Source organism: Microtus oregoni, unplaced genomic scaffold (assembly GCF_018167655.1).
Source record: "Microtus oregoni isolate MIOR12 unplaced genomic scaffold, Mior012 000046F_ref0000063, whole genome shotgun sequence".
Taxonomy (NCBI): Eukaryota; Metazoa; Chordata; class Mammalia; order Rodentia; family Cricetidae; genus Microtus; species Microtus oregoni.
The window spans coordinates 14,450,429-14,591,125 of record NW_024543220.1 but is presented as its reverse complement, the minus strand read 5'-3'; the positions used below and the strand labels follow the sequence as shown (position 1 = coordinate 14,591,125).

The 140,697-nt window shown below is 50.8% G+C and overlaps 3 protein-coding genes across 11 annotated transcripts; 1 reads left to right on the top strand and 2 right to left on the bottom strand.

Annotated features, from left to right (window-relative positions):
• Positions 1 to 65,589: 65,589 nt before the first annotated feature.
• Positions 65,590 to 99,408, bottom strand: Fgd2 (FYVE, RhoGEF and PH domain containing 2). 5 transcript variants are annotated; one of them, XM_041634827.1, is made up of 17 exons: positions 99,333 to 99,408; positions 82,059 to 82,286; positions 79,006 to 79,240; positions 78,309 to 78,389; positions 77,677 to 77,825; positions 77,217 to 77,373; positions 76,949 to 77,087; positions 76,391 to 76,449; positions 76,043 to 76,216; positions 75,376 to 75,468; positions 71,915 to 71,994; positions 71,797 to 71,827; positions 71,405 to 71,497; positions 70,539 to 70,670; positions 68,155 to 68,301; positions 66,846 to 66,992; positions 65,590 to 66,610 (listed from the first exon to the last, which is right to left on the bottom strand). In XM_041634827.1, the coding sequence occupies exons 2-17, from the start codon at positions 82,130 to 82,132 to the stop codon at positions 66,395 to 66,397; spliced, it is 2,007 nt and encodes a 668-aa protein (XP_041490761.1). In that variant the 5' UTR covers positions 82,133 to 82,286; positions 99,333 to 99,408; the 3' UTR covers positions 65,590 to 66,394. The 5 variants fall into 5 exon arrangements, with proteins under 5 accessions (XP_041490761.1, XP_041490764.1, XP_041490763.1 ...); XM_041634830.1 differs by having other exon boundaries at positions 76,070 to 76,216; XM_041634829.1 differs by having other exon boundaries at positions 79,006 to 79,237.
• Positions 99,409 to 101,023: 1,615 nt separating this feature from the next.
• Positions 101,024 to 116,465, top strand: Mtch1 (mitochondrial carrier 1). 2 transcript variants are annotated; one of them, XM_041634767.1, is made up of 12 exons: positions 101,024 to 101,381; positions 105,716 to 105,800; positions 107,935 to 108,041; positions 108,316 to 108,393; positions 108,619 to 108,676; positions 108,911 to 108,962; positions 110,198 to 110,257; positions 112,257 to 112,350; positions 113,372 to 113,419; positions 113,531 to 113,598; positions 113,787 to 113,862; positions 115,763 to 116,465. In XM_041634767.1, exons 1-12 carry the CDS (start codon positions 101,061 to 101,063, stop codon positions 115,832 to 115,834), a joined length of 1,119 nt encoding a protein of 372 aa, XP_041490701.1. In that variant the 5' UTR covers positions 101,024 to 101,060; the 3' UTR covers positions 115,835 to 116,465. The 2 variants fall into 2 exon arrangements, with proteins under 2 accessions (XP_041490701.1, XP_041490700.1); XM_041634766.1 differs by having other exon boundaries at positions 101,025 to 101,381; positions 112,257 to 112,401.
• Positions 116,466 to 119,654: 3,189 nt separating this feature from the next.
• Positions 119,655 to 127,919, bottom strand: Pi16 (peptidase inhibitor 16). 4 transcript variants are annotated; one of them, XR_005972582.1, is made up of 7 exons: positions 127,704 to 127,918; positions 124,868 to 125,089; positions 122,317 to 122,426; positions 121,952 to 122,040; positions 120,598 to 121,464; positions 120,243 to 120,425; positions 119,655 to 119,943 (listed from the first exon to the last, which is right to left on the bottom strand). XR_005972582.1 is itself a non-coding variant. In XM_041634888.1 (7 exons), the coding sequence occupies exons 1-6, from the start codon at positions 127,872 to 127,874 to the stop codon at positions 120,334 to 120,336; spliced, it is 1,551 nt and encodes a 516-aa protein (XP_041490822.1). In that variant the 5' UTR covers positions 127,875 to 127,919; the 3' UTR covers positions 119,655 to 119,943; positions 120,309 to 120,333. The 4 variants fall into 4 exon arrangements, 3 of the variants coding, with proteins under 3 accessions (XP_041490822.1, XP_041490821.1, XP_041490820.1); XM_041634888.1 differs by having other exon boundaries at positions 120,309 to 120,425; positions 127,704 to 127,919; XM_041634887.1 differs by having other exon boundaries at positions 119,655 to 119,991; positions 120,309 to 120,425; positions 127,704 to 127,917.
• Positions 127,920 to 140,697: the final 12,778 nt, after the last annotated feature.

Below are 140,697 nucleotides of genomic sequence, written 5' to 3'. Positions count from 1 at the left end.
AGGTGGAGGCAGGAGGATCAGGACTACATGCAGTGGGGGGTGTGGAGAAATGGTTGAGACTGAGGGTACTTGCTGCTCTTGCTGTTGGCAGAGAAGCTGGCTTGATTCCCAGCACCCACGTGGCAACACGGCAGCTCACAACTTCCTGTCACTGGAGTTCCACGGGAGCTAAGGCCCTCTTCTGACTTCTGCAGGCACCAGGCGCTCGTGTGGTGCACAGTATATATGCAGGCAAAACAGTCCTATACAGAAAAATAATTTTTTTAGAAAAGAAACCCAAAGAGGAGTACTAAGTGGTATGAGACAGCAGAGGACCAGGCTCTGACTTCTGACACCAGAGGACTTGGAAACAGGCCGAGGACCTGAGGGGCCACAGCAGACAGGACGCCACTACTTGCTTCTGCAAAGAAATTGCCCCTGTCCGTTTCTGTTCCCCTTTGCAACAGATTCCAAGCACTGCAACGTCCCTGACTTCTCGGAACCCTCACAGCACCCCTGAAGTAGGTGGAGAAGTTCATTATCAAGGCTCTTGCAGCTGAAGGCTAAGGCACCCATTCACGTGACTGGCTGGGTCACGTGGCTAATAAGAAGTTGCGATCTCTCCTCACCAAAAGTGCCAGCGAGGCATTCATTCCTCAGCTGCTCTAGAACCCTCAGGGCGCCCAGAGAAGTGAGGTGGGGGGACCTGCTCTAGTCCCTGCCCACCATGCTCAGCAGAAAGTGCGATGTAGGCACGTTCCCCGGGGCTCTGGGGCTGGAGGGCATGCTGAACCTCACAGGCATGGTGTCTGAGGTGGCACGGGACATCAATGGAGGCTGTCTTCCCTTTTTTTTTAAATTTATTTATTTTGTTTTTCTTTTTCTTTTTTTCTTTTTGGTTTTTCAAGACAGGGTTTCTTTGTAGCTTTGGAGCCTGTCCTGGAACTCACTCTGTAGACCAGGCTGTTCTCAAACTCAGAGAGATCCACCCGTCTCTGCCTCCTGAGTGCTGGAATTAAAGACATGCGCCACCACCGCCTGCCTGTTGTTCTTTTTTTTTTTTATTTTTTTATTTTCTGTGTGTGAGTGTTTTGCCTGCAGTGTATGCATATGTACTTTATGTGAGTCTGTCCAAGGAGGCCGGGACCAGCTCTCCAGACCTAACCTTGAATTGATACTCCTGTCTCTGGAGTTTGGACTATGGGTGTGCACCAGCACTCTTTGCAGGGGTGGGACTTAGGACTTGGAGCATCCTAGGCTAGCACTCTACCAACTACACATCCTTGTGTCCATCCTTGTGTCCTGTCTGTCTGTCTCTCCCCCGCCCCGCCCTCCCCACGCCCAGTACCAGAGCCTTGAGCAGGCAATTCACCATAGACCTCTAACCTAAATTAAACCCCAGTCTTTAGCTTTTTCAAAATGCTTCCTTAACTGGTCACCCCAGGAGAACATGACATTTCCTGTAAGGTACATGGAACCTAGCCAAGGATGGTGGAACGCACCTGGTATCCCAACACTCAAGAGCAGAGGCAGAAGCAGGAGGCTGCTTTACTGGAGGCTAACCTGGGCTACATGCTGAGGCCTGAGCTTGGCTCTCCCATGACTGCCCTGAGGCAGGAGACTGTTTTAGAGACCAGACTTTTGCAGACTTGTGTAGCCCAGAGATAACCTGGAACTCTTGGGGCTCCCGTTCTCTGCTCCAAAGGGCGAGAGATTACAGGCACTCCCAACCACACCCCAGCTTCTAGAGTACGTACTTTCAGTTCTGTGTTACTGGAAATCCTGGCTAGACTTTCCTTTTCTACCTCTTCGTGGGGGTGCTGGAAATGCCGGAAGAGCCAGGGAGACTCTAAGCTCAGGATTGCCTTGGAGAACAAGCAGTGGGGTGTGGGAGGTGAGGGATGGTTAGGGTTAGGTCAGGGCTTAGAGCCCTTGCCTACTATAGCCAGGACTGGGGTGGACAAGGGGGAGTCAAAGCTATACTGAGTAGCCCAGGGACCCCAGCTCTCAGCCCACTCAGCCTTCTAAGCAAGATGAAGGCCGTGGCTGGAGGTTCAGCATGCAGCTAGCTCACTCCATCCCAGGCTCCATCCCTAGTCACAACGTGAAAGAGGCTTGGGGGTTGGGATGGCAAAGCAGGATAAGGGGCAAATGCTATCAGTCAGCTAAATGCTGACTCCTACGTGCAGGGGAGGGTTCAAAGGTCAAAGGGTGCTGTTCTCCAGAGATTCCCGCACTACTCAGTCCCGGAATATCTCTGAACACCTTGACCGAGGCAGGGCACGCCTCAGTTTCCTCATTTATAACAGGAAACAGATTAGATAACGTCCCGCTGCTGCCCTCCTGATAACTCCAAAGGGATTTGCTTGAGGACAACAGTGCCAGGATATTTTCCTCCCCTGCCTCCCACAAGCGGGGTCTCTCTTTGTATCTCCCGCCTCAGCCTCACGACACTGGGATTGTAGAGCCCTGCTGCCATACCTGGCACTTACAGGAAAGTTTATTTTGTTCATTTATTTTTGGTTTCTCATGACAGGGCTTCTCTGTGTAGCCTATGTTGTTCTCGAACTCACTCTGTAGCCCAGGCTGGCCTCGAATTCAGAGATCCGTCTGCCTCAGCCTCCTGAGTGCAGGAATTAAAGGCGTGAGCCACCCCTGTCCATTTGGAAATTTTGTTAAAACTTTGTTATAGATAAGGCATAGTGGTGCGGACCTTCAGTCCTAGCGTTTCAGAGGCAGAGCCTGTGAGTTCGAGGTCAGTCTGGTCTGCAGAGCAAGTTCCAGGCCAGCTAGGGCTACACAGTACAAAGTACACTGTCCTAAAAGAAAACAGCAGTGGAAAGAAATAGTACAGAAATCCGGTCAATGGAGCTGGGGACGCCGCTCACTTGACAGCGTGCTTTCCTGCCATGCGCAAGCTCAGTTCACCTGTAATCACAGCTCAGGGCGTAGTCAGCATTTAGGGAAGCACTTGAATAAATGGATGGGTGGGTGGGTGGACGGATGGATGGATGGACAGATGGACGGACGGACGGATGGATAGATGGGCAGAGGAGGGCTCCTTCTGGAACCACGTACAGCACAGTACAGGTGACCTCGGCTCCCAAGGAGCTTGCTTGTCTGCCCTGCTATCTGGGGACTACATCTTTCCCTCTGCATCCAGCAGGCCGTTATTTATCTGTCCCCTTGGAAGGTTGAAAGGAAGGAGACTTGGTTTCCTGGCAAAATGTGACCCAGAGGACCATCTTCCTCCTACCTCCCACCCCCTACCAAAAGAGGGGGGAGGGAGAGAGGAGGGAGGGAGAGAGCCATGCTGGCTATCAGGGATGCTTCCTGTTTTCCTTTCCTAAGTATCCTGTATGGATAAAACTGAGGGATCAGAGAGATTGCTTGCCCATGGGGCTTGGGGACAGGCAGATGGCTTTTAACCCTCTGCTAAGCTCCCGTGTGAGTCGCATGGCAGCCGCCTTGGATGTCCCTGGTGGGTTTTATGTGCGGCTGGGGATTGAACCCAGAGCTTTATGAACGTTGGCAAGCACTCTGTGGACCAAACTACATGTCCTACGCCAGCTTTTGAGCTTCTCGAGGGCCATTCATTCATTCATGGGTCAGCAATGCCCTCTGCCTTGAACCAACTCTGTGTGAAGATCTGGGGATACAGAGATGGCCATGACGGGGTCCCCAATCTCATTAAGCATACTGACTCCCAAATGCCGACATGTTAAACCACCACACACGGGATGCTAACAGCAATCCCACGGGTGTGATTTCTCCACCTCAGACCAGGAACGCCAGGATCGTGGTGGTTCAGCGTCCCACAAGCATGGAAGTGGTGGGTGTAAGGACTAGGGTTAGAGCCCATAGGCTGGCAACTGGCACACGAGTGCCCCTTGGAGACCTGCCTTCCTGTCTGTGCCATGTGACTCTCTAGTAGTTCCTAGAGAGGCAGTTTATCTCTGGGTGTGGCTAGGTGGCCTCTGACGGGAAGCTTTTGTTTATGGTACCTGGCCATTCTAGATCAGAGGTGACAGCCCAGCTCAAAAGTCCCGAAGACCAGAACAGGAGGGTTGCAGCTGCCAAGGGGCCACCTTTGACTGTCCTCGATGGACATTTCCAGAATAGACCCAGTTCCCAGATCTTCTTTTATCTTGTTTTGTTTGATTGGGGAGGTATCCGCTAACTCGGTCTGGTCTGGATCTCATGGGAGAGATGACCGTGAACTGGTGGGGTCCTCTTGCCTCCACCTCCACAGTGCTGGGATCACAGGCACAGGCCACGGTTTTATGGTCTCGGGGAGCCAACCAAGGACTTCCTGAATGCTAACCAAGCATTCTACAAATCAAGTCCCTTCTTCAGCCCAAATTTGTTTTGTGTCGCATTCCAAAGCCTCCAGCAGAGGCTCTGACTGGTTGGAAAACACGTCTCTAATCACAAGCTAGACTCTGCCAGGGTTTCACGCTAGGTTTGACTAACTCCTAAAAGTGTGCATTTTAGGGGCTGGAGATATGGCTCAGTGGTTAAGAGCACTGACTGCTCTTCCAGAGGACCCGGGTTCAATTCCCAGCACCCACATGGCAGCTCACAACTGTCCGAAGATCCAGTTGCAGGGGATCTGACACCTTCACACCAATGCACATAAAATAAAGTTAAATAAAAAAAAAAAAGAATGCCTGAGGCACACTTAAAAAAAAAAAAAAAACAAAGTGTGCATTTTAATTGTACCACTGCCTCTGATGCTAAAATTGGCAGAGGGACGAGGAATTCCCTTGCTGTCCAGGTCCGGGACAAACTGTCAGCTAACGGCATCCATCGAGTAACCTTGAAACCCATTGATCGGAGACAGCTGGTGGGAGGAAGCTTTTTTTAGATTTATTTTTATCTCATGCTTATGAGTGTTTGGCTTGCATATATGTGTACTATGTGTGTGCCCACTTCCCTCAGAGGTCAGAAGAAGGCATTAGAGCCTCCGGAACTCTGTAACAGACAGTTGTGAGCTGCCATGTGGGTGCTGGGAACTGAACCTCAGTCGTCTGCAAAAGCAGCAAGTGCTTTTAATTGTTGAGCCGGGCATGAAAGGATCTTAGGTGATTCTGCGGTTCTGTCTCTTTAGGACCCAGGGTCGGGGAACTGGACTGGATGTGGCCAACAGCAAAAGGCCTCAGTGGCACTGCTCCCCACCCCCTCACTTACCGCAATGCCGGTCCCGGGGCTCGCTGCTGTGTCAATACTGATAAAAGCAATCGTGCTACAAACAGGGGCAGCTGGGAACTGCCCCTTGGACAGCTGCCAGGGAAATGTGATCGCTCAGCTGGGGTGACCTGCTCCTGCCCAGCCCCCTCTTGGGTTTCAGTCAAGGCAAGTGTCCTTGGGCAGTTCCTGTGGTCTAAAGGTCCAGCTTGGCATCTCAGTTGGCATCATGGACTCATTGGGGTGTGTGCAGGTGGAATGGGGGGGGGCGTGCGTGCACAGGAAGGGGCAAGGGCTCCAAGAGTTATCTATTTTCTCTCGCAGTTTCTTCCAACAAATTCAGGGGGATCAGCTCCTCTCCAAGTATTTGACAGCATTTCCCAAGAACACGGCCAGCAGATATTTCTTTTTTTAATGGGGGTATGACCATGATCAGAATATAGACTACACACGTATGAAAGTGTCATAATGAAACTCCCTATTCCGTATAATTAATAAGTGCTACTACAACAAAAACAAGCGCTTCAAGAAAAAAAAATAACGTAAAACAAACAAACCAGTATTGGGCGGAGCCTAGTGGCTCAGACCTTTAATTTCAGCACTTGGGAGGCAGAAGTTGGTGGATTTCTGTGAGTATAAGGCCAGCCTGGTCTACAAAGCAAGTTTCAGGTCAACCAGTACTATATAATGAGACTTCCTCAAAAAAAAAAAAAAAAAGTGTTTTTCCCCCAAGCCACTGGTTTCCAAATTCACACACACTACCAATGACCTGACCCAAAAGGCATTTTCTGAGTGCCCGCCAGGGCCTCACCACAGAACTACCTAAATAAACATTTTGAGCCATCCCTTATCTACAACACATTGGGATGCTACCAGACTCCGCTTTGAAAGATTGTATTTCATCACCCCTCCCCCATTTGTGTTTTGTCCCCCAAGCATCACTTCCCGTGGTCTCCAGGGTACCAGCCTCTCCGGAAATACCCTGGTTGGGCGGGTAGCCACTGCTCCCAGAGGACAGGCCATGACAAGGCTGCGGGAGCTGAGCCGCGGGGCGGGCCTGGCCGAGGACAGGGGCGGGTGCCCGGCTGTCGCACGTCGCTGAGTTGCTCCTGGGAGGGAGGAGGTTGCTATGCAAATGCTGCGGCCTACGGGTGTGTGCGTGTGTGTGTGTGTGTGTGTGTGTGTGTGTGTGTGTGTGTATGTGCGCGCGCGCGCGCCCTTACCCAGGGGCCCTCTGGTTGCCAAAACAGACCATTCCCCCAGAACAGTCTCCTGGAAACGCCGCTGTCATAGCAGCCCCAGTGTAACGAGCCAGCCTGCTGCAGGAGGTGCTGGGTCAAGACATGCAGAATGCAGCATTTCTGTCTCCCTTCCCACCAGTCGCCACCTCAGAAAAGGGCGTGGCGGCTCAGCCTCCATCAGAGAGAAAGGCGCAATAATTGGATTGGATGGCTCCAGAAACCCATCAGTTGCTCTTCTCTGGGGATAGGGGGTTGGGGGAGGCTGCAGACTGTCTTTGTGAAGGGTCTCAGACCTTCTCACCCTGCAGCCCATCCCTGACCTGGTGTGACAAGGTCTTCCCTGGTCTAGGGGGACACAGGCAAGCTCCCTATGGGTCAGAGGAAGCAGGTGTCCATCATTTAATGGGCAGAATGGAATTCGGCTCTTGATGGGAAATCTGGGTGATGGGGGGAAGATCTGATTCCAGTTGGAGGGGCTGGGAAGACGGGGTGGCCCGTGGGTCACTAGTCAATGCTTATGTGCTTCATGCTTCCACAGCCCTGTCTGCCTTTAAAATTATGTACATGTGTGTTTCTCTGTGTGTGTGTGTACATGCGTGCATGCGTGCATGCGTGCATGTGTGCATGTGTATGTCAGTGCAGGCGTGTCAGAGGCCAGAGGTGTCAGCTTTCCCGGAGCTCTGGATTAAGTGACTGTTGTGAGCTGCTGGGACCTGAACTGGGTCCTACCCCAGAGCAGGATGCTTCTTAACCACGGAGCCATCTCTTCAGCCGCTCCGGCTCCGATTTTTGGGTTTCTTTTTGTTGTTGTTGTTACTGTTTGCTTGTTCTTTTTTATTTGTTTTGTTTTTTTGAGACAGGGTTTCTCTGTGTGGTTTTGGAACCTATCCTGGAACTAGCTCTTGTAGACCAGGCTGGCCTTAAACTCACAGAGATCCGCCTGCCTCTGCCTCCCAAATGCTGGGATTAAAGGCGTGTGCCACTACCACCTGACTAAGATGTATTATTATTTTTTTTTTTGTTCCTCTGTGTTGGAGGAACATCAGATCCCCTGAAGCTGGAGTTAAAGGCCATCGTGAGCCTCCTCACGTGGGTGCTAGGAACCCAACTCTGATGCTGTACAACAGCAACAAGTACTCTTAACCGCTGGGCTGCTCTCCAGCCTGGGTCCACCCTCAACTCCCTCCACAGAGTTTGCGCCACAGAACCCAGGGCAGACGTGAAGGTTGGTCCTCTAGTTCCAGCAGAAGGAGGTAAGAGGACCAAGAGTTCAAGGTTAAATTGGGCAGTAGTGGCATGTCTTTAATCCCAGCACTTGGGAAGCAGAGGCAGGCGGATCTCTGTGAGTTCGAGGCCATCCTGGTCTACAGAGTGAGTTCCAGGACAGCCAGAACTGTTAACGCACAGACACCGTCAAAAAAAAAAAAAAAAAAAAAAAAAAAAAGAAAGAAAAAAGAAAAAAAAAGGAAAGAAAAAAGAAAGAAACCCAAAAAACAACAACAACAAAAGAGTTCGAGGTTATCCTAAACTACGAGTTGACATTAGCCTGGCCTAAATGAGATCCTGTTGCAATAATTAAGTCATCCCATATCTGTAGGCGAGTAAGTCAAACCAAAGTTTGGGTGACATTTGTCATGGCTCATGAGCGTCAGCATCCTTTGATCAACTTTCCCTGTGTGTGTGTTTTCTGAAGTCATAAATCCCACTTCCTCAAAGTAGAGAGCAGAAACTGACTTTCCCAGACATCTTTGCAGCTAAGGTGTAGGGATGAGTCCTAGGTTCCAACAGTCAGAGGCACGCATGTGAGGTTTGGATCTGGACAGAGAACTTCAGGAGCCTGGGCCTTCAGAGCAGCAGGAAGGCTGTCAGGGATGCTCAGTGTCCCGCTGCACCATAGCTGGAGCAGGAGAGGTGAAGACAGGTTGCAGATTAGCTGGCCTCGAACTCACAGAGATAGAGATATACCAGCATGCCTCCACCATGCCCAGCTGAGGTTTCTTAAGGGCACGCGTGTTTGTGCACAGGTGTGCAGGTGCTCTCAAAGGTGGAAAGAGGACATCAGGTCCCCCGCAGCTGCAGTTACAGGCAGCTGTGAGCTGCCCCACACGGGTGCCGAAGTTTGGATCCTCTATAAGAGCTCTGACTGTTGAGCCATTTCTCCAGCCCCAAGAGTTTGTCCTTCCTTCTTCCTTCCTTCCCTCTCTCCCCTCCCTTTTCCTTGCTGCTGAGGATCTGAGCTCAGTTCCTCACCCTCCACAGCAGGCTCTTTACCAACTGAACCTTCTCCTAAGCTAAAAACCTCGCTCCTCCCCGCCCTCCCCCGCCCCCTCGTGTCAAGGACTGATAAACGGAGCTAAACGCGTTGGTGCACACTAGTAACCTCAGCACCTGCGTGGCTGAGGTGGAAAGATCAACAGTTCAAGGACAGCTTTGACGACTTACCGATCCCAGTCTGGGCTACACGGAGCCCTGTTTAAAAAAAAAAAAAAAAAAAAAAAAAGACCTCAGCAAACAAGGTGCGGAGTTGCTCGAGGTGCAATAAGGTCAGCTGGGGACGTGGACGCCAGCTCCAAAAGCTGGACTACAACCCGACCACGCGCAGTGCTCTGGCACCAGCAAGTCCTAACCCCCGCCCCCACCCCTATCCCGCTCCATCCTGCCCCCACCCGCTCGTCTGAATCCCGTGCTGGCCACCCGCCTCTCAGGCATGCCCTTGGCTCATCATGCCTTGTGACATTGTTCTGATTATTACCCAACGATCCCATTTTACCTTGAGCTAGGATGACACATGCCCATGACTCATCTATTGTTCCGGCCTCCATGGCACTGACTGTCCCTCGGCTGGCATGGGCTAGCGCCTTGCTCTGCAGCGATTTCTTACAGGGCAATGTCTGTCATCTGCTGCCCGGCAGAGTGGAAGATCACAGTTCATTCAACCTCTGCAAGCTGGATTTCTCACAGCCTTCCAGGGAAGCAGGGTTTTACTTAAGGATGAGAATCAAATCTATTGCTGCTCCTGGTGCTTTTATTTATTTATTTATTTTGATTTTTTTTTGAGACAGGGTTTCTCTGTAGCTTTGGAGCCTGTCCTGGAACTCGCTCTGTAGACCACACTGGCCTCGAACTCACAGTGATTCTCCTCCTTTTGCTTCCCAAGTGCTGGGATTAAAGGCGTGTGCCACCACTGCCCAGCTGTTGCTGGTTTTAAAGATTTATTTTATTTCTCGTTGCATGTATATATGTGTCTCTGTGTGTGGATATGCACGTGTGAATTCAGGTGCTCAGAGTCTAGATGAGGGCACCAGACCTCCAGGAGCTGGCGTGGTGATTGTGAACCCCGATGTGGGTGCTGGGGACTGAATTCAGGTCCTCTGCAGGAAATAACCCTAGAGTTATTTCTCAAGCACGGAAAAGCTGTTCTTCATGTTCACACTGACTTTCTCCACAATGAAATGCTAAGCTTTCTCAGGGAGAGTCCTCTGTTCGGGCAGCTGGTGGTGGTGTGCCTGGCACCAGCAGATTGTCGATCAAAACTGAGAGAAGCCGAATTCCTCTGGCCCTTTATTGAATGTATGTATGTGTGTGTGAATGTATTTGTGTTTTTTGAGACTGGGCTTCTTGGTGTAACTGCCCTAGATGTCCTGGAACTAGCTCTGTAAATAAGGCTGGCCTCGAACTGACAGAGATCTGCCTGTCTCTGTTTTCTGAGTGCTGGGATTAAAGGCGTGCACCACCATCGCCTGGCCCTGTCTCCATTTTTACCCTCTGAACCCTCTTGCAGGCTATTTGGGGGTGGTGTTTTGTTGAGAGACAGAGTTTTTACTCTGTTATCCTAGGCTAACTTGGGATATTCCAGACTGGCATCAAACTCACGTCGGTCTTCCTGCTTCAACTTTCCAAGTGCTGGGTTCACAAGTGTGAGCTATTATATCCAGTGTAAAATATTGAGCAGACGCAGTAAGAGCTTACTGGCGCTGCTGTGGAGGCCTCTCTGTTCCATTGTGGGTCTTTCTAGTGTTGAGACACAGTTGACCAAACCAAGAGACAGAATGGACATGTCTGGGAAGCCAGCAACAGGGAGGTAGAATAGGGGTGTCCTGAGTTCAAGGTCATCCTCTGCTATTTAGGGAATCACCCGGGGTTGCACAACACCCAGGCTCAAAACACAAGCGACCAAAAGAAAAATAATTATACAGATTTTGGATCTGGTAGGGACCCTGCCTCTGCACAGCTAAGTAGCTTGGAACTGGTCCCTCTGTCTCTGAGTCCTGGTTTTTCCACCAAACTGACCAGCTTGTCACAGAAGGGCGGAGCAGCGAGCACCAGCACCGGCGACTACTTAGGGCTCCGACTCCTTATCTATGTCCACATGCCTAGAAGGACTAAGATGAAGTATATTTAGCACAGAGACCTGAACTGAACTGACAAAGGGCCTGCTATTGAATACCTTTATTCCCTGAATAAATTCCGTGAATGTGCGAAGACTTCTCTTCAGGGTTGGGTTACAGTGTGCCCTACCATACCAGTGGGGTGTCATGACATTATATGATCTGGCACTGTCCAAAGGAATAAACAATAACCCAGCTGTGGTGATACAAGCTGCAATCCCACTACTTGGGAGGTGGAGGCAGGAGAATGAGAAGTTCAAGGTTAGCCTTGAATACATGGCAAGTTGGAGGAGGCCCGCCTGAGCTATGCGAGGCCAATTTTTTTCAAATAAAAACAGGTCAGGTTGTGGAGGCACACATCTTTAATCTTAGCACTGGGAGGCAGAGGCAGGTGGATCTCTGTGAGTTCGAGGACAGTCTGGTCTACAAAGTGAGTTCCAGGAAAGGCTCCAAAGCTACAAAGAGAAACCCTGTCTTGAAAAACCAACTAACCAACCAACCAACAAACAAATAGATTATAAAAACAGGACTGGAGTGATGATTCAGTGGTTAAGAGCACGTGCTGCAGTTGCAGAGGACCTGAGTTCAATTCCCGGCACATCCATTGGGTGACCCGCAAAATCTGTAACTCCAGTTCCTGAGGATCGAATGTTCCAAGCACCAGGCACACACTTGGTATACGTACGGAAGACTCATACACATAACAAATGAAAAAATATTTTAAAAAGATAAAACAAATGAAGAAGACACTGAATTATGAAACATATCTTTCCCCAAAAGCATTGCAGAAGAACGTGTTTCTCCCACGCACATTTGCTGGCACAGGCTCACATGATAGCCCTCACAGACCTGGAACTCATCATGTAGCCCAGGCTGGCCTCAAAAATCTCAGTGAACTTCTTGTCTTTGTTTAGAGTTAGGTTACAGACGTGAGCCATGGCTTCCAGCTGCTGGTCCCCAGCCCAACCATTCAAATAGCCCCCTAAGCATCTACAGCACCTACAGCCTCTCTTCCATTTCCTCCCAGAGAAAGTGTCTACCTACTTTCCGGCTAGGCCTTCCCCAGGCCTGTCCCCTGGCCTGGCCTCTTCATTCCTCTCTATCTCTTACCCTGTTGAACTTAAATATTCTTTTTTTTTGCCCGTGCCATGGTCAGGCAGATGGATTTCGGTGATGTCTCCTCTCCCGAACTGCCCTGGCAGGATGAACCCACAGTTAACCTGCCTGTGGGATGAGCTAATGAAAGAAGTGGCTGGACCTCTCTGTGCTCCAAATGCTGTCTATGGACAGCCTGAGCAAACACCTGGCCCACCGCTTCAACCCTGCTGAAGCCCTGAGTTTGTTTTTTGTTTTTTTTTCTCACTAGAATTTTCCCAGCAGACCAAATCCTAAAATAAACGTCTTATTTGTAGGACGGCAACAGTCTCCAGGAGAGGAAAGAGGAGTCCTGGGTGCAGGCTGTGAGCCACTGTCAGGGGTTGTCAAGACTGTGTCATTTCCCTTTGGCCCAGGGCTGTCATAGGACTTGGGGTCAAGTTACAGCTCTTCCCCCGGCAGCCAGATGATCTTGGGGGCAGCCCCCTGTGACTCCAGTTTCCTCATCCTGGAGCAGAGATGGTCAATGCTGTTTGGCAGGGCTGTGGAGGAGATGGTGGGAGGAGTTTGAAAACTGGGAAGTGTTGCAGGCCAGGCGGGGGATGGTGTCCCCTGCGCACCCTAGTGCCTGTCAACTTCCTAAGGGCGAGGCGTGGTATCTCCTAATTTCTTTCCTTTCCCTGAACCCTGCCCCTCCCTGCTTTCCCGGAGGCAGGGAGCAGAGTCTAAAACTTTGCTGAGAAGCCTTCACGGGGCTAGGGTAGTTAGAAGTTGCTAACAGCTAACAGTGTGTGCCAGCCGGCCTGAGCAGGCAGGGCCCTGACCAGAACTAAGTGCTTTGGCCTTGGTGCCAACCCTGTCTCTGCCTTCTGCCAGCTTAAGAAAGTGACCTTGAGTTAGGTTAGGGCTTCCGTCCTCCTTGGTCACATACTGCGATGGTCATCGAACCTAATTTACCAGGAGGTCACTGTGCAGATAAAGGGGTTGATGTAGGTAAGTGGCCAGGTGTCAATCAAGCCTGCCGACAGCATGGGTGGTTATTATTTTACTGTTATGAGCTGAGCTTGAAAAGGATCATGAGGAAATCAGCAGGCCTGGAGTGAGAGGCAGGCTGTCTGGTCCTTATGAAAAGAGGACAAGTCTTCAGAGATGCTCAGACCAGCCCCAGGGCCAGCAGAAGTAAGAGAGCTGTCTGTGTGGACGTCATTTGCCCCGGGTGTTGGCTAGATTTTTAAGCTAGACGCTGTTGGGTAAGAGGTGCACGGCCTTCACTTTGGATAGCCTGCTGATGTCTGTGGAGGATGCCCCAGGCCCCAGAGGGCTCACACTTTTTTTTTTCTGTTCTGCTACTGGGGATTATTAAAGCTGGAGTTGTGTACGTGCTAAGCAAGCCTTCTACCACTGAACTTATTATCTGTAGCTCTCTGTACTGCTGTTTCCAGACAGGCATTGAGCTTTCCTATCCTCCTGCCTCAGCCTCCCAAGTAGGTGGGTTTATAGACAGGCCTATACCACCAGGTCCCACGTTTGATTTTTATAATTTAAACTTACTTATTCATAATTTTTATTATTTTGTGTGCATATGGGTGTTGCCTGCTTGAGTGTATGTGCACCGCATGTGTGCAGTGACCTCTGGGGCCAGAAGAGGGCGCCAGGTTCCCTGGAACCAGAGTGACAGTCCTGTGTCACACGTGGGTGCTGTGTAAGCAATATCAAATACGAGTCTTTCCTTTTTTCTTTCTTTTTGAGAATTTTATACAAAAAAAAAATTAAGCTCTTCATCTAGTAAAGCCTTTGTTTACACAAAGACCTGTGCTCTATTCAAGGAGTTTGATGGCCTGGAATCATGACTCCCTTCCCTTTCCCGCTTTTGTTTCCTATGCACCATTCTCTACCCCCCCAGACTAGCTAATCAGATAAAACTGTGAGGTCAGACCCCAATCCATGGGGGAAAAGTCAAACTCACCACCTGAGTTAGACTGAAAACCAAGTGCACCTCCTTCTCTCTGTGTTCAGTCTTCACGGTGCTTTGACGGCATGTGCCTTAGTCCCAGCACTCGGGAGGCAGAGGCAGGGGGATCTCTGAGTTCAACACCTGCCTGGTCTACAGGACAGCCAGGGCTACGAAGAGAAACCCTGTCTTGGAAAAGCAAACAAAAATTATGTTCCCAATAAAACCTTTATTTACACAAAGGCCTCCTGCTTCATGAATTTGATAGATAACTTGGAGTAGTGACCTTTCACCACCCCTTCCTCCATTTCCTGTGTGCCACTTCTTTTCAGACTAGCCAATGGGATAAGACATATGCGACCACAGTCAATGGGAAAAACACCGGTACCACTAATGTATGAAAGAACAGCCAGGGCTGTGAGCTGAGGATCCATCACTCCAGCCCATTATCTATTCTCTATCCATCCATCCATCCATCCATCCATCTATCCATCCATTTGTGTGTGTCAGAAAAGTACTGGGGAAGTCAGAGGACAACTTGCTCAATCCAGTTCTTTTCTTTTTCTTTTTCTTTTCTTTTCTTTTCTTTCTTTTTTTTTTGTTTTTGTTTTTTGTTTTTCGAGACAGGGTTTCTCTGTGGCTTTGGAGCCTGTCCTGGAACTAGCTCTTGTAGACCAGGCTGGTCTCGAACTCACAGAGATCCGTCTGCCTCTGCCTCCCGAGTGCTGGGATTAAAAGCGTGCGCCACCAGCGCCCTGCTCCAGTTCTTTTCTTCACCATGAGAATTAAACACATCAGGCTTGGCAGCAAGTGTTTCAACCCATTGAGCCATCCTGTTGGCTTCAGCACCCCTTTCCTATCCCTTTTTTAAAGACAGGGTCTTTCTATGTAGCTTGCATTCACCTGGAACTACTTATGTGCCAAGCTGGCCTTGAACTCACAGAGATCCAAGTGCCTCTGTCTCCCTTGGGCTGGGATTAAAGGTGTGTGCACCATCTCACCCACTCTGTCCCATGTTTTAAAGTTTAGCCCTACTGTTTTCTCTGGTTGGTATTTACAGATACCGTAACACTCTGAGTCAGGAAATAGTCTATCCTAGAACATTTGAGTGTCTCTATCCAGCCAGTCAAGTGTCCTCAGAAAGACAAACTTTGAAAGATGGAAAGAAAAAAATGCCAACTTTGATAATATATCTCAAAACATGTGTGGTCCGTGCATGGATTGCATGGATGTGGACATGCTTGTGTGTGCAGGTACACATACATGCAAATGTGTGGGAGCCAAACATGGGTGTTCAGAATCATCTTTTTTTTTTTTGGTTTTTCAAGACAGGGTTTCCCTGTGGTTTTGGAGCCTGTCCTGGAACTAGCTCTTGTAGACCAGGCTGGTCTCGAACTCACAGAGATCCGCCTGCCTCTGCCTCCCAAGTGCTGGGATTAAAGGCGTGCGCCACCACCGCCCGGCATTCAGAATCATCTTTAATCAATTTATTCACAAAGGCCGACTCTCTCAATCAAACACAGAACTCGCAGATGCAGCTACTCTTGCAGGCTGATCTGGGGATCTGGGGATCAGGTCAACAGACCCCCCCACCCCCGACATTAGCATTTACACAGGTCCTGGGGATCCAAAGCTCTGCCTTATTCAACAGTTGCCTTAACCAGAGTCATCTCCCCAGACCACTTGGGTTTTTTTTTTTTTTTTTTTTTTTATTTTCGAGACAGGTTTCTCCGTAGCTTTTGGTTCCTCTCCTGGAACTAGCTCTTGTAGACCAAGCTGGCCTCGAACTCACAGAGATCCACCTGCCTCTGCCTCCCGAGTGCTAGGATTACAGGGGTGCGCCACCACCGCCCGGCTCCACTTGGGTTTTGTTTTTTTTTTTTTTTTTGAGGCAGCCCGTCACGTAACCCGTGCCGGCCTTTTTGCAAAGGCTGGTCTGTGGATTCCTGATTCTTCTGCCTGCCCCTCTGAAGTATTTGAATGAGAGGCACAGACACCTTTGGAGAAGGGAACCACACTAAATTAGTCTGTTATTCTGATGATCTAAAAACAAACCAGCGTGTTTTACGGTATCGAAGTGAAGAGAAAAACAAGAGACTTCAAAGGCATCTTATGCTCTGGGGTGGGGTCCGTGTGGTTGCTGCTGGGTCTGCTTTGTGCCTGCTCTGGGGCTCAGAGTGACAAAGCTGAAGTGCGCAACCCTGTTCGCCATCCCTGTCACCTGTTGACAGTCTCCCACAAGGGCTCTTCCTGCTGTCAGTGAGTAGTTCCCCCCATCTGTCTGACCTTGAACCCATCATTTATCTCCTGTGGTTGGTTTAAAAAAAAATGGGGATGGGGAAGACGGGGAGATGGCTCAGTGATGTGGAGCACGGGGCAGAGGACCCAGGTTCAATTCCCAGCACCCACATGACAGCAGCTCACAGCGGTCTGTAACTCCAGTTCCAGGGGGTCTGACACTCTCACACAGCCATATATGTGTGTGGGGGGGAGGGGCGAAAACAATGCACATTAAAAAAAAAAAAGGTGTTCTAGATTAGGGTGATTCCGGGTGTACTGATCACGCTAATTCACTTGACTGACACCGGCTCAATGGATCGCCACTCCTGTGGGTGGGAGAGCTTTTAAAGAGCTGAGGTTTCTCATGGGGAAAGAATGCACTGCGTGCTTGCACTTCCAAGCTGGGTCACCCGCAGGGTGGAGACCTGGGTGTTAGGGGCCGGTCACTGTGACCCTCGGTCAGCTGTAGCCAGGGTCAATACGCCCTGAAATGATAAACCTGCAGGTTTTCCTCTCCAGCTCCGGCCACCTTCATTTTTTTTCTGGGCAGTGGCCAAGATCCTGGATTTTCCAAAACAGAAAGTGTCTCTCCAGGAAAAGCCACGCGTGTGGCCTTGTCCCCCGAGGCAAGGGGTGTGGTGGGGATGTGTGGAGCTTGGCAGCTTGACTTCCAGGTGCTCAGGTCAGGTCCCACCTGGGCGAGGCACCTGGGCTGCCATGGCAGGTGGTCCAGACCTACCTGCCCCAGGAGTGCTTTTCCACAGATAGAGAGACCGGCCAAACAGTGCTGGTTCGGCTGCTTAAGGTCTGGTGCAGCTCCACTTCCAGGGAGGCCTGAGACAGGGTGGCCCAGAGCCCCTGGTAGGGCATCCCGACAGGAGAGGCGTTCTGGGCTGAGGAGCCTGAGCCGGCTCCTCCAGGTCCGTGAAAACATGGCTTCCCAGCCTGGTCCCAAACAGCACCCTGCACTCTGGCGATCGGTCTGGTTCACTTCTCCCTTCAGTGTGCCAGGGCAGGTGGCCATAGCTAGCGGTCCAGACCCTGTTTATAGGGCTTGGAGGCCCCGAGTCCACCAGTGGTGGGGTGAGTCTTGCTTGGATGGCCTGACATCCAGTTAGGACAGTTTCTCTAGGTCTGCTGATGGTAATCCCTCACCTTGAGGAGCCCCAACTCTAGACACTCTCGCTCAGAGCCCAGGCTACTGTCTGCTCTGGACAGCTTGGGAAGAGGAGGGCATGAGAGAGATGCCTTGGCAGGCAAGACGCCTGCGGGGTGCGTGTGTTTGTGTGTGTGTGTCTGTGGTGTGTGTGTCTGTGTGGCCTTGAACTCACAGAGACGTGGTTGCCTCCTGTGTGCAGTGATTGAGCATCTGCATCATCCCCCACATTGCAACTGTCTTTTGACTTATTTTTTGGAGCAGTTTCATGTCGTAGCCCAGTCTAGCCTAGAACTTACTAAACAAGGCCCACAAATTAGCTCAGCTGGTAAAGGTGCTTGACACCAACCTGCCAACCCGAGCTCCGTTCCTGGGACCCACAGGGTAGAAGGAGAGAGTGGACTCCTGGGAGTTGTCCTCTGACCCTGACACAGGCACGATGGCATGTTCGGTCCACCTCAAATTTAAATTTTTTTTAAATTGGATTTCGGTATGTAGCTCAGGCTGGTCTTGGGCTCTCAGCAATTCTCCTATCTCAGATAGTGAGGGCTGGAATTACAGATAGGAGCTACCTGGTGGTTCCAGGGCAGCCAGAACTACACAGAGAAACCCTGTCTCAGAGAAAAAGGAAAGAAAAGAAGAGGAGCTACCAGTGTGGACAATGTGATACATTTATATATATTGCACTTTTTTTTCCCTTTTTGAGATAGGGTCCCACCTTAGCCTTGGCTGGCCCGAACTAGCAATGTGGACCAGGTTGATTTTGAACTCAAAGACATCTGGCTGCCTCTGCCTCTGGAGCACTAAGATTAAAGGGCTGTGCCAACACATACCACACTCTGCTGTGTTTACTCATTGATTCGTTAGTGTGTGTGTGTGTGTGTGTTCAGGTGTGTTCATGTAGAGGTCAGAGGTCAGCCTCTCCGTCCCCCTGTGGGTACCCGGTCCTGAACCCAGGTTGTCAGGCGCTGAAGCAAGAGCCTTTACCAGTTGAGCCATCTTGCTTGTCCCATATTACACAATTTTACCACGATTTTATTAATTATTTATTGCTTTTAGACAGGGTCTCCAGTAGCCCAGGCTGTCCTTGAATCCCTGATCTTTGTCCCCCCATTTACCAAGAGCTGGATGGAGATGCCTGTTTCTTTACCATGCATATAAAAGGCTGAGAAGCAGCTAGCTCAGCAGTAGGGAGGCGGGGCTCAGGCTGGGGAGGTGGGACCCAGGCTGGGTGGACTGTGAGAGGTGACAGACAGTGGGAGAGCAGGCTCAGCTAGTCAGCAGGTCCTGTGCAGCAGGCTGGGCCTGGCTGCAGAGCCTCCGGGTCCAGGTTGAGAAACTGGGATTTCAGAGCCTCATTGAGTCACTGGGCTGAAGCTTTTGGCCTAGTTAATAAGAACAGCATCCCGGGGTGGGGTCACCCAGGAGCACCCCAGTTAGCCTATTAAATCATGTGCCTGGGGCTTTGGTCAGCTTGCCCTCAGAGAGATGGGACAGGTGACACAGCATGCCATTCGGTATGTCTAGACAAGACAGGTAGGACATACTTGGTTGGTAGAATGTTTGCCTAACACGCAGGAGGCCCTAGTTCCCATCCCACAACCAAAACAATGCCTGCCGTTTGGCACACAGACTGTGATCCCAGCACTGTGGAGGTAGAGGCTGGAGGAGCAGGATTTCAAGGTCACTCTTCTCTATATAGCAAGACAAGAAAGCTGGGGAAGACCCTATGATGTCCGCTTCCCCACTGTGTCCCCTAATTGTCCTGCCCCTTGATTTCAGATGGAGACTGGATATAGTAATGACCTTGTGTAATGGGGATAAAAGAAAAACCAAAGTTCAAAGCTTATTGATATTTGATATTATTGATATTTGATTTTTTTTTCTTTTTTTAGATTTTCTCCTTTTTCCCTACAAAAGGGAAGGATGTCAAATGTTCATTTAGGATGTGTCGCAGGTGAGCAGAAGCAGGCAAACCCAGAGTGGTTAGGTTTTTTTCCCTTTCTCTCTTCCTCTTTTTCTCTTTTTTTTCTTTCTTTTTGACAGGGTCTCACCAAGGAGACCCTCAGCAATCCTCCTACCTCTGCCTCCCAAGTGCTGGGATTACCTGTTAAATTTTCTTAAATAAGAGAATGGGGACAGGAAAGATGGCTTCATGAGTTAAGGCACCTGCTGGCTAACCTGGTGACCTGAATCTCTAGAACCCACACAGTAGCCAGAGAGAACTGATTTCCGTACATTGTCTCCTGACGTCCACACACCCACGGTGACAGGATGACCACAATATACATATACAATAAATAAATAAATGTTAAAAAAAATGAGGTGTGGTGTGGGGGCTTAAGTCTTTAGTTCCAGCAGAGGCAGGTGGATCTCTGTGAGTTCCAGGCCACCAGGCACGGGGCTACATACCTGAAATTCCAGCATGAGGGAGGCTGAGGCGGGAGGGTGGAGGGTACAAGGCTAGCGTGAGGTTTATCAAAACTCACCTTATGTATTTGTTTGTTTTTATATTGTGTGTGTGTGTGTGTGTGTGTGTGGCTACATGAATTTATCTGCACAACAAGCTTGCAGATACTGCAGTTACAGGTGGTTGCAAGCCGCCTGCTGTAGGTGCTGGGAATTGATCCCAGGTCTTCAGGAAGAGCAGCCAGTGCTCTTAGTGATTCAGCCCCCAGAAATCACCTTCAAATAAAAATCCTACCAAAAGAAAGAGGAAGAAAGAAGAACAGAGCCCCTAGAATTAGGTCAGGGTATGGGGTCTGTGGTGTGGCTGTGAGTGAGGTTGAGGTATATGGACTTGGGGCGTGGAATAGGGGTACAGCGGTGTGGGTTTGGGTTATATGGTGTCAGGGGATGGAAGATAAAGTTGCGTGGTGACTAGAATGGAGCAGGGACCACCATTGCTGGGGACTAGGGATCGGGTAGGATGCGATTTGGTCCCAGTACTCAAGTCATGGTCCTCAGGACTTGGGGAGCGGTGCAACCTGCTCCAGGTACTCACGGTATGGTCTTCCTGAGCTTTCTCAACATGTTTTACAAAAGACACATGATGCAACTTTTCAACAATGCTGGGGGTTTGGGGACTTCTCTTGAATGCTATGGTGGCCGTCAGGTGACTCCATACCATACACCAGAGGTTCTATTCACAAGAGTGACACTAGTCACAAGTGCTTAAATATATGTACAAAAAAAAAAAAAAGAGAGAGAGAGAGAGAGAGAGAAAATTTGCCAGGAGAGACGGCTTTAGTTCTGGCACTCAGAAAGATCTCTGTGAGTTCAAAGCCAGCCTGGTCTCCTTAGCAAGTTCCAGGCCAGGGAGGAGAAGGAAGTGGGAACGATGTGGGGGAAGGAGACAAGGAAGAATAAAGTATAATGACATATATTCATATAAATGGAACTCACCACTTTGTAATCTAACTAAAGAAAATTAACAATAAATTTAAAAGCAGACCACCCAGGGCCAGCAAAATGGTCCAGTGAGCAAAGGCAGGTGCTGCCCAGTCTGACAACCTGCATCCGGTCCCTGCTATGACCATGGGAGAGAGAGAGAACTGACTCCCAAGGCTGACCTCTGACCCCACATGCTCACTATGGTGTGCACACGCATGCAAATAAAATGTAATAAAAAAAATTTTAAGTACATGATCCAAGCATAGTGGCCTATGCCTATAATTCCAAGATGGAGGTTGGAGGACCTGGAGTCCAAAGCCAGCCTCAGCTACGTAGGGAGTAGGAAGCAAGCCTGGGCTATATGATACCCTGTCTCAACCATCCCCTCCCAATTTAAAATTAAATAAATAAGCATTTTTTAAAATTACATGGAAATATCCATTTCAAGTAATTACTAAAGCAATAAAATAAACCCAAGGAAAATAGAAGAAAAGGTGTAAACACATTTACATTAAACTTTAGCTCCTGTTTTGTTTCGTTCCTTTGTTTCATATCTGGGTTTCTCTGTGTAGTCCTAGCTGTCCAGGAACTTGCCCTGTAGACCAGGCTGGCCTCGAACTCACAGAGATATGCCTGCCTCTGCCTCTTGAGTGCTGGGACTAAAGGCGTGTGCATCCATGCCCGGCTTACAGTTTATTTCCTGACGGCACCCATGGATGGTCAGGCCACTGTACTCCCTGGTGGCTGGCACTTCAGACTAGGCAGTCACAGGGTATTTCCATCAGCCGGGCAGTCTCTGGCGGGCAGTGTGGTTCTGCAAAGATGAGGAAAAACCCCAAGTGGATTTGTTTGTTTATATTCTGAGTGTTCTTCGTAGGGACTGGGGCAGCAGAGGACAGCAAGGCTATCTGGCAGGCCAATGCCCTTTGCGTGGACACAAGGGGGAGGCTGGGTGTGGGTAGAGTAAGGTCAGGGGAGGTGCTGGCCGCTGAAACGAGGCCCTCATGTGCCAGTTCTGGGGTCCAGATAGGACAGAGGTGGGAAGGTGGAGCCGAGCCGATGTGAGGGTTGGCAGAGCTGCCTGCCTGCAGCGAACTGTTGAGCAAGAAGAGCCCAGGGAAGAAATTCCCTCTGCCCTCTTAGCAATATATTGTTATCAGACCTGTTTAATCAGGGAATCTCCTGTACCCTTCTGTTCTCAAACACAAATTCCAAATCCTAACTGCAATTACAGGATATTATTGTCTGGGGACAAGTGCTGACTGGCAACATCGTGGGTGGCTGCCAGGGCCAGATCAGTGTATCCCATAGCCTGGTAGGTTGTGAGCCAGGCCCTCGAGGTGGGCCAGATCCATAGGCCTCCAGGGTACCATGGGAGTGTGGGGCAGAGTGAGTGGGCTGCTGTGTCGGAGGCTCATTGAAGCAAGCCTGACCCCCCCCCCCCAAGTTCTTTGTCAATCACTTTCAAAGCAAAGATTAGAGCTAGGTGTGGTGACACACATCTGTAACCCCAATATTGTTGAGGCGAGAGGATCCGGAGTCCAAGGCTAGTCTTAGCTACATTACTGGGGAGGCCAGCCTGGAATAGATAAAACCATACGGGTGGAATGGTGACTAGGAATGCCGTCTGTTCCTCCCTGAGGACTCTAGTTCAGTTCCCGTCACCCACATCAGGCCGCTCACAGCCACCTGGAAGTCCACCTCCATGGGGTCCAATGCCCACCTCTGACTTTGAGCCAAACACACACATAAAAATAACTCTTTCAAAAAGTTTTAAGGGGCTGGAGAGAAGGCTCAGTGGTTAAGAGCATTGACTGCTCTTCCAGAGGTCCTGAGTTCAATTCCCAGCAACCATATGGTGGCTCACAGCCACCAGTAATAAGATCTGGTGCCAACCTCTGTCTACAGGGACACATGCAGGCAGACCATTGTATACATAATAAATAAATCTTTAAAAAAAAAGTTTTAAAAGACTATTTTAGGGCCGGGTAGCAGTGGTGTATGCCTTTAATCCCAGCACTCCAGACACAAAGGCAGATGGATCTCTGTGAGTTTGAGGTCAGCCTGGTCTACAGTGTTCCAGGACATCCAAGGCTGCATAGAGGAACCCTGTTGATGGAGGAAGGTCATTGGCTAATAAAGGCACTGCCCTGGCCCATTTTATTGGTTAGAGGATAGGTGGGAGGAGTAAACAGAACAAAATGCTGGGAGGAAGAGGAAGTGAGGTCAGAGACTCCACGGCTCTCCTCTCGGGAGCAGACAGCTGAGAGAGATGCCATGCCCCGCTCCCGGGATGAAGCTCTGACCCAGGATGGACTAGGCTAGAATCTCCCCGGTAAGCGCACCTTGGGGTGCCATACACAGATGATTAGAAATGGGCTAAATTAATATGTGAGAATTAGCCTAGAAGAGAATGGGCCAAGCAGTGTTTAAAAGAATACAGTGTCCGTGTAATTATTTTGGGCATAAGCTAGCCGGGCAGGCGGCCTGGGGTGCTGAGAACGCAGCCCTGCCGCCCATATTACTTCATATGGCGCCCATGTGGACAACTGCTTCCACATAAAGCCTGAGACAGCTTGGGAAGTAATTCTAGAACAAAATGAAAGCATTGTGCCTGGTTTCTTGGTAGCAGCAATTTCTCGGTTCTACTGTGCTTGCTAGAGGCAAGCAAGCGCCTCATCTAAGAGAGGCTTCCTGACTCAGCTTTAGCTGCAAAGCCTGCAGCTCATTAAGAGGTCCTGCCACGAAACACTTAAACGGTGTTGACGAAAAGCTGAACGCATGCGTTTCGGTTTTTGCCGTAGCAGGAAAAAAGCTGCGCCGTTTAAAAATGCCGGCTTTCTGGGCCATCCTGCCAGGGCAAACTCTGACTGTTTGAGGCAGGAGGGCCGGCTACCGAGAGAGAGGACTTGAGTGTTGTCTGTTGTAGCTCACTTGCTGGCAGGGACCTTGAAATGCCATACAGTTGTTGCAGTAAACATAGCTACAGCCTGTATATCCGCCATGAGGCTGGAAAGCTAAGAAATGGACTGGATCTAGCTGGCAAAGCCACGCCTTTAATCCTACTGATATTGCTTGGTAAATTAAAGATTCATGTGGTCAGAAAAAGAGAGATATACAGTAAAGAGAGATTCAAAGACAGAGAAAATTTCTGAATGGTTTAAAGTGTGTTAAAAATATATGCAGACTAAAAGTTGAAGTTCTTAAAGTAAAAAACAAAAAAAAAAAAAGGAAGAGAATTGTTGTGTGTGGTAACACACGCCTTTAATCCCAGTGCCTAGAAGGCAGAGACAAACAGATCTCTGTGAGTTCAAGGTGTAGTAGTGTACACCTTTAATCCCGAATGCCTGGGAGGCAGAGACAGGCAGATCTCTGAGAGTTCAAAGACAGCCTGGTCTACAGAGTTACTTCAGGTCAAAGATACAGAGAACCTGCCTCAAAAAGCAAAGAGTTAAAAGTAAAAATAAACAAAATAGAGGTTAAAACACAGCTGCACAAAGATGGAAAATACACAGAGAATTTTGATACTGTATGCTATTATGCTCTCTTTGAATTGTTTGAATGCTGAGGAAGGACAAACAACTGCTAAAAGATATTTGTTTATAAATGCTGCTGAACTAATCCAACATAGATACTTTGAAAATGCCTTGATTTTGAAATTTGGATCTAAGGACATGATACTTTGGAAAGGAGTTTCTTATTTTGTTTTCACAGAGGATGAGACGCTGTTCATTTCTTCTATTCCGATTTGGTATGATGGACCACGCCCTCCTGAAGGGTTGGTGTGAATGCCTTCAAAAAATTGCTTCACTCAACTGCCAACTGAGATGAAAATAGCACACAGGTTATACCGTGAAAGACCTAATTAACGACGCCCCCATTCAGCAGGAAGCAGTTTGGAGAGAAAAACCTGCGCCCATGTTCCCAAATATGGTTTATAAACGTTCTTTTACATTTTAAGGGGGATATGATATAGATATGAATAATTTACATTAGTATAGATTTTGTTTTATTGATAGAGATTTAAGGTCAATTTTGTTATATGTATAAGTGTTTCTGATTTTGATTAAGGTATTGTGATTGTGTAGTTCATTTAAATATGTACTGTATAATTAAGAAATATAGGTTGTTAATGGATAATCATCGATAATAGTAAAGCTTGTAGTCATGTTAGTTAGATTTTCTAGATATATACAGATATATTTTAGATAGACATTCTTCATGTCTTTCAAAGATTACAGAATAGGACATTTAATGTTTTAATAACTGAGGACTTTTCATGACAATGAGACACTCTGCTCCTGGCAGCACCAATCTACTTCAAGAGGAAGATGGGCATCGAAGAGGATCCTTATGGAGTTTGATAGCCATTTGGGCAAGAAACTGCTCTTGCCTGGACTATTGCATAAACTGGACACAGAGAACCTGCAGAGAGAGGACTACTGAACTTGCCTAAGGTGAGATGATCTTTCGGGGTTCCTGATTCATGAAAGAGTCTGCGAGACATTCTGCAGGACACAACAGATAGTGACTGAACTGACTTAGAATTTTCCTGCTTTATGGAAATGTCTGCTGGATACCATGGGCCTGAAGGCTGAAGATGGATGCCCCAACGGTACAGAGGAACTTTGGGTGACTGTCCAGGCAGCGAGATGTCTCTGTCATTTCTAGAGTTTTAAAAGTTGCTTTTTTTCTTGCTTACTTAGGTAATATTATATCTTTCTGGAGTCTTTGATGGAGTTAAGAATAGTTAGTTATAGTTATAGTTTTCCTTAGTTATGATAAAGATTATTGTAACTTTTACTTGATAACTGTTTTGTTATACGTAATTTTGCTATGTTAAAGCCTTTTTTTTTTTTTGTTTAAACCGAAAAAGGGGAAATGATGGAGGAAGGTCATTGGCTAATAAAGGCACTGCCCTGGCCCATTTTATTGGTTAGAGGATAGGTGGGAGGAGTAAACAGAACAAAATGCTGGGAGGAAGAGGAAGTGAGGTCAGAGACTCCACGGCTCTCCTCTCGGGAGCAGACAGCTGAGAGAGATGCCATGCCCCGCTCCCGGGATGAAGCTCTGACCCAGGATGGACTAGGCTAGAATCTCCCCGGTAAGCGCACCTTGGGGTGCCATACACAGATGATTAGAAATGGGCTAAATTAATATGTGAGAATTAGCCTAGAAGAGAATGGGCCAAGCAGTGTTTAAAAGAATACAGTGTCCGTGTAATTATTTTGGGCATAAGCTAGCCGGGCAGGCGGCCTGGGGTGCTGAGAACGCAGCCCTGCCGCCCATATTACTTCACCCTGTCTCAAACAAACTAAATAAATAAATAATTTAAAAAGGAAAGAAGAAAAGCTAAAATCATCTTTATGGTTTATTTTTATCTTATGTGCATTGATCTTTATGGTTCCTGCTTGACACATGTCTACATGTGTGTATATACATGCACGTAGCCTCTCGCCCTTCAGATCGCTGGAGAATCCCAGGTGCCTGTAAATTTCCCTCCCCCACCTCTTAGACCAGGAGCAGTTACTGCTCAGATTTTCCACCTCCATCAGTTGGTTTTGTCTATTCTTATACTTGCACTGCATATAAGTCGGGGCATATTGTGTGTACACCATATGTCTGACTCCTATTTTGAAAATATTAACCTTTATTTTATGTATATGGGTGTTTCTTCATGCATATACATGTGTGCTTCATGTGTGTACAGTGCCCTGGGACAGGAGTTACTGATGGCTGTGAGCTACCATGTGTGTGCTGGGAATCAAACCTGGGTCCTCTGGAAGAACTGTGATTTCTCTTAGCCACTGAGGGTCTCTCTGGTCCCTTCTTCTCCTCCTCCTCTTCTCCTTTTTCTTTTTCTTCGTTTTTTTTTTTTTTTTTTTTTGTGTGTGTGTGTGTGTGCAGGGAAACCTGTACTTAAACATCCACTGCCTCAGTTTCCTGGAGTGCTATCTGTTTGGCTGGCTGTCCTCTTTTTTCTTTTATTTTCTTCACTTTTGCTGTTTTCTTCTTTTTCCTCCCTCCCTCTCTCACGTCGGCCCAACCATCCCCACACTTGACCGATCGCCATGGCTTAAAGATTTTCCTGTCTCACTCAGCTTTCTAAGTATTGGGATTGCAGATAGCATGACACAAAATGTATCCATCTATAACACTGTCCTTCAAGACAGGGTCTCACTGTATCCCCTGGAACTCAATATATAGCCCCTTCTGGCCTCGAACTAATAGAGATCTGCCTGCTTCTGCCTCCTGAGTACAGGCGCTGAAGGTGAGACCCCACCACTCCTGGCCTCCACTTCTTTGGCTCTCATGTAGCCCAGGCTGGCAGTAAACATGTTATATAGTCCTAATTGGCTTTGAATTTCTGATCCTCCTGTCTCTGCCTCCCAAATGCTGCTATTCACAGGCATGGATGCTCATCGGTTTTTTTTTTTTAATTTTTTTAAATGTTTATTTATTATGTATACAATATTCTGTCTGCATGTATGTCTGCAGGCCAGAAGAAGGCACCAGACCTCATTACAGATGGTTGTGAACCACCATGTGGTTGCCGGGAATTGAACTCAGGACCTTTGGAAGAGCAGGCAATGCTCTTAACCACTGAGCCATCTCTCCAGCCCCCATCATCGGTTTTTGAAAGAGAAATTTCATAAACATATAGATCCATAATCGATTCTGGAATTCCTGGAGCTAGAAAGGGTTTTCAGAACTCAGAATCACTCACCGCTTGGAGAAGGTCAGTGGATTGTGCTGTATATTGTAAATGGCCAGGCAGGTTCTGGGAGAGCACTGGGCAAACACAGGGAGCTTTCTGAGCACACTCTATGAATATTCACGTGCTGGGAGGTGTAACCAATGACTGTGAAATAACTTCACCTCAGTTCGGGTCTGTTTTCTCCCAGCTGAGTTCACTTGAGGTCAAGCTTTGCAGCCAGGCAAGCTGTGATAACGCGTGGCTTATCTAGCCTGTGGCTTTCAAAGCCTCTGGGATTTTGAAATTGAGACTAAAGGATGGCTGATAGCTGGGACCTGCTTGTTCCAATCAGTTCTGTGACTCTACGGGAGGCAAACATAACTGCGTACTTCCCTGGGCTTCTCATAAATGGGATGGTGCTGTATACACACCATGAGTGTGGCTCCTTGTGATGATGGGAGTCGCCAAAGCCCATGGGAGTGTGGCCTGAGCAGGGCCCTGGACGGAGCGTCTCACTGTGCTGTGCTTGCACGCACATGGGTGTTTTTCTAATTCTCTACCTTAGCTTTGGTTTTACGAAAGAGACCTGACTCACGGATGGGGAAGTAGTTCAAGTGGTGGCGTGCTTAACCGAGTCTGTGCACTTGCATGAGGTGTGGAGGGTTCCATTTCCAGCCAGCACCGTGAGAAAGGAGGGAAGGAAAGAAGAAGCCAGATTGATGTGTACCCCCGGTGATCACAACACTCGGGAGGCCGAGTCAGGCGGCTCTGAGTTCAAGGAAAGCCTGGATTCCATGAAACCTTGTCTCTAAACAACACAGCCAGAGATTAAGGAGCAGGAAAAAGGACACTCACCCAGCTGGGAAGCGTCCTTCTGGGGAAAGCTGCCCTTTGCCCGAGCCCTCTGCCGTGGACATGATTTGTTGTTGTTGTTGGGGCTCTGTGACAGTAGTTCATAGTGGTGGGGGACAGGGGACAAGAAGAAACTAGAGCTGAGCATGGAGGCTGAGGGGAGAGGGGACGCAAAGAAAGCCAGGACTCCTGGCAGAGTGGAGCTGGCTCAGGCCCAGGGGTAGCTGCTGCGTGGCAGGCCCTGGCAACAGGGATAAAGATCATCTTTCTCTGGTCCTTCCTCCCTGTCCTTGACAGGCAGCAAGGAACACACCCCAAGAGCAAGGAGGAGCTTCCACATCCTTGTGTCTGTAGCCGCCATACCACCAGGCTCCTTCCTCTACCCTCAGTCAGAATCCCCTGATCTTTGGAGCTGGAGGGATGGCTCAGCAGTTAATGATAGCTTTTGTAGAGGAACCACGTTCAATTCCCAGCACCCACACGGTGGCTCGCAACCGTCCACCACTCCAGTTCCAAGGCATCTTATGTCCTCTTTTGATCTCTATACACACGTGGTACACATATCATGTGTATACATAAAGGCGAAGCATTCATACACATAAAATAAGTACATCTAAAAAACCAAAACATGCCTTTAATCCCAGCATTCGGGAGGAAGAAGCAGGTGGATCTTTGTGAGTTCGAGGCCAGCCTGGTCTACAAGAGCTAGTTCCAGGACAGGCTCCAAAGCCACAGAGAAACCCTGTCTCAAAAAACCAAAACCAAACAAACAAAACCAAAACAAACAGACAAACAAGCAAAAAAAAAAAAAAAAAAACCAAAAAACACCACTGGGTTGGAGAGATGGCTCAACAGTTAAGAGGTCCTGAGTTCAATTCCCAGCAACCCATGGTGATTCACATCCATTTGTAATGAGATCTGGTGCTGTCTTCTGGCCTGCAGGCGCACATGCAGACAGAACGTTGGATACATAGCAAATAAATAAATCTTTAAAAACAAAAACAAAAAAACCACCTTAACAAACAACAAAGAAGCAAATCTCAATGTTTTCTAACATGAACAGTGGTTACATTTCTTTCCTTTTGACATACAACTTTGTGTAGCCCAGGCTAATCTGAAACTTGCTACCTATCCACAGGTAACCTTGAAGTTCTGATTCTTGGGCAGGGTGGTGGTGGTGCGTGCCTTAAACCCAGCACTCAGGGAGGCAGAGGCAGGGGAATCTCTGTGAGTTTGGGGCCAGCCCGGTCTACAGAGCAAGTTCCAGGACAGGCTCCAAAGCTACAGAAACCTGGTCCAAAAAAACAAAAAAGAAAAGAAGAAGAAGAAGAAGAAGAAGAAGAAGAAGAAGAAGAAGAAGAAGAAGAAGAAGAAGAAGAAGTTCTGATTCCCCTGCTGCCACTCTCAAGTGCTGGGATTAATTGGATATGCATTTAATTGTTTTTATTACACTTGTGTCAGGTAAGGTCTCTATTGCTGTGATAAAGTACTATGTTCAAAAGCAACACGGGAGGAAAAGGTTTATTTGGTTTTCTTATCCCAAGTGAGGGTCCCTTGAGGGAAGTCAGGGCAAACCCTCAACCAGAGGCCACTGGAGGGGTGTCACTGGCTTGCTCCCCATGGCTTACTCAGTCTGCCTTCTTACATCACCCAGGACCACTTACCTGGGTGGCACCAGCAACTGCAGGCTGAGTCCTCCCACATCAACCATCAATCAAGAAAATGTCCCTACAGATTGCCCCGCACGCTAACCTGATGGAGGCGTTTTCTCAATAAGATTTCCTCTTCCCAGAGAAGTCCGGGTTGGCATCAGATTGGCAAGAATGACTGCATCGTTTTGCTTTTACTTGTTTATATATGCTCATGTGTGGCCACCTGCATGCCATGCTACACGTGGGGTTAGAGGACACATTTCAGGAGTTGGTTCTCGCCTTCTGTCAGGCGAGTCTTGAGGCTTGGACCCAGGTTATCAGGCTTGGCTTGGTGGCAGGTGCCTCAGCCTCCTGAGCCATCTCCCTAGCCCAAATTGGTTTTCACTGTGTCTGCATGTAGATACTGGAACTCACAGAGATCCTCCCGCCTGGAAGCGTTTATTTTGAGGTGGGTTTCATATAGCCCAGGCACGACCTTGAGCTTCTGATCCTCCTGCTTTGACTTCAAAGTCATACCTGGTTGTGTGCAGTGCTGGGAATGGCTCCCAGGCTCTTACAGATGCTAGCAAACACTGTCACCTAAGCCACATCGCGAACCTCCAACAATTGCGTTTCTTGGACAGTTTCTGTGCAAGCTGGAGGCTGCTCACTGCAGTGCTATTTACCGTAGGAACTCAGGGAAGACAACCCTGGTGCTCAGCCATCGGTGGAAGCAACTGGTGAATAGTGCGCTTCTTACTGTATGTGTGTGGGCGGGCACGAAACGGTGAGCCTGTGCAGATGGAGGACACTCAGGATTCATTCCTCCCTTCCACTTAGTTGCTAGGCGGGTGCTAGTCCTAGTGGGTCCTAGGGATTGAACGCAAGTCAGTAGTCTTGGCCACGAGTACCTGTACCAGCTCAGCCAATTTGCCAGTCCTTTACTGCACAAAATTACCCAGGCTTGTGCTTAGTATCCTCCTGCCTCAGCCACCTTATTCCTGTAACCTGGAATTGCAAGCATGGGTCACTGGGCCTGGTTTCCTAAATTGTCTTTCATCTCTGTTTATAATTTCTATGATTAGGGAAAAGGGAAGCAAGCAATGCCAGCACCCCAGTTGTTAGGAGAAGGCTGGGGTACAGCTCCAGACGCTCCCCTAGCACTCCTGAGCCTGGAGGAGCCCCCCCACCCCCCACCCCCACCCCCGCCAAGCCAGGTCCTTATTTAGACAGAGACCCAGCTCAGCTACCAGCAGGAATCTTTCCCTAAGCATCTCTCCTCCCTCCTTCACCATGTGGCCAGCTGCAGCCGGCTCTCCCCTGGGGCCTCCCTTCTTGGTAGTGGCGGCCCAGGCCAGACTACACATCTGTGCCTCGTTAGAGGCAGCCAGCACCAAAGCCGGCACATCTGGCTGCGGCGAGACAAAGTGCACTGCAGGGTAGTGAAGGGGAAGGTGCATGTCAGGACAGGCCACGGGGCTCTGGTGACATCTGGACGGTGGAGGGTGGCCCGTGGCGGGCTACAGGTCCCTCAGTTGCTGAAGAGCGAGCTGAGCTCTCGCTGACGAGCCTACCCCACCTGCAGGCTTTGGAGGTTCAAGCCTGGAAAGGATGCAGAGGCAGGTGCTCTGTTGTTTGTGGAAGCCTGAGGCAGGGGATTGCTTCAGGACCTGCTGTGAGAACAGGACTGCCAGCTTGTGATGGCCAGACTTTGTGACTGCAGGCGGCCTTGTGGCTGCAGGAGGTTGGAGCCTAAAGTAGGTAGGTGGGTTAAAAGGCACACCTGAGGTCCTCTTGAACTCCAGGACACCAGCATGCCCCAGTAGTAACATCACGTGTCAGCTTCAGGACCTGAGAAGCTTGGGGTCAGAAGCAGCCTGCCAATTCTTTGCCTTCAGGCTACAGCAGCTGTTCCTGAGGTCCTGGCTGAAGTTGGCCTGAGATAAAAGTCATTAACCAACCAATAAAAGTCCAGAGAATCTCAGACCAGCCCCAGCCCTTCCCAGCTGAGCTGAAGCCCTGGTTCTCAGTAAGTCTCTCCTGGAAGACACTGCCACTGTTATTACAGGAACCCCAGCACCCCCTCCCCCCTGCAGCCTGTGCTCTCCTGTCTCACCTCTTCCCAGCCTCAAGCAGTGAGCAGAAGTGGCTGCACGAGTCCTCACCAAAGCCCCCAGAAAGAATACAGGGTAATGAGGCTAGAAGTCCAGAGATGTGTGGGGCCCTCACTTCTCTCTCTTTCTCTCCCCCACCCCCCCACCACAGGGTCTCCTGTAGCTCAGGCTAGCCTTGAATTCCTGGTCATCTTGCCTCCCCTTCCCAAATGCTGGGATTACAGACAGGTGCCACCACCAACCTAGTCTTAGGGCGGAAGTTCTTACAAGGCTATTTTAACTTCTGTGATAAAGCTAATCAGACAAGGGGCTGGAGAACTGTGTCAGGGGTTCAGAGCACTGGCTCTTAACTGCTCAGAGGACCTGGGTTCCGTTCCCAGCACACACATGATGGTGGACTACCTACCATCTATAATTCTAGTCCCAGAGGATTCAACACCCTCTTCCAGCTTCTTTCTATGAACCCTGCATGAACACAGACATACAGGCAAGCAAAACACCCATACATAAAACAAAAGAATTAAAAAAAATTAGGCTCTGTGAGTTCAAGACCAGCCTGGTCTACAAGAGCTAGTTCCAGGACAGGCTCCAAAACCACAGAGAAACCCTGTCTCGGAAAAAAAAAAAAAAAAAAAATTAGGGCCAGGTGGTGGTGGCGCATGCCTTTAATCCCAGCACTCAGGGGGCAGAGGCAGGCAGATCTGAGTTCAAGGCCAGCCTGGTTGGCACAGAACTTCTCCAACATGACCAAATGCCTGACTGATTCACAGCATTTTATAAACCTAACCTGACCTGGTGGTTTAACCTGTGATCTCAGTTCTTAGGAGGTGGGGGCAGAAAGATCAGAAGTTCAAGGTCATCCTGGGCTACGGAGTTCACAGCCAATCTGAGATTTGTTTTGTTTTTTTTTTAATAAAATAAAACAACAGCCGGGCGGTGGTAGCGCACGCCTTTAATCCCAGCACTCGGGAGGCAGAGGCAGAGGCAGGCGGATCTCTGTGAGTTCGAAACCAGCCTGGTCTACAGAGCTAGTTCCAGGACAGGCTCCAAAGCCACAGAGAAACCCTGTCCTGAAAAAAAAAAAAAAAAAAAAAAATAAAATAAAATAAAATAACGACGACAACAAAACAAACAAAAACTCTGTCTCAAAAATAAAAAGATATTAAGTCAGGCAGTAGTGGCACACGCCTTTAATCCCAGCACTCAGGAGGCAGAGGTAGGGGGATCTATGTGAGTTTAGGTCAGCCTGGTCTACAGAGTGAGTTCCAGGACAAGCTTTATAGCTACTGAGAAACCCTGTCTCGAAAAATAAAAACAAAAACAAAAACAAAAGATTTTTAAAAAATAATATATTCTCTAACAGAGTTATAGTACAATCATATATATAATGGGGGTTGCACTTTTCTTTTGGAAGTAATTTTAGTTTTTTTTTTTTTGAGACAGGGTCTTTTTTTTTAAAGATTTACTTATTTATTATGTATACTATGTTCTGCCTGCATATCTGCCTACAGGCCAGAAGGGACCAGATCTCACTACAGATGGATGTGGTTGCTGGGAATTGATCTTTGGAAGAGCAGACAGTGCTCTTAACCACTGAGCCATCTCTCCAACCCCTGAGACAGGGTCTTTCTATGTAGCCCTGGGTGGCCTGGAACCTGCTGTGTAGACAGACTGGCTTTGCACTCACAGAGATCCCCCTGCTTGCCCTCCTGAGTGCTGGGATTAAAGTCACGCACCAGCACATTCAGCTCAATCAGTTTTCTTGAGACAGTGTCTTACACTATAGACTGGGTTGGCTTGAAACTCACCAGGTAGCCCAATTTAGTCTGAAATGGTGGCAACCCCCCTGCCTCAGCCTCCCAAGTGTTGAGATTTTAAGCATGAACCATTAGTGCCTGATTATTTTCCATTTACAGAAAAGCTGCAGAGACTTCCCCTAAACCCTTCGCCCATTTCTCCAAAGGTTAGTGTGTTGCATAACTGTGGAAATGCATCTTAGTTAAGAGATTAACATTGGCACAGACTCACGAACTGAACCAGACCTCCCCTGTCACCATTTTCCCCAGTACATATGTGCCTTAATGCTTGCTAATTATCCACATTAGGAGAAGGAAAAGGAAATGTATATATATATATATATATACATGTAATCCTAGAACTTGGGATGTGGGGGCAGAAGGATCAGGAGTTCAAGGTCATCCTCAGCCACACAGGGAGTCTGAGGTGAGCCTGGTCTACATAGCTGGATTCTGGGAGTATCTGTAGAGCTCATTTGCATATACCCACTCTCACAAATACATCTCCATACATCTCTAGGTTCATTTCATCCCCCACACTGCCAAATGGAAACAATAAATTTCAAGATAAATAGAAATAAAATTTAAAACTAAGGGAAATCCTCGTTTGTATAGTGGTGAAAAGAAAAATAAATAAATAAAACTAAGGGAAAGAGGATAAGAGCATGAGGGAACGGAATGGCTGAGTTGGGGGAGGGACGGAGAGGGAGAGCAATGAAAGAGAGACCGTGACACAGGGAGCCATTATTGGGTTAGGGAGAAACCTGGTGCCAGGGAAACTCCCAGGAATCCACAAGGATGACCCCAGCTGAGACTCCTAGCAATAGTGGAGAGGGTGCCTAAACTGACCTTCTCCTCTAATCAGACTGGTGACTACCCTAATTGTCATCATAGAACCTTCATCCAGTAACTGATGGAAGCAGATGCAGAGATCCACATCTAAGCATTGGGCCAAGCTCTGGGAGTCCAACTGAAGAGAGGGAGGAGGATCACATGAGCAAGGGGGGTCAAGACCATGATGGGGAAACCCACAGAGACGGTTGACCTGAGCTAGTGGGAGCTCACTGACTCGGTACTGATAGCTGGGGAACCTGCATGGGACCAAACTGATACTCTGAATGTGAGTGACAGTTGTGTGGCTTGGTCTTTTCATGGGGCCACTGGCAGTGGGACCAGGATTTATCCCTGGTACATGAACTGGCTTTTTGGAGCCCATTCCCTACGGAAGGATACCATGTTCAGCCTTGATACAAGGAGAAAAAGCTTGGTTCTGCCTCAACTTGATAAGCCAAGCTTTGTTGACTCCTCTTACCCTCTCTGAGGAGTGGGGGTAGGGTGGGGGTAAAGGTGTGGGGGCAGGGGGAGGAGAGAAAGGGAAAACTGTGGTTGATATGTAAATAAAAAAAATTTTAAAAATTAAAATTAAATCTTTGAGGCCATGGGTAGTGACACATGCTTTTAATCCCAGTACTTTAGAGGCAGAGACAGGTGGATCTCTGTGAGTTCGAGGCCAGCCTGATCTACAGAGTGAGTTCCAAGCCAGCCAGGGCTACATTGTAAGACCCAGTCTGGACAACAGAAGATAAAAAACTGTCTTTGAAATGGGCGTGGGCTCTGCACGCCCAGTATCTTCATCTTCACAGCAACGTCCCACTGGAAGAGCTCGTGCCACAGGTTTGCTTCCATAAAACATACAGGGCAAAAACCAGAAGATTGTATCATTCAAATGGCTCCAAACTGCCTTACATACTTTCAAAAAATTTATAATTTTTTTTTTTTTATTTTCGAGACAGGGTTTCTCTGTAGCTTTTTGGTTCCTGTCCTGGAACTAGCTCTTCTAGACCAGGCTGGCCTCGAACTCACAGAGATCCACCTGCCTCTGCCTCCCGAGTGCTGGAATTAAAGGCGTGTGCCACCACCGCCCCGGCAAGATTTATAATTTTAATGTGTGTGTGTGTGTGTGTGTGTGTGTTACCCTCAGAGGCCAGAAGAGGGCTGGAGTTATGGTGACTGTGAGGTGTCACTTGGGTCCTGGGGACAAACTCTGGTCCCCTGCCAGAGCAGTGATCACTCTAAACTTCCGGCCATTTCTCTAGTTCCCTCCTTAGACATTTCTGACAACTGGATTAGTAGCGGTTCTTCCACTGAAGGTGAAATACATGGTCAGCCAGGTCAGTGTGGAATGGCACACGCCACCAAGGCTAAGGACCCAAGGTAGATTCGTGGAATCCACATGATGGAAGGAGAGAGCTGGGTCCTGGCGAGTTGCCCTCTTACCTCCACATTCATGCCGTGGTGACTCTGTCTCACACACACCCCCTATCCGCAACCCACTCCATAAATACATAAGTGCAAAACAAAACAAAACAAAAAAACCTAAGATGAAATAACTTGTAGAAATATTTTAAATTCTTTTGGTTTTTCGAGACAAGGTTTCTCTGTGTAACAGTCCTGGCTGTCCTAAAACTCGCTTTGTGGACCAGGTGGACCTCTAACTCATAGAGATCCACCTGCCTCTGCCTCTACCTCTGCCTCCTAAGCAGGGATTAAAGGCATGCACCATCACCACCTGGCCATAATATGTAAAATTTTAGTTTCTCTCTTGGCGATGGGTGCTGGAAATTGAACCCAGGTCCTCTGGAAGAGCAGCCCACGCTCTTAACCGTTAAGCCATGTCTCTAGCTCCCCAATCTCTTTTTAAAAGATTTCATTTATCTGATGTGCGTGCATGTGGTGTGCATGTGTATTTGCACACCTGCAAGTGTGCCACAGAAGAATGCACGCGGAGATCAGAGCACAACTTGAGGGCTTACCCTCTCTGGCACACGGGTCCCAGGGATTGGATCTAGATCAGCAGGCTTGGCAGCACAAGCCGTTCCTCATTGAGCCTTCTGGACAGCAGGGTAACTCAGTGGACCTGAGGCTCATGGATGAAGCTTCACTGGCTGGCCACCGAGCTCCTGTGACCCTCTGTCTTTGACCTCCCAGTTTGCGATTAGAAGCATGTGCTCCTATACCTGGCCTTTTGCATGGGTGCCAGGAATTGAACTCTGGTCCTCGTGCCTCTGTGGCAAGCACTTTACGGGATGAGCTGTCTCCCCAGGCCCTGTGCCTTTGTTTAGATGTGGTTTCATGTAGCCCAAGCTGCAGCAGAATTCAACACTAAACTATAATGACCTTGAACTCCTGAGCCTCCTGTTTCAGGGTCCTCAGTGTGATTACAGGCCAGGCACGGGCCACCAGGGCCTGTTTTATGCCCCCAAACAAGCTACCAACAGGACCATATGCCTACCAGTTGTCTTGTCTTGCTCTCTGATGGGATTACAGGCATGTGTCAAAAAGTTTAACTTTTTTTTGTTGTTTCTTTTTGTTTCTTTTCCAAATTCCCTCTTCTTTTGCAGTTCTGAGAGCCAAAGCTAAGGTCTCACTAGTGCTGGGTGAATACTCTCCCACAGGGTTACTTGGCTAACCCTTGACATTTATTATTCCAATCAAGGCTATTTGGCCGCCCCTCACCTTTCACAAAGGAACCAATGCCGACTTGTTCTCAGAGAGGAGGAGAGACTGGAGGAGGCTGAGCTTTCTATTCATAGTGCGTGTGGGAGCTCTCATGGAGTTAGTAATATTTGTGCCCACAGGTTGGGACACCCTCTTCTAGTCTCGAGGTGCCTAGGAAACCTAATTAATTATGGAACCACGGAGCCCGGCTGAGTTAATATAGAATCCAGGCTGAGGGAGTTAGCTGTCTCGGGGGATGCTTGTGACAAGCTGTGGGGCGCTCTGGTGAGTCACCACCATGCTCTTTGAGAGGACACAATTGCTTCCCTGGAGGCAGCAAGGCCACTGGTCTCTCATCAGGTCCCCTCTTCCCAGGCAGGGCTGGAGAGGCGCACAGGGCTGGGCAGCCCTCCCTCCCCGCTTTCCCAGCTCCCCTGAGAGACTGTACATTCTGTCCACGCCTGCTCTCGTCACAGCAGATCTTCCCAACAACCTCCCACTTCCCAGAATGCAGCTGGGCGTCCACTGATGATGCTAAAGACCAATTGTACCCTGGGGACATCTCTCTCTGGAGAGAGTCCTTCTGGGAAGCTTTCCTGTGGTCGAGCCCAGCTGTGCAGATCAGCTCCCTCCCAGCCACCGTCCAGGCTAGTTCCTGCATACAGAGGGCGGGACTGGAGAGGGGACAGAGAGGCACAAAGCCCCTTCCATCCCTGTGCCATGCTCTAGGCGAGGACACTTGACACCCTTTAGCTTGCTGAAGTGTCAAAACAAGCTTTGTGGTTGGACACAGAGGCGCATGCCTTTAATACTTGGGCTTGGAAGGCAGAGGCAGGCTGATGTCTAAATTCAAAACTAACCTGGTCTACATATCGAGTCCCAGGCCAGTCAGGGCTACAAAGTGAGACCCTGTCTCAAAGCAACAATTACTAACAATATTCAAGAAGTTTGAAGTCATTCTAGGGTATAAGGGAGTTCAAGGCCAGCCTAAGCTACAAGAGACTGTAAAACAAAAAAACAAAACAAACCCTCCAAAACCCTACAAATGCACCTGCTTGTGCACACATGTGTGCATGCATGCGCGCGCGCGCGCGCGCGCACACACACACACACACACACACACACACACCACAAACCAATCAAGCAGACTCACAGTCTGAGACCCAGGGAATTAATTCAGAGACCAGTTCCCTCTCAAAGAGAGAAAACTATTGACGAAGTCCCCCAGCACGGGGACATCATCCACCAGGGCAGAGGAGACCCCTGGGTGTGATGACGGCAGCCTGGCTGTGGGGTCATCAAACCTGACCCTGAGCTTCTGAGCTCTAGCCCCTCAGGGACCTGCGACCTCTCCACAGTTGATGGGACACCCAGACCCACTCTGGCTACTGCCAAAAAGGAGGGAGGCTTTATAGAAAAGCTGAACTGGGAAGGTAGGAAGCCAGGGGAGGAGCCCCAAGTGACACAGAACAGCTCTTCTACAGGGAGTACCCAAATTCTTTCTCCAGGCCTTAGAAGCTGAGACCGAAGTCAGCTACAGTCCTTGACTCTTGACCTGCTGTTCCTGCTGCTTCCTGGCTTTTATTTAGCTCCTAGTTTCTGCCCACCACCTCACATAGACCTTCCCCTTCCTCCCATTGAGGCCCCCTGGGTTTTAGGTCTCTACAGTACAGCAGTATATTAGGCGTGGGGTCCCGCTGGCTGGGGCAGTCATTGTCCAATACAGAGGATGCCCCAGCGCAGTTGAATGGTCCTTCTCGCCTGCCTGCTCGATTGTAAACAGATACCTGTGTGAGGCAAAACTCAGGCTGGGGCTTGGTGGCTAGGGTGTGGCTCCAAAGACCAGCAGCGGAGGGCGGGCCTTTGGGCGTGGCAGATGCAGCTCACCCTCCGAGAGCAGCGCCCACTGTCTCCCCCTCATCCAGAATAAAAACTATTTTTATAGAGGGGGGTAGCCTAATGCAATTAAATGTGGTCAGTTACTGGCGCCTGCCCGTAGCGTCCACCTCATTCACATGCCGCTGCATGAGGGACAGCTGCGGGTTCAGCGTTTCCCCTGTCGCTCAGGCGGATGGCACGCCCTTCGCACCGGACTGCGCACTCAGCCCTCAGCCGCAAGGATGCTGGTGTTGCTGGGCCAGTTCCCAGTCCCTCGGTGCAGCCTGCTCTCAACACGTCCTTTAGAGGGTGGTCACTCTGGATGGTTCAGCGAACGCACAGACAGCATGTGCGCGTGTGTGCATGAGTGTGTGTGTGTGTGTGTGTGTGTGTGTGTGTGGTCAATCAGCGTAGTAACCAAGATTTTATTTCCCTTCTGGGGCACACCAACTCCTATCTCCTCTCACAGCGAGAGAAGGAATCTTCCAGAAAGCTCTGTCAATACCAGGTCTCTGTGAACCTGGGGTAGGGAAGAGTAGGGTAATGGGGGGGGGTATGGGAGCATCTGTTTTTGTCTTTAACTATTTACTTAAATAAATCTAAAAAAAAATTCTGTGTGGGTATTTTGCCTGAACGTCTGTCTGTGCACTGTGGAGGGCAGAACTGGAGTCAGCAGCCATGCCGGGTGGGTGCTGGGTACTGAAGCAGGTCCTCTGGAAGAGCAGCCAGTGCTCTCGATGGCTGAGCCGTCTCTCCAGCCTGGCGTTTGTCTTCTAATTTTTGTGCTCTACAGAGTTGAAAGGAGACAGCAGCATGGGTGTGTTATTTCGTGTGTATGTGGGGTTTTTTGGTTATCCTTGGTTTTCACATTGTGAATACAAGATCCTGTTGTGATCAGGGGGGACATGTCATAATGAAAGCTCTGAACGGCGGTGGGTGGCCACTGGGTGGCTGTCCTGCTGCCCCTTTCTGCCAACTGCTGGTCACAACCATTGCGCTAGTGGCCCACACCTGACCCAGGTGGCAAACAGAACAGACCTTCAGTGGATTTGGTCCCCACCCTCTCCTCTCTGACCACCAAGGACACAGTGGGCTCATAGCGCGTCATGGCCTGGTGTCCCCAGCATGACCCATGGATGCTGGCTGCCAGGCCTCTGTGCTTAACTGGACTCCAGCCTGACCTTTCTGACCAGAGCAGTCTTTTTCTGGGTCTGGCAACAGCACAGTGTGGCACTTGTAGGTTTGGCTGGGCACTCGGGGCTAAACCTCCTGCATGAGGGTCAGGACCTACCCTACCCAGCTTATTAGGTCTTGGATGTAGCTCTGGGCCAGCTGGACCCAGGTTCTTGAGCCAGCCAGGGTAAGGCCACTGGTGGTGGTGTCCTGAGGCACCTGGAGTCATACCTGTGTTCATTGCTACCCTAGCTGTATGGCCTTACACGTGTCCTTTTGAGAGTTTCTATGGACTGTAGGTGGTGTTTTTCTTTGTGACCATTGGCTACCAAATAACCACACAGAGATCCTTTTTGTTTGTTTGTTTGTTTTTTGAGGCAGGGTTTCTCTGAATTACAGCCCTACCTGTCCTGGAACTCACTCTGCAGACCAGGCTGACTTGGAACTCATGGAGATCAGACTGCCTCCGCCTCCCAAATGCTGGGATTAAAGGCGTGCGCCACCGCCGCTCAGCTAAAATTTTTATCTCAGCTGGGCATGCTGGCACATGGTTTTAATCCCAGAACACAGGAGGGTAAGATCAGACTGGTCTACATAGTGAATTCCAGGACAGCCAGGGCTATGTAGAAAGACCCTGTTTCAAACAACAACAACAACATAATAAAAAATAATAATAATAGCCAGGTAATGGTGGTGTTGCACACCTTTAATCCCAGCACTCTGGAGGGATCTCGGTGAATTTGAGGTCAATCTGGTCTACAAAATGAGTTCCATGATAGCCAGCTAGCCAAGGCTACATAGTGAGGCTTTATCAGCAAAAGTGTACATAAATAAATAAATACAATAAAAACAATACATACGATGCTTGCTTTGGCCGCACACATACTAAAAACAAACATACATCTGTAAGTAAATTAAATGAAACAAAAATCGTTATTAATATTATTATTTTCTTTGCTTAGTTTTTGAGACAGGGTTTCTCTGTAGCCCTGGTTTGTCCTGTAACTCAGTCTGTAGACCAGGCTGGCCTCAGACTCTGCCTCCTGAGATGTGGGAAACTCACACACGCTGAGTTTCCTTATCTTTAAAATGTAAATAAGCCTGCAACCTGGAGCTGTTGTCAAAGATCAGGATGATGATCCGTGTAGCTGCTGTTGAGTTATTCTATAGTCTTCTAGGCTCACAACATGGTACAGTGGTTAAGATTGCAGAGAATATTGGTATAGTGTTTAGCCAGCTTGCAGGAGACCCTAGGTTCCAGCGCCTTATAAATTGGGCAGGGTGACTGATGCACAGTTGTAATTCTGGCACTCAGGAGGGGGAGGCAGAAGGGTCAGGAGTTTAAGATTTGCATAGGGAATTCAAGGCTAGCCTAGGCTACATGAGACCCCCGTGGACAGATGGACAGATAGATTAATGGATACTAGACGGACACATAGACAGAGGATGGGGCTGTAGTTGGTAGGGAGATAAAGATGAGTCTGATCAAAGCACCCGTGGGGCCTGCCAAGGGGCTGCTGCTTCCTGGCTCTCCCCACACCCTTCTCCTCTGTTCCTGGATCCCCGTGGCTCTCAAGCTTGGGAGGAGTGCCATGTGAATCTGTCGCTTTCACTTTCTCAATGAGAATGTTTCAGAGATAGAGGTTGTGTGCCCTTGGGCTTTGCAACCATCCTGTTGCCTATCCTAGTCCAGAGAACCTGTGGGTGGTCAAACAGGGCTCAGAAACGGAGACACTCGTCACCAGAGGACCACAGGGCCAGCTTTGGTTGTCAGTGCCATCTGGATTCCTTTGTGAGGTCCAGAGCCCCTCAGGTGCCGCTTTGTCAGTCCCCAGACACACGTGTGCTGGCAGGTCTGAGGGGGCACGTGCTGAGACAGCAGAGCCTTTCCCTTCCAGTTACATGGGGGCTGCCCACATGCCCACACAACTCCGTGCTTTCTGGGCGACTTTCTCCAGGAACAGAGCTATTCTGTAACCAAAAACCTTCCTGAGAATCTTGTGGCCAAGATGGTCCTGCTCATCACAGGGCAGATGACAATAGGGGTTGGGCCAAGAGTCCCGTGAACCTGGAGAGGAGGCAAGACCACGTTGGGGGGCCTCCCTGACCCCAGACTTTGGTCCTGGACTTGAAGCCCTGAGGCCTGAGGTTCCTACTCCATCCATCCTGGGCCACTGCCGTCACTGTTTCCACGGCCAATAGAGCCTTTTCCCAGACAAGCTTTATTTTATTTTATTTATTTATTTGTTTGTTTGTTTGTTTCTCTGTGGTTTTGGAGTCTGTCCTAGAACTAGCGCTTGTAGACCAGGCTGGTCTCGAACTCACAGAGATCTGCCTGCCTCTGCCTCCTGAGTGCTGGGATTAAAGGTGTGCGCCACCACCACTGCCCGGCCCCTGACAAGCTTTAAAGGAGAAGAGAAGGCAAAGGCAGGTGTTAGGATCTGCTGAGGCAGGAGCCAGGCGGCCAGTGCACAAGGAGGGTGAGGGTGGCATTTGCTCTCCCAGTCCCGCCCCCTCACAGCCCCTGCAGCACCCAATACCCTCAGCACTGGGGTCTGCCTCCTGGTTGGGAGGTGGAGAAGCCCTGACTGTGGGCACTGAGCAACGGTGACTTAGGGCAGTCACAAGGACCCAGGGAACACCCCAACAATGACCTGGGAACCCCGCCAGCAGGCCACAGAGCCGGGACCTCGTGGTTCCATCAGAAAGCAGGGATTCTGGAAATTTGCTCTGGGACTTTGGCAAAATTCTACATCCAGCTTTGGGTATTTTAGGGGAAGACTAAAACAAAACAAAGCAAGACAAAAACAAACTTCGCCTTCGCAGCTGCTTAGGGATTAGCTCTTCCTCACTTCCAAATGGAAACCCCGTCCTTTGGGTTTGCTTGACCTTGGGTCTTCCCCCATTAACCCAGGCTAGCTCCCAACTCAGAACTGTCAGAGGATGACCTTGAACAGCGTGAGCCACCTTACCTAGCCCTTTCTTTCTAACTCTAGTGGGGCGCTGTCACCGGAACAATACCTCAGAGAGCAAGTCACGTTATCCCAACAATGGCGGTTAGTTCCCAGCCCGTACAGCCTGGACCTTGCTGCTCTCTGCCTATAGACTTTGGTCTGATTTCTGAAATGGATCTTGCTATGTAGCCCAGGCTAGCTTCCAATTTTTGATTCTCCTGCCTCAGCCTCCCAAATACACCACCATGCCTCTATTTTGCACGTTTTTTTTAATATTTATTTATTTATTTATTATATATACAATGTTCTGTATATATTGCAGGCCAGAAGAGGGCACCAGACCTCATTACAGATGGTTGTGAGCCACCATGTGGTTGCTGGGAATTGAACTCAGGACCTTTGGAAGAGCAGGCAATGCTCTTAACCGCTGAGCCATCTCTCCAGCCCCTTTTGCACGTCTTTTAAAGTGTGTGTGTGTGTGTGTGTGTGTGTGTGAGAGAGAGAGAGAGAGAGAGAGAGAGAGAGAGAGGGTTTCACTGTGGTCTGGAACTCCCTTATGTAGACCAGGCTGGCCTAGAACTCACAGAGATCTGCCTACTTCTGCCTCCCAAGTGCTGGGATTAAAGTCATGTGATCCCACATACAGCTGTAAAATATTACACCCAGCTGTAAAATTTGTATCACATATAAATTTTTTTTGTTTAATTTTTTTCCCCCTGGAATAGGGTTTCCCCTTAACAGTCCTGACTGTCCTGGAACTCACTTTGTAGACCAGGCTGGCCTTGAACTCAGATCCACCTGCCTCTGCCTCCTGAGTGCCAGAATTAAAGTCCCACCATGCCTAGCTTCTTTCCATTTTTTAAAATGTGGGTTGTGGGGATCAAACTCAGGTCTCTGGGTTTACATAAGTATAAATAAAAAATGACAACCCCATGCCTGGAGCCAGGATTCACCAGTTAATGGGGCTACTGCTCTTAAAGAGAATCCGAGTTCAGATCCCATCTCTCTCTAGGGGAACTGACACCCTCTTCTGGCTTCTGTGGGTACTACACTCCCATGTGCACATATGCGCGCGCAAACACACACACACCCAAAGAATAATTTTTGTTGTTGTTTTTTTTCAAGACAAGGTTTCTCTTTGTATCTTTGGCTGTCCTGGAACTCATTTTGTAGATCAGGCTGGCCTCGAACTCACAGAGATCCACCTGCCTCTGCCTCCCAAGTGCTGGGATTAAAGGCGTGCACCACCACACACAGCCTCCCAAAGATGACAACTCTCATCTCCTAGTCCTCCTGGGTTTATTTTTCACTGTAACACTATCTTCAAGTTGGGCATGGTGGTACAATGCCTTTAATCCTAGCACTCGGGAGGAAGAGACAGGTGGAGGCCAACCTGGTCTATATAGCAAGTTCCAGGACTGCCAAGGCAGGACAGCTAGAGACCCAGTCTCAATAAAACCACATAAGGAAAAAGAAGATTATATGACTCATTGTTATTCCTATATTTATTTTTGTTTATGTTGAGCCAGGCTATGCTCTGGGTGTCCTTGAACCTCTGCTGAGTCTGTCCCCGGTGGCTGGAATTGTGTCTTACTGACTCCTCTTTGAGACTGTGCATTCCAAGGTGGGGTGGCTGGAGACTCCTGGAGTTGCCAGCACTAAGTTCAGCGCCTGCCATACAACAGGTACTTAGGAAATACTTGTCGGTCAAACAAAGGAACTCTGAATCTGGGTGACTGGCAGGCTATGCCCTGGGCACCAGGGAGGAGGGAGGGCACCTGGAAGGACTCTGTGCCCGTCCAGGATGACTGCTTGGCTGGTTTCAGTGGCAGGGGGACAGGTCCCTGACAGCCAGGTGAGTTCTGGGTGAATCACCCCTAATGATCCGGTGAGGGCCACGCCAAGCTGCTTCCCACACAGGCAGCCGACAGGTCACTGCCTGTCCCCAGGAAACTCCTCTGTGAGGAGCTAGCAGGACCCTGGGCTGGGTGGAAGAAGTGTCCGCCTTTGTTAGACCTCACCCATTCCTGAGTTCTGAGTCGCTCCCCTGGCTCCTCCACCCAGCTGAGCCTTGGCCCTGAGACCTCTCTACCAGGAGTTTCGCTTCATCCATCCTGGGCCCATCCCAGGCACCGCCTGTTTGTCAGCTGTTCCAGCTGGTACCAAAGATGGCAGAGGAAAGGCAGTAGACCCTCGGAGCCCCAAGTAGCTTGGCGAAGACTGGGTCAACCCGAGCTCAACACCAGACTGGGTATGAGCAGCTGGGCTACTCAGCCTTCTGAGCAGAGTAGGGGAGGCTCCACAGCCTTGTTAGCCCTGACCCATTGTCAGAGGGCCTGTCCTGGTCCTGTGACTGACTGGGAAAAGGACTCATGGCCCCATCTGTGGCATGGGGTGAAGCCTCGTGCCTTGTTGGGCGAGATCCTGGGTACACACAGTGAAGAATGTTAGTGGGCAGCCGGGCCTCCTTCCTCATACGGAAAAGATGTGAACCATGTGACAAGCCCCCGAGGAGGAGACTGGCCAGGCCACATCCCTGAGTGAACTCGGTCAGGGTACCAGCCCTCCTTCACCTCACCTGGGGTGTTTAAGGATTGCACCCCGAACCCGAGTAGCCCAACCCCCTCAGCATGCAGTACTGTCTCCTCCATACATCTATAACCTTTGGGGTCTTTGGCTGCCTGGGAAGACTGGCACGGTGGAGCTGCAAGGGTGAGGAGACAGGCTTCCTGCTTCAGGGAGACCCAGTTAGGACTAACATGATCATAACAGGGACACACAGACACACGCACACACATGCACACACACATACACAAAAATACACAGACACACGCACACAGACACACACATTCACAAACCTTGTGGGTCCCTTAGGGGCCCAGGAATGGGAACGATTCCCCGGAACCTGCGGCTACAGTCAGGTGGCTCTGTGCCTTGCCACTCAACTGCTCCCAGTCACCGGATATGGCCGGCAGCACAGGTATGGTCATGCCCATTTTATGGATGACACAATTGAGGCTGAGAGAGGTCAGGCGACTCATGCACAGCTTCAGTATTGTAAGTGGCAGGTTCCTCCTCCCTGTGGCCATGTGTCCAAGCCAGCCCTGCCTCCGCGTCTGTGAGCTGGACCCAGAACCTGCAGGGGAAACCACAGGTGATGATCATTCACCAGTGAGCTCACTGTGGACCAAACAAGGGCAGACTCCTGGGTCCAGCATCCATTGGGGTCCTACATCCACAGGGACTTTTGCTTAAGACCCACGGTAGGGTGTAAGGGGGGGAAGGCCACAAGTGCTAGGTGTGGGGGAATCGACAGGGAGGCCCTGGCCCTTTCCAAGACAAGAGTCTGAGATTTTTTTGTTTGGTTTTGGTTTTTGGAGAAAGGGTTTCTCTATAGCTTTGGAGCCTGTCCTGGAACTAGCTCTTGTAGACCAGGCTGACCTCGAACTCAGAGATCCACCTGCCTCTGCATCCCAAGTGCTGGGATTAGAGGCGTGAGCCACTACCACGAGTCTGGGATGTTTTTCAATGACACCTGAGCAGGGAGCCCTGCATATATCAGAGGAAGTGTGCCAGCTGGGGAATCACATATGTGCAGAGGCCCTGGGGTAGGAATGAGCTTAGTGGTATTCTGGGGTGGGGGTAAGGGAGGGGGAAGCAGAAGGAAGCTGGGGAGACCCATCTTGGGGATCATAGTGAGGTATTTTACCTAGTAAGCCGAGAGACACAGAGGCTGAGAACTGAAAACCAGCTTAAGCCAACCTCAGGCGTTTTAGCTGTTTTGTTTTTGAGACAAGGTCCCAGGATGGCTTCAAACTCAGACAGACCTGCCTCTTCCCCTGAGGGCTGAGCCCAAAGGGCAGTACCACCACACGAGGCTTGTGTTTTTCAGTGGGAGGGTATATGTGTGTGCATGCATGCGTGTGTGTCTGCGTGCATACACGAGGAGGACAGAAGACAACCTTGCAGGCCATCCTCAGAAACAACAGCCACTTTCCTTTGAGTCAGGATCTCTCATTGGCTGATTAGTCCAGACTGGCTGACCAATGGGTCCCAAGAATCCTGATGTTCCCACCCCAGCTTGCTGTCACAAGCATGTGCCGCCATGCCTAACATTTTTAAGTGAGTCCCAAGTATGGAACTCAGATCTCCACGCTTAAAAGCATGCAGTACATAGACTGTCTCCCAGCTCTTGTTCAGCCTGACCTCAAACACTATGCAATCAAGAATGGCCTTGAATTCCTGAGCTTTCTGACTCTCTCAGGTATTAGGGTTATGTGTGTGCCTCCACGCTCAGTCGTTTTTTGGACAGGATTTCACTTTAGTCCAGGCTGGCCTCCAACACAGTAACCCTCCCCCGGTCTCCCAGGTTCTGAGATTACAGGCCTGAGCCTCTATGCCCAACTCATTTTTGCCTTGTTTTGAGACTTGATATCCTTATGCTGCTGGCCTGGAACTTGCTAGATAAGCCAGGCTGGCCTCATGCTCACAGTGCTTGAACTAAAGGTTCTCCCTTGCCTCTGTGCCCGGCTTCTGGCGGGGCTTTGGGGACTCTCCTGGCAGAGGAGCTGCTAAGGAGACAAGGGCTGGAGATGGAGAAGGGCTACCAAGGTTGTTGCGTAAGAGGTAGGGTGGTAAGCGGGGAGGTGGAGGCACACACTTTAATCCCAGCACTTGGGAGGCAGAGGCAGGCGGATCTCTGTGAGTTCGGGGTCAGCCTGGTCTACAGAGTGAGTTCCAGGATAGGCTCTAAAAGCTACAGAGAAACCCTGTCTCGAAAAACAAAAAGAAAAGGTGGGCTGGGAGACAGCTCAGGGCTGTATGTTGGTGTCGTATTTGTCGGCAGACTGGACAGGGACAGGAAGGATGACAGTCCTGAGCAACCTTGCTTCCCACACCTAAGGGCAGCGCAGCCTAGCTCACGGTGTTTGCCTTGCAAGGCGCCCTTAGGCCTCCTTGGATCTCACAGGCCATGAGTTGGTCTCCAGGGTTTGAAGCCACTTGGGCCTAAAAGGCTGCTGTCACTGCCCCCACGACACCACCAACCTGCAGCAACCCTCTTCAGATAGCTGTTTGTTTAAACAGACTGAGTATTCAAAGTCTCCTGCCCTTTGACCCAGCAAGTCCCTTTCTAGGAAGTTCCCTGGGGCGAGCCTTCTGAAATGCAAGGCAGCACTAAGGTCCTCCTGCTCTTCCCCAGGGTTACGTAGAGACGCTAAATAAATAAATAAGGAGCCCGCGAGACCGCAGCAGAAGGGGTGTAAATCCCGGGGACACTTTTTCCTACCTTGCTGGGGGTTACTGTGGGCCTTAACCTCAGTTCTCCTGCGTATTTTACTGTCAAAGGTCCGTGGTCACTCTACAAGGACAAGGGGATTTACTGTCCTGTGCCAGGCAGAATAGCTTTGTTATTGCCAGGTGGTACCCTCCTGTGGTCCCAGTACCCAGGACGCAGAGGGCAGCTTGTTCTACAGAGAGAATTCCAGGGCAACCACGGATACTAAGTGAGACCGTGTCTCAAAAGTACCCCAAAAAGGGCTGGCAAGGTAGCCCAGTCAGTGGATAACGGAACTTGCCACCAAGCCAAATGGCCTGAGCTCCTCCATCCCTGCAACTCACAGGGTGGAACGAGAGAACCAACTCCTGCCTGCAAGTTGTGCGCTGACCACCAACACGCTCCCCTCCGTAAATAGTGTGTATTGAAAACAAACAAACTCCCCAATGGGCCTGGGCATGGAGGTCAGCTGGCAGAGTGCTTAGCTCACTAACACGTATGAAACCCTGGGTTGCAACCCCTGTGCCAAGTGAACCAGCACAGTGGTGAAGACCGGGGACCCCAGTGTTTAGGAAGGAGATGGTTGCCAGAGGGTGGGAAGCTGGAGGCTAGTCTCGTGGCTGGAGACTGTGTCTCCAAGAAATCTCCAGTAACTTTTGTTCTCTGAAGAGGTGGAACCTCAAGCTTCTGAACTCTAGGTCGTGGTGCTTCTGCCCCGGGCCAGACTCTGATTATTCCGGTGAATGGTTTGGGGTGCTAATGTCTTTTCCTCCTTCCTTCCTTTTTCTCTTTTTTTCCTTTCCCTCCCCCCTTTCTTCCTTTCCTCTCTCTTTTCTTTCCCTCCCTCCCTCTCTCTTCCTCTCTCTCTCTTTCTCTCTCTCCCTCCTTGCCCCCCCCCCCCGCCCTTTCTTCTTCTCTGAGTTACGCTGATGGCCCTGTGGTGGCCTTGCCCTATTTTTATGATGTTCTGTTTAAAGTCTAATATTGAAAAGGGAAAGGAAAGAGAAAGGAAACATGAATTCCCAGAATCAGAGGCCCAGCAGAGGCCAGGCTTAGAGAGGGAACTGACCCACCCGTCCGTTCCTGGGAAAGACTGCAGCCACGTGGATCGAGGAGGCTGGGCGTCTGGGCCAGCGCCTGGGTCCACCTCTTCCCCGCAGGGCCTGCAGGGGGCGGGGCTAGCCATGCTGACAGATGTGGCGGGAAAGAGTGATGGACCCTCCTTCTCCATTTCCTTCCGCCCAGGCTCCTGGTGGAGGGGGAGGTGTCTCCTCCCCAAGGACCCCTGAAGCCTTGGGGTGTGCCCATCTGTCTCCTCTGTCTCCATCCCCTCCTCGCTCGCTCGCGGCGGCTGCTTTTTTTCCTGGTGCAACCCGCGCTTCCTGGGACTGTTAGTCTCCTGGGATTCTCACCAGGCTGGCCGGAATCGCAACTGGATGGAAACACAAACTCTCACACTCCACCGCAGATCCCGCCAGCCTGCAACTTGGGAGGTGGAACTGCTCAGATGTATTCAAACAAGCCAGACAGCCCCCCATTTTTTGCTTTAAATTTTATTTATGTGTATTTATTTATTTGTATGTGCTTATGTGCACCACAAGCATGCAGGAGCCACTGGAGGTCAGAAGAAGGGATTGGGTCCCCTGGGATCGGAGTTACAGCCATTGTTAGCCAACACGTGGGTACTAGAACCTGAGCCAGGGTCCTCTGGAAGAACTCCTAAGTGCTGTTGGGGGATGGTGGCAGCGTGCACCTTCAATTCCAGCTCTCAGGAGGCAGACGGATCTCTGTGAGTTCGAGGCCAGCCTGGTCTACAGAGCGAGTTCTGTGACTGGCTCCATAGCTACTGGGAAACCCTGTCTCGAAAAACGAAAGAAACAAACAAATAAAAAGAACTGTAAGTGCTTTTAAGCACAGAAGCGACCTCTCCCCACCCATATAGCTCAGGCTAACCCTGAACTCTGAACTCCCAACGACCCCCACCCCAGCCTTCATCTGCCTCCACCTCCTTAGGGATTACAGGCACATTCAAGAGCCCCCGCCCCACGATAGAATGCCACTGTGTGCAATCTCACATTATGAGTCATCATGATTCTTCTTCTTCTATTAATATTATTATTGTTGTTGTTGTTACTAGCAGCAGCAGCTGTATGGGTATGTGAAGGTCAGAAGATTGCTAGGTACTTTCCTTCCACCTTTGTGTGGGTTCTGGGGGTTGAACTCAGGTGGTCAAGCTGTGCTGCAAGTGCTTGCCCACTGCACCATCTCACTGGCCCATGGCCCCTCTTAACAAGAAAACCTGCTCAGAGAAGTTACGAGATTTACTCCAGGCCACACAGCCATGCAGAGGCAGTGGTCTCTGCCGTGATTTTAAACCCCTGTTGTGTCCCCTCAGGTTTGGCTTTAGACCTCGGGTTGCTTGGTAAACAAACCAGGAGCCCCAGGCAGCCCAGGTCCCCTGTGGGTGCTTTGCCTGCCCTGGTCCTTCCTTTCTGACAACCAGTGCGAGACTTAAGGCTGGACCAAGCCTGCAGAGGCGGCACACAGCACCACCTGCTGGCCAGAGAACAGCATTGCTGATGTTGGGGAACAACGAACGGATTCAGACCCCCGTACTCAGGAGCACTGTGGCAGGTGACCACGTGGCTCCTTGGGAGCACGCAGGTGTTCACGTCCACTGGTGGCTGCTGAGCCTGTAGGCACGTGGCACTCTCAGCCCCAAGCCCTCATAGATAGCAGCACACCCTTCCATTTATCTGTGTAGTTCCTCTTCAGTGCAGAGATATGCTGGGCAAACACAGGCTGTCAAAGTGAGGGTCACGTGATCTCAAAGCAATAGAAATGGACTAGATTACTGGATGTACTTAATCTCTTGGGCTGAGACTGGAAATCCAACTAGTAAAGGGACTTGTTTGTTTGTGATACTGGTCTTACTGGTCTCTAACTCCCTACAGCTGAGAGGATGGCCTTAAACTCCTGATCTTTCTGCTTCCTCCCACCAAGGGCTGCTAGGATTTACAGTCACAGAATCTGGTGTTGTGTGTGGTCTGTTGTGTGCTCACGTGCTACGTGTCATGCGTGGTACCTGCACAGCAGTCAAAGGACAGTTTGCTAGGGGAGTGGGTTCTCTTCAGCCGTGCAAACTCCAGAGATCAAACTGAGGTAGCAGGCTCAGCAGCAAAAGCTTTAAAACCCTCTGCCACCTCACTGCCCCCAGCTGTTTGCTCATTATACAGGGACTTACTATATAACCCAAGCTGGCCACAAACTCCTTCCTTGTCCTCCTGCCTCAGCATCCCAAGTGCTGGGGAGACAGGCACACCCGCACGGGGCTCTGGCCATGGGTCTTGTACTGCCTGCAGTCTGGCTTTTCACACCAGGGGTCACATGGCTCCCTTCTCCTGAAGCTAGAAGCTAAAGACTCAGAAGCCCTTGGGGGGCAGCCTTTGTTAGATATGATTGTTTACACGACACCCCACCCCAGCTGTAGCAGCCCCCTCCCTGCATGAGTCTGGGTTGGGGAGTCCCTGATCCACAAATAGAAGTCCACATCCCCTCTAGAATGCAGAGCAAAGGGCAGCCGCTGTTGAGTCCCCATGTACCTGGCACATGCCCTCTCTCCATCAACATCCATGGTCACTTTGGGGTGTACGCTATACCAAAACCCAGCTTCGTGTCCCCACTAGGAACCCCAGGTCTGGCTGGCATGGCTGGACTTTCATGGGGATGGCGGTGCACATGGGTCGGGAGCTAAGGCTGACAGGATCCCAGCTGGTGGAGGCGGGATGGCAGCCATGAGCAGCAGAGGGTGGGGGTACAATGAAGACCCCAAGAGGTGGCATCTTCAAAGGTGAAGATGGTGACTGGTCTGCAGAGGCTCTCTGACCCCCCCCTCCTCCCCCCCCCTCCTGCTTGTGGTTTTCCTCAGCACCAAGCTGGTAATGATTTCCCAGAAGCCCCATGAGGACTTTCCTGTTAGGGGAGTCCAAGTTCCTCCTTCTGGGGAAGGGGAAGTGGTAGGTTTCTCCTAAGGGTTTTCAGTTTCATTCTAAGAAACTCAAGTGTTGAAGGAAGAGAAATTCGACTTCAGGGGTTTTCCCAGCAGGCTCTAACTGAAGCTCATTTGCTGTGCCTGGTAGAGGGCCTGGCACATGAGGAAGTGAGCTGTGTGCCCTGGGGCCCTTCCAGACCCTCCAGGTCCCCTCAACAGACACAGGAGCTACTGCAGGAGTCCTGCCCCCTTCTCAGGGCATCCTGCACCCTCAAAGCCAAACTGCAGAGTGCCTCTGGACTCTGCTGACAAAGAAAACTCTAATCAAAGCCAAGTAGTGGCAGGTGACTTCCTCTAGATTCTGGTCCCGGGCCGAGAATCACAGGTGACCGAGATCAGAGGCGCTCGCTCTCCTCACCATTGCTTTTGCTTTTTCATTTTGTTTTGTTTTTGAGAGAAGGTCTCAGGTATTTGGCCTCAAACTCACTATGCAACCAAGGATGACTGAAGCCCCAAACCTCCTGCCTTCACGCGCGCGCGCGTGCGTGCGTGCGTGTGTGTGTGTGTGTGTGTGTGTGCGCCAGATTACAGGCATGGGTCACCACACCTCATTGTCTCCAGTGCTGAGGTCGGACTCAGGGCTTCCTGTGTGTAGGATTCACTCATCCGGAGACACGCAATCTTTTTTTTAAGATTTATTTTTTTATGTATATGAGTGCTCTGTTTGCATGTGTGTCTGCATGACAGAAGAGGGCATCAGATCCCACTATAGATCTTAGGGAGCCACCATGTGGGTGCCAGGAATTGAACTCAGGACCTCTGCTCTTAACCGCGGAGCCATCTCTCCAGTCCCCGAGGGCACAGTCTTGAGAGTTCACCTGGGCGTGCTCTCAGTGGCCGCCATTGACGGTGTGCCAAGAACTTGGAACTGATTTCCTCCTCTAATCCCCACGACAAGTCCAGGAAGACAGATCCAGTCACTATCTCCACAGCCAGGAGCCGGTCCGCAGGAGGAGGCTCTTCCCTCTAGAGGCTTGGCCTGGAAAGTTCTCTGCTCTCCTGAGCTTGCAGCCAGCTGCGGGGAAGGGGCCAACACTCCAGCTGTGGACACCCCCACCCCGCGGCACTTAAGACTTGTCACCTTTTCTGTTCCTATCTCACGACATTATTTTGGGGTTTCTGCTGTGCCAACACATGTTTTGATGACAGTTGGGGATTCCCCCCAACCACGCTGCCCTTCTCTTTAAAAACATTTGCCTGAAGGTCACCAGCTGTGTGACTCACGTTGTGGCGGTGAGAGCGTGCACAGCTGTGGCGGTGCTGGGGGGTTAAATCTGAATTTCATGTAAACAGCTTTAGGGACACCTTATGCCATATACATTACTCTGTCTTTTTGGAATTCATCGTTAGCTAATGTCCTTGTCTTTTAAGGAGGCAATTTTTGCACTCAGCACCCGGGGCAAAGAGCAGGACACCACCCCTATTCCCACACCCCAGGCCTCCACAAAGCTCTGTGTGGAGATTCCTGCTCCTGAGGCCTTTCCCAGAGCCGCCAAGATCTCTGGTTTTAGGCCAGGTCCCAATCTCAGGTCTGGCTTGGGAGCTCAGCGACCGCACTACAGGCTGTTCTAGGACTTCTAGGATTCTGATATGGGTAGTGAACCACCAGACCTGGGGTTTTTCTGTCCTGGTGGAAAGTCAGCTGGAAGTCACACCTCCCCTCCCCTGCAGTTCCACAAACAGATTGTGGTGTCGCCACTGGTCCCCGTGTGCTCTGGTGGGGTTCCCCTCCAGTATATACTGGAACTTCCTTGGAAGAGGCTTTAAGGATATTCCATAACTGAATTTCTGGTCTCAACACCCCAGGCCATGGAGTGTTTCAAAGGTCCGTAGCCTCAGCAAGGGACGGATTATTCTTAGCTCCAAATTAGAAAAGTATACAATATGGCCAGGTGGTGGTGGAGCACGCCTTTGACCGCAGCACTCAGGAGACGGAGGCAGGCGGATCTCTATGGGGTCCTGGCCAGGTTGCTCTACTAAGTGAGTTCCAGGACGCTCAGGGTACACAAAGAAAACCTGTTGCAACCCCCCCCCCCCAAAAAAAAAGTGTATGGTAACTGTTGGTAGCTCTAGTTGGCGGTGTGAACCTGGGAGAGAGGAGCCGGACTAAAGTCTCACGCAACAGGAAGCTTTAGTCAGCGCAACAGACAATTTATACCCTGAGGGTCAGGAGTCACGTGAGTACAGCGTCCAGTCACAAGGGTAAGCCGCGCACACGTGGCGGGCAAGCGGCACGTGGCGGGCGAGCAGCACATGGCAAAAACATGATTTTTCAGAGAGGCATTGAAGTAAACAAGAGCCAGCTGCAATGAATAATCTGAAGGGAGCTTGCTCCCATCCGCCGCACCTGAGAGGGGCACGGAAGCGCGTTCCGAGGACAAGTCTGTGGTTCTGAAGAAATTGAGGTCCCAAGGCCGTTAACCTGGGGTTAAAGGTGGTGGTTGTGCATGCCTTTAATCCTGGCACTCGAGAGGCAGAGGCAGATGTGAGTTTGAGGCCAGCTTGGTCTACAAGAGCTAGATCCAGGACAACTAGGGCTATACAGAGAAACCCTGTCTTGAAAAAACCTAAAAAAACGAGGGGTTGATCTGCCCACTGAGACAGTGTGCCTTATCTAATGGGAGCTCACCAAAGCCAGCGGGACTGGGACTGAACAAGCATGGGATCAAACTGGACCCTCTGAATGTGGCTGATAATTGGGGCCGACTGAGAAGCCAATGATAATGGCACTGGGATTTGTCTCTACTGCATGTACTGGCTTTTTGGGATCCTAGTCTATTTGGACGCACACCTTCCTAAGCCTGGATGGAGTGGGGGAGGGCCTTGGACTTCCCACAGGGCAGGGTACCCAGGCTGGCCTATAAATGCGCAGCTCATGAACAGTCAGAGAACAGCTTGCAGGGGTTGCTTCTCAAGGGTCTTTACCGAGTCTTAAACTTCTAGTGTTTGCTTTTTTTTTTTTTTTTTTTTTTTACAAAGGAGCACATGCTTATTGTTGAAGAAAGAAAAAACATTAAAATGAAAAGAAAAAAAACCAAAAATGCAGAGAGATGGGAAGAAGGAAGCCTTCTTAGTTTGGCTTCTGGGTCTTATCTGTGGTGTCTCCCTCTCCACCTCCACCTCTGCTGATAGAGTTAAACTGACTTAAAAGATGAGATTATGGGCTGAGTTTCACAGCCTCTGGGTAACCACTAAATTGTGTTCACTTTGAAGGACACGGCATGGTTTCCTCTGGAGCCGCGTGTTGCTGTGGCAGAGGCTGAATGCCAAGGCAGAACCAGGTCGTGTATTTTTTACCCACTCCTCACCCCAAGACTGTGTAACCAAGGATGACCTTGTCTCTTGTCTCTCCAGTGCTGGGATTGCAGGTGTCGGACACTGTGCTTGGTTGTAATCAGCATGTTTTCTTTTTCTTTTTTGAGACAGGATGGCTTCAAACATGTGGCAATCCTCCTGCCTCAGTTTCTTCAGTGCTAGAATTGCAGGCACAAGTCAACATGGCCCAACTCAAGTCCACATGCTTTCTGTTGCTGGAAGATAGGTCCCTTTCCCCTTTACCAGATGTCAGACTAGGCTTCGACAGCTCCCTATTTGTCTAACCCTTCTCCAAGATAATTTACTTAGCCTCCTAGGGGTGGAATTTCTGCATTGGAGACAAAGCACCATTAACATATTTTAGCTTCATTTAACTTATGTTGGAGGGTATTTTTGAAGATTATTTTTTGGTTTTGATTTTTTTTTTTTGGTTTTTCGAGACAGGGTTTCTCTGTGGTTTTGGAGCCTGTCCTGGAACTAGCTCTTGTAGACCAGGCTGGTCTCGAACTCACAGAGATCCGCCTGCCTCTGCCTCCCGTGTGCTGGGATTAAAGGCGTGCGCCACCATCGCCCGGCTTGGTTTTGATTTTTAAGACAGGGTCTCACTATAATCCTGGCTGTCCTGGAACTCACTCTGTAGACCAGGCTGGCCTTGAACTCACAGAGATCCACCCATCTCTTTCTCCCTCGTACTGGAATTAATGTGATGTAAACCACCTTGCCTTCCAAGATCTAGTTGTGCACTCGTATGTGTGTGTGTGTGTGTGTGTGTGTGTACCACATGTGTTGTTAGTGTTCTCCCAGACCCAGAGAGGGTGTTTGAATCCCTGGAGCTGTCGTTACAAATGATTGTAACCTCTTGACTTGAGTGCTAGGAACTGAACTTATGTCCCCTGAGCAATCAGCAAGTACTCTTAAATGATGAGCTGTCTTCCTGGGCTGTTATTTTGATTTTTTGTGAGGCCTCAAAATCTGGATCCTCCTGTCTCAGTCTTCTGAATGCTGCATTAAAAGCAGGTACCACCACAATCAATGATTTTTATTATTCATGTATTTACTTATTTTTATTATTTATTAGCTTAATTTTAAGTGAGAAAGAGCTGGAATATGCTTGTGGAGGTCAAAGGACAACTTGTAGGAGTTAACTCTCTTCTTCCACCATGTGGGTTCTGGGGGTTGAATTCCTATCATTGGACTTGGTGCCCAAACCCTGACCCACGGAGACATCACACCACCACCACCCTATTGGAGATAGGGTCTAGCACAGGCTGGCCTCAGACTTCCTAGCCTTGATTCTCCTCCACCTCACGAGGGCTGGGATGATGGGCGCCATCCATATTCAACTTTCCTTCCTCTGTCCAGGATTTTGTCACACAAGAGATGTCCTTGTGGGCTTGAGCAGTAAGTGTATCGGTTGCCTGCTGCTGTGTAACAAACACCCAGAGACTTAGTGATATAACAATGCGGGGTTAGTTCTTGCAGGGCTGTGGGTTGGTGGCTGGTCTCATGAGTGTGGTTGCAAGGCTGCTGGGTGCCTGGCTGGGCCAGGTAGTCTACAAAAGCTGCGATGCCTGGGCCCCTAGTGGTCGTTCAGGCTGATAGAGTTTCAAAAGGGCAAATGCAAGAGCTTGGCCTCAGAAGCAGGACGCCATCACTTGTGGTCAGAGCAAGTGACAAGGAGCCCCCCAATTCAAAGAAGGACGAAATGGTCCCATTTGACTCCAACATTGCAAAGGGACCTGGGCACAGGCATGGCATTCTATTGGGGACCCCTTTGGTCACAATTCTCCCCAAGGATGTGTATAAAGTCACTGGCATACATCTGCCCCACGCTGACGCAGTTATGCCCCACTGTGATGCCGCATGTCCCATGCCGACTCAGCACGCCCCAAGCCAATGCCCTGTGTCCCACGCGGAGGCAGCGTGCTTGGCACTGACACAGCATGCCCCGCACATGCCTGGCTGAGACCGTCCGAAGCTGACCTCATACTCAGCTTTGACTCCAGCGCTCCGGTGTCTCCCTGCTGCCTCCTTGCCAGCTCCTTGGCCTGCTCAGCCCAGCTTCAGAGCTGATTGGCCAGCTGTGGCTCCAGCTCTGGCTTTGCTGACGACTGGAGGATGTGATTTGGACCCTCCACACTCCTTCCCACTACTCCTGGGCCCCGTTCTGATTCCCAGAACTCATAGCCCGAACCCCAGCCCTTGGCTTCCCTTTGGCAAACCTGCTCTGCCCTCCCCCAGGAGGAAACCCCAGCGGTACCAGAGCGCCAGCACCGATTTCCCAGGAAAACCGCACAATGCGCTTTTGTATGGTTTCAGTCTTTCTTTTTCATTTCTTTTTTTCTTTTTCTCTTCTTTTCCTCAATGCTGGGAAACAAACCCAGGGCTCACACATGCAAGGCAAGCTCTCTATCATTGATCTACATTCCCAGCCGTGTTTTCTTTTTTTAAAATCTATTTTTTATTTGTTTTGAGATGGGGTCTCATTGTGCAGCTCCGGCTAGCCTGAAGCGCTCAGCACTGTAGAGCAGGTTGGCCTTGAACTCACAGAGAGCCACCTCCTTCGGCATTCTGATTGTTTTAACTAAAAGTGTGGGCCACCACTCTATGCACATACCACACACACATATATACACACTCAAGCACACACATGTATATGCATGCACACACAATTTATTTTTAATATATAATTAATTTGGGGGAATTTCATACATGCATATAATGTGTCATTTTTGTCATACTTTCTTTTTTGAGACAGCCTCTCATGTAGCGCACACACACACACACACACACACACACAAAATCATAAAAAGACCTCTGTCCTCAATCTGTCTTCGCAGAATGTTGTATGTTGGGAGAAACCAAGCAACCTCTTTTTTTCTTTCTTTTGCAAGTGTGTGTGTTCATGTGCACATGTGTGTATGTGTGTATGTATGTGCGATATGCTTTGAGAGTCAGAAGACAGCCCCGGGTGTGCCTCAGGACCCATCCACGTTGATTTGGCCTGGAGCTTGCAGATTGGATCAGGCTGGCTGACCAGAGAGGCCCAGAAGCTGCTGGTTCTGCTTCCCCAGAGCAGAGACCGCACTGTGCCACCTGGCTTTTTACTAGCATCCAGAGTGGACTCCAGTAATTCAGGCCCTCGTGTTTGCACAGGAAGCTCTTTGCCTTTGAGACCCCTCCCCAGACGCTGCACCCCTCTCCTCCTCTAAAATCTAGTCTTAAAAGTCATCCTGTGGTGGTGGCGCACACCTTTAATCCCAGTTCTCGGGAGGCAGAGCCAGACAGACTTCTGCGAGTTCGAGCACAGCCTGGTCTACAGAGCGAATTCCGGGCCAGCCAGGGTGTTTACATAGAGAAACCCCAGAGAAACTAAAAACCAAAACAAAACAGAAAATCAATTACTTGTTTTGAAACAATGTCTCACAGTGTATCCCCTGGCTAGACTGGAATCTGCTACATAAATCAGGTTAGTCCCCAACTCACAGAGAGTCTCTAATCTCTGCGTCCTAACAGCCTGTGCCATCTTGTCCAGCCTCCTGATTTTGAGTCTAGCTTGCATATATCCCAGGAGGTCAGAAATGACTTTGAACCTCTATATTCCCACCACACACATCCAGTTTTTGCAGGGCTGGGATGTAGTACTGTACATTTTGCCGGTGCTGGACCATAGAGGACACAGGGGCAGTGTACAGCAGGTGTCCTTGCCTGTGCTGTTAGAGAAAAGAAAGCACCTGTGAGGAAAGTCCCAGGGGTGAAGAATATAAATCCAAACCATGGGGGCGGGGGGCATGGGTAAGAAGAAAGCCATAGACACAGCCTGGCAGGTATGCATGGCTGTCATTGCAGCACATGGGAGGTGGAGGTGGAAGGGATAGGAGTTCAAGGTCACCCTTGGCTACAGCCCAGGCTGCGTGAGACCCCTGACTCAAAACATAGAACACAACAACAAAGTCTAATGATATAGCTCAGTTGGCAGAGTGCTGTTGAAGCGTCTACCCGCGGCACTGCATGGACGGAATATCGTAGCACATGACTATAATCCAGCCCTTTAGAGGCTGAGGCAGAAGAATAAGATGTTCAAGGTCATCCTCTGCTACATAAAAGTTCCAGGCCAGCTGGGGCTGCTGGAGACACTGACCAAAAAACAGGCATGCGGCTGGAGAGACGATTCAGCTGTCAACAGAGCTTGCCGCTTTTCCAGAAGACCGGAATTTGGTTCCTAGCACTCACAATGGGCAGCCTGCAGCCCTCTGGAACAGTTCCAGAGGATCCGAGGCCCTCTTCTAGCCTCATTGGGTACTTATAGGCATACACACACATACAAATAAATAAAACTGAAGTATTTTTTTTTTAAAAAAGATTTATTTATTACATATACAGTGTTCCACCTGCATGTATGCCTGCAGACCAGAAGAGGGTGTCAGATCTCATTACAGATGGTTGTGAGCCACCATGTGGTTGCTGGGACCTGAACTCAGAACCTCTGTTAGAACAGCCAGTGCTCTTAACCACAGAGCCATCTCTCCAGCCCAAAACTGAAGTCTTAAAAACAACAATATACCTGAACACTTGGGAGGCAGAGGCAGGAGGATCTTCTGTGAGTTTCAAGTGAGCCTGGTCTAAAGAGTTAAGTTTCAGAATAGCCAAGGCAACACAGAGAAACCCTATCTTAAAAAACTAAAAAGAAAAAAGAAAAACAAAAAACCACCCTACAGTGATAAACAGAAAACGCAGAGACTCGAGGAGGGAAAGGCTCAGCTCTGGCCAGCTTGTGACAACAGACATGGGGTGATTGGCAGAGGCCAGGGTCGGGTCGGGAGCAGAGGCGGAGTCTGTCCTCAGCCCACCTTGGCCTTCAACCTCCAAGAGTGTCACCGTCTGCCAAGGCCCACATCCAGCTGGCAGCCTGCCCGGGCACATGGAGAGCAGAAGAGGATGGGGGAAGGTGCCTTGGCCACCTAAGGAGTTAGTGGTGTTCAGGTAAATCGGGCCATGGCTGGCGACTTCCAGGATCTCTTAAGGAAGCCCCCTCCCTCCTTGTCCTGTGCTCTGTGTGTGCTGGTAGCAGGTTTGACATGGACTCTTTGATGGGGGTTGGGGTCAGAGGGCTGATTTGCCAACATGCGTGTTTGCTAATTCCCATGGTGTAACTACACCCATGGGGGCCAGTGTCAAAAGCAGTCTCAGGGGAGGCCAAGCGGGCAAGAGGTGAGGGCAAAAGGGTGGGATCACGGGCAGTTAGGGACTTTGTTCTGATTCCCCTTCTCTTGTGACCTCAAACACGTCATTTCAGCCCCCGACTTCTGATCACCCCAACAGAAGACAGAGAACACCTGCCATTGAGTGGGTCAGAAGACCCAGCAGGACATGCAAGGATTTGTGTTTCCTTCCTTTCTTGCTTTTCCTTCCTTCTTCCTTCTGTTGTTTTGAAGATATTTTATTTACATGTGTGTGTGGTTGCATACCATGTATGTGCAGGCCTCGGAGGTCAGAAGAGGGCACCAGGTCTCTTGTGAACCAGAGTTATGGATGGTTGTGAGTTACCCAATGTGTGTACGGAGAAGTCCCAGTTGAAGGTGCAGCAGGTGCAAAGGCCCTGAGGTGCACCTGGTGGCCCACAAAGAGGGTCGTCCATCAGATAGACTTCTAACCCGATGCCACTGCAGATGGAAGCCACCTCCTACACACATGTCTTGGTTACTTTTCTATTGCTGTGATTTAAAAAAATGGCCAAACATCTTATAGAAGGAAGGGTTTATTTGGGTTTACAGTTCCAGAGAGATAAAGTCTGTGGGCATCCCAGCCAGGAAGCAGGGCAGCAGGCAGGAAGGAGCAGCAGAGAGCTCACACCTCTAGTAACAGAGAGTGAACCGGGCATGGCAAGAGGCTTTTGAGAACTCAAAGTCCAATGACACACTTCCTCCAGCAAGGTTACAACTTCTAAGCCTCCCCAGTGTCACCAAGTGGGGACCGAGTATTCAAGTGCCTGGCCTATGGGAGACATCTCAGTTAAACCGCAACACCACCATTGTAGAGAGGATTTGTGTGACCAGGCATGGCATTAGCCCCAACACTTAGGAGACAAAGGCTGGTGGATCTCTGAGTTCAAAGCCAGCCTGAGCTACATTGAAAGTTCCAGACTACCCAGTGTGTTCCTGTCAGGAAAGAAAGAAAAAGAGTATTTATGCAGAGCATGGGCATCAAGACCCATGTGAGAGCCAAGGGAGTTTAAACCAGAGATGGCATGGTTTAGGGTACCATGGTGAACCGTGGACCAGGGTGAGCAGGCTGTCCCTTTGGAAGACATGCTGAAGGCGGAGGCAGTCGGGCTTAGGGCTAGATGGAATTATTCCGAGAATGTGCTGATCTGGCTCCATTGGTGGAGTTACCTGATGCACAGGATCCCTGGGTTCCAGCACTGCATACATGATGCATGGCACAGGTAGAGACAGGAGAATCAGAAGTTGCAGATCATTGACCTCAGCCTGGGTATAAGAGACCCCTAAAAAAGGGAGGGAGGCTGGAGAGGTGGACCAACACTTAAGTGCAGGTATGACTCTCCCAGTGGACTTGGGCTTGGTTCCCAGCACCCATGTCAGACAGCTCACAGCCATCTGTAAGTGTAATTCCAGGGGATCCAACGCCCTCGTCTGGCCTCTGCCACACTTGCATGGACATGGTACAAATACAGATATACATGTAAATAAAAATAAATAAAACCTATATTAAAAATAATAAATAAAAAGCTCAGGGGATGCTCATATGCCTACCAGCCAAGGCTATGTACATATTCAATCAGTGGCCACCCTCCTCCAGAGATGTGTCTTGCCCTAGAGGACATAAGCAGGACTGTGCGGTGGGCTGGACACCACCTCCTGGAAGATGCTGCCCCCTAGTGTTAGCTGGGTGTGACTCGGAAACAGTCCCTGAATGACCTTGGACCAGTCATGCTACCTTTCCTGGCCTCTCCCACTTCGTCTGGATCTGTGGGTATTCACTGGTGCCAACAGGCTGGTTTGGAGCTGAGGGTGAGGCTCCAGCTGGAAAGATGCCGTGTTGGCACCACGGTGCGTTCAGATCACGTCCAGAAGGAAAGGGTGAAGGGAGCCAGAAGCCTTGAGTGCCGGTGGCAGGGTCCGGTCCTTGTTCTGAAGAATAATGTCCCAGAGGGGGTTCAGGAGAGGCAAGCTTTCTCCAGGCTCTGGCATATGACCACGATCCCTTCATTAAGGTCTCCTCCCAGGGGATCCTCGCATCCAGGTCCCTCCCCAGATTTTACTATGTGGGTGCTGGGAACTGAACCCAGGTCCTCTGCAACAACAATAAGTGTTCCCAACTGCTGAGCCATCTCTCCAGTTCCATGATCATGTGTGTGTGTGTGTGTGTGTGCATGCGTGCGTGCATGCATGGTGTGTGCCTGTGTGTGTGTGTGTGTGTGTGTGTGTGTGTGTGTGTGTGTGAATGCAGGTGCCCTTGGAGGCCAGAAGGTTCTGGATCCCCTGAAGCTGTAGCTGCAGTTAGTTATCTGCTCTAGGCCCTGGGATCCCAACCCAGGTCCGCTAAGATCAGCAAACGCCCTTCACTGCTGAGCCATCTCTCCGGCCCCTAAGTTAATTTTAAAATCAGTATAAGAAACGGGTTTTGCCGTAGATTCCTGCATGCATTTCACTTTCCCCTTCCTCTGTGCTCTTCCTGTTCCCCCCATGCTGATTCCCCTCCCACATCTTCCCATTTTCATGTCTCATGTGTGCGCCCCCCTTTCTTCCCCTCAAGACCTTCTTCCCATCTCTTGGTTCCCTTTCTAGTTTTAAGACCTAAATTCCCCTACATATATATACATATTCATACATTTTAAAATTCAGGTCCCATGAGTGAGAGGAAACATGCTGTGTTTGTCTTTCTGAGCCTGGCTTATTTGGCTTAAGGCAGCAACTTTCATTCATTTTTATGCAAATATCCATTGTCCTTCATCATTGCATGAAATTCCACTGTGCATATATGTGCAACACATTTACCGTATCATTCATCGGTTGATGGACACGGTGACTGGTTCTGTCCTCTGATGACTGTAGACAGTGCAGCAGGACACACATATGTGCAGGTACCTCTGTGGCATACTGACCTTGTTAGAGTGTGTGGCCAGAGGGTGGCACATCTGGGCTGGATGGTAGTTCTATTTCAGTGTCTGAGGAACTTCCATCCTGATTTGCACAGTGGCTGCTCCAGTTTCTCCCCTTCTCCCCAGCGATGGGTTGATTCTTTATTATTATTATTATTATTTATACAGTGTTCTGACTGTATATATGCCTACATGCCAGAAGAGGGCACCAGGCCTCATTACAGATGGTTGTGAGTCACCATGTGGTTGCTGGGAATTGAACTCACGTCCTCTGGAAGAGCAGTCAGTGCTCTTAACCTCTGAGCCATCTCCCCAGTGCCAAACAGATTCTTCTTTCCTCACATCTTAGATGCATTTTTTTTTTTTTTTGAGACAGCATCTCATCATGTAGCTCTGGCTGACCTCAAACTCACAGAGATCCACCTGCCTCTGCTTCCTTAGTGCTGGGATTAAAGGTGTGGGTCCCCACACCCAGGATAGACCTTCTTCTCAAGACGAATTTATTTAGACTTCCAGTTTTGACATCAGGAAAGTGGCGTATAGCTAGCACTCACGACATTTGGCAAACTCTGTTTTGCACTTGTGTGTTCCACCCTGCCAGTTCCTCCCTTAAAGACGAGCTGCCTGGGGGCTCGACTGTTGCTATTTCTCTAATGAATTTGACTCTTGGAAGATTTTCCGCGTTTGTTGAATGAATGAGCACAGGGACGGTCTTCTGGCCAGGCTGGCCCTCACAGGGATGATGCCAGCGGGGGCTCGGGACTTTTAAAAGCCCTCCTCTACTACCCAGCACCAGAAGGATTGCTAGGCTAAAAACATACTTTTCCACATTTATTTGCTCTCTGAGGGTGGGTCATATGAGCATGCCTGGCACACATGTAGAGGGCAGAGAGTCAGTTTTTATCTTCCATTTTGTGGGTTCTTGCTGTCAGGCTTGGTGGCGAATGCTTTTACCTGCTGAGCCATCTTTCTGTCTCCAAGCTTCCCCACTCTTTTTTTTATTTTGGTGCTAGAAGGGGTGGGGCCAGACAGAGGTACCCATTTCACCCCTGTCTCCCCCACTCTCCTCTTCCCTCCTTTCTCTGCCTTCTTTTTGCTGAGCTAATGACTTGCTCTCATACCTGTGTGACCGGAGGCAATTAGTCATTCTCCCTGCATGGATGTCCTCATCTGGAAAACGGGAGTCTCAGCTCATAATGATTCAGAGAGTCCAGATGAAACATCCAGGGCATTGGTGGCATGTGCCTGTAATCCCAGCACTCTGGAGGCAGAGGCTTCTCTGTGAAGCCAGCCTAGTCTACAGTTTCAGGCCAGTCGGGGCTACAGAGCTACACAGTAAGACCCTGACTCAAAACACGCACACACGCATGCTCACTCGCAGAGGCCCCACGGTAAGCTTACTGCTGTGAGCTTGGTCCCACTGGCTTTGGCAGGTACCCCGAGTATCTTTGCTTCCTCCACAGCCATGCAGCCCAGCGCACACTGCTCTCCAGTGGAAGCAACCCAAGTTCCCTTACCCCCCTCTTCCCAGACCAAGCAAATAAAAAGCCTTGCTAACAGACATGGACAATGTTTAATTTCAGAGTCATTTGGTGTCTATTTTCCACAACCATTCCAAACCTTCCTAGGTGATTACTTCACAGCCTGGGCTGAGACCCTCACAAGGGTGCCAACAGTCAAGGGTACTGGGTACCTGGGACTTCTCATACTTTGATTTTTTTTTTCCAAGACAGGGTTTCTCTGTGTAGCTCTGCCTGTCCTAGAACTCACTCTGTAGACCAGGTTGGCCTCAAACTCAGAGAACTGCCTGTCTCTGCCTCCCCAGTACTGAGGTTAAAGTTGTGTGCTACAACCGCCCAGCTTACTACCACCTGGCTTATTTTGATTTATGTGTATGTGTGTGTGTTGTGCTTGCAAGGTTTCATGTAGTCCAGGCTGGATTGTAACACTATGCAGCCAAGGGTGACCTTGAGCTTTTGGTATTCCTTCTTCTACCTATGCAATTGCTGGGCTCACAGACATGTGTTACTATGGTCAGTGTGTGTCATGCTGAGGACCCAATTCAAGGCTTCGTATGTGCTAGGCAGGCACTCTACCCGCTAAGCTACAACGCTGGTCATGCTTCCCTGTTTCAGCAATGAAGATCTCACGGCTCAGGGACACTCCTGCCCCCAGCCAGCTGAGACACGTGGTTGTGTCTTCCTGAAGTAAAGGACCTGAATCTACTGGATACAGAGTCGGGGTGAACATCTGGACAAGGATGGCAGAATGGGTCAGAGTAACCTAACTTGGCGTGGAGTGACAGGGCAGTGGGGTCAGCCCAGAAAGGCTGCCATGGGCAAGGTTCTTGAGAAACATCAGCCGTGGTTCAGTCAGACATGTCTTCCTCGTCAGGTCCCTCAGGGGTCCAGCCACTGGCAGCGCGCTTGATAGCCCTCACCCAGCGGCCCTGCAGCTCTTCAGACTCGGCTTTGAAGGTGTACAGCTGACCTGACTGTTGCAGCTGGAAAACCCGAGGGTCCCCCTGGGGTCCCGCCGTCACCTGATAGCCCAGCAGGGGAATGGAGGTGTGAGCCTTCATGTCCTGGTGGAGAAGAAAGCCAAGTGCCCCGCTTCAGCCCTAATGCTCCAGACAGCCACACACCCCTGCTCCGCAGAAGCCCCCTGGGAGCTGGGGGGGGGGGGGGGGCTGTCAGAAGACAGAGAAGGTAAACTCTAACTTGAGAATACCATGTCCCCGTAGGGCAAATAGTACCCTAAGCCCCCCTCTCCCTACCCCGTGAGAACGAGGTGACCTAGGTGGGACAAGCATGGCATACCTGAGGGGCTGCATAGACATACAGCACTAGGGGGTCATCTCGGGGGATCACACACCAGCCCCGGGGGCCGCTCCTGCCCCACTTGTCCCCCATGAGATGCAGGAAGCTACACACCAGGCTCTGGTCAGGCCCTGCCAGGGAGTCTTTCTGAAAGCAGAGAGGACAGTCAGGGACCAGACACGCCAGGGAACTTCACGATCATTGCCACTTTTTCTGTCTGAGACAGAGGCTCATATAGCCCAGGCTAACCCAAAAGTTGGTATGTTTCAGGAGATAGCCTTGAACCTCTTCCCTGCACCCCCAGATTCTGGAGTAGTAGGCATATGTCCGCACTCCCGACATTCCCTAGCTCTAATTAATCTCTGTACGTTACTACAAGGAATGAAGACGTCATTTGTCTCTGGAGCATGAAGACACTCCACCATGTGGCTGGTTCATGCTGACCCCACAACAGACAGAACTGAAAGAGAGACGAGGTATGTGTGTGTGTGTGCGCTTACAGGGGTAGGTGCCAGAGCCAGGGGTGACATTCTGAGCTGCTCAGGGGACAGAGCTGGGGTTTGCCAGGCATGAGACTCCAGAAGCAGACCTTTTGCCTAGTCAGGGTCTGATCTGAGGGGATACATGGGACAGGAAGGGGCTGCAGTCTGTGAGAAGGTGCTAACTTGCCTGTTGGAATCAGTCTCGGCTCAAATAGGCCAGCTTTTCCTTCTTTCCCAAGGGACTGCGGAATATACCTCTCTGGCCATCATGGGGGATATAGGGGAGCCAGCTAGCATCTGGGTTTTGACACTGCACTTGGGAGTCAAAGATGAACCTGACTGGAATCCACAGAGGGCTCACGGGATGGGGAGTGGTCCCGGGACACTTTGAAGGTGCACACAGATCATAGAGGTCAGAAAGAGCTGTAGGATGTCAAGCAGGTCACCTCTCTGGATTGGTTTTCTGAGGCCCCTTCTAGTGAGGACACTGCCTGCAGTCGGCCTGACTGGAGCCTGGGTACCCCATCCATCACACATATTCCTCGCTCTACTGTGCAGAGCTGCGGGGTGGCCTAGGACCGTGAACTGGAACAGATGGGCCACACTGTTATTGGATGGGGACACAGGGGGCAGAAGAGATTGGTTAGTAGCCGACAGTCTATAGCCACTTCTGGCTGCTGTCAGGCCCAGGCTGGCTGGACTGGAGGAGATGGGGCTGCCTGTGTGTAGAAAGTTGAGGAAAGGCGGGACATGGTGGCTTGTTTCTTAGAACCAAGGACAGAATCTTCTGGGAAGGGATGAGTGGGGCGGATGCTGCCAGCTCTCACCTCCAAGATGCCTCTCCTCTTGTCCTCCTTGCTGTCAGGAAGCACGTTTCCGGTGAGAAAAGTGTAACAGGCCAGGCAGACGCGGTTGGGCCTGTTGCCGTCATATTTCAACTCTGCGCGGTAGTCGGAGCACTTGGCACAGACCACCTGAGGATGGGGGCGGGGGTGTGTGTGTGTGTGAGAAAGCATGGCCACTGGAGCTCAGGCAGAAGGCCCAGGGTTCTGCGCAACTAACCATGCCCCTTCCATGAACCTCTTTCCTGGAGCTGGGTCCTGGAGGGCTCGGCAGGGCAAGCCGGTAGCTGCCAGCACCTCGCTGGCCCCAGCAAGGCGGGACTCTGTCCTCCCCTGACACAAGGGCAGGGTGACTCAGAGGAGAAAGTGCCTTGGTTACGCCACACAGCTAACTGGCAGCGCAGGCGCCCTCGGCGTCTTCACAGGCCCACACAGTTTAGAGCCAGGGATGTAGTTCAGTTGGGAGAATGCACGTATAAAGACCAGGGTAAATCCTCAGGATCACAGAAAGCGGGTGATGGTGACTTAGCGCACACCTGCAATCCCAGCGTTTGTGCGGAGGCAGGAGGTTAAAGATGTTCAAGGCCACTTTACATTTGCAAGAAAAATCTTTCTTGCAGGTTCTGTCTATTTTATGGCGGCAGGAACAGGAGGCAAAGAAACACTCAAGGCTAGTCTGGACTCCGTGAGACCTTGTCTCAAAAACACAAACAAAAAACAGGAAGTCTGTCATCTTGCTGGAGTCTGTCATGCTATAGAACGGAGGGGCAGGAAGACCTGGCAGGAGTATTCTGGGGAGTCCAGCCACCCCAGCTCACCCCTAAGGGTGGTGGTGCGTAAGATATTTAGCGATACTAGGTAAGGCTGAGTAGGGAGGTGTGAAGAGAAACTCTGGGTGCTGTGTGATTCCGAGGAACACTGGGATGCCCCAGGCAAGCTGGGTGTGGCCACTCTCAGGGAGTCACTGTGTACCCCGCCCTCACAGGGTGCCCGAGGCACAAAGGGGAGACAGAAACTGGCAGCCGAGCACGAATCGAAAGAGTGACTCACTGGCTCCCTAAAGAGGACATCATGAGCCCCAGACACCCAGGAGTCAGGATAGGGACTCCCAGGGCCTGCATGCCTTGGGTGGATATTAGGCTTTTATTGAGAAATTTAAACATTTGTTTCTATTTATGTGCATATAGGTGTCTGTGTGAGTGTATGCCACAGGCGTGTGGGTGCTTGTGGAGGCCAGAAGAGGGTGTTGGATCCCCTGGAGCCAGAGTCCTCTGCCAGTGCTCTTAAGTAGTGAGCCAGCTCTTTCGTGCCTTTATTGAGAAATTTGTTTCCTATAACCTTTCAATATTTATTTATTTTTGAGACAGGGTTTCTTTGTAGCCCTGTCTGTCCTAAACTCACTCTGTAGACCAGGCTGGCCTCGAACTCAGAGATCTACCTGCCTCTGCCTCCCGAGTGCTGGGATTAAAGGCGTGCGCCACCACCGCCCGGCTCAATAATTAACTTTTTTCTTCATCAACCTTGTTTGCTTTTCTGAGACAGGCTCTCATGTAGCCGTGTTCCAGGCTGACCTGGAGCTTCTGATCCTCCTACTTCTAACCTTCTGTGTGCCGAGGCTGCACACATGTCCCAGGACATTTGGTTTTGTGTTAAATTGTCATTATTTTTAAATTTAGTGTTCATGAGCATGAATGAGTGTGTGTGTGTGTGCATGTACACGCACACCCTGCATCATGGCGTGGGTGTGCAGTTGGGATAACTTTATAGGAGTCAGCCCTTTCCTTCTCCTAATAAGTTCTGGGGATCGAACTCAGGGTTGGTGGTAAATGCCGTCACCCTCCGAGTCATCTCAGTGGTATAGTGTTGTTTTTTAAAGACTTAAGACTGGGTCTTTCTCTATAGCTCAGGCTGGCTATGAACCCCAGATCCTCCTTTTTCCCTCTCCCAGTTCTAAAATTTTATTTTAGGTCAGGTGAGGAAACTGAGGCCTGCACAAGAAGGTGGAGTTGGCAGCACATAAGAGGATGGGAGAGAGAGAATGAGATTGGGGTACCTGCCAGATGGTGGGACTGGAAAGGTGGTGGGTGGTAGGTTGATACCCCCCTCCCTGGGGATAGAGACCCTCTCAGTGAACAGGAGAGCCACTGAAGGAGGCTTCAGGGAGCCAGTTCACCCTCTGAGCCACCTCCTATCCCAAGAAAGCAGGGAGGTAGCATGCTGCTTCACCATACTGGGCACTGCAAGGCCAGGGCAGCGGACACTTGAGTTAGCCAGGACCGGGAGCCAGCTGGAGCCTGACGCTGAGGCAGGAATGGCATGGGCAAAGGCAGGTCCTGGGCTGGGTCCCCAGTCCCTGCAGGCATACTCACATAGCCACAAGCCCGGCAGTGGTGGCGCCGACGCATCAGGGCATTGAAGGGCTCCTGGCAGCGCATGCACATGGTCACCATTTTGTCTCGGACCCACTGAGGCGCTCGGAGGCCCAGTTCCTCTGCCTGTGGCTGAGGGAGGAGAGCATCTGGCTGGGTGGGCACGTCGAGGCATCTTGCACCCCTTGAAAGCCTTGCAGCTTCGGGGATAATCTACCTACTAATATTCTTACTGTATAGGGGAGGAAACAGGCCTAGGGAGGTCGAACAACTCAGGATTGTCACCCGGAGAGCCAGAGTTCAGAGCCAAAAGCCCACTCACTTCCCTCTCTCTCTGCTTCTCTGATAGGCTCAGCTCTGGTTGTTAGGCCTGGGCTGTGCAGGGGTCGTCCCTGGCCTCACACAGTTCCACTCAAGGTGGAGCAGAAATTTTGGCTTTGTTTTTGAAACAGGTCTCACTATGTAGCTCAGGCTGGCCTGGAACTCACTGTGTAGGCCAGGTTGGCCTCAGAGTCATGGAATTTGGACTAAAGGCCTAGTGCCATGCCTAGCTACAGGCGGAGAATTTTATTTTTATTTTTGAAGGTCTTTTTGAGTTAGGACCTCACGTGGCCAGAGTTGGCCTTGAACTCACAAAATATCAGAGGACAACCTAGAACTTTTGACCCTCCTGCCTCTCCCTCCCGAGGGCTGGCATTCCAGCACACCTGACTTGGAGACAGATTTTGCTAACTAGGAAACTGGCCCTGGGTCACCTGAGGGTGGTGTCGGGTGGAAGGGCTTCCTTGGAGCGGTTCGTGTCAGTCCTGGTAGGGGACACTCTCTGTTCCTGCGACCTGGCCTTGGGGTACAGAAGCTCCTATTACCTTGGGCTCCTGTGTGTCCCCTTGCGGTCCCTGGACAGCAGCCTTGAAGGTTTCACTCCGCTTCTCGACGTGGTCAATAGCTGTCTGGCAGGCCTGAGTGGAGGTGAGGGTGGAGGGTGAGAGCCACCCCAGGTATCTTCCCGACCTCAGGTAGGCCCAGACTCTAACCACAGGAGGAGAGCGTTAGCTCCAAATTATCATGTCAAAACCGAGTCTCAGAAATGACAGGAGTTGCTCCAGACTGCCCAGCAAGGCAGTGAGACACAGCAGGATTTGAACTCGGGGCTGACTTCAAACTCCACAGGAAGAAGGGGCAGCTAAGCACACTCATGAGTGGGGCACACATACACCCTCCTTCCCCTCCCTCCCAAGTAGCCCTGGAGTGTCCGTACCTGAATCCAGGAAATCATTTCCTCTCTGGACCTGCGCGGAAGGAAAGAACAGGGCAGAGGGTATCACCCACCCGCCCTGTCTGCCGGCTTCCCGTAGCCCCTGCCCACTGGTGCCTACCGGGCCTGCAGCTCCAGCGTGCGCTGCTTTCCAGACACCAGGAAGGAGTGTGGGAACTCAGCGTCAGTCAGCTCCCGCACCTGCCAGTGGAGGAAGGAGCATCAGACCCTGCACTGCAGGCAGGAACAGCCCTCACTCACACCCAGCACTGCAGGCAGGAACAGCCCTCGCTCACACCCCGCACAGCAGGCAGGAACAACCCTCACACCCCGCACAGCAGGCAGGAACAGCCCTCGCTCACACCTAGCACTGCAGGCAGGAACAACCCTAACCCAGGCCAGTGCACAGGCACCCAACTCTACGCACACTGAACTGAAGCCTTTGGGATTTTGTCAGCAGCATCGAGGCTGACCCGGTGTGAAGTGAAGGGACAGTTCCAGAGAGTCACCAGAAACAGAAACTGGACCTCAAAGTAAGACGGGTCTGTGAAAGCTTATGGGACTATTCCCATGGCCTAAATATTTCCATCATAAAAAGTTCAGTCATTCTCAGAGGGATCCTGGGAAGTGGATCTCATCTGTATTTACATGGTGCTGGAACTGGAGGCTCAGAGCAGGCTTGAGACTGCATTTCAAGGGGAAAATGAGGCACCGAACGCTGGGTTTCTGCCATCAAGAGCGAGGTTGGATAAATACTTTCACCCCTCCCCCAAAGTCCAGCTAACCCAGTCCTCCCCAGGTGTACATAGAGACTGGCCCAGGGAACCTGAGCCAGACCCAAGCCTAGAGCCTGGGGCTTGCATTCCTACTGCTCCACAGTGGCCAGGCTTCTCTGCTCAGCCTGTCCTTTGGGAAGGACTGGGCATGGTCTGGACCCTGTGTCCTGCCTAGGGGAGGCCTATGAATGGTGGAGACTGCACACAGCCACCGTGCACAAGGGACGAACGGTAAAGCCTGGGTGATAAGGGGCTGAGCATTTCTGCAGCTCAGGCCTTTGGACCCGATGCTGGGGACAGACGGGCTGGGGAGAGAAGGGTGACTCCACTGAGGGACAGCATGGGGGGCCTGGGCAGACTCTGTAACCTGTCAGGGGAGAGGCCAAGAAAAGAAGCTGGAAGCCCAAAGCTTGGGGTCCAGGGTAGGAAGGAAAGGGGGACCCCTGGGGAACTCCCTGCCTGGGTCGAGATGCTCTGGGGTCCTCATTAGCAGCTTCAGTCTTTGGTGCCCTGCTGGGCCATCTTAGCCTGCTTGGCCTTCTCTGGGTCTGGCTCAGTTCAGGGCTCCTCTAGCCCACTCAGGTGTTTGTGCCCATCATCAAAGGACTCCCTGCTTCAGAAGGCTTTCCTGGCGGCTGTTGGCCAACTGGCTCATCTCCAGATCTCGTTGGAACAAGGCATTTGACTGCCATCTGCCGGTCAACTCTCGCTACAAATACGTGAGCTATGCTATGTCACAGTTGGCTACAGATGGCACCCCTGCGATAGGGTGCCCTCCTGCACCTGTTCGGTTGGATATGAGGTTCTGGAAAGGCATGCCTCTGTGACCTCTCCTCCTTCACAGGACCGGCTCACACCATGGGCACAATCACCTTGTGAGAACCATGTGGTCCTGGCACCAGATCATAGACTGGAAGAACACCCAGAGTGGTTCAAGCCACATTCCTTCAAACCTGAGTCAGAAAATGGTTCCCATTTGTTTTAGCCTGCTCTTCACCCGTTGTGCCCAGCAACATCCAGCAGAGGGTACTGTGAGGCCACTGACAAGAGACACAGGCTTGCGCCAGAGGGTGGCAGCCAAGAGCAGGCACACGAGGGACACGTGGCCTTCTCAGCCACCCTTCTGTTTCTGAGGCGGGTTCTCATGTGGTCTTGGCCGGCATTAACCTCACTATGTTGCCAAGGATGGCTGAAACTCCTGGTCCTCCCGCCAACACCTGCCAAATGCTGAGATTACAGGTGTGGGCCAGCACATCTGGGCTACTGGTTGCCTGGATCCGATCCAGGGCTCTGGGAATGTTAGGCAAGCTCTCTACCAACTGAGACATTACAAACTCTGTTTTTTGAGGTGGTCTCTCTGTACACCCCAGGCTGACCTGAAATTCACTGCACAATTCAGTCTGTCCTTGAATTTGCAGCGATCCTCCTGTCTCAGCCTCCCAAGCGCTGAGATTACAGGTGTGAGCTCCCATGCCGAGCTGTGAATCTCCTTTGATCTGTATAGCTTTTGCCTCCTTTGGGTCCTCCCCTTCTTTAGGGACAAGGTTTCACTATGAGGCCCTGGCTAGCCCTGTAACTCACTATGTAGACTAGTTTAGTCTCATTATGCAGATCCGTCACAGATTCAAGCTCACAGAGATCTGCCTGCCTCGATTTCCGTAAAACTGAGATCAAAATCATGTACCATCACACCCGGCCCTGGTGTCTGTTTCTTGCCTTTGTCGGTCGGCCTCTGACACTCTCTAGGCTGAGTTTGTCCATCCAATATCTTTCTCTTATCCATAGTTCTGTCTACCTCCTCCCTCAGTCTTGCTCACCAAAGGCCCCTCTCAGACATGCCTGCTCACACTCTGGCCTCTGAGACTCTCTGACCATCTCAGGATGGAGGCTAGAAGTCTCAGGTGGAGCCACACACTTAAAAGACTCCAGCCAACTCAGGTGAAGACACTATGAACCCTCAGAAGGTATTCGTACCCCTGGAACTCTCCATGGGGTGGGGATGGGGGCGAGATCTTGGGCTCCAGACTCAGTACCTCTGAGCTTTCCCCTCTGATTTGGGTACTATAGGGAGGGTTTACTACCCGACTTTGGGGTCCTCAGGGCTGGGATTCCAGGGGTGGCCCACTCTACCTAGCTTGTGCAGCGCAGGGGATGGAATCCACCAGACAAGTGCTCAATCGATTGAGTCACATCCCCAGCCCTATCTATAACTGTCCTTAGACGATAAGAAGACACCTCATCCAGGAAACACGCTGCAGCAGAGGGCTGTGGAGAGGGTCTGATGGAGGAGGCAGCGGGGGCTGACCCTGCTCATCTGAGCTCCACTCTAGATGAGAACACATTCAGCCAGTGGCCAGGGCTGCCTTACTCTCCAATCCTGCTCAAATATCAGCACATGGGCAGGAGCATCAGGGTCCCTTGTGGTCACCTGGAAATGCAGGACTCCAGGCATGGGGTAAGACCCAACAGAATGCTTGCCGGCCATCCCAGGCAGGGGGGGCATCCCAAGCAGGGGGGCCGTCCCCAGCGGCACACAGTACAGAAGAGCCTACACACATCAGGCCGCCAGGCCCATCAGACCCGCCCGGACCTGCCACTCAGAACATTGGCCACACATTGCCATGTGGACAGCAATGGTGCCCATAGCAAGGAAAGCTAGGGAGTTGCCAGGGTTGTGCACTGCCATGGGGTAAGCTGTGCTGCCCCCTAAGGGCCGGACAGCAGAGCTCTGCTCACATTTCCCCCCAAGGACCTGCTCTGCCCCCCACTGTCCCCCACCCTGGGTCCTCTTTGGAGGATGGCTCACCTTCATGCCAGCCACGTCGATGCGGGTCCGTACCTGGAACTGGGCACCTACTTGAAGGACGCGGGGTACACAATACAGCAGCATGTTGTTGAACTGGGGAGACACAGGCGGTATGGGTAGCCGCTCAGGTTCTCTCGGGTGATCTGACCATAACCTTTCCCCTTCCCCTGGCCACACTCTAAGGCTGGCGCACAGGTCTGCACAGGTGATCTAGGAAGGAGCGAGAATGTAGCTGTCTCGCCCCCAACTGCACCAACGGACTCTGAAGGGTCCCTCCACTCTGAGCACTAGGGGACCAGAGCAGCCGGGGTTATTGACCTCAAGGTAGCCATACAGCTGGATGTCCAGAGACCCTGGTTTTTCCAGGGTCAGTCCGGCAGATCTTCCTGGTGACTGCCCTAATTCCCTCAGGCTGTGCTGTCTTTAGAAGTCAGCCAGGAGGGCTGGAGAGATGGCTCAATGGTTAAGAGCATTGCCTGCTCTTCCAAAGGTCCTGAGTTCAATTCCCAGCAACCACATGGTGGCTCACAACCATCTGTAATGAGGTCTGGTGCCCTCTTCTGGCCTGCAGACATACAGACAGAATAATGTATACATAATAAATAAATATTAAAAAAAAAAAGTCAGCCAGGACTCGGATTCTGGTTTTCTGCTTCCCAGCGCACACCTGACAGCGGAACCTGGCAGCCCCTACCAAAAACAGGTAACGCTCCATCGGGTCGCTGCGTCGGAAGGAGATCTTCAGGACGGGGCCCTCTCGGAGCAGGGTGTTGGAGGGGTCCACCATGTCGTCCTCCAGGCCCAGGCGCTGATATACCTCCCACAGGCCCTGCAGCCGCTCCTGGAGATGGGGCACACCTTCAGCCTACTGGGCAGGGTCCCAGCTTCTTGATAATGTGCCTGGTGGGGATGGGAGGAGGGAGCCGGAGGCAAGGAGGCAGCGTGGGACAGGTACCCTGGGCGAGATCGATGCATCTGGGAATGCCCCACACCCACGCCAGGATGTGCTGCTCACCATCTCTGCAATGGCTGCATTGGAGTGCTGTGCGGCTGAGAAGATCATGTCCAGCGCTCCTAGCAAGGGAGCAAGGATGCAGTTACTCCTGGAGACCTGCAGGCTGGGGCGCCGCAATATGGCCTGGGGGACCTGCCATAACCACCACCAGGCACAGCACAGCCCTGCCCATGCAGGCCAGCACAGTGAGGGTCTAGAAGGCAGGAACCACCTAGGAGAGGGGCACCGAGATCCCCGGGAAGCTGTGTGGTTAGATGTATGACTTCAGCAATCATCTCCACTCCCTGAGCAAAGCCAGACCTAGAAGGTACACCTTACAGATGTAGATTCAAATCCCAGCCCTGCTCCATTCTGGCCTGTGTGACCCTGGCAAGTTATTTAACCTCTAGGGGCCTTACTGGGCTGTCTGTCAACTGTGGCTGTGGTGTCGATAACATGTATGACGTGCCAGTGATTGATGCAATGACAGAGGTCATGAGAATAATTGTAGTAGGTCCTTGGTATACACATGGCAGCCTGCCTTCCACCCCAGCTCCCTGGGACCCATGGTGTCCTCACTCTGGGCGTCTGCACGGTCTGGCGCCTCAGCTGGCAGCTTCTGCACATACTCCTTGAGCAGCAGTTCGTACCGCGGTATCCTCTGCACCGGCTCGAGCATGTGGTGTTGCAGGGTCAGGCTGCCCGAGGCCTCGCTGAGCTTGGGGAGAGGGGGCAAAAGGGTGAGGGGACGGAGAGCAGGGTCCCAGGTCTGAGTGGGGTGCCCGGCCTGGGGAAATGAGGCAGGCCCACCAGGTGGCCGTGCAGGCTCCACCCCTGCGCCCCTCACCTGGATGCGAGTAACCACCTCCTGGAAGGGCTGAGACTTCTCCATCCAGGTGGCCAGCAGCTCCGCCGCGCGCTCGAAGTTCTTCACATACTCGCTGTACATCTTCAGGAACGGGGCCAGTTTCTGGATCACATCTCCGATGCGGGGTGTGGCTGTCCTGAGTGGGGGAGGGAAGGCTCTCAGTCTGGCCCCAGCCTTTCCAGGACGCTTGGGGCAGGTGCAGGGGAGAGCGACACCCTGAGGCTCCCATTCCTCCTTAGACTCTGAGCTCCTGGGCTCACGACATCCATGGCCTCTTAAGTCCCGGGACCTAGAATTGCCCCCTTCCTCCTCAGCTGTGCAAGGAGTAGAGGCCTTTAGGAGACAGTCATGGCCCGCGTTACACTCACTGCTTCACAGGCTCCCTAGCCTGGGTCTGTGGCCCCTGATCAAGCTGGGGCGCTGAGACCTGGGACCTCACCAGTCATCCACACGCCGCTGCAGCTCTGGGAGGAAGAACTGAGCGTGAAAGCAGTAGATGGAAGAGATGTTGGAGAAGATGAGCCGTACCACGTCCTCAGGGAAGGCCTTGCCACGGCCCGCCTCCCTCAGCAGCTCCTGGAAGAACACCTGTGCAGGGGACCGGCACCAGCTCATACCCTGTCTAAGGAGGAACCACCATCCACACCCCCCAGCCCAGGAGGACACCCAGCTCCAGCAGAGCCAGATTTGCATCCTAGCCACAGCCCTAGGAGAGATGGCCAGGGGAGAATGGATTCCAGCTACTTTACAGACAGGCAGGCAAGCCAGGAATTTCTAGGACGTGGCCAAGGGAACAAGGGAAACAGCTCCATCTGTGCCATCTGGGGGCCTTGGGCTTCCCTTGGCTGAAGCACCATAAGAAAGGAGGGGTGTCTGGTGAGGGCAACCTGGGGAAACCAGACAGGGCTGCCATGTATAAGGCCGGTTAGGAACAAAGGCAGTGCCTGTGGTGCTAAGGGTCTCAGTTCTGATGCTGGCCCAACCCCACCCGAGGGTCAGTGGGTTGAGTCAAAGCCAAGCCCTGGGCTGCTGTCAGCATTCCTGATATGGTGCTGGGGAGTCTCCACTGGCCTGGTCAAGCAGGTGCAGGCGTGCAACGTAGGCCTGCTCTGTCTCCAGAAGCTCCTGCACAACCCTCTTCTCCTCAGGTTCCTAAGAGGGGAGCGGGGAAGAAGGATCGTCACTTGGCTCGCCACTCCTCAGAGGACACTGTGGCTGTGCCCATTGAGCAGCCCCTCTGGTATCCCTGCCCTCCCACAGTGCACCAGGTCTGGCCCTGGACTAGCCTTCTTAGGATACAGCCTAGAGGGGTGCCTAGTTCGTGGGCTGAGGCTTTAAGGTTAGGCAGCTTCCATCTGGGTTTTCATGGGAGCCAGGGACAAAGGAGCCACAGTGGAGGAGACCTGGCTGCCTGCTGGGGAGTTCTCCAAACATGGAGCAGAAGGGGCCTGGCTTCCCAGCTGAGCCAGTCTTTGGCTCTTCAGGGGTAGGGGGCTACAAGGTTACATTAGGTCATAAGGGAGGGCCACGAACCAATGTGGCTTGTGACCTTATAGGAAGAGGGGGACTTGGTCTTATTGGAACACACTTGCCATCCCAGCACTGGGGATGTAGAAGAAGGTAACTTTAATGTCAACCTGGGCTACATTCTAAGGTCCTGTCTGGAAGAGGAGGGAGAGGAGGCAGGAAGAGCAAGAGGGATGGAAGGCTGAGGGGCCCTCCTACCCATCCCCCACCAGAGCCAGCAGCCCTGAGATCCACTCCTCACCTGTGCCTCTGGCCCTGGCCCGGCCCCAGGCTGGCAGGATTTCCTCCAAGCCCCGCTTATTAGCTTATTTTTGAGGGAGTTCAGATATGTCCTGCTGACTGGTCGGAGCTCAGACTTCAAGGCCTCCTCAGCAGGAGGTGCCTCCCAAGGCCCTGGGGACAGGGGCAGCTGGTGTTCGGGGCTATGGGGCTGGCCATCAAGACTATGGGATCCAGGTGCTGTTCCCACCGTCCTGCTAAGAACAAACCACGCTTGAGGGTCCCCTCCAGGTGACTGGTGTAAGTCACTGGTATTCACGGCCCCCAAGTGCTTGGCACAGCGTGGGAACTTGCCAAGACTTCCGCATCTCTCCTCAGCCCTCCTGCCCCCCCTCTTTTGAGCCAGGATCTCCTGCATCACAGGCTGGCCTTGGCCTTCTTTATAGTGGAAGGTTGTTGGGGACCACGGACCACCAGACCCTGAATTTCCTGTAAACAACTTGTTTTCCTCTGGTCTGAGCAGCCTGCAGCTGCTCTGAGCACGAGACCCTGATAGTAGGCTGGTGGGTCTGCAGCTGAAAGACCCCGAGAGCTGGGGTGTGGCCAGAGCCCTATGTAAGCTGTCCCTGAGCACAATAAAGTGGGCATTCTCGTATCAGGGATGACCCGTGTCTCTGTCTGTGTGCGTGTTTTTTTAAGTCTGCAGATTAGTTCCCGGCTCGTGTACCATCCCATAGTGCAGGTGCTACAGAAGGTGACTTTGGACTCCTGTTCCTCTTGCCTTGACTTCCCTAGAGCCGGGATAGGCATGGGACACCGTGCCTGGTGTGGGGGACAGAACCCAGGGTTCTGTGCATGCTAGGCAAGCACTCTAGCAACTGAGCCATGTCTCTGGCACCACCAACACCCTTCTGGGAGGGAACTGCATTGGTTCTCAAATGAGTCATCGTGGACTGTTTTATTCTTTGGGGAACTGTATACTTCCCTGTTTCAAATGCAACCACGTCTAGAGAAACTCTCCTTTGGCACACAGCTTTTCAGGGCACCTTCAGGGTCACCCTCACCTTTGGACTTCACGCCGGTTTTAATGTCTATACTCCTGATCAAGGGGAGGTGGGAGCCATAGAGTAATACAGAAGGACCCAGATGCTAACTTGGGGCTTTTCAGGGGAACCCATGCCCTTCACACCACTACCAGGGGACAAAGGCAGCCTGGGGAGCAGGGCCCCTGCCCCATGGGTCTGACCCTCAGTTTTATTCCACTGCATATACCAGTTCTACAGACCAAAGAAGCCTGCCCTGGCAGTGCTCCCTGCTAGGCGTGTGTAGGGGAGCACACCGGGTAGGCATCCCCATGAAAAAGCCTAGGAAATAGAGGCCAGACAGGTTGGAAAAAACCTCCAAAACCCAAAGAGAAAGAGTATCATTGCATCCATGCTGCAGCTGTGGAAACCGAGGGAGAAGGATGAGAACTCAGAAGGGGTTCAAATTGTGCAGGCTGGGGTCCAAACCTCCACAGGAATGTGCCTTTTCTCTTGAGAACTGAGGTGATTGTCTGGGTCACAGGGCCCAAGGGAGGTAGTAGCAGGAATATTGGGGCCCATTCCAGGCACTGAAAACTGAGTTCCTTGGCTTCATGGCCTGCAGTCAGGGAGGCATGGGTAAGGGGAGCTGAGCGGGTTGGGAGTGTGCTGAGTCTCAGATTTTCTCTTCAGCATTTGGTTTCAGCTTCTGTATTTTCCAAGCACTCAGGCCTGTGGCTGTTTCCTTCCCAGGCTTTAGTTTCAGATCAGCTTGGTGCCAAGGGCCCTGCACGGCACCCCTCGCTCTGTAGGCTGACTCCCTCATCTCTGAACACGCTTCTTGTGACCTGCTCTCGTCTAGGGTGACTCCACCTGCGAGGTGCAGCCTCGGTGCCCCAGGGGCTGGCACGCCCACGAGCCTACCCACCCTCCGGCACTGAGTGTGGTGGTCCCACGGCTGGGGTGGTGGGGAGCTGTCCCGGTGCTGAATAGGATGAGCTTGGCCAAGCCCCTGGAGAGGCAGGGTCAGCTGCCAAAGCTTCAGAAGGGAAAGTACTGCTGGCATGACATGGGACTCTGTGGCCTGCACACAGCATGGAGGCCTGCCCAGTCCAAGCTCGTGGTCTTGCATTGTGGGAGGAGGGAACTTTTTATCATAAGCAGAAGTCTGTCCCTGCCCCTAGGCACTGCACTGTGTTCTCGTGGCTCCCTAGGGCTGGGAGCACTGGTGGCTGAGAGTTATTGTCAGAGTCCCCCTCTAGGAGCTGCCCTCCAGAGAAGAAACCTGCCTCACCCAGCATCTAGCAAATGGAGGCCTGGGTGCCTCAGCTAGAACCCCTGTGGTGCATCCAGGCTCTGGAACTCCCTAGCACAAACAGGGTCCAGCCTCTCCCTCCCATCTTTCAGGCTCTGCTTCTCAAAGAGTCTCCCCTAAGCCTCCTGAGGCCAACCTATATCTGGGTGTGCTTCCACGGAGTGGTACCTAAGACACTCCCAAGTCCCAGGTCTGCAGAGCAGTTCCACATGTCACACTCACATCCCTCCAAGACCACCTAGGACACACTCCCTCACCGGGCTTTGTCCTTCCCCTTCAGAAGCAAGCCTCAGCACAGGTCCCAAAGCTCAGAAATGTAAAGAACCTGGTCCCACCCCCCACCCCTGCCTCCTCTTCTTTAAAGATGGGAACAGAACCCTGGGGCCATTAGAGTGAGCCCGTATGAAAGGGCCTGTGAGATGGTGGCAGTGTGAGCCTGGCTCTGCTTGGCCCTGTCCAGTCTCATGTCATCTGTGCCCTGCCCTTTGGCTCCCATCTCAATGACAGCCACTTAACTGTGTCCTGGTTTGAGTGGGAAGTGTGTGTGTGTGTGTGTGTGTGTGTGTGTTGGGGATCCCCCAATGCATGCTATTTGTTCATCCTGTCCAGCTCAGGGCCCCAAGAGCAGTCTATAGTACTGCCAGTCACCTGTCCTGAAGGCACCTGGGAGAGAACCCAGGGCAGGACCCGAAGAACCAGGCAAATAGAAGGGCTTGACCCCTCCCCAAACACCGGTACCTGCTGTTCTCAAACACAGCCACCAGGTTGCACACTGAAGCCTGCTTCTCCTCGCTGCCGCCGGCATGCTCCATCCTGCAAGGCTGCAGGGTGGTCCTCAGTTACCCCAGAAGCTGGGAGGGAGGCAACTGACCAGCACACTCCACATTCCCTGTCCTGGGGGCGAGGCAGGGCTAGGACAGCCTGAAATCTGTGCCCATCTCTTCAGACTGCCCTGCAGGGTAGGTCCTATTTTCAGAGTGAGAAAAGAGGAAGTGGTCCCAGATGCAGCTCTCCCTGCTGTGGGAGGAGCCTGCAGAGTTTTGCCCACTTTCCTGAACTCTGACCTTTACCCCCTGGAGATGTCTACCCTGCCCCTGCCCTGCTAGAGAAAGCACAAGCAGAAGCAACAGGGGTCACAGGAAGTTTCTGGAGCTGGAGCTGGACAGAGCAGCTTGGCCTGACCAATAATCTTCTGCATGGGGTTCAGGGATTTTTTTTTAAGATTTTTATTTTTATTTATTATGTATACAGTGTTCTGTCTGCATATATGCCTACTCGCCAGAGAGGGCACCAGATCCCATTACAGATGGTTGTGAGGCACCATGCGGTTGCTGGGAATTGAACTCAGGACCTCAGGAAGAGCAGTCAGTGCTCTTAACCTCTGAGCCATCACTGCAGCCCTCAGGGATTTTTTTTTTTTAACTTGGTACCATTCTCGGCATCTTCTTGCATCTAATCCCGTTCATTGCTGTAAGGTGCAGAGAACAATGCCTGTCTGTGCTCTATGCGCTACCATACAGTTCGTGAGCTTCAGGCAAGGGGCTGGAGGTTGAAACACACAAAGACACACAGACAGAGAGACAGGGACACGGACCTCTAGTCGCTGGTAAGAAGCCCCTTATTCAATTGCACCATGGAAGCTTATATACCCAACAGTCAGGTGGGCCCACAGGTGAAAACCTTATCCTCTGATCCTCAAGGCCAAGGCAACACGTGCTCCTGAAGCAGAGCTGGTAAACAACTTTGGCACAGCTTTCAGTAACTCAAATCAGAAGGAAAGTAAAGATCTCTAGCAGGGAAGAGCAGCTGGAGGCCAGGACTCCAAATGGTCCCAACAGTAAGGAAACAGCTAAATGCTGAAAATGGATCACAGGGCCGGGCGGTGGTGGCGCACGCCTTTAATCCCAGCACTCGGGAGGCAGAGGCAGGCGGATCTCTGTGAGTTCGAGACCAGCCTGGTCTACAGAGCTAGTTCCAGGACAGGCTCCAAAACCACAGAGAAACCCTGTCTCAAAAAACCAAAAAAAAAAAAAAAAAAATGGATCACAGGGCTCAGTTGTAGCTCCGTTGGTAGAGTGCTTGCCTGGCATGCAGGGAGCCCTGGGATCTGGCCTCAGCATAGCAGACCCGGTGTGGGGATGCAGGTCTGTGTGGTACCCACTTAGGTGGTAGACACAGGAAGAGAGAGATTCAAGGTTATCCTTGACTGCCTAAGGAGTTAAGGCCAGCCTGGGCTACATGAGACCCTGTCTCAAAAACAGGGGAGGAGGGTTGGCATGGGCTTTAAGATGGCATAGTGGGTAAGCCCGGCAGCTTGAGTCTGATCCCGGAGTCCTCCATGGTGGAAGACAATAGCAGGCTCTTTCTTTCATTTTATTTATTTTTACTTTTACACATATGAGTGTTTTGCCTGTATGAGAGTGTATGTGAGCCACATGAGTGATAGGTGCCCATAGAGATCGGAAAAAGTTGTTGGATTCCCTGGAAATAGAGTTACAGATGGCTTTGAGCCACCCTGTGGGTGCTGGGAACTGAACCTGGGTCCTCTGGAAGAGGAGCAAGTGCTCTTAAACCCTGAGCCACCTCTCCAGCCAGAGAAAGACTCTTCCAGGTTGCCTCTGAGATCCAAGCCCCTACTGTGTCTCTTGTACCTCTCCCTTAAAAAAATAACACACACACTGGGCGGCGGTGGTGCACACCATTAATCCCAGCACTCAGGAGGCAGAGGCAGGTGGGTCTCTAAGTTCGAGGCCAGCCTGGTCTACAGAGCAAGTTCCAGGACAGTTGCAGCTATGCAGAGAAACTCCATCTCAAAAACAAAGGAAAACACAGACTGAGAGGGGCTGCAGGGAGGGGCCCTGTGCTCCACAAAAGCCTCTCTGGGTGCGTTTATCCTAAGGCAGTTAATGTCACCCTGGTGCCTCAGGGAGCAGCTTGTCAGTTAATTTTCCTCAAGCCTTAGGTAGTTCTGTTACCAGCTCCAGTTCTATAGAAAACTGAGGCCCAGGGAGGTCGCGACACCTGCCTGAAGTCACCCAGTAAGGACAGGAGAGAACTGCCATTTCCAAAGCCCAGGTGGGTGTCCTACAACTTCAGCAAAGGTCTGGGGAACCTGGAGAACGACCTTCATGCGGCCCCATCCTTGGTCCCCTGATCACAGCACCCTAGGGAAACCTGCCTGCCGACTCCTGGGCCCCTTGGTCACTCAGTGCTTCCGGAACACATGACCAGTGCCTCTGTTCTGCTCACTCAAGCTGGAAGGCCATTCACTCCTCATTCTCCCATGGCTTCTGAGCCAGGACCCTCCACTGAAGCCAGCCTTTGTCCTAGGATCCAGTGTGAATCATCGTGGAGCCCAAAACGCCTGGCACAGTGTATGCTGTTGTAGCTGTGGCCTGGGGCCTCCGGCCCTGCAGTCATGCGCCCTAAGCCTTCCTCAGCTGCGTTTTCCACTGGAGGCCTGCCCATTCCTGAAACCTAAATCTCACTGAGCCCACACCCAGATCTTTTGCAAGCGCTAATTTTTGTTTGTTTGTTTTTGTTTGATTGATTGTTTATTTTTGAAGTAAGGGATTCTCTGTGTAGCCCTGGCTGTCCAGGAACTCACTCTGTAGACCAGGCTGGCCTTGAACTCAGAGATCCACCTGCCCCTGCCTCCAGAGTGCTGGGACTAAAGTGTGTGCTACCACTCTCCTGCAAGGCAAGTGCTCCTAACCACTGGGCCATCTCCCCAACCCTCACAAGGCCAGTTTTATGCAGCACTGAGGACTCAGAGCTGGCCAAATACTCTGCCAACTGGGTGTCAGTCACCCTCAGCCCCACTCCTACTTTCTGTCTCAAAAAACTTAGAAGAGACACAGAAATAGACAGAATGAACAATTCATTCCCACCAGCCCTCAGCCCACACCCAACTAATGAAGCATGATTAATAAACACTCAGAGAAAGAAATTGGGGTTCAACCTAAAGACTAGAAAAGCAAAGCAGCCAGCCACTGGCTCTTACCTTGATCTCAGTCCGAAAATGGCCATCCTGACTCCAGGAACCTCAGAATGAGACTGTCGGAGAGTGGCTCCCAACGTCGGGCTATTTTGCCCCCGACTCAAGCAGGTAGCCCGCTAGCTAACACAGCACCCTCCCGGGTGCTGGTTTTTAGTTCGTGACTCGGGCCCCAGTGCCGAGTCCAAGACACACTCGGCCACACAGGCCCATTCTGCCCCGCCTGCTCGCCAGAGCAATTAACCCCTCCCTGCCTGACTTGGCTAAGTTTGGAGCTGAACCCCACTGCCTGAATTAGCAGAAACTCAAGTACCTGCGGTTTTGCAACAAAAGCCGCCACAGCGGCAGATTTGGTCTGATACAAAGTGACTTGGGCGGGCGATGGTGGTGCACGCCTTTGATACCAACACTTGGGAGGCAAAGGCAGGCAGATCTCTGTGAGTTCGAGGCCGGCCAGGCGGTGGTGGTGCACACCTTTAATCCCAGCACTCGGGAGACAGAGACAGGCGGATCTCTGTGAGTTCGAGGCCAGCCTGGTCTACAAGAGCTAGTTCTAGGACAGGCTCCAAAAACACAGAGACCACCACTGGTAGGAACCAATCATTGCAGGTAAAAAAATTTTCTTTTATAAATAAAATGTCTGAACACATTAGTATTCAAGAATTTAACAGTTTTTTTAATTGTACCATGTGGGAGATTTTACAAGAGGTGTCTATCACCCCACATCTATGGATCCTTCTGGGATTCGTAGTTTTCATTGGCACTAAATGGTTTGATAATAGAAATATGATAAAGTCTTTACGAGACGAATCCAGGATTCTTAAGGCAGAGATTGAACGCTTAAAAACAATTGAGAATGACAACAATCTTGTCAAGAATCAGTTTGAAGTTCTCCAGGCTGATGTTAAGGAGAAATGCATTACTATGGAAGAGGGAACAGCTGATCTGGATCGTAAGCTTCAGTCCCTTTCTGTAGGAACTGAAACATTAGTGGCTGATATTAAGGAGAAATTCATTACTATGGAAGAGGAAACAGCTGATTTGGATCGTAAGCTTCAGTCCCTTTCTGTAGGAAATGAAACATTAACTGAGAGAATCAAAACTGCTGAATGTGACAACCGGATTTTGTCTAAAGCTTATGACAGATTGACGGAAAGATTGTCAATACAAGAAGGCACGGTTTATGCCATAAAAATTATGTCCAAAGATGAGATGTTATCTCTAACGGACAAACTTCATACTTTAGAATCCTCAATGAAGGCTTTGGAACATAATTCTGGACAGGAGATTCAGACATTGCAGAAGGCAATGGTGAATAGAATTGAAAAGATTGAGGAATTTCTAAATTCTGATGAGGAAGAGCAAAGGGTAGAAAGGCAAATTTTAACTACATCTGTGGGTAAGTCTCTCCGGGACAATTTCCACAAAGCTCTACCTACAGCTCTACCTGCCTTTCCAGTAATAACAACAGAGAAGGTGATTGGTTCCAAAAACCCTAGGGTCATCAAGGAGGATACATGGGAGCCTGTGCGTATGAATGATCTCAAGGAAATAAAACAGGCTGTCATGACTTTTGGGATGCAAGCCTCTTTTGTTAAAGAGATGCTAAGATCTTGGGCCACGACAAGCAGAGCAACCCCCTCAGACTGGCTCCAGCTGAGCTCTGCAGTACTCGAGAGTGGACCGCAATTGAAATGGAAATGCTTATTCAGGCAAGAGGCTAGACTCTTAGAACAGCAGGAAAAAGCAAAGGGAATTGACATTTCCCTAGATCAAATTCTAGGTGAAGGGCTCTTTTCCGATCCTCAGGAACAAGCTAATTTGGATGAAAACACACTCTCCATGTGTACTACAGCAGCCTTAAGGGCTTGGGACAGGGTACAAGACCCAGGACAGAGAATGGAATCATTTGTCAGAGTTAAACAGGGTCAGAGAGAACCCTTTAGTGATTTTTTACAAAGATTAACTAAGGCTGTACAAATAGGGATATCTGACCCAGAAGCAAGACGTATAATGATTGAGTCTTTGGCTTATGAAAATGCAGATGTGGAATGCAAAAGGATTTTGGGCCCTTTAAAGCTCAGATCAGCGCCCTTGGAAGAATGGGTCTTGCATACACTCAATGTTGATACATTTGATTATGGCACTGAAGCATGGGTAGAAGAAGCAATTTCCAATGGTAAAAGGAGACACCAGAATACCAAATGTTTTAATTGTGGCAAAATGGGTCATATGAAAAGGAATTGTAGACAACAGATTTTCAGAAATAATAATAATAATGCATCTTTCAGAAATAATAATAATAATAATAATGCATCTTCTAGAAATAACAGAAATAGGAGGACTCAGCCTTCAGGTTTATGTAGAAGATGTGGAAAGGGCAGACATTGGACGAATGAATGCAGGTCTACAAGAGATAGACAAGGCAACCTGATACAGCCGGGAAACGTGAGAAGGGGGGCCTCACAGGCCCCCATGGCAAACATGGTTCAGTCATTTCCAGTTTCTGCAGAGAATGTGCCTCGTCAGGACAATTAGGAAGCCCCATGCCTACTGTTACAAGCAATAATGATCAGAAAGATAAGTTACGTGTGTTTTGGCAAACTTCTATAAATGATCAAAGACCTAAGCTGAGAGTGTGTGTAAATGGCATTTTTATTACTGGCCTGCTGGACACAGATGCTGATGTAAGTATCATTACCCCAGAATCTTGGCATCCGTATTGGCCTCTTCAGAATGTAAATGTTCAGCTCCTGGGAATTGGAACCCTATCTCGAGTAAGGCAGAGCACGAGATGGGTTGAATGTATAGGGCCAGAGGGACAAATAGGAAAATTAAGGCCATATGTAGCCAATATCGCAATGAATTTATGGGGTCGTGACCTATTACAACAATGGAATACCGAAATTAACATTCCTGCTACTTCTAGAGCCTATATTTCTGAGAATAATATTAAAAAATATTACAAACGGAGAAAACCGGCCATTCGGGCTGTACAAGAACAAGCAATTGATGTCCCTTCAGAGATACCAACAGCCTTGCCTCTAAAATGGTTGACTGAGAAACCAATATGGACAAAGCAATGGCCTTTAGCTGAGGAAAAGTTACAGGCTTTAGAGCAGCTGGTACAAGAACAATTAGATGCTGGACATATAGAAGAATCTACCAGCCCTTGGAATTCTCCTGTATTTGTGGTTAAGAAAAAATCAGGTAAATGGAGAATGGTGACAGATCTCAGGGCCATCAACAAGATTATTCAACCTATGGGCCCTCTGCAATCTGGAATTCCTTTGCCCTCTTTATTACCAAAAGGATGGCCTCTCATAGTTATTGATTTAAAGGATTGTTTTTTTCACTATACCTTTGCAAAAAGAAGATAGAGAAAAATTTGCCTTCACAGTGCCTACTTATAACAATTCTCAACCTTCGAGGAGGTACCACTGGACTGTCCTCCCCCAGGGTATGTTAAATAGCCCCTCCCTGTGCCAATATTTTGTGAACCAACCATTGCAAATAATACGCAAGAAATTTCCCAAATCTATAGTATACCATTACATGGACGACATTTTTGTTATCCGATTCAAACATGGATACCTTGAACAGACTGTTTGAAGAAATAAAGATACTTTTACCTAAATGGGGATTGCAAATCGCTCCTGAAAAGATTCAGAAGGGAGATTCTGTTAATTATTTAGGTTATAAAATAGGTTTGCAAAAAATTAAGACACAAAAAGCACAAATTAGGAGAGATCGCCTATGGACTCTTAATGACTTTCAAAGACTGTTAGGAGACATTTCCAGTCTACGACCAGCTATTGGAATAACACCTGATCTAATAATTCATTTGAACAAAACCTTGGATGGTGATAAAGATTTAAACAGTCCCAGAGAATTAACAGCTGAAGCAGAAAAGGAACTGACAATGACTGAGGAAAAATTACAACAGGCACATGTGGACAGGGTGAATCCAGAGCTCGATTGTATTCTCGTCATACTACCATCAAAAATTTCTCCTACAGGAATTTTAATGCAGAGAGATGATATTATTTTAGAATGGATCTTTTTACCACATAAACCAAGTAAGAAACTGAAAACTTATGTGGAAAAAGTCTCTGAGTTAATTATAAAAGGCAAGCTGAGACTTCGTCGACTAGCAGGCATAGACCCAGCAGAAATTATAGTGCCTTTCACTGCTGATGAACTAAAGAAATTATGGGAAGATAATGAACCATGGCAAAGAGCTTGTGCTAATTTTTTGGGAGACATTAATAACAACTATCCAAAAAGCAAGAGGCTTAACTTCATAAAGAGAACTTCTTGGATTCTTCCTCGAATTGTCCATGATGCTCCAATAACTGGAGCCCGTACATTCTATACTGATGCCAATAAATCAGGGACGACAGGTTACATATCAGAAGACTTGGGTAAGGTGGAACAAAGTCCTTATAATTCTGTCCAGAAGACGGAATTATATGCCATTCTTATGGTGCTAAGGGATTTTAAAGAACCTATTAATATAGTCACTGATTCACAATACGCAGAAAGAGTTATTTTACATATTGAAATTGCTGAATTTATACCTGATGATACAGAACTAACCTCATTGTTTCTCCAGGTTCAAGATTTGATCAGGAACAGGCTTTGCCCTATGTTCATAACACACAACTGATCCCATATGGGTCTGCCAGGTCCTCTAGCACAAGGTAATGCAGAAATAGATCAATTATTGATTGGTAGTGTGCTACAAGCCTCTGAATTTCATAAAAAACATCATGTTAATAGCAAAGGTTTGAAGAAAGAGTTTTCAATTACATGGCAACAAGCTAAGGAGATTGTAAAGAAATGCCCTACTTGCTCTTTCTATAACCAAACGCCACTGCCTGCAGGGGCTAATCCAAAGGGCACCCAAAGGAATGAAATCTGGCAGATGGATGTGTTCCACTTTGCAGAATTTGGCAAATTAAAATATGTTCATCACACCATTGACACTTATTCAGGCTTTCAGTGGGCAACTGCTTTAAGTTCAGAAAAAGATGATTCAGTAATCACTCATTTACTAGAAGTCATGGCTATCATGGGTATACCTACACAAGTAAAGACGGATAATGGTCCTGCTTATGTTTCTAGGAAAATGAAACAGTTTTTTGATTATTACAATATCAAGCATGTTACAGGTATACCATACAATCCTACAGGTCAAGCAGTCATAGAAAGATCAAATCTAACTATAAAGGATATGTGGAACAAACAGAAAGGGGTGGAAAACACCCCCAGAAATAGGTTTCATAATGCTTTGTTAACCTTGAATTTTCTCAACGCTAATGAGAAGGGAACAACGGCTGCAGAAAGACATTGGATAATGGAAAAGTCTACTGAACTAAATCAACCAGTTTATTTCAAGGATGTGCTGACCTCACAATGGAAGCCAGGAGATGTGCTACGTTGGGGAAGGGGTTTTGCTCTTATCTCCACAGGGGAGGAAAAATTGTGGATACCGTCAAAATTAATAGAGGTTCAGTTTGAAGAAGAGAAGCCACTTGGAAAAGATAAATAACAATTCTTTCATAAGGATGGTGAGCACACTGATGGTAAGAAATACAGATAGGTTGGAGGCAGGGTTCTTTTCTTATCTCCACAGGAAAATACTCATCTTCAAAGAAATTAAGGGACCCTGAATATTTAATTACGGATGGATGGACACATTTTGTAAGTATTAATATATATATATATATATATATATGTCTTATTAAACATTTCTTTATAAATATGTAGAGCTGGTTTTGAAGTTGGACTCTGACTCAGTCCCTCTCCAATTCCAAGCCTGTTAGTAAGAGAAAAACCCAGAGTTTCTGGAGTTTATGTCTCATGTCAAGAGCCATGATATGGGACAGAAAGAAATATGAGTTTAGAAAACATCTTTGCTTTTCTTCATATCTATCATACTTTTCATTGAATATATCTATCATGCCTTTCATTGAAAATATATATGTATGTCTATATATGTCTATATGATTAATGTTTAAGTTTTTCACAATGAACAATGAGTTTTTCCTGAAGTGACATTTGAAGTTTCCAGGAAGAAGATGGGGCCCCACAACAACAACTCTACCTGGTTGATATGACGTCATGATACTGATAGCGTTACTACAAGACCTGTTTTGGATACCAGCTGCACAAGACGATCCCAACTTGGTTAGCTGAAATGGTGCACATCTTGTACAACATTCTGGCCAGACCTCCACAAAATACTCAGAGACTATTTGCAATTTTAAAAGACATTGATCTTGAAATTTAACCATCATTTTACTTTCACAGGATCCCCCAGAAAGAACGTTGCCCCCATGACAGCTGGAAGTAATTCTAGAGGACGATGTCCCCTCTCCCAGTAAAGTTTACCCCTGAGTTTAGGGACATCATTTAGGGGTTGGGAGGTTGGAGGAGGAATTTTATAAGCTCAGGGATCATTTTGAAAAAAAAAAAGAGGGAATGATGGGATAATAGATTTATAATTGTGAGTTACTGCTTTTAGACAAATATATTGGTATTGATTCTTGTATATTGATACAAAGTTAAATTATATTGACTATTGTATGCATGCATGTTTCTATATCTGTTTAAAACATTTTCTATGTATTGACATATATTGTATTGATAAATATATATTGTATATATATATTTACCTCTGATTAAGATACTTATAAAATGTTTGTGTATTGATATATATTTACCATATTGCAATGTATATTTGTACAGTGTTTATATTTGGAGGTCATTATCCTCATTTGTTACACAGTTGTTTATTGTCTTAATCTTTAAGTTAGATAGATATTGAGAATTACATAGATAAATAGTCATCTAAGTTTGTCATTTATAATCAGACTAATCAGGTTCTCTAGATATATAGAGATTATACTCAGTATAGATAGATAATCTTCAACCTCTTCAAAGAGCTGTAGAAAATGGCCTTTAATCTAACTCAGAGTTTCGTGATAGTGAGACACAATTGCTCCTGGCAACACCGCTCCATTCCTGAGAGAATGTTGAGCACCAAAGACACTCCACCTGGAGCCTTTCTTTTTGGCAGAACTGGCCTTTGGGCAAAGAAATGCCCATACCTCAACCACTGACAGAGATACAGAGCGTGCATCAATGGATAAAACAGGACTGTCATATCCTGCCAAGACAGGGTAAGATAGTTTTGAAAAGTTCCTTGCCTTTAATAATGGTATGTCAGTTATGTTAGGCCTTAGCCAAAGTTGGTTGACTCAACATTGCAAACGAGACTTTGGGTGATTGCCCAGGTAGTCAGTTGTCTCTGTCAATTGTTACACATTTTAAATATATCTCGTTTGTTAAGTAATATTTATTCCCTTCTCAGATCTTTGACGGAGTTGAAGATTATATAATTGTAGTTACTCTCTACATTATTTAGACTCCTTGAGATAGAATGTTTAGCAAGACTTTTGTTCTCAATATTGTTATATTTATTATTTGTTATTATTGTATATAGTTGTATTTGGTTTAGTTCTGTCTTATTTAGACAAAAAGGGGATATGTAGGGATAAGTCCCGCCCCTAAGGGGGCGTGTTCACCTCAGGCTAATGTTTGCCTATAAATTTGGTGAGCATGCTCCCAGCCGCCCCTTCTGCTTTCCTGGTCTCCGCGGGAACGGTGGTTCTGTAAGTCTATTTCGCCATTAAAGCTGTATATATATTTTAACAATCTGTCTGCATTCGTTTATGACGTTACATTTTGGCCCCCTGCTCCTGGCTCCTGGGCAGACACACGCGATGAAGCTCCGACCCAGGATGGACGTAGGCTAGAATCTTCCCGGTAAGCGCACCTAGCTGTGCTACACAGATGATAAGAAATGGGCTAGTCCAGGTGCGAGAGTTAGCCTAGAAGAGGCTAGATAGAAATGGGCCAAGCAGTGTTTAAAAGAATACAGTGTCCGTGTAATTATTTCGGGTAAAGCTAGCCTTGCGGGTGGCCGGGTGCCAGAATGTAGCCCGCCGCTCCTATTTCAACAGGAGAGCTGTCTCCTCCCGTTTTATAATCTTCTCTAGGACCGAGATTAAAGGTGTGCACTGCTCGGTTTCTATGGCAACTGGTGTGGCTACTGGGATTATAGGTGTGTGTTAACCACTGCTTGGTCTGTAAGTGGGGCTGTTTTACTCTCTGATCTTCAGACAAGCTTTATTTGTTAAAATAAAAGAATATTTTATTTATTAAAATATAAATAACTGAGCTAATAGACCAAAGAGTTCATAGTTACTATAAGCCTCTGTGCATTTCCTTGGAACTGAGAGAAGGCACTGGCCTGAACAGTCCAAGGCCTACGTGGGGACAGGGTGTGTTCTAGTCCCTTCTTCAGCCCTAATCCTGCTTTCAACATAGCCAGACACACAGCACCTGCAAAATGACAGATTAGCCAGTGAGTCAGCTGACACTGGCTCCAGTACCCTTCGAGAGGCCCTGGGGAAGGGCTGGTCACACGCAGGCAGAGGCCACTCATGCCATTCTAGAAGGCAAGTGGGTGTCCAGGTAACTAGTCCCTGGCTGTACAGAGAGGAAGAGGGGAGGGGAAACGTCTAGCCTAACCAGCCAGTCTGGAGCTCATGCTGCCTGCCCCTCCCCCAGACAGCCAGGATTTTTTGTTTCGCTGCCAGAAACTCCACAGTTCTCTCAGGCTTTCCTGTGGAAGCGCTTGCAGCTGACTGTCCCCCTCAGCAGGCACAAAGGTTTTGCTGACTTTCTGATGTCCCTTTTCCTAGGAACATGCCTGTGTTCTGGCTGCCAAGAGGCCTGAGTGTTCTTGTATTTTACTGTTAAACTGAGCAATGTCTTCTTTCCTTAGCCCTGTGAGGGCAATGAGGGAAAACACCCCTGAGCCAGGCTGCGGCTTGGTGGAGGGCCCCCTCAAGTCCCTGCAATGACACAAAGCCAGGGTGACCGCAAGTACGCAGGCAGGCTTGACGTGACACCTGTGGCTTGTCAGTGGGCCACGCAAAGAGCCTTTTATCCTTCTGGGCATCAACTATCCAGTTTCAGAGCTGGGAGTTGGCTGGGTTCTGGCGAGGCCGGTGCCAGGCCCTTAGGAAGGGCCCAAGGTCATGAGAGGTGGCTCCTAGACTGGCTGGGGACCAGGAGGGGCAGCCTGGGCCTGGGGATCAAGCAATGGGGCCAGCCTGACCACGACAGTATGAAGCTGGCAGGAGCCTGGGGAAGGAGGTGCCAGAAGCGATCCCAGGAGAGGGGCCCGTGCAATGCCTGGGAAGGTCCCTGAGTCCTACACAGAGACAGCACATAGGCCCTCCAGTCTAGCCTGGGCTTCTCCATATTTCAAGGCCCTGACTGCTTTAGCCTTCACACCGAAGAAGAAACCCGAACAGTATGGAGAGGAGTGGCCAGGCGTCCAAGCGAGGAAAGGACGGCTTGTTCCTGCCTGTCTAGCCACCCTGCCCACTGTTGCTCTCTCTCCCAGCTGCCCCCACCCCAGATTGCAGGCTATCCCTGGGCCAGTTACCAGGGCTGAATATATAGATGTCCCCAGCCAGAGCTCAGGCCGACTCCAGGGGCGAAATCACAAAGGGCTCAGCTAACCCTGAACGGAAGTCTGAGCTTGGTTATTTATTCTTCCTTGTTTTATTCAACATGAACTCAACAGGGTCTCATGAAAACTCACTACGTACCCAAGGATGACCTTGAACTTCTAATTCCCCTGCCTGTGGTTGATGTGGTTCCAGGGGAGAAACCCAGGGCTTTGTGGGTGCTGGGCCAGCACTCTACATTCTGAGTTATATCCCCAGTCCTTCTCCTTTTTGAGACAAAGCCTCACTCTGCAGCCAAGGTTGACCTGGAATTCACTATGTAACCCAAGCCGGTCTTGAACTCATAAGGATCCCCCTTCTCTTGCCTCAGTCTCTTGAGAGCTAGGATTGCAGACAGGAGCCGCCATACCACACCTGGCAAATAAAATGTTTTTGTTTTTGTTTTGAAACAGTCTCACGATGTCTCCTGGCTGCCTAGAACATTCTATGTAGACCAGGTTGGCCTTGAATCCTGCTTCCACTTTTCAAGTGCCGAGGTTAAAAGCATATGCCATTGTGCCTAACTCAATGCTCCTTTAAAAAATATATTTATTGGTTTATATCTATTGTAGATAGTACTAGGTTTCACCTTTGTACAAACTTACAGCTTTTTGACTGTGTTCTGTACCCGCCCCTTTCCTTTTCACTTTTCCCTTTCTAGGCAGCTTTGCTACACTTTTCTGTTATATAGACATGACTTTGTTTATCTGTATAAAACCTAGGATCTACACATGAGAAAATATGACGTACTTGTCTTTCTGAGTCTGACTTAATTCACTTATTATGATAATCTTTGGTTGCATCAGTTTTCCTCCAAATGGCATGATTTTATCACTTTCATAACTGAATAAAATTCCACTTCTTAGAAGATTTTTATCTTATGTGTGTGAGTGTTTTGTCTGCATGTGTGTTGCCAATGCCCTCAGAAGTCACTGGGCCCACTAGAATTGGAGTTACAGATGGTTTCAACCCACATGTGGTGCTGGGAATTGAACATGGGTCCTCTGTATGAGCAACAAATGCTGCTAACCACAGAGTCATCTCTTCGGCCCCATTGGTTTTATGAGACAGGGTTTCTCTGTAGCTTTGGGGCCTGTCCTAGAACTAGCTCTTGTAGACCAGGCTGGTCTCGAACTCACAGAGATCCACCTGCCTCTGCCTCCCGAATGCTGGGATTAAAGGCCTGTGCCACCACGGACCAGCTAAAATTTTATTATGTGTACTGTATTCTGCCTGCATGTACACTTGCAGGCCAGAAGAGGGCATCAGATCTCATTACAGATGGTTGTGAGCCACCAGAGGGCTGCTGGGAATTGAACTCAGGACCTTTGGAAGAGCAGTCAGTGATCTTAACCTCTGAGCCATCTCTCTAGCAATTTTTTTAAAAAGTAGGGTTTTGGCCGGGCGGTGGTGGCGCACGCCTTTAATCCCAGCACTCGGGAGGCAGAGGCAAGCGGATCTCTGTGAGTTCGAGACCAGCCTGGTCTACAAGAGCTAGTTCCAGGACAGGCTCCAAAGCTACAGAGAAACCCTGTCTCGAAAAAAACAACAAAAAAAAAAAAAGTAGGGTTTTGTATAACTGTCTAGCCTGGAATTTTCTATGTAGCTGAGGCTAGCCTTGAGTTCTTCATTCTTCTGCTTTTAACTTGCTAGTGCTGGGTATGCCACCAAGCCTGTCTATTTATTTAGTTATTTTTGAGGTGGTGTCATTTGAGTTAGTGTTTGTCTTAGGGTGTCTGTTGCCGTGAAGAGACACTGTGACCACAGCAACTCTTATAAAGGAAAACATTTAATTGGGGCTGGCTTACAGTTTCAGAGGTTTAGTCCTTAGTTGCATGGCAGTTTGCAGGCAGACAGGGGCTGAAAGTCCTACATCTTGATCTGCAGGCAGCAGGAAGTAACTGTGAGCCATGAGGCCTGGTTTGAGCTTCTGAGACCTCAAAGCCCACCCCATAGTGACACACTTCCTTCTCCAACAAGGCCACACCTCCTAGTACCCTTCCCTTTGAGGAGCATGTTCTTCCAAACCACAGTGTTCTATTGCTGTAAAGAGATCCAGGACCGAGGAAGCTCTTATAAAGGAAAGCACTTAACATGGACCTTGCGTACAGTTTCAGAGTCTTAGTCCAGCATCATGGTGGAGAGGGTGGTGGCGCCAGGTAGGCACACTGCTGGAGAAGTAACTGAGAACTTCACATCCCGATCCCCAGGCAGCAGGCAGAGAGAGACACTGGGGCTAGCCCAGTACACACTTCCTCCCACAAGGCCACACCTCCTAATCTTTTCCAAACAGTTCACCTACTGGGATTAAACATGCAAATATTTGAGCCAATCTCACTCCAACCCCCCTTGGTGGATCTTACTAGTGTCCAGAGCTGGACTTAAGTTTAGGATCTTCCTGCCTCACCTTCTCAGGGTTTAGATTATAGATGCACAGCCCCCGACTGGACTAGCTTTTGTCATTGCAATGTATTTATTTACCTCTTGTGTGTGCATGCGTGTGTGCGTGTGTGCATGCGTGTGTGTGTGTGCATGCGTGTGTGCGTGTGTGCATGCGTGTGTGTGTGCATGCGTGTGTGCGTGCATGCGTGTGTGCGTGCATGCGTGTGTGTGTGCGTTTACATGGTGCCACTGCTCCATCTTCTGGCCTGAACTTTTTGGGTTTTACCTTAGGAAGCTGCTAGAGAAATGGCTCAGTGGCTAAGGGCGCTGACTGCCCTTCCAGGGGATCCCAGCCTGGTTCCCAGGACCATGTGAGCCCACTCACGGCTGCCTGTCACCCCAGCCCCAGTACAGCCAATGAACTCTTCTGCCTCCTTAGGTATCTTGCACGCACTTGGTACACACACATGTTCCACTGAAATCTCCAGCTAGGCCCCCGTTCTCTCTCTCAGAGAATCTCCAACAGGCCCAGTTACACATGCTCAGACACGGTGGGCGATGACTCCTTTGAAGCCACCAGCTCCCCAGTCCCCGTCCAAAGCGTCATAACTGGACACAAACCCAGTTTGCGGAGAATGAGTAATTATCCCTTAGGTTATTTAATATCCTATAAATATCCCTAGGACTAAAATATTCCTACAGGGTATTTAAGACCCCTCCTTCAGATCGGCCTCATGATTTTCTCCTGCCTTCCCCTGCCTTGCTCTCTGGGGGCTGGAGAGTCACCTGGGAGTGCTTTGCCCAAATAAAGCTAGTCCACCTAGCCTTTTACTTTTTAATTCAACTTGATCTATTGCGCCGGTGAAGAAACTGATTATCAGAATATAGAAAACCTATCATCTCACACACAATCATAAGTAAAAATAAATCTTAATTTTTTTTATGAGAGACAGTTTTAAATTTTTTTAATTAAATTAATTTTTTTTTTTGGCATGCTGAACCGGAGGTTTCGACATGCTATTCAAGGGTGTGCCCTGGTTCCTTTAATCCTTTGGTGACCCTAATAATTAGGATCAAGAATGGGGTGTCCAGACAATGCTATAGTAAAACAGTGGTGGTTCTTAGTGTCTCATTTCAGTGGTGGCAATATTTCTAATAAACTCCTTGCTCCCCAGTAAGCTTCCTCAGCAGCACTCTTGAGCTACAGCTCTCAACCTTCCAGCCACTGCCTGGGCAGCCCTACCCACTGGCAAAGACAGATAGCTTATTCCTAAATGTAAAGAGTCACCCCCTGGAAACTTAGCCAGGCACATGGGCACACTACAATCATACTAAGGACTGGAGAGATGGCGCAACCATAAAGCTCTCTCGACACTCTTACAGAGGACCTGGGTTCAATTCTCAGCTCACAACCATTTGACCTCCTAGGATACCACCACGCACACATTGCACATAAATAAAGACACAACATCCATGCACATAAAATAAAACAGGCCTCAGAAATTAGCACACCAGACCAGGAAAGGATGGAGCACCCTCCCTGGGGCCTCAGAGATGAGGACACCTGACAGTGGATGGCAGACCTAACATTTGGCCACTCGGTGGACATGCCAGGAAAGAGACAGAGAACTCCTGGCAGCCCTGGGGGCTTCGTTCAGCTCCACAGTGCTTGATACAGTCTGTGTGAACTGCCATTCACCTGTCTGTCCGCCCGTTGTTAGCCTGTGTGAACTGCCATCCACTTGTCTGTCCGCCAATTGTTAGCCTGTGTGAACTGCCATCCACTTGTCTGTCTGCCCGTTGTTAGCCTGTGTGAACTGCCACCCACCCGTCTGTCCTCCCGTTGTTAGCCTGTGTGAACTGCCACGCACCCGTCTGTCCGCCCGTTGTTAGCCTGTGTGAACTGCCATCCACTTGTCTGTCCGCCCGTTGTTAGCCTGTGTGAACTGCCACGCACCCGTCTGTCCGCCCGTTGTTAGCCTGTGTGAACTGCCACGCACCCGTCTGTCCGCCCGTTGTTAGCCTGTGTGAACTGCCACGCACCCGTCTATTTGCTCGTCTGCCTGGACCCCGTCCTTTTCAACTCCACTCTCTCCACCAGACCTGCAACCCTTCTGCTCTGGGCATTTTCTCAGCAGTTCTCCGACTGGTTAATATTTAACCTCAGAAGTGACTTTCTCTGCCTCTGCCTCCGCTAAAGCCTCTTGGAAGTCCTTGAATTCTGAGCCTTTGTAACCCTTTGAAGTCGTAACGCAGACACACAGATAAAATTTCAATGTGGTTTGTATCTTGCATTAAAAGAGCCTGTATTGCCCACAGCCAGCTATCAATTGCAGTCAAGGAAACTGACGAAACAGAGTACACAGCCCAGGCTGGCCTTGAACTCCTGATCCTGTTGTTTCCAACTCCTGAGTACTGCTGGTTTACAAGTGTGAGCCACCACACTTGACTGTTTGCATCTAAGTTTCTTTGTCTGGTTCGTTCACTTAGGAAGGATTTCTCTGAAGATATACTTTGTATGCATTCCTATATTTGGGGTCGTGGAAGACAGACATTAATACCAGCCAATACAATACAGCTCCCTGTAAGGGAGTCACAGGCTGCAAGAGCCACGGGGCCCAATGGTGGGCAGTCAGATTCAGAAGGAAAAGCAAGGCTTAAGGGGAAATGCCAGGGAAAAGCCCATGGAAGGAAAGGATTTGGGTGGGGAAGTGTCAGGAAGGTGAGGTAAATCCCGCCCTTTCCCTCATCCTGGAAAGCGGTCTTCCGGGTATAGTCCTGCACTATGAACTTGACTTGAAGGTCCCCATAAAGAAGTTAAATCAGAATCCAAGCAAGAGGAAATCATTTAAAGTCTGTCTGTGAAAAGGTAGAAGGTTTAATGATACAGTGAAGTGAAACCCTCCCCTGCCCCCACTCACTGCCCCCCCAGGGGAGGATGGACAAGTCTGGGTAGTGGAAGCAGAACGGAAGGTGGAGGAAGCTCACTAGCAGGGGAAACTGTAAGGTTCTGAAAATGACAACGGGTTGTTGTCGGAAGAGGCGGTGTTGGTGGCAGTGATGGGCTTTTTTCGTGGGCAATCATGAACAGATGCACATGCCTGGCTAAAGATTGTCCTCAGGAATGAACTGGCAACAGAATAAGGGCAGGCAAAGGGCCCATGTGCCTGCTCACACTAAGGTCCAGAAAATTATATTATTGGTCAGGGCTAGACTACCAGAGCGCTGCTGGGCTGGCTCAAAGGTGGGATCAAGTCACAAACAAAAACAAGACACTCGCTGGAGGAAGGCACCTTCCTGGAAGGTGGCTGTGAGGACTGCACTTAAGCCCTGCAAAACACCGTGTTCCAGCCACTAGACCAGAGCTACTCTAGGCCCAGTTATTTAGTTACAAAACACACCCAGCACGGGGCCTGCGCCAGTGCACAAGCCACGGGTGCTCCTAACCCTCACCGGCCATTCGTTACTCAAATACTGAGGGGTTTCTACTCAGGCCCGGGGAGCTCGCTGGAGGGGCGCAGAGGCAGGCCGCAGAGGCGCTCATCAGTAGGCACAAGTGCGGCGACAGGCCTGGTCCGCAAAGGGGCGGGCTGCCGAGAATGGGCTCCGGGCGAACGAGGCCGGGCAGCAGAGCAGTGCTGGATGGCACAGGCCAGTCAGCCACGCCCCCTTCTCCCCGCGGCGCGAGTGGTGCCGCCCGGCCCCGCCCCTTGACGCCAGAGGGGGCGTGCCCATCACCACGTGACGGGGAGTGACCTGCCGCCTGGCGCCATGGGGGCTTCGGACCCGGAAGTGGCGCCTTGGGCTCCCGGCGGCGCCGCGGGGATGGCGGGAGCCGGAGCAGGAGCAGGAGCTCGCGGCGGCGCGCCGGCGGGAGTCGAGGCCCGCGCTCGCGACCCGCCGCCCGCGCACCGTGCGCACCCTCGCCACCCTCGGCCCGCGGCTCAGCCGTCGGCGCGCAGGATGGACGGCGGCGCGGGGGGTCCGGGCTCCGGGGACAACGCCCCGACCACCGAGGCGCTGTTCGTGGCGCTGGGCGCGGGCGTGACGGCTCTGAGCCACCCGCTGCTCTACGTGAAGCTGCTGATCCAGGTGCGGCCGAGGGGCGCCGCGGGAGGATGGCGATGGGGGTGTGCGATGTGGGGGTGCAGGGAGGGGGCTAAGGGACGCGGGTGACAGACGTGGGAAAGGAAGGGATTTGGGGTGCAGGAAGGGGCTAAGGGCGCGGGGTGACAGATGTGGAATAGGAAGAGATTTGGGGGTTCAGGGAGGGAGCTAAGGGACGCGAGTGACAGACGTGGGATAGGAGGGGGTTGGGGGTGCAAGGAGGGAGGGCGATAAGATATGGGAGATAAATAGTCGGAGGCAGTAGGCTTGAGATTACGAAGGGTAATGGATTTGGGGTGCGAGAAGTAACCACAGAGCTGGGGGAGGGCCGAGAAGTTTTGGTGAAAGAGGAGGGCTGGGGACGTAAGCAAAGTGTTTAAAAGGTGAATCCATTTGGGGCAGAGGACAACGGGGCTCTGGATTTATAGGGATGGATAAAAGCGCTTTTGAGGGACAAAGGAGTGGGCACTGGGGCCAAAAATCTGGGAGGGAGAGAATGCAACAGGAAAGAGCGATCGGTTTACTTGAGAAGGGGGCTGTGGATTTGATGGCGACGACAGATTTGGTGGGAGGAGGGGCCTCCGCCTTGGGGGAGTAGAGCGGTGGTAGCGACGAGTCTGGAGAGGGGAGCCAGAAGGCGGCTTTCAGGGGGAAGGGGATGACGCATTTAGGAGAGGAAGGAAATGGAATTGCAGTGGTTGTGTCTGCGTGGGTGGGAATGGGCAGAAAGGGCAGTGGGATAGGCACAATAGGTAAGGGCCGGCTAAAACCGGAGCCAAGGTAGGGATGTCTAGACTCTAGGATGCTTGGGCTTATAACGTTTTTGTTTGTTTGTTTGTTTTTGCTTGTTGCCAGCGACGCAGTTCAGAAAGAGGATGATGGGAGGATAAAGGCAGGATGGGGGATGGGGAAGGTGGAAGAGCATGTTCATTTAGCAGAACTGAGTGGGTGTGATGGAGGTGGGGACACTTTGATTGGCATGGTTCAGTCTCAGACTGATAGCCAGAGATGTTTTCTAGAAATTTCCAGTTCAGAGGAGTGGAGGATGGGTAGTGAAAATTGAGATGGAGACCCAGCTAAGATCTGAGGATTGATTTAAGGCAAGTGGGTGTGAGATTTTACTGTCCTTGTAATAGAACTGAGAGAGAGAATCAGGAATGCGTTTGGAATAAGAAGGCCTTGAGAATGGGAATCATTGAAGCTCTGGGGGATGGGGATGTAGAAACTGGAATTTGACTAGAAAATATGACAAGCAATGAGAAGACGCAATCAGGGCCACTGGGCATCAAACTGACAGGTTTGGATGTGGCTGATGGGGCATTACAGCATTAGGGTTTCCAGCATGCTGAGCCTCAGCTTAGGAGAGACACTGACTGCTCTTTGGAGGTATTTTGAGTTGAGCTGATGGGTTAAGAGTTGAATGCTGGACCTTACAATGGCAGGTGGAGTAGTGTCTGTGGGGTGGGGTAGGGTGGGGGGGGGACTGCTGGGTGCCAGGAATGGGTGGGCTTCATGGGAGGGCAGTGGGAAGTGGCTTATCACTGGGTGGTGTTAGTGTGCAGGTCTGAAAAGAAGAATGACATAAAAGGGTTTTGGAAAAGGACCTGAAGAGGGAGTGGGAGTGCCAAGGGCGGTGAGACCTCGATGGCAGGGGTGTGGACTGGAGAGCTCTGTTGGGGGGTGACAGCTAAGGGCGAGAGCTTAATGGATATAGCTTAGCAATCAGAGTAACACTGGAAAAAAAATAATAATAATGACAGGTTGTCTTTTGCAGGGAGCAGGTGTGCAGTGCTAGATGGAGGTTGCCTACAGTGAGGGGAAGAAAACATAAGGCCTTAGATCAAGACTGTGGGTGTCAGGGTGGAGGTGGCACAGGTTTGAAGGTGGAGAACTGGCTCTGCTGGTATTAGGTTCACAATGCTGGATATGGTCAGGACACACACAAACACATTTGGGTGAGCATGACTTGGGAATAGATCATGGAGAACTTGATCATGGTTAACAGTGTGCCTTTGGTGGACATTACGAAAATAGACTCACAGCCGGGCGGTGGTGGCGCATGCCTTTAATCCCAGCACTCGGGAGGCAGAGGCAGGTGGATCTCTGTGAGTTCAGGGCCAACCTTGTCTACAGAGCGAATTCCAGGACAACCAGGGCTACATAGAGAAACCCTGTCTGGGGTCAAAATCAAGACAATGCACTCAGCAGATTTGGGCATGTGCGGCTGGGGGACGGGTTTCAGGGCTGGGCTGGAGCTGGAGAGGTGAGCCTGGGAGGACAGCTCTGTAGCAAGAGCCTGGGGCTGCAAGTTAGGAGCACAGAGGAAGGACCCAACACTACTGAAGGAAGATGGCGGGAACTTCAGACTAGAAGAAAAACTCTGGAAGGGAAAGCTGTTTGCCTGGCTCACCTGACTCTTCCCTGGATAAGCTCTGCAAGCTGCACTTTTTAATTTTAAAGACCCCACAATGAAAGGGTTTTGAAATTTTACAGTCGGGGTCTGTGAGATGGTTAGCGGCAGGTAGGCCACTCGTTGCTCAAACCTGAGGGTGTGAGTTCAACCCCTGGAACTTACAATCAAGTGTCAAGAGAAAATCCTACTCCAGAGGTCCACGTACACAATGATAATAAAATAAGAATTAAACATTTGCGAGCAGTCATCTTTAGTATGTCTCAGAGGCACACCCACAGGAACAGGGTAAACTTTGAAACCCCTTCCTAATGAAGATAAAGAAACAGCAGCAGGCAGCAAAGGGCCAGTGCGGTTTACAAGGCCAGGCCTCCTAAACTGTGGGCTTTGTCTTCTGCTACATCCAGCAGGTGCCACTCCGGTCTGTGCTGAGGGCACAAGGCTAGTGTGCCACCCTTGTGCCAAGTATGGTAGTCCTCACCCCCACATAGGCGCTGGTCTGTACCCCTCACCTGCTGGTAGCAGTTTCTCATTGATTGGCAAAATATTAGCACCCTGGCCCCTCCACAGGGGCCTCATGTAGGTGTGGCTGACTCAGTCCTCTTGCTGGCCCTCTGTGGGACAGACAGATCCTCGGTGATAATGCCCTGCTCTACAGTCTGCGGAAACAGGCCCTCTTGTCCTCGGGATACAGGGTGATTGAGATCTTGCTTGCTAAGCCTGGGACTGGCAGGGACAGATGGGGAGGTATTCGCCGGAGCCATAGAGGAACCAGGTAGGTGGCAGCAGAGCTGAGACCCAAGGCTGCCGTTTTGTCATTGTGGTGGGAATTAGGCAGGAATGAAGTTTTCTCCTGAAGATGGGAATGAATAGATTCATCTCAGAAGAGAATGGAGAATGAAGACTTAAAACTGGGGGCTGCAGGTCAGCGGATTGGTAAAGACATTGCTGTCAAGTGTGATAGATGACCTGAGTTCAAGCCCCAGAACCCTGAGTTCCAGGACACTACACAGTGAAACCCAGTCTTGGGTGGGGGATCTCCAGAACCCGCATGACAGAAAGGGAACCAGTTTCTGCAAATTGTCCTCTGACCTCCGCTTGTATGCCATGACACACAAGTGCACATAAGTGTTAAAAAAATTTAAACAGTCGGGCAGTGGTAGCACACACCTTTAATCCTCTACCTTGGGAGGCAGAGGCAGGCAAATCTCTGAGTTCGAGGCCAGCCTGGCCTACAGAGCTGAGTTCTAGGATAGCCAAGGCTACACAGAGAAACCCTGTCTCAAAAACCAAACAAACTTAAATGTGTGTCTCTGGGCCAATGAGATGACTCTGGGTAAAGACACCCGAGGACTTGCATTGACTCCAAAGGATCTACATGGTGGAAGGAGAGAACCAGCTCAGCAAATTGTCCTCTGACCTCCATTGCACACCTGGATGTGTGTGCCCATACACAAATACACAGGGATGAAAAACAAGTGTAATAAAGCAACCTGAGTTCTATCACGGAACCCACCTCAGAGCAGAAGAGAATCAGCTCCACAAAGTTGTCCTCTGAGCACGCACATCTCAATCTCCCTCCTTCCATCCTGCACACAGTCATAGACTACAATGTAGCAAAAGGCTCTTAAGTAGTAAAATGTATCCCTCCTTCCATCCTGCACACAGTCATAGACTACAATGTAGCAAAAGGCTCTTAAGTAATGAAATGTAAGCCAGTGTGTGTACTGAGATCATCTAGCATCTAAATTGTGGGATTGAGGCCAGGGTGGGACCTTAGTCTGGGCATTGATGAAGGATATCAGCTGATGCTCCCAGGGAGGTGTAGTTTAGTTGCGCATATGTAGGAGGTAGCAGCGAGGGAGGTGCCTTAGAGTGACCCTGTCCTTTGTCTCTGTTGATTCTGAAGGTGGGTCATGAGCCGATGCCCCCCACCCTTGGGACCAATGTGCTGGGGAGGAAGGTCCTCTACCTGCCGAGCTTCTTCACTTACGGTGAGTGCCACAGGCCCAACTAGCCTTGGGAGCCTGCTGTGCAGCCTGGCACCAGGAGCTGGTGCCAGCTCCAAGGAGGGGACCTGAGAGTGGCCCAAGGCAGAGGAGTTGGGTGGGAGCCTATTGGTGCTGCAGCCCAGGCTGCAGGACACAGGCTGGTTCTAGAACTGGGCATTGGTGGTGGGGGGGGGGGGGGATCCTCTATAGATAGGCAAACTTGTGCAACCACTTGTCTGCTCCAGCCCCACGAATGGCACTGGTTCCTCCCTGTGGGGAGGTTGGTCTGATGAGATATCCACCTCTCTGGCTGCGTTGTTCTCAGGCTGTGGGTGACAGCTGGCTAGGGCATGGTAGGATCTGCCATGGCTGTGTCTCCCTGTCCCCTCCTGCCAGCACAAGGGATCTTAAAATGCCTTTCCGAGTTTACTGCCTGAGTCCCATTCGGACCTCTCTTACCATTTGGCTAATCTAGAATGTTCTTTTTGAGTCTCCCCTGCTACATAACCTGGTTCTTGACCTCTGAGCCACCTTCTCCAACACACATTAAATGTTGGCAGAACCACAAGTCAGGTTCTTTTCCAATTTTGCCTCTAGTTCCGAGTGTAGCATCTAGGCCCAGGTAGAATGGCCATTTTGTGGGGACATGTGTTTGTGTTTCTTTAAAATCGTTGATGTCGGGGGAGCTATGCAAATAGAGCACCCCCACCCACCATTGTACACAAAGATAGTGAGCACAGACATGTGGTAACCCAGCTGTTAGGAAGGACTCATGTCTGATGTCATACCTGTTCACATGGGACCGTCCTGACCTTCATCTAAGGGTTCCTCCTTGCTAGCGTGAGTCAGGTTCTGAGGTGCCCCCACCCAGGTTTTATAAATGTTTCAGATCAGATGTCAAGAACGGATGTCTGCTGGGCTCTTCTGGACACTGGCTGCTCCTGGATCAGGAAGTGCCGGCTGTCTGGCTGTCTAGAACTGTCTGCCCAGTGTCTCCTCCTCCCCCACAGCTGTGGACATTGTGTGGTGTAAGGCTGGAATCCCTGGGGGTTTGCAGGCTCTGCAGAAAGGGCTTGAGGAGTTGGGACGGCGCAGCTCCGGAGAAGGCCTCTGGACAGTGCTGTCTCCTTGTACTGGACAGCTGAGCACAGAAGTGGGGAAATCTGGGAGTTGGTTCTGTGAGAGCCTGCTCCTCAGTCCAGAGCTGAGCTCTGCTCAGTTCATTGTCCAGCCTCCGGCACCCTCATCTCCTCCTTCCCTGCCCCCCTCCTCAGGAAGCTGTTTATGCAGGTAACAGGTGTACCGCCTGTCCCTAGAAGCCCTTGCTGGGTGTGACGTGGAGTCACCTGGCAGCTGTGCTGCAGAGGAGAAAAGGGCACACGTGCTCGTCACTGCCTGTGTGCGTCATGTTTGTGTTCTGTGCTAGAGAGCTGACGTCACAGGTCTGAAAGGGGATCCAATTGAGGGAATATTCTGTTGGCTTCCAGGGTTTAGAGAAGCACGTTACCTTCTTGAAGATGGATTAAATGTAAAGTAGGGAGTGCAAGACATGTCACACTGAGTGTGAAATACAGCAGTGGGGACAGGAAGTCCCCAGGGCTGCTCTGTTTCTACCGTGTCCCTTACTAACAGGAGCCGGAGGTGTCAAGTGTCGTCCTAGGTGCAGCACAGCATGGTAACGGCTACAGTGTGGCCCACAGACCTTCCTAGGCCTGCCTGACTAACCATGCCCTTCCTTTCCCCCTCCCTTAGGTAGGGAAGGTCATCTCTGCTTGTGGGCACCCCACCCCCACCCCAAGAAAAATAAAAGCAGCTGAAATTGGTTTTGGATTACAGCATTCCAGCTGCTGAGTTGAGAAACGACAGTTGAGTTTGCCAAGTAGTTTTCAAAGCTAAGGAAAAGAAAGAAAGGAAGCACGAAAGAAGTCAGATGGGCTTATTTGTCAGAAGAACGGTGGAGCGTTTTACCAAAAGAGACAGATCAGGTGACACTTGGGGTCGGAGCTGGCTTGTGTCAGACCCTGGACACACACCCTGGCTGCGTTTAGCAGTGATTGGGAAACCACTCGTCTGGGTGTGTGGTCCAGCAGTGGTGTCCTGGGCTGGGCGTGATGCCACCCCCTTTGCCTTCATACAGCCAAGTACATTGTCCAGGTGGATGGGAAGATAGGGCTGTTCCGGGGCCTGAGCCCCCGCCTGATGTCCAACGCCCTGTCCACTGTCACCCGGGGCAGCATGAAGAAGGTGAGCAGTGACCCAGGGTTCCCCAGGCTCCGGTCAAGGTCGGGTGCAATCTGCCGGCCCTGGTCCCACATCTCCACGCAGACTCCAGTGCATAGCCCCTGGGCTTGTGCTTGGGAGGCCCCTACCCCACAGGCCTCCCTCTTTCCCACAGCTGTGGCCGCTTTATGGTGGCTTTGCCCCTCAGTTCCCCAAGCCTGGTGGTTACTGACAGCCCAGACTACAGAGTGCCTGTCCCTTAGGCGCTCATCTGATTCATGACTCTGTCTGTGGCCAGGTTTTCCCTCCGGACGAGATCGAGCAGGTTTCCAATAAGGACAACATGAAGACCTCGCTGAGGAAAGTTGTGAAAGAGGTTGGTGCCAAGGGACAGAGAGGAGACTTCTCATCCCCAGGTGGACACTGCAGGGGATCTCCTTCCCTAAAGCCCATGAAGCCGCTCTGGCCCAGGGTGGCAGTACACCTCGGGGAGCCGCAGGGTGGGGGCGGGCCGCATCTGTGGTAGACTCAGGCCTGAGGAGGGAATCCGAGTTGTCTCCCTGTGGGTAGAAGCCTGACGTCTCCACCTCCTCTCTCACAGACGTCCTATGAGATGATGATGCAGTGTGTGTCGCGCATGCTGGCCCATCCTTTACACGGTGAGGCCCTGCTGCTGAGCCCGCTACAGTGCAGTGGGTGGGGTGGGCTGGTCCCTCCCGGACACAACAGAAGCCGTGGTAGATGGTGACTGGGAAGACTGGCTGTGCCCTTCCACAGGCGATACTGTGGCTGTGGGGTCCGAGGGCCACCCCTCCTGAGCTGCACTGGATGCCCCAGGGGTCGGGTGCCAGCAGTTTCCCTCCAGGTCACCCCAGTGCTTTCTCTCTCCTCAGTCATCTCAATGCGCTGCATGGTACAGTTTGTGGGACGGGAGGCCAAGTACAGGTAGGTAATTCTTGAATGTATTCTTCTGGCGGGGGATAGCTTGTTTACCGATTCACTTCTGAGGAATGTCCCTGCCTCCCGTGATTTTCTAAATGAGCCTCAGCTCCTTGCAGAGTGGAGTGAGGAGCCTCAATGCCCTGTGCTGGTGTCTGTTTGGGTTAGGTGTGAGCTGGGGTTCCCTCCTGAGCCCCTCAGTTTTTTTTTTTTTTTTTTTTTTTTTTTTTTTTTTTTTTTTTTTTTTTTTTTTTGGTTTTTCGAGACAGGGTTTCTCTGTGGCTTTGGAGCCTGTCCTGGAACTAGCTCTGTAGACCAGGCTGGTCTCGAACTCACAGAGATCCGCCTGCTTCTGCCTCCCGAGTGCTGGGATTAAAGGCGTGCGCCACCATCGCCCGGCGCCCCTCAGTTTTTCTGGCTCCCAAAACCTGGCTTTCTGCTCTTCTCATCCTCCACTGAGAAGCTCCCTTCTCCTCACACACCCAGATTCAGCTCAGGCCGGGAGGCCCATGGCCCAAGCACACAACCTTTTCCGCTGCTGTTTCTTGACTTGGGTTGTTTTCTACAGCCAGGATGCTTGGCTTTGTGTTCACTCATGGGAGTTGATTCCCCAGACTGAGATATGAGGTTGGTAAATGACCCGAGGGGACAGCTTGGCTGAAACCCCAGTGGGTCAGGCCACCGTCACGAGAAGAACATAGGGTATGATAGAGCTGGGAGCCGCCACCAGGCTTGTACGCCTGCCTCTTCCACCTGGGCATTGCAGCGCCTCTGTGCAGGCCAGCTGTTTCCAGCCACAGGTCAGAGGTGGCTGCAGAGCCAGGAAGCTGTAGCCTGCCCGCCCGCTAATCTGCAGGCAGCCGCAGGGTTCTTGACCCCAGGCTTGCTGAGTGGGAGGACTGAAGTGTGTTTTCCTGGGTTGACCCCAGGCTTGCTGAGTGGGAGGACTGAAGTGTGTTTTCCTGGGTTGACCCCAGGTCTTCCAGATGCAGTGTCCTCCGCTACCCGGTGCAGTTGATCTTGTCTGCTCTCACTCGCCTTTCTGTCTTCTGCCCCGTGGGTTGCTGCGCCCCAGCATCCATGAGTGGTTTAATAAATTCATCTCACCCCAAAAGAAGGCTGCTTCTCCCCTGGGGTCCTTCCTGGTGACAGACTCCCACTCTGGCTTGTGCTTGCTGATCTGAGCAAGGCTGGAGGGTGGCCTTCTGCTAGATGACCTTGTCTCCATTTTGCCTCCCCAGTGGTGTCCTGAGCTCCATTGGAAAGATTTTCAAGGAGGAGGGACTGCTGGGATTCTTCGTGTACGTGAGTCTATCCCTGTACCGGCCACACGTGGCTCCGCTAACAGGTGTGCCCTCCTCACTACAGAGTGGGCCAGGCTCAGCAGCTGCTGCCCAGCTGTGTTGCACTCCATAGCATGGTGGAGGCCAGAGCTGTCCATGTAACCTGGAAGGGTCACAGCTTAGGTGGAAAGGGACGTGGGCAAGGGGTATAACTTAGTGATAGAGCGTGGCGTGCCTGAGGGCCTAGGCTCTGTACCCAGCACCACACACACACACACAATCTTCATGCTAGGGAGAGGAGGAGCTAGCCAGCCCCTGCCAGGCCTCATTTGGGCTCTGGGGTTGCCAGGGACACAGAACTCGACTTCAGAAGTTCTGCATAGTCCTTGGCGTCGTTGCCAAAGGTGACTGTCAAGCTACGACTTGGACTAAGGATTGGGTGTTGGCAGTGGGGCTCTGTTCTGACAATTAGTGGACTTTGAATGCTCAGTATGATTTGCTCAGAAGTCCATGTTTCTGACTTCTTATAACAAGAAGCAGAGCAGCCATTAACAGAGGGACAGAGGCCTGTATCTCTGGGTATATGATCTCCTGAGGGCCACAGACTCGGCACTGTTGGTTTTGAGCACAGCTTACTTACCACAAAGAAAGATCAGACCATAAAGACTCTTCAGAAAGAATATGTGCCAGGCAGCCAAGGAGGCAGGCTGACAGTGTGGCTTTTGTTTTGCTACTTGAAGGTCTAGGCAGTGGCATACAGTAGTCATGCGCATTGTCGGAGACCAGCTTTGACAAAAATGCCACTTACTAGAGTAGAAGCATGGGGATCAGAAAAGTAAAGAAGATAAAGATGCAAGTGAAAATAATAACACAGAAACACAGATAGTACCTGGAGGGAGTTCCAGTGAATGCTGAAATCGTCCGCGTTTAATTTCCAACTGCTTAAAATGCCTGACCCCAAAAGCTAGGAGTAAGATAAAAACTGCATTAACGTGATACAAGGAAATGAACAGACCAGTTGTAGGTAAACATTTTGTTGCTAGAATAAGACAAGTAACACACCCTAGATCAGTTAAGTGTTGCTCAGCTCTAAATGGTGATAGAGCAAGGTTGAGAAACCCATCCCTGTACTCACACCCATGTGTAAGTGTGGATTCAAGTGCCTGGTCCATCAGATTGTGACACTCCAGCCCTGGGCAGCTCGTGACTGGGGTCCTCGCAGCACATGCTTGTTGTGGGTGGCTTTGGAGAAGGGATGCATATAGGTACAGTCTCTGCACCCACTGGGGAGTGATGCCTCCGCCGAGATGTTTGTTGACTGCCCTCTGAACACTGGTGTGTGACTTAGTTAACTTTCTTGGATTAATTTGTGTGTGTGTTGCTTTTATATGTGTGCCTGTGAGTTTGTGTGTGCCAGGTATACACAGGAGCCATGGTGCCAGAGGAAGTCTCAGATCCCTACAACTAGAGTCAAGCCAGGTCCTTTGTAAGAGCAAGAGCCCTCTAAACTGCCTGGCCATCTCTCTGGCACCTCAACAACTTCGCAGGGAACCTTGTGATCCAGAGAGTGATTTGCCCTGAAGGCCATCTCCACAGGGAAGCTGTCCTTGCAAGCACTTGTGTGGTGCATTGCAAACACTTGCATGGTGCATTGCAAGCACATGCATGACACATTGTTGGTGGAACATTCCAGGGTGAAGGACAGAGACACTGAGTGGTTCACTGAGAGTTGGTCTGGTGAGTGACCAGGAGAAGCTTCCAGCTGCCAGGCATTCCTTTGTGACCTGTATTTGCCAGGTGTGGCTGCTATCACACTGGGACACCAGGGCTTCTGAGGGAAGCTTATGATACCACTGATCAGTTTGTGACACCTGAGACCTCCATGTGGGAGGAGGACCGCCGCTGTTCCCCCAGGCCTCCCAAGGCTGGGCCTGGGTGCTGCAGGTATAAGCTGGATGCAGCCTTCCCAGCTCCTGGGTCTCGACCCTGCTCATCTCTGCTCACCTTGTTTTTTTAGCGGCTTAATCCCTCACCTCCTGGGCGATGTGGTTTTCTTGTGGGGCTGTAACCTGCTGGCCCACTTCATCAATGCCTACCTGGTGGATGACAGCGTGAGTGACACCCCAGGGGGGCTGGGGAACGACCAGAATCCAGGTTCCCAGGTTGGTTGGAACAAGGGCTTGCCTTTCTTTCTGTGTGCTGATGCCCAGGGGCTGGGACAGGCTGGGACTTGGGGATTTTCTTGACCTGGATGAGAGGGGGCCCTGATTGTCCCTGGCGCAGGGGAAATGAGATTACCCTGACCCCTGCCTGAGATAAAGTAAAGGAATTCGGTCTCTATGGTGTTAGAAGTGGCCCTGGTTTATCCAAAGCTTCGGCAGATGAGGGCAGCTAATAGCTACAGTTCTTTAACCTTCAGACATCCTGCTTTAAAACCCACTGTGAGCCGGCCAGTGGTGGCACATGCCTTTAATCCCAACACTCGGGTGGCAGAGGCAGGGGATCTTGGAGTTTGAGGCCAGCCTGATCTATAGAGTGAGTTCCAGGACAGCCAGGGCTATACAGAGAAACCCTGTCTCAAAAAACAAACAAAAAAATCCCACTGTGGCCTGGCATGTAATCACAGCACTTGGGAGCAGAGGCAGGAGAATATGTAGTCAAGGCCATCCCAGGCTGCCCCTCCGTGACCATAGTGACCTTTGGTCCTGGCAGCACAGGTGTGCTATCCTGGGCCAGCTGGTGCCCTCTGTGTCAGCCTGCAGACCTCACCTGCAGGGGTCAAGCATCAGAAGGCCTGGGCACTTGATAGTTTGATGGCTTCTGCTCAAGCAAGATAAGGATTAGGGACTCACAACAGGTTAGGGTTCTGACAGCAGGAATGGCCAGACCTGGAAGGATAGGGGAGGGAATCATTCGGTCATTCATGGTCCTGGGGGAGACTGGTGGGTGGATCTTCCCTGCCCGTTCAGTGTCTACAAATTAAAGCAGTTTTGTGGAGATACACCCTCATCTGTAGGAATCGCCCTGGAAAAGGGGGTGTGGAGGGTGAGATGAGGCCAGGTGAGGATACCACAGACCTAAAGTCTGCCCCTAACATCCCTGTGGTAAACACTGCTTCCTTTCTGTCTACAGTTCAGCCAGGCCCTGGCCATCAGGAGCTATACCAAGTTTGTGATGGGGGTAAGTCCTGCTGACTGCCTTCTTAGGCCAGGGTGGGCTGGAGGCAGGTCTCACTGGGCCTGGAGGACCCGGCAAGGGGCATTCTGGCACTGAGGTCTGTCTGTCTTTCAGATTGCAGTAAGCATGCTGACCTACCCCTTCCTGCTTGTTGGAGATCTCATGGCTGTGAACAACTGTGGGTACGTGTGTACCCTTCCACCTAGCCCCCTGCCAAGGCTTCTGGGACATCCAGATGAGCCCTTGCAGCCCCTCCACCTACAGATAATTTCCTGTGGGTTAGCATGGTGTCGGGGTGGGCATAGGGCACAGCGCCTGAGTTCTCTGCCCTCTTTGACGATGTGTCTGAGAACCCCTGTTCTCCCTCCAGGCTGCAGGCTGGACTCCCTCCTTATTCCCCTGTGTTCAAGTCCTGGATCCACTGCTGGAAGTACCTGAGCGTGCAGGTGAGCAGCTGGAAGCGGTGTATGTGGGGAGGTGTTCTTGGCTGCTCCGGAGGAGCTGGCTTGTGAGAGGGTAGAGGAGACACACCTGCTCTACCTGCTCTGAGACATTCACAAGGTCATCTTTCAAAAAGGCCTCGGTACTAAGTAGGTACTAAGTAGTCCGAGCTCTGGCTGAGAGGAGAAAGTCACATGAGGCTGAAGTTCAGGGCCTGGGCAACAGTGAAAAACCTGTGAGCAAAGGGCCAGGCGATGGTAGCACACGCTTTTTAATCCCAGCACTCAGAGGCAGAGGCAAGCAGATCTCTGTAAGTTCGAGGCCAGCCTGGTCTAGAAGAGCTAGTTCCAGGACAGGCTCCAAAACTACACAGAGAAACACTGTCTTGAAAAACCAAATAAATAAATGCTGTATCCTCTTTGGAGGTGGTAGCTAGCAGAGACCAAGAATTCACTCCCCCAGTAAGAAGGGCGTCTGGGATGCCTTCAGCCAAACTCCTCCATGGGCCCTTTCTGGACCTGGGGGATCTTCAGGTTCAGCTGGGTCTGATGGGAGTCTGGCAGGGACAGCCATGGTTTCTGGGGCTCTGTACTGAAGCCTCCTGCTTGGCTATAGCTTTTGGGGGTCAGTGGCCAGGGACCAAGCTCATGACTAGGGGCAGGTGCTTGCCTTTTCTTGGCTTTACTTTGCTACCAGTCAAATGAAGCTCTGGCCTGAAGAAGAGCCAAGAGTGCCGAGTGCCCTTTAGGTAGAGAATAGGTGGAATCCCCGGGGTGAGGTGGCTCAGTGGGTAAAGGTGCTTGCTCTGCAAGCCTGACAGCCAGAGTTCATCCCCAGAATCCACCCAAAGGTGGAGGAGAGAGCTGACTCCTCAAAGTTGTCCTCTGCCCTGCACACATGAGCCCTAGTGCATGCACACCTCACCCCCAGCATATGCACACACAATAACCATTTTAAAAAATTAATCTTTTCTCGGCGGGAGAAGCAGAGTAAGAGGCAAAGTTCCCTCCAGCAGCACTAGTTAGGCTGCACCTCTCACCATGGGGATTCGGAGAGCAGGAGGGTTCCTGCAGGCTTGGGGCTGAGGTTGCTGCTCAGCCATAGGTACTAGAGCCCCCGGGCATAAGGGAACACTTTCGTTTGGAGAGTGAACCCAGTGCCTTGTGTGTGCTAGGCAAGCACTCTACCACTGAGCTAGATCCATTTTCAGCCTCCCTTTTTTTTTTTTGTTTATTTATTTATTTATTTTTGGTTTGGTTTGGTTTTCAAGAGCAGGTTTCTCTGTGTAGCTCTGGCTGTCCTGGAACTCACAGAGATCCGCCTGACTCTGCCTCCCGAGCGTTGGGACTAAAGGTGTGCACCACCACTGCTTAGCTCTCATCCCCCCCCCCTTTTTTTTTAATCATAAACTGATTGGCCCATTAGCTCAGGCTTCTTATTTACTCTTATAACTTATATTTGCCCATTATTCTTATCTGTGTTAGCTACATGGCTCAGTACCTTCTTCAGCAGTATAGTCACATCTTGCTCCTTCTGTAGTCAGACAGGAATGCAGAGGAATGGGCTTTCCTCTTCCCTGAATTCTCCTGTTCTCATTTCCCTGCCTCTACTTCCTGTCTGGTTGTCCCGCCTATACTTCCTGTCTGGCAACTGGTCTCATCCCCATTTTACTTTTTATTTTTAGACAGGGTTTCACTAAATTGCTCAGGCTGGCCATGAACTTGCTTTGTGGACCGGACCAATCCTGAATTAGTCTTGCTGGTAAAGGCAGCATCTGTCCCTGCTTTCATGATTGTGTGTTGTCCTTTGCACCCTTTCTTGTGGCTCTGGGCTTCTGAGCCTCTTCTTCTTTTACTCTGAGGAAGTATGGCCTCGTTCCCACTGACTGCCCCTTTTCTCCTGCAGGGCCAGCTTTTCCGTGGCTCCAGCCTGCTTTTCCGCCGGGTGTCATCAGGATCATGCTTTGCCCTTGAGTAACCTAAGTCGCCTGACCAAACATTTATGGGGTCTTGGCCTACCCCTGGTGAGGGCCTGAGGGACTCCAGCCCAGTCCGGCTTCATGTCCATATTTGCCATGTGTCTGTCCAGATGTGGGGCTGCTGGAGGTGGTTCACCTGGGACCTTAGGACGCCTGGGGAGCAGAGGTGGGGAAGAATCCCCTCCTGCCCGGAGGTACTTGAATCTATCTTGTACAAGGGCAGAGAAAGGCTGTGGAGGCAAAGGTCATGGGCAAAGGCTTACGGGATCAGGTCCCTCCACCTCCAGCTCAGCTCACCCTGCTGCCACTCAGCCAGAAGCACCCGTTCCTGCTTTGTAAATAGGGCGCCATCATGCCTGGGCCTGTGCTGGGAGGCTAGCGCCATGTCCGGCCCTTGTCCTCAACACTACTTTTCTGATTGAAGGGCAGTGCCTTCTCCTGATTGGGAAATCATGTGACTGCTAAGACTATCCCTCTCATTCGCTTGTCTGTGACGCTGACATCAAGTGTGAGGGTTCTGTCACCTGTGCAGTGTGTGAATACACACGGGTCACACAGGCCAATGTCTAGTCCTCCCCTCATGATAGATGACCCTATCTCCTCAAATAAATGTATTGGTGGTGATTTGGACTTTTGTGGGAGCCTCTTTATTCTGTGAGCTTCGCCAGACCCTTGTGCTGATGTCTTAGGTCTCTGGACTGCCAGCGTTTGCCCAGAGGTGTGACATGGCTGAGCCGTCTGTCCTCGGGGTTGAGGCTGAGAGCAGCAGCCGGCACTTGGGCCTTCTGCCAGGGAGGTAGCAGCTGTTCCAGAGAGTCTCATCCAAGCTACCAAGTGGCAGCTTTTGAAGGTGACTGTTTCTAAGCCTTCAGAGCCTTCTGGTACAGCAGCCGCATGGTTAGGGCAGAAGGAAATGGCCAGCCAGAGTGTCTGCCTTCCCTCCAGGGGCCTGGCGTGTGAGAGCTGCAGTCTGCTGCTTCTCTTGTCCCCTAAGAGGTAAGGTCTGGGTCCAGGCAGCTTTGGCGATCTGCTCTCCAGTAGTCTAGTGGCAGGGACTCGGGGGCAGGCCTGCTGGGTCCTGTGCTCACGAGCAGTGTGAGGCTCTCCTGTGCTCGCTGCTGTACTTGACGTTCCCTCTTCTGGAGAGCCTCACCCCAGACAGCGATGACCAGGGATGCAGCCCATATTGTACTGTATCTTTAGATCAGTGTCCCGAGGCTGTCAGCCCAGTGCCCCCACCACATCGATTGACCACAATGCTGGGGTGACTCTTCCTCTAGATCCTGTCTTTGCACTGGTCCTTCCAGTGACCCCCAGATTTAGGGACATTTGTATTTCAAAGTTGAGCTGAGCTGTCCCCTTGCCATGACCTCCCAGAGGTTTCTAAGAAGCTGCCCAGCCTAACAAGTAAGGCTTTGGTGGCCTGACCATTCGGTACAGGAGGCCCTGCTGTTCCCAGATACTATCCTGGGAGCTGGAGCAGGGACCTTATCAGTTAGGAGGTCTGGTGGCCTTAAGCATGGCATAGGGCAGGAGCTGAACTGCCAGTGGGGGGACAGATGACTCTAGTGGGGGTGTCCTGCAGGGAACCAGTGGCCTCCTTCCTGGGTAACCTTATTCTTAGGGAAAGTTGGAAGGACCTGCAGCAGGCCTGAGACTTCCTCTTAAGGAGGCAGTGGTAGCCTGAGCTGTTCCCTCAGCAGCCCATGTCATTGCCAGCCCTAAGAAGCCTGGAAGCCGTGGCTTACAGTGCGAAAGACTCTCAGGTCATCAAGGCCTCTGGGTGCCAGGCCTCTCGATCTTCTGTTGAACACAGTTCAGTCCTTACTGACATGTCCCCCTCCCATCTTAGAGCCTGAGCTCTAGAAGCCTCCCTCATCCTGTACCCCTGATCTTTGACAGATCTGCAGGCCGCCAGTAGATGCTGAGCAAGTCAGGAAGAGCCACAGGGAAACTGGGATAGGCTTGGGCCTCTGCTTGGTCCAGAGGCTCCCACCCGACCACTCAGGCCTAACACTAGCTCAAAAGATGGCCCTTCAAGGAATGCAGCCGCCGTAACACCTGTAGATCAGCCAGATGTTAAAGTCATTTACTCTGACCACATAACCATCTCAATAGACACAAAGAAGGAAGGCCTTTGAAAAAAGTCAACACTCTCACAAGAAAATACTCTAGTAGACAAGGACTAAGATAGCATCCATGCAAAATTCTCACAGCTGGGCCTGGGGAGATGGGTCAGTCTGTAAGGTACCCGCTGCACAGGGTGTGAGAGCCCAAATGTGATCCCTAGCACCCCCACAAAAGCTGGGTACGGCGATGCAGGTCTGTAACCCTAGCACTGGGGGCAGGGTGAATGGGGAGTGGAGACAGATCCCTGAAGCGCATTGGCTAACTATCCTATCCAAATTGAGCTCCAGCATCCCTGAGGGATGCCAGTCATCTCACAAAAAACAAGGTGACGGCTCCTTAGAGTGACACACAAGATTGATCTCAGCTACCCGTGCATATGCACATGTGAGTGTTACACAAACCCGTACACACACTGCAGCTTTGTAGTGAAGAAAGCATTCATGCTGCAGAAGAGGGGGTCCTCTGACCTTGAGCAAATTGGCATGAGCCTCTCCCCCTCTCAACAAAAAGAGAAGGAACAGGAAAAGTACATACAGATAGAAAACAGAGGAGCAGTTGCTTCGGGCTAAGGGGGGTTGTGTGGGAGTGGGGACCGGTGTTTCTTGGGTAACAAAAATGTTGGTATTAGTTACAGTTACATAGTCCTATAATACACTAAACCTATCAGGTTGGGATTGACCAGTTGACTCAGTGGGTAAAAGGGACCTGCTGCCAAGCCTGACACCTCGAGTTTGATCCCCAGAACTATTCCTGCGGGTTGTCCTCTGACCTCCCATGCATATCACTGTGCTTGCCCCACCCTGACAGACACTAAATAAATCTTCAAAACATTTAGTTGTGTGCCAAATATGGTGGTGCATGCTTTTCATCCCAGCACTCAGGAGGCAGAAGCAGGTGAATCTCTCAGTTTGAGTCCAGCCTGGCCTACATACAGAGCTCCAGGACAGCCAGGGCTACATAAAGACCCTGTCTCAAAAACAAAACAAAACAAAAAAACCTACCCCAATAAAGATGTTGGGGTAGGAAAATGTGTGGAAGTTGGAGGGTAACTTGTAGGAGTCTGTTTTCTACCATGTGGGTCCAGGGGATTGAACTCAGGTCATTGGCTTGACAGCAAGCACCTTTACCCATGAGCCATCTCACTGGCCCCAAGTCGTATAGTTTAACTAGATGCCTTCTATGTCTATTGAGAGGAGCAGCCTGGACCAGGGCCAGTACTCGTTTTCTGGCCCACTCTATTCTGATCCCCAGAGAGGTTTCTAGGCCCGGGGACCCTGTCTTGGGGCTCCTCCAAGCACCTGAAACCTGTGTCCAGGACAGGCCCGGAGCATCAGCACCCTTGTGGAAATTTCCTGAAGCCACCTGAGTAAGTCCCACTGATTCTGAGGTTAGGGGAGCCAGCACCCACTGATTCTGAGGTTAGGGGAGCCAGCACCCACTGATTCTGAGGTTAGGGGAGCCAGCACCCACTGATTCTGAGGTTAGGGGAGCCAGCAGGCACCCTGAGCTGCCTTCTCTCTGCTCTCTCTTCCCTGCCAGGCCACTTGTGTCTTGGGTGGAGCAGAAGGTACAGGAAGGAAAGGGGGGCTCAGAGTGAGGGAGAGGGGAGAGAAAAGGCCGAAGTTGCTTAGGTGGGCAGAAGCAGCTGCCCACAGTGCTCCATCTCACACAGCAGAGACTTGGCTCTCAGACAAGCTTTATTCAGGAGTCAAGGCCACCTGGGTTCCCTGGCTCCCTGTCTTCCCACCCACAGAACCCCACTTGGGTGGGGCTTGTTCTTCACCTGCCCCTCATGGTCTGCTGTCCCAGCCTTATGGACACTCAGAGATTGGGAGCAGAGCATCCCTCTTCCACCCTGTGGGTCAGGCAGGTATCCTCAGAATCATGTCCTCTGTAAGGGGCAGGAAGGGCCCTGGTGTGCAATTTCTGGTGAGCTGGACCCCACAGCTTTTCCTTTCCAGAGGGCCTTGTTTGAGGGCTGGGGACAGGATGGAGGACACAGCAGTCAGGCGGCTACCTCTTCTCCCTGGGAAGGAGTAGGGACTTCTGCAGACACTCCTGGACTCAAAAGGCTCAAGAAAGAGCCCAAGGGACTAGAAGGGGCCAAACAGTTCCTGAGGAGGCTATGATTCTCTGTCCTTAGGCACATGTGGCCCCTAGAATCCTGCTGAAGGCAGCACCCCACCCCCACCCCCGTGGAAGAAGCACTTCTGGGGGGAGGGGGTATTGGGCTGGCACTGCTCAGTAGAGGGGAGGGAGGGTGGCAGAGAGAAGGACCTGCTCCAGAAGCTCTGGCTTCTAACTTGGAGACAGAATTCAGAACAGGCATGAGGCCAGTCTCACCAGGCCTTGCCTCTGAGTGTCCCCTTCAGAATATTCCACTCAACAGCAAAGGAGGCAGCAGCAGTCCCAGGAAAGGGCCCTGAACGTGACCAGAATTCTCCAAATCAAATCCGGCATCTGCAGAAAAGAAGGGGCTGTGGCTCGATTTGAAAAGAGCCTGACTCCATACACGGTGCAGGCAGCAGGCAGAGGAAGCATCTTCCAGATCACGCATGCTTTGCCATGCCCCAGCTGCTGGTACCAGCACAGGACACCAGCCAGGAAGGGAAGGAGGGGCTGCGGGCCTTACCTGTCAAGGGTGACTGCAGGGCCAAGGTGCGCCCACCTGTGGCATTAGCCTCGGCAGAGACACTGGGGAAGTTGGGCAGGGAGGTGGAGGCAGGGGGCCCCGAGTGGTCCAGTGAGGCCTGCGGCCCACCATGCTCCTGGGCTGGAAGAACTGGGACCACCACCTCACTGGAAACAGGCAGCTCGGCCTCTGCCTCAGGCAATTCGCCCTCTGCCCCAGGCAACCGGGCCTCTACTTCAGGCAACCAAGCCTCTACTTCAGGCAACCGGGACTCTGCTTCAGGCATTTCAGCCTCTGCTTCAGGCAACTGGACCTCTGCCTCAGGCAATTCAGCCTCTGCCTCTGGCAATTCCGCCTCTGCCTCAGGCAACTCTGCCTCTGCCTCAGCCTCCTCCTGGGCCAGGGGTAGGGACTCTCCTGTCTGTGTCAGGGATATCTTAGGGTACAGAGATTTCTCTGGGCTCATGGAGGTTGCGCTCGACTTGCTGCCTTCTTTGTCCGTAGATTTGGGGACAGGGATATGCGCTGATGTGAGGAAATTAATTGGCCCCTCATCCATTGAGGGCTGGGTGTGCGTAGTGGAAACGTAGGGGACCTCGGTCGGGAAAGATTGAGCCTCTGTTGCCATGGAGGAAGGGCCTTCCGTTGCTAAGGAAGATGGGGCTTTTGTTTCTACCGCAGGTGAGGACTCGGTTGCCAGGGAGTCCGAGACCTTTGTTACCGAGGAGAAACGTAGAGTCTCAGAGGTTGCTAGGGACGGAGTACCGGTTTCCCTGGAGCTTGGGGCTTCAGTTGCCCGGGTGATGGAAGGGACCTCAGTCACCCGTGGAGGAGAATCCTGCTCCTCTTTCGGGTTTCTTGTGGGCTCTGTTTGGCAAGGCTAAGCATTAGTGTTGCAAACGGGACCCCACCCGGCCGCGCAATGTTCCACCGGGACGCGCAAGCCACACTCCTCTGCAGCGTGTGTGCCCCTCTGGTAATGTAAATTCTCATCACTGACGCGACTCCTCCACCCACCATTTTCTCCAAGCTTCCCTTAGGGACTGAATTGGAGGCACCGCCTATTTGATCACAGACCCCGCCCACCAGCCCAAACCTTCCCGCTCAGTCACGCCCCCTGGCACGGCACTCCAGGGCCTCTGGTTCTCAACCCTCTGTAGGGACCGAAGGATGGAATCTGTCACTTGGGGCGCCAAGGTGGCGGTACAGGAAGGGCAGAAAGTCGCAGAGAGTCCCCGCCGTCGCATCTGTAGCCCCATCAACCTGCTTCTCAAGTTGGGAGTCCTGAGACTCGAGGCCACCCAGACAGTGTCGCATTCTCCCAACCCCTTCTCAGCTCTGGCCTGTCACTCACCACAGAGAGAGTTCTCGCAGTTGTAGCCAACGGGGCACTGGGAGCAAGGAGTCCCTTCCTGGTAGGGCTTGCGCCCCTTCACGTTCCCCCTGAAGGAGAAGGCATTGCTGCAGGGGAAGGTCTGCTCCTTCTTACCCATCCCCCTGGTCCCCAGAGGCACAACAGGTTAGGAGCCCACGGGGCTGCTAACTCCCACAAGTTGCTTGCTGGGGACCACAGGCTCCTTGGCATCCTCTGACTAACTAAATTAGATCTGCCATCGGAGGGACATCACAGCTGCCAGGAAGGATAGGGCCAGCCCACAGCGTCCTTGAGCTGTATCCAGGTCTGTTCTCTCCCAAACCGCCAGCCTCACGGGCACTTACGGGGGCTCATAGTTGCACACCAGCAAATGGATGTTGGCTTCCTCCACTCCGTGGAGCGACTCACAGAAGTGGGAACCACAGCCAATCCTCTCCGTCTTGCTCCAGACTACCTACAGGAGGGCAAACCCAGCAGGTTAGCTCTGGGCAGACAGTCCCTGCCACGTGTAGCTCTACTCCAGCTTTCTGTGGGTGGCTTGAAGACACTCTTTAGCCTTGGCCTTCTGAGTCAGCTAGAGGTTGGAGGTCATAGCGGCTACCCTCTCCTGTCAAACCAAGTCACCAGGCCTCTGATACACCCTGTCCACTTTCCCTGTGGCTTCTTTCTAGAGGTTCTTAGGATGCTTTTTGTTTGTTTTGTTTTTTGGGATTTCTTTTGGGCAGGGTTTCTCTGTGTAGTCCTGGCTATCCAGGAACTTGCTTTGTAGACCAGGTTGACTGAGAGAGAACTCAAGAGATCTGCCTGCCTCTGCCCCCTGAGTACTGGAATCAAGGCATGCACCACCACACCCAGCTCTGTCCTTTTAAACAAAGGGTACACTCAAAGAAGAGATGGTGGAGAGTCATAGCCACAAGGGAAGACCAAGGAAGGGCTACGCTGAACTGAAACCTTCCTCATCCCAACTCTCTCCTCCGCCAGGGTCCCTCTCACTCACTTTGTCTGCCTCTTTGGGGGAACGGGCTGGCTACTAGAACAATTTCTTCTTATATACAAAAACAGCGTTAATCCCAGCTCTGGAGACAGACACAGGCAGATCTCCGTGGGAGTTCAGGCCACCTTGGTTACCTAATGAGACCTGTCTCAACAACAAAACAAAAATGTGTGTCCTGCCATGGGTGTGAGAACACCGGGCTCTCGTCCATTTCCAGGCTCACGTTGTCTGGGGGTGGGAGGTGGGGAGGGGCCCTGCTTGTGCTATCTACGACTCCTTGGGTTCCTGTTTGGGCAGAGATGGCTCCTGGCTTCGGGTAGAGCCAGAGAGAGTTTGGTCAGTCTGGCGGCACTGTGTCTGCCGGGTGAGGTGAGTTGCAGGGTCCCAGGAGAGAGGGTGCTGGGACCTCACAACTTCCCATCTTGGGTGGGTGCTTCTGAGTATTTCCTTAAGATTAGGGCTAAAAATATCATCTCCAAAGGGCACTGAAAATGGGGAGGGAGGGATGGGAGTGGGATTCTTTTTCTGGTGTAATCATTTGTACAATAAGCATTGGGAAGAGAAAACAATTCCTTTAATTCTAATCCTAAGTGGTTTTGCTGGTGTTTGTGTGTGTGTGTGTGTGTGTGTGTGTGTGTGTGTGTGTGTTTGTTTTGTTTTTGAGACAGGGTTTCTCTGTAGCTTTGGAGCCTGTTTCCTGGCACTAGCTCTTGTAGACCAGGCTAGCCTCAAACTCAGAGATCTGCCTGTCTCTGCTTCCTGACTGCTGGGATTAAAGGCGTGTGCCACCACCCAGCTCTAATCCTAAATGTTTTTAAAACTTTTTTTTTTTTGTAAATGGGGTAGAGGGAATCCAGCTCGGTCAGGTTTGGTGGCAACTCCCTTACCCACTACTCTCATCTACCCTTTTACAGAGTTTTTTTCTAAAGCAAAAATTAAATGGGTTCGTCTATCTGCTTTATCAGTTAGGCAGATTTGAAACAGCAAATTAGACGTGAAAAACGCCAAGAGTGCTGGGCGGTGGTGGTGCACGCCTTGAATGCCAGCACTCGGGAGGAGGCAGAGGCAGGTAGATCTTTGTGAGTTCGAGGACAGCCAAGGCTACACTGAGAAACCCTGTCTCAAAAAAAGAAAAAGAGGGAAAGAAGGAGGGAGGGAGACCGAGACCCAAGAGCAACAAGTGGCAGGAAAGGGGTAAGTGGGGCGTGTGCCGCTGCTGCGAATGCTTTGGACCTCTCAGGGTCCACTGTCACCCAGGACAATCTTTGCATTCAGGAGCCCGGCGCTGTGACACCAGGCTGAAAAGGTTGACCTAGGTTGTCAAAAGATGAGCCTTTAGGAAGAGATGAAAACGATGGGGGCAGTCTGAGTGGCCTCTGCGCGCTATCTGCTGTGCACATCGTTTTCGGAGGCTCTAGGGAGAGTACCATTCTAAAGCCAGGCTGCTCCCACTGGAGCCAAAAAGCTACGAACGTGGCCCAGCACGAGGCTCCACCCAACACCCGCAGATCCTGCCCGCCCCGTCCCGGACCAGGTGGCTCCACCCAACACTAAGAGGCCTCAGCGCACCCCACCCCCGCCCAACGTGCACCTCGAGGTCGAGACCAAACTCACGCACGCACGTGGCACATCACATCACTTGGAGCCCTCCCTCTACTTCACGAGGTCCAGACCCTCTCCACACAAGTGACCCCATACTCCTGGAGGCCCCGGTCCGCCCCGCCCATCTTGCTGGCGGCCGTAGCCGACACCAAGAGACGCCCCCATCACGTGGCTGATCCAACAAGCAGAGGCCTGCCCCGCACCTGGAGGCCTCAGCCCTCACCCACCCACACCTGAGCTCAGCACGCGAGGCCCTTTGCCCTTCCTCCGCCCCACCCCCGCCTTCCTGGACCTGTCACCTGAGTGTAGTGGCCGCACATTTGGCCCGGATCGCAGGTGGCGGTGCTGAGATTGTAGTGTTCGCGCTCCTCAAACCAGTTCCCCACGGCCAGCGGCACGTCCATGCCCTCGTCGGTGATGGCGAACAAGTTCTCCCCGCGCCGCCCACGCTCCTTGTTGTGTCCCCACACGCATTTCTGCGCATAGGCCTTGGCGAAGGCGGCTAGGTCGTCGTCCCACCTCTGCAGGGCAGCCAGGGAGGCAGAACAGGGAGGTGAGGGTGGTCAGAGTAGGCTGGGGTGTCCTGGGACCTCAGTAGGCCAGAGACAGGGCTTGCCTCACCACCTCTTAGCAAGGTGACTCCCGACCTTTCTCAGAAATCTGATCCCCGTGGGTTTCAGTGGGATCGGGAGAGAGCCACCTCAGGCCTCTCTTACTCCTCACAAGGCGAGATGGGGGACTGAGGCCGAGTGTGATCTTACTTGGAGGGTTCCGTGTAGCTGGGGAGGGGGTGGAGACGCTCGGAACGTGTCCAGTGATATGCTGGAGGACTGATGGTTTGTTCTGGTCCACCCCACTGCCTAGGCCCTTCCCAGCAGGCACTCTTCCTAAGAGCTCAACTCCCTTCATCGGGTCCCTCCTCCGGATGAAATTGTGTCTGTGTGGCACACAGAAGGTCCCTCACTTCCAGTCGTCAGAGCCTTGCTTAACCCTAGGTCAATGCTCTCCATGGGCATCTCGGTGAGACGCTGGGAAAAGAGCAGTTTTGCATAGAGCCGCTCCAAAGTTCTGAAGATGCAGCCAGTGTGGGAGGTGAAGGATTGGGGCATCTGACCCCAAGGACTGAGGCAGAAGGTCTGGATCCTATTAAATTCTGTTCTTGGCCTTTCCTGGAAACGGATGCTTGGGGGGCACCATTCCAGCTTTCAGAGCCCGACAGCCAAAAAAGCAGCAAGAGCGTGGTGACAACGAGACCGTACCCACTTCCCACCCAGTCAGTGCTTTTCGGAGCAGCCGCCTGGAGCCTGAACCCGGACAGAACCACCGCTGTGCCTTAGTGACCCCTTTCTCTCCGGTCAACTTTAAAATTTTGTACATACTATTAGGTGTGTGTCTGTCGTGAGGCTAGCGCACACCCAACAGGGCCTGCACGACCTTCAGAGTTCATTGCTTGTCACTCTAGGGAGGGGACTCAGGCTTGCTCAGGCAAGCACTTTTACCTGAAGGACACCTGGCTGTCCCTGCTCTAGCCTTTGGTTTCAAATCACAGGATTGGGTAGTCCCATGGACTCTGGCAACAGTGGGGGTGGAAGCTGCGGTCAGGGACTCTAGGATGATCTGCAGGGCTCTGGGAGAGACAGGCCCCTTCTAGGGCTGACAGTACCCTGCTCTCCATCCGTCACCATGCTGGGGATTGTGGGTACTTCATAGATAGCTGTCAGTTCTTCCTGACTGAGAGGGAAGCCACCGTGGGTTTCTCAGCCTGTGGCATTGCAAGAACCATGATCCTCTGTCCTGGAAGTAGGTCTGTCCACCCTGTCATTCAGTAGTCCTGGGCACTGGGCCAGGCTAAAGCAACAGTAAGAACCAAGAAACCTGACTTCACGTAGTCATAAGTCACTTGGAGAACATAACCGCTGTGGTCAGTGGCACAGGCAACTCAGTATTGTGGGGCATGGGAAGGCTGTGTAGCCAGGCTGAGGGTGGAGAAAGAGATGGGGCTAAATGACAAGGTGCTAGCCAGGTGGGGGGCACCCTGAGCAAGGTGCACACTGGCAGCAGGGGTGTGCAGTGTCTATGGCGACTCTGGACCTCAGAGTCCAGGTAACTGATAACTAGTATCCCGGCTTCAGATTTGTCTGCAGTCCCTGGTTGCCAAGGACAACAGAGTTGAGATGGCTATGGTGCTGTAAGCACATCTCACACTTCTGTGTGGCCTGCAGAGCGGGGACTGCCATACCTAACCGTCCAGCAGGAAAAGGCTCCCTCAGAGTCACCAAGCCACAGAGGACAAGCTGAGGCTATCACCTAAACGTGGGGACCCCAGCTTTGCTGCTGTATTTCCCTGGTGACTTGGCTCTTGGCTCAGGGGTTCCAGTTCACCAGAGGGTGTCTGGGGGTGGGGTGGGGTGGGGTGCTGGACCAGTCAGACCTCTGCAAGAACGGAAAGGGATCTCACTTTATCAGTTGAAACCAGAGCAGACATCCTGTCCCAACCCTGTCATCTGATAGCATCCCTCCTGCCAGATTGGCCGCTGCCACCATCCCTCTGGCTCCTGTTGTCTGTGCCCTTCTCGCTGCCGTGAAGACAGTTTGTATTTGTGCTACATGTGTGCTTTAGACTTCACTGCATGCAGGATTACATATGTGAGATTCAGCCCACGTATGTGAATGTGTTTAAGACCTCATTTCACAGATGAGAAGTTGAGGGCCCACATGGTGACAGAAGGGGCCCTAAACCACAGTCTGGGTGCTGGAGACAGCACCTGTGGCCCTTCTCAGGCCTGCTTTCCCCTCCTCAGAGCTTCCCAGGTTCATCCAGGCTCCTCTCCTGGGGGATTGTCAGGCCATTCACAAAGAGCTTCCCCTCAGGTCAGCACATCTTGGGAAGAGTTGAGGAGGAGGCCATCAGTGTGGGGAGCCAGGGTTGAAGCCTGAGTGCCAGTCCCTCAAGCCTCAGTTTCCCCATCTAGATAATGGAGCTGCATATGAGGACCAGCATTATACAGCATTAGGAACTCTGCCGCTGGCCAGAGGAAGGGGTCTGAGAGCATCCCCACGAGGAGTGGGGTGAGGCAAAGGGTTGCGCCCAGCACCCCTCCAATCCCAGGAGGCGGGGCCCTCAGTCACACTCACCATCTGCAGCATGTCTGAGGCTGGGGGGGACACCTGGGCACGGTAGAAGTTGTGAAGCTCCACCACGGTTTGCTTCTCATCCTCCGTGAGGGCTGAGGTGGGGCCAGCAGCAGTCAGCAGCAGCAGCAGTGGGGACAGGGCTGTCGCCCAGAGGCTGCAGGAGCTATGCATGGTGGCCAGCCCTCTTAGTCTCTCCCGATCAGGGGTCTGGCGGCTGAACTTAAAAGTTCTTCCCACACAAGCACCACCCTGGCTAGGGTGGGGCGGCGGGGGCTGTGTCTGGACGCCCAGCCCGGCTCACACAATGTCTCCAGGAGGGCTGGGTGCCTTGGGTCTGGACCAGAGTTGAGTCCACTCCCCTGGAGTCCTTGGCAACAGTCTCCTTTCTCTCGGCACCGGGGCTTAGGCCAGGGGCTGTGAGCCCCATGGACCCTCCAGAGGTGTGGGCAGATCCTCAGGGGGCAATTCCAGAAACGGCTCACACCCACAAATGCTGAGGACAGGACAAGGAAGGAGTCTTATAGATCTGCTTCCCCCAGCCCCACCCCAGGATTGGGTTGGGGAAGTTGCCAGTGCCACTGAGAGAGCAAGGGAGGACAAGAGGATGTGCCCAGCTGCCTGGTCCCTAGGCCCTGGCCACGGAGATGCATGTGGTAGAACTGAGTTGTGACAGCCACATTAAGTGACTACCTCAGGTCCTCTGCAAGAGCATCAGGCACTCCCCAATGCTGAACCTTCTCTAGAGTCCCTTTTAAATGAGACTAGGAATAGCCACAGAGACAAGGAACAAGTGGAGGTGGGGGGTTGGCAGTCTCTCATTCCTCAGATGAGGTTTTCATTATGTAGCCCAGGCTAGCTACTCTCCAGTTGCTCTCCTTCTGCAATCGCAGGTGTCCCCCTCTCCATTTTTTAAAAAGATCTTCTCTGAGACATGACATGTGGAGTTGAGGTTCCTGACCAGTACAGACTTGTGAACGCTTAAGTGTGAAGACTTAAGAACGAGCCAGGCAGCAGCAGCGCACACCTTTAATCTCAGCACGAAGAGGTAGGCGGATCTCTGTGAGTTCGAGACCAGCCTGGTCTACAGAGCTAGTTCCAGGACAGGCTCCAAATCACAGAGAAACCCTGTCTCGAAAAACCAAAACCAAAAAAATAATAACTAGAATTTAAACAGACACATTTAGAAGGGGTAGCAGAAGTGGGGGGTCGGTCCAGAGAGGTCTACTCCAAAAGTGGTCTTAAGTAAACTGCCTGAAGGAAATGATGGTCCACAGGCCTCGCGCTCTGCTGTGTGGCCTTGCTCCTGCCTCAGCTGTCTACACTGAGCTAGATCCTCACCTGTTCTTCACTGTGCCTCTCCAGCCGCGGCCAGCGCTTCTGTCAGCCTGCTGCAGACTCACGGTGACAGCTGCAAACTCACACTGTCAGCCTGCTGCAGACTCACGGTGACAGCGCTTACTTGTTTGAATCCCATGGCCCTTCGGGTTCTTTCTCCCAGAAGCGGTTCTAGCACCCTCTCCACATGGCCACCTGAAGATGGTGCCACGGAGGGTGGATCCTTGGGCAAGGGAGCCACCATGGGAGGGGACATCTGGCTCCCGTGGACCACAAGCCTTTTCTGGAACCCTTGGCATCCACACCTAGGAATACTCGCTTCCTGGTGTAACATCTGCTTCCTCTCAGAGATAAGGAAAGAACCCAGGCTTTTCCATTGGGGGAATTCCCAAAGCAGGATGGATAGTCACATATAAATCTGAGCTAAGACGACACACAGACCAGGGCTGGGTGGAGCTCAGTGTCAGGGCACATGGGTTTGGTCCCCAGCACTGCAGACCACCATGAAACCAGGCAGAGGAATTTAATTAAAAAGAAAATAGTTAAAATGGCTGAACTCATTTCAGACCAGGAGCAGTGGGTTGAGACTTGACTCAGTAGACACCTGTCTGGGCTAAGACAAATTACTGACGCAGGACTGTTGTCCCAGGCCTCACGGGACAGATGGGACAAAATGATAAACTACCTTCTTCGAGAAACATGAGGCTGGGCCTGAGCCTGCAGTCAAGCGTGAGGAGGGAGGGGCACAGTCAGGGCATAGCAGGGATAGGGAGTGTGTATGACTGGCAGGGGGCCAGCTTGTGCAGGTGTTTGTGACTAGCCAGGCTCAGAGCTACTGACAGCTGGCACTGGGGACCAGGGAAGAGTGTGAAGACAAAGGAGCAGCTGAAGGAAGGGTTAGCTGTCCACAAGCAGCCCTTCCTCCAGTCCGGTCTCACGTAGCCCAGGGTGACCTCAAACTCCTGATCCTCCTGCCTCCAAATTCTGGGATTCCGAGTGAGCACCACCACTCCGAGCAAGTGTCTGCTTATCTTAGGGGTGGTCTTCCTTACACGGCACCTAGTGCACAGGGACCCAAAACTCCAGAGAAGTAAAAGAGAGTTCTGATGATAGCAGAGGTACCTGTTAGGGGATGGTATCTTCAGCTGGGTGACTTTTGTTTACGTTGCATTTGTTTAACTCTGTGAAGCTGTGTTACTGTGCCTGATTAGAACACCTGACGGTCTAATAAAGAGATGAACGGTCAATAGCGAGGCAGGAGCAAGGATAGGCAGGGCTGGCAGGCAGAGAGGATAAATAGGAGGAAAACCAAGAAGGAGAAGCAAGAGAACAAGGAGAGGAGAACCTCGGGGGTCAGGCAGGGAAAATGTTCACTCCAGTGTAGGGAGAGTGAAGAACAGAGAAAGGTGGAGATTCTCGTTGTTGAGCCGAGACTGCCTGGTTATAGAAGAGCAGAGATGGCAAGCGGCGAGTCCTCAGTGGGCCGTGGAAGCAAGTTCTTTTAAAATATGATAAAGAGTCTGGAGAGATGGCCCAATGGTTAAGAGTACTGGCTGATCTTGCAAGGATCCAAGTTCAATTCCCCAGCACCCAAATGGCAGCTCGTAACCGCCTATAACTCTAGACCCAGGGATCTAATGCCCTCATCTGAATTCTGTAGGCACCAGAAACTCTTGTGGTACACATACATGCACACAGGCAGAACACTCATGCCCAGAAAACAGTAAGTCTAACAGTCTAAAAGATAAAAACCTAACTGGTGAGTGCTGTGTACTGAATGGAGGATATACCATAGTCCACAGAAGCAAGAGATCCAGCCTGGGCTACCACAAGAAGCAGCAGTCCTTTCAAAGAGAGGGTGTGGGGGGCTGGGGTGTAACTCAGTACACTCTGTGCTTAGCATATTCTAACTTAAGGATCAAAAATTAAAAATCAATAAGGAAAGAAGGAAGATAGTGTACAGAAAGTGGGTTGAGAGGAAGGAGAGAGAAAAAGAAGGGAGGGAGGGACTGAGAGACGGGAATGAGGGAGGGACTGAGAGACGGGAATGAGGGGGGGGAGAGACTGGTGGCCCCAACATCTAAGAGACAAAAACAAAGGAAAAGGGCAGCAGTAACTGGAAACAGACACTCCCAGCAGCCCTTGAGCCACAGAAGAATGAAATGACCTGTGTGGGCTCAAGGATGAAAGGGCAAAACAAAATGCAAAGATCACCCTGAGGGGACTTCACAGGCTGGAGCGGACACACGGCAAGAAATCAACAGATACAGCCTGGAAAACTGCTTGCTTTTTTTTGGGGCGGGGGCGGGGGCGGGGGTGGGAGGGGGGGACACGGGCACACATTGTTTTTCTGTGTAGCTCTGGCTGTCCTGGAATCCACTTTGTAGACCAGGCTGACCTCCAACTCAGAAGTCCACCAACTTCTGTGTCCCAGAGTGCCAGGATTAAAGGTGTGCATCACAACCACCTGGCAAGGGAAACACTTTAAATAGAAGGCTTGAGATAGTCACAGTAAATGAAAAGTTTTGTTTGTTTTATTTTCATTTATTTATTTATTTATTTTATTTTTGAGGCAGGGTTTCTCTGTGTTGCTTTGGAGCCTGTCCTGGAACTAGCTCTTGTAGACCAGGCTGGCCTCGAACTCACAGAGATCTGCCTGCCTCTGCCTCCCAAGTGTTGGGATTAAAGGCATGTGCTACCACTGCCCGGCTTTTTTTTTAAGGCCAGCATTATAATCAAGAGAATGAGTATAGATAGACTTAAAAGCAAAAGTCCTTACACAGCTAAAGTAAGGATTCATAGCGGGGTGGTAGTGACACATGCCTTTAATCCCAGAACTCAGAAAGCAATGGTAGGTGGAGCTCCGAGTTCGAGACCAGCCTGTTCTACAGAGTGAATTCTAGTACAGCCAGGCTACACAGAGAAACCCTGTCTTAAAACAAACAAACAAACAAAAAAGAAACCCTGTCTTGAAAAAAATGAAAAACAAAAAACAAAAATTAAAAAAGTAAGGATTTCATAAACAAACCAAACAAGGCATACAAGATGGCTTAGCAGTTAACAATTGCTGCTCTTGCAGAGGACTCAAGTTAGGCTTCCAGGATCCACATCTGGCAGCTCACAACCAACTGCTAACTCCTGCTCCATGGAATCCAATGTCTTCTTCTGGCCATTGAGGGCAGATATCCATGAATACATTCAGCATATACATTCAGACACATAAAGTTAAATATATATTTAAAAATATATATTACAGAATGGGTTCTGAGAGACAGGTCCTGACTAAGAGCATTGGCTGCTCATCCAGAGACCCAAGTTTGATTCCCAGCACCCACATAAAGGCTCACAACTGTCTGAACTATGATCCCAATGGATTCAATGGCCTTTTTTGGCCTCTACAGGCACCAGACACTCACATGGCATGCAGGCAAAACACCCATACACCTAGGAATTAGTAATTAAAATAATGTGTGATTTGACAAAAAAAAAAGCCATTATTCTGAGAGGAAAATGACGCTTGGTGAAGTGTCTGCCTTGAGCACAGCGTCCAGAGTCTCATCAGGAGCCTAAAGAACGCATCACGCTGGAGGAATGTGCAGTTGTAAAACCTAGCTTGAACGGGGCTAAAAAGGACGTACTAATATGTTATCATGGGATGGGAGTCATAACTTGTAGTTAACACTAGTTTGAGGGTGTCGCGGAGCTCTCTCCTGGCACATGTGAGGCATGCCCCCAGCATCACAACCAATCTCTCTAATTTAAAAAAATATATTTTTCATATAAATATATATATATATATATTATTCTTTAGATTATTTTTTGTGGGGGGGTTGTCTGCATGTATGTCTGTGTACCATGCACATGCCTTGTGCCCATGAGGCCAGAAGAAGACTTCAGGTCCCCTGGAACTGGAGTTACAGTTCCGAGAGTCCATGTGGGTACCAGGAGTTGAACTTGGGCCAGCCGGTGCTCTTAACCAGAGTCCTCTCTTCAGCCCTCTTTCTTATTTTTACTTTTGTTTCCCACTTATTTTTATTTGAGACACTCACATATTCTAGACCGGCTGCGGCCAAGGATGATCCTGAACTTCTGGTCTTCCTGCCTCCACCCCGAGTGCTGGGGTTCCCTGTGTGCACTGTTTATACAGGGCTGGGGCAGAATCCAGGTCTCTGTGTGAGCTGGGTGTCTTAGGATCTCTGCTGCTGTGACAAACACCATGGCCTAAGCTGTGGGGAGGAAAGGGTTTACCTCAGCTCACAGCTGCAGTCCATCACCAAGGGAAGTCAGCAGGAACTCAAGGCAGGAGCTTGTGCAGAGGCCATGGAGGGGTGCTGCTTACCGGCTTGCTTTCATGACTTGCTCAGTCTGCTTTCTTTCTTTTCTGTTTTTCTGAGACAGAGTTTCTGTATAACAGTCCTGGCTGTCCTGGAACTCACTTTGTAGACCAGGCTGGTCTTGAACTCTCAGAGATCCACCTATCCCTGCCTCCCAAGTGCTGGGATCAAAGGCGTGCACCACCACTGCCCAGTCCCAGGCTGCTTCCTCATAGCATCTAGGACCACCTGCCCAGGGGAAGCAACCCCCACATTGAGCTGGACCCCCTCCCACCAATCTTCATTCAAGAAAATGTCCCCTAGGCTTGCCTACAGGTCAACCTGGTGGGGAAAATTTCCTCAATTGATTTTCCCCCTTCCTAAATGATCTTGCTTGTCGATAAGCTGACTTAAAGCTAGCTAGCACTGTAGTCAAGGCCTACATCTCCTGTCCCTTAAAATAACTGTATGCACGAGCAAGTATCTGGATCCAATGCTACAGCTTCCATAGAACCCAGACAGAACTTGGGGCACTTGTTTCATAGCTGCCAATAGCTGACTCATAAGTTCATGCTGGGCAAAAGCCTCAGAAGACCCCACTCAACACAGAAGGAAATGATGGCGTTACTGACATCAGGATTTGATGTAAAGCCACTGCCAGCATATGACCTCATCCCTGTAAAAGGATTCACAGTGGAGCATAGGAGTGAGTTGGGAAGAGACCGTAAAAGCAGTCAGCAGGGGTGGCTGGCAGGGAGCAAAGGCATCATTGTATGGCAAAGACAGACAAACAGGGCCAGGACCACGGGGGACTGACACCCAAAATAAAGCACCCTGGACCCAGGCTTTTCACCCACTACAAGAGAGAACTATTTGGTCCCCAGCACTGGGAAAAAATAAAGTTAAAAGGCAAGGGCGGTGGGGGTGCACACCTTTAATCCTAGCACTCGGGAGGCAGAGACAGGAGGATTTCTGTGAGTTCAAGGCCAGCCTGGGCTACAGACAGAGTGAGTTCCAGGACAGCCAGAGTGGCTATATAGAGAAACCCTGTTTTGAAAAACAAAGACAAATGTTTTTGAAAAAAAAAAAAAAGACAATGTCAAGAAAATAATAAAACAGGCCACAAGGTGAAGGAAATATACATAGAAGACAGAGTTAATAAGGGGGTGATTACCAAAACATACAGAGAGGTCTTTAAAAAAAATAATTTAACTCTATGAGCATTGGTGTTACAGTATCAGATCCCCTAGAACCAGAATTACAGACAGTTGTGAGCTGCCATGTAGGTGCTGGGAACTGAACCCTGGTCCTCTGGAAGAACAACTGGTGCTCTTAACGGCTGAGCCATCTCTCCAGCCCCCAGAGAACTCTCAAACACAAGAAAACAATCTAACTTAGAAATGGGAAAAATACCCGAGGGACTCTTAGTGAATACATACAGATGACCAATAGCAACAATGTTCTTCATCGTACGTCACTGGGGAAATCACAGATTAAAACAAGCAGTCATACCAGTAACACAGACCAGACAGAAGGGCCAAAATCCAAATGTGGACGTCACCAAATGCTGGCAGACATTGAGAGCAACAAAATCTCTCATTGCTTGGGCAAAAGTGAACGCCAGGACTCACAAGCAGTCAGCGTGCTGAGCCCCAAATGAGACCTAGACCCAAGGCTCAGGAGCCGTCCCAGGGCTCACAGCAGCTGTAGTCAAAACCTGTATAAACTGGGGCCCTTAACTATTCTATCAAAGGTGAGGGAGGGGCTAACGGGGCCCCGCCCATCCCGGAAGAGCTGTATTAGCAGTTTATGGTTGTGTGTGTGGGGGGGTGTCATTTCTTCATCTGGGTAGCTAATGGTAAGCTGTCCACATGCCAATAAATAACCCCCACCCATGCATATGTGGGCAACCCTAATTAAAAGCAATAAAATACATGAAAGTGGATGGGAACTCATCAGGAAGAAGAGATCAGTGGGAACAGAGTAAAAATGACCAAAATGGATCATATACATGCATGGAATCGTCAAAGAATTAACATTGTCATCAGGAACATTGTTAGTAGGAATGCTGGATGGCTATAACCACTTGGTAAGATGAGGTGACAGTTTCATAAAACTTCACTCTTACTGTAGATCTAACAATTGTCCACCCAAGGGAACTAGAAACACATCCACACAAAACCAGCACACAGCACATTCTAGCAGCTTCATAGCTGCTCAAACCTAGAGGCAAGCAGGAGCGCTCATCAGCAGGTGGATGGAGAAGCACTGGGACATCCAGGCGGTGGGGTGCCAGGCAGCACGGAAAGGCAGCGAGCTGTCATGCTGAGATCATGTCTGTATCTGTTACCAAGAGGCCAATCTGAAAGCCACGCTGACGACAAGCCCACTGCACGGCATTCTGGGAAAGGCAAACCTATGCACATAGTGAAAAAAGACTTTCCACAAGCCAGTGGGTGGGACGACGATAGATAAATAGACCTGACAGAGAAGTAAAAACTACTGAGCATGCCCAATGTGGGGGTGCACACCTTTAGTCCCAGCAGAGGCTGAGGTAGGCAATCTCTGTGAGTTCAAGGTCAGCCTGGTCTACACAGTGAATTCCAGGACAGTCAGGGCTGTGTAGCAAGACCTTGTCTCAAAAACACACAAACAAAACAACAAACCTACTATGTGTGGTTCTATAATGGTGTGCATGTTAAATGCTTGTTCAAGCCGATCCAAGGTGGGGTAGCAAGAGTGAAGGGAACCTGGGGTAGACTGGACTACAGGCGGTAACAACAGGTCAACACGGCTCAGGCGGAATATTCTACCCCCGGTGCAGGATGCTGGGACATGGGCAAACTGTGTGTGTGGTGGTGAAACTCACGGCCTTTACGTGATTTTTTTTTAAATATTTATTTATTTAGTATACAATATACCCCTTCAGGCCAGAAGAGGGCACCCAACCTCATTACAGATGGTTGTGAGCCACTATGTGGTTGCTGGGAATTGAACTCAGGACCTTTGGTAGAGCAGACAATGCTCTTAACCCCTGAGCCATCTTTCCAGCCCCTCTTATGTGATTTTGCTGTGAACCTAAAATAAGTTCATGCAAACCAAAACCTTGGCCGGGACATTGCACAGTGATCCAGTAGAGGTGGACACAGCAGAGAGGATGGGAAGTGATGGTGGGGAGGAGACTGAGGCAGGAGCTGGGGGTGGGGGGGGAGAGCGTGAGTCACAGGGAAAGGGAGGCAAGTGGCACTTGTGCTCTAGAGAGACTCTGTGGCAGCTTGCAGGAGCAAGAGCTGGGCTGGTGGGAAGGACACAGAGTGAGGAACCAGTGAGGGGCTGCGAGCAGGAGGCAGCCGGGATCACCGTGGTGTGTGAGCATCAGCAAGGAACTCTAGGCACTGGATACCCAGGGCCAGCTTCAGGAGTGCTGGGCACTGCTCTGCAGACTGGAAGAAGGTGCAGTACCGAGGGGAGCTCTCCCTGTGCCATCTATGTAGAAGACAGAGAAGGTCCAAGGGCAGAGCAGAGGGCAGGCAGGGCTTCCTCAGTCCTGAGGTCCTAGGGATAGAGAAGGGGCAAAGCCTGGGGAGGAAGTGTTGAAGATGAGAAGCTGAGGGAAGAAGGGGAGAAGGGGGGACTCAAGTCACACTCAGATGCTCTCAAGGGCTAAGATTAGCACTGAGGACAGGGAACCAAATGCTAATTGGGGCCAGGGGCGTTAACACGTTCTGAGTAGGCAAATCAGTTACAACTGGGGGGTGGGGTGCAATGATTTCTGAAGAACAAACATTAGGGTGGTAATGAGCAATAACATTCATTTTGTACAAACACAACACCAAGCTCCTCGGTGTATAATGTGAACGGTTGCTCTGCAGGCTGTGGTTCACCAGCGGAATGGTGGGATTAATGGAGGCACAGCCACGCCACCAAGTATTAGCCATGCGGGGCAGCCTTAGGGCAGCTCCCTCCGTGGGGAGCTGAGCACAGGGCACCTGGATGTGCTCAGGTGGTACAGGGCTCACCTGGCATATGTGGGTTTGGCCCTAGACACCATTTTTTAACTGACTGTAATCTCAGCACTCTGGAAGGGAAGGCAGGAGGATTGGATGCTCATGATCATTCTTGGCTACATAAAGAGTTCGAGGCCAGCCTGAGTTACATGAAACCATATAAAAAATCCATATCTGATAAAGCAATGCCCCTTCCTCATCTGTACAACTATGATCGGAACCCATGAAAAAACTATGAAAAGACCCACAGCAGGGCATGCCTGTGTACACAGCTGTGCAGGGGAAGATGGAGGAAGAGGGAAAAGATACAGCAAGTAGTAAGAGAAATGAAACAAGGTGGCCTTGGGGCTGGCATGGTGGTGCACGCCTATAATCCCTGCAGTTGGGAGCCAGAGGCAGGCAGAGCTCTTTGAGTTGGAGGCCAAGCCTGGTCTGCAGAGTAAGTTCCAGGCCAGCCAGGGCTACATAAGAGATCCTTTATCAAAGCAGCAGCAAAGAAAAGAAGAAACGGAGAGGGGGCTGGAGAGATAACTCAGAGTCTGGCTGCTCTTCCAGAGGTCCTGAGTTCACTTCCCAGCAACCACATGGTAGTTCACAACCATCTGTATATAATACTGTCTGAAGCCCTCTTCTGGCCTGCAGGCATATGTGCAGACAGAGCACTTGTCCCATATATATATTTAAAGAGAAAAGAAAAATATGGCATTTATATAAAAGAGAAATAATATATATACAATATACACATACATGAACACACACGCACGTCTTAACTCAAAGCCAGTTTGAGTTAACCGAGTGCCTGCTATCTGGTGGCAGCTAGACTGAGCCAGCAGGGGATCTGGGGCCTCCACTTGTGCCACAAGTGGAATGCCACTGTGAGCGTGGCACCCTTGAGGGCATGTGGTCACAAAAGGGTCCGTGTGGCTGCCTGGTGAGGACAAAGGAATCTTGGCTCATTTGAATTCTGACAGGAGAGGGAGAGCTCAAAGAGCTGAGACTCTGAACTTCAGGGGGAGCAGAGGAGAAGCCAGGGCAGAGAAGGGCACTCCCAGGAGAGGGAGAGAGAGCCCAAAGCCAGCTGGAGTCATCTTCCCACACACACCCCTGGGCCCAGAGTGTCACAGGACTGCCTCAACCGGGAAGAGAAAAAAAGGGGGAAATGAAAGGACCCCAAGAACAGGAAGGTTCTTAGCAAGCAGCATCCATTAATTACAGCACTTTCATTTACATCCATCTTTACCTGGTACAGCTTCTCAAGTTTAGTATGCTAAGTTCCTGTCAGCGCTCTAGAGCAGAGGTTCCCCACCTTCCCATGCTACCACCCTTTAATACAGCTCCTCGTGTTGTCATAAAATTATTTTCATGGCTGCTTCATAACTAATTTTGCTACAGTTATGAATCATAGTATAAATATCTAATACACAGATGGTCTTAGGCAACCCGTATGAGATGGTCTTTTGATGTCCCCAAAGGGGTCATGACCCACAGGTTGAGAACCCCTGCTCTATAGGATGCCCTGGCTAGGACAGGTGAAAGCCTCTCTGCCCACCCAGGGGCCGCATCTTGATTCTCTAGACGGCACTGGTCCCTGAGGACAGCTGGCAGAGGCTGTGCTGGGAGCACCATGGCTACCTCGAACCTTTCCTCCCCCCACTCTGGGCATCTGTCACTGTTCTCTCCACAGGAGTCGGGGAGATGGGGGAGGGGGGGTAAGAGGCCACTGTCAGCCGCTTCTGGGGAGAACTATGGAAAGCTGTGGAGGGCAAGTTGCCTTGGTGAGACAGGCTTCTTTGGAAACGCCTATGTCCACCGGGTCCTGCACCAAGTGCAGTTTGAGGGAGGACCACTGTGGAGTCAAGATGGCTGCCCAGAAGGACCCCACCCCAGAGTGGCTGCGGTGGAATGAAGTAATGCCTAGTGTAAAGCAGATGTTGTGACTCCCCAGTTTGTGTGAAACTCAGAACACAGCGGGGTGGGGTCCCCTTCTCCGCAGGGCGCTGGCAGCTGTGGCTCTTGGACTAGTGACCACCGCCTGACGGCCAGGCATGAGCGGAGGCGGAAGGGTCCCTGCTTGGTTATGTAACATTCCTTTGCCCGGCTCGGCTTCAAGAGTCTGGACAGTGTGGTCTCCAGAGGGAGAGAAATGACAGATGGATTTACCACTAATGCTGAAATCATGCAGGGCAAGGAAACCAGACACTGAGGGGCCTGGACAGCTGACAAGCTGGCTGGAGGGCTTCGCCGGAGCCAAAACTTGAAGTCACATGGTGCCCAGGCAAGCTGACTTGGGCACAGGGTGAGCACCTGCCCATCTTCCTGCTATGCTCTTCCAGAAGCTGCTGTGTACTGGAGACAAGGTGAGGGCAGGCTGCCTGCCTAGAGCTGTTTCACATGTGCCATGCTGTCTCCATGAGCACCGACAGCTTCCTCCTGGGCATCCCTGGTTCTGAAGGACCACGGCCAAGCACACTCCTTAGTCACTGGCTGGGTGGTGGGTGAGCCCCTCCCCACCGTGCCCCAGCCTCGGCAGGGCAAGGAGATGCCACTTGAACACTTGCTGTGGAAATGATAGGCTGAGCATATCCAGACCACAGGGACAAGGCTGAGGCCACCTGTGGGGAAGGAAGAAACGGGACACTGGTTTTCAAAGGAACAGTTCTGAAGCCCTGGGGCCTCTGCTGGGTTTTGGAAGAAGGGAACAGAGAACCCAGAGCTGATGAAAAACAAGTGATGCAACTCCAAAGGGACCACAGCTGGAACTGGACACATCTGGAAAGGCAGCGAGGGCAAGATGGCTGGATGCAGTCCGCTCCAGCTACAGCCTGTCAAGAACGAGTTTTCAAACGGGGAGGGACACAGGGAAGGCATTTTATAAAGACTGGATGGTAAGATTCTTTCCTCCAGCATGTCTTCCCAAGGGCTTGGAAAAGCAAATCCCACAGAGCTCCTGTTTTGCTGACTGTCTGGGTAGGTCTCCCGCCCCAGTGGGGCACACCCATAAGCCAAGGGTATTCCCCCTGAATGGAACCACCTGCCACCTGCCAGCAACTTCCTGTTCTAGCCTCAGTTTCTTGCTCTGTGAAACAGGGATCTGCCCCTACTTCACAGGACCATGGGATGGGTAAGGGATAGTGTTGTACTCAAGGTGCACTGGAGGCTAGGATGATGTGGGATGGTATTCCTTTCTGTCAGAGAATGAACCATGGAACTCCAGCACTTGGGAGGCAGAGATGGGCAGATTTCTGTGAACTGATGCCAACTTCACCACAGTGAGTTCCAGGTCAGCCAGGACTACATAGAGAGGTTCTATCTCAAACCAACCAACCATCCCACCCCCAA

Bases quoted from the DNA above. Each gene is read 5' to 3' on its own strand.
- Fgd2 (XM_041634827.1), bottom strand. From the start codon at position 82,132: ATGGAGCATGCCGGCGGCAGCGAGGAGAAGCAGGCTTCAGTGTGCAAC. The intron at 71,828-71,914 runs GTAGGCACCAGT...CCTTCCGCGCAG, and splicing joins ACGCTGGAGCTGCAGGCCCG to GTCCAGAGAGGAAATGATTT. The intron at 68,302-70,538 runs GTGAGTATGCCT...CCCCATCCTCAG, and splicing joins ACTGCCGGGCTTGTGGCTAT to GTGGTCTGTGCCAAGTGCTC.
- Mtch1 (XM_041634766.1), top strand. From the start codon at position 101,061: ATGGGGGCTTCGGACCCGGAAGTGGCGCCTTGGGCTCCCGGCGGCGCC. The intron at 108,677-108,910 runs GTGAGGCCCTGC...CTCTCTCCTCAG, and splicing joins GCTGGCCCATCCTTTACACG to TCATCTCAATGCGCTGCATG. The intron at 113,863-115,762 runs GTGAGCAGCTGG...TTTCTCCTGCAG, and splicing joins GGAAGTACCTGAGCGTGCAG to GGCCAGCTTTTCCGTGGCTC.
- Pi16 (XM_041634888.1), bottom strand. From the start codon at position 127,874: ATGCATAGCTCCTGCAGCCTCTGGGCGACAGCCCTGTCCCCACTGCTG. The intron at 121,465-121,951 runs GTGAGTGACAGG...CTTGCCAAACAG, and splicing joins CTGCGAGAACTCTCTCTGTG to AGCCCACAAGAAACCCGAAA. The intron at 120,426-120,597 runs GTAAGGCCCGCA...TCTTTTCTGCAG, and splicing joins CCTGCAGTCACCCTTGACAG to ATGCCGGATTTGATTTGGAG.